Source organism: Saimiri boliviensis, chromosome 2, assembly GCF_048565385.1.
Source record: "Saimiri boliviensis isolate mSaiBol1 chromosome 2, mSaiBol1.pri, whole genome shotgun sequence".
NCBI lineage: Eukaryota > Metazoa > Chordata > Mammalia > Primates > Cebidae > Saimiri > Saimiri boliviensis.
In genome coordinates, this window is record NC_133450.1 from 228,482,605 (window position 1) to 228,626,783 (window position 144,179).

The 144,179-nt window shown below is 42.5% G+C and overlaps 1 protein-coding gene across 1 annotated transcript; it reads right to left on the reverse strand.

Annotated features, from left to right (window-relative positions):
- Window positions 1-45,606: 45,606 nt before the first annotated feature.
- SLC28A3 (solute carrier family 28 member 3) lies at window positions 45,607-108,847 on the reverse strand. The gene is made up of 18 exons (XM_003941126.3): window positions 108,672-108,847; window positions 83,692-83,790; window positions 80,280-80,365; window positions 75,707-75,798; window positions 72,929-73,118; window positions 69,373-69,517; window positions 67,682-67,795; window positions 66,999-67,076; window positions 64,066-64,146; window positions 62,370-62,450; window positions 59,997-60,122; window positions 57,542-57,672; window positions 55,449-55,617; window positions 54,538-54,735; window positions 50,076-50,157; window positions 49,253-49,351; window positions 48,536-48,656; window positions 45,607-47,388 (listed from the first exon to the last, which is right to left on the reverse strand). The coding sequence occupies exons 1-18, from the start codon at window positions 108,729-108,731 to the stop codon at window positions 47,262-47,264; spliced, it is 2,079 nt and encodes a 692-aa protein (XP_003941175.1). The 5' UTR covers window positions 108,732-108,847; the 3' UTR covers window positions 45,607-47,261.
- Window positions 108,848-144,179: the final 35,332 nt, after the last annotated feature.

The following is a 144,179-nucleotide window of genomic DNA, read 5'->3' on the forward strand; positions in this document are numbered from 1 at the left end:
CCCTGCTATGTGGAGTGGGAACTCTGATAAAGATAAGATGAGCTACTGAAAGTAAAGAAGCCCTGTTACTGTGTATATTTATGTTGGATGTGTGTAATATTTTTGATCCCACCTATTTGGTTGTTTTTTATTGGCAGCATATGGATGATATTTTGCCCAATATCAGTCTTTCTATCTTTACATTTTATTCTGGTCTATAATATGTTACCAAGACAAATATAATACATCGTGATACACTTGTTTTATTTGTTTTTAGAGCATTAATGTGACATTGAGTGGCACAATATTTCAAGGTCTTGAAGCAACACAACGTATATCCTGTATGACAGGGAGGGGTACTGTTTTAAAAAATTTCTCAGAGGTCTAAAACAGAGAAGAAGGGGAGAAGATATAATGCAGCTCTTCTCCCAGACTCAACTCACTGATCTATGAATTTAGTATCTACTTCATAACCTAATAGAAAGCAATACCTAGAAACATTCTCTATGACTCTGATTAGACAGCATAAAGCAGATGCACTAAAACTCATGCCCTTTGATAACAGATCTTTGGCTTCTTATTTACTTTTACTGCATAAACAAGGCACTATCTGATTCCTAAGCCAACAGGGGATGAGCAGCAACCAATAGAATAGAGGAAAATATGGAGGGGTCTAGGAATATAATAGACTCCCTGAAAGCAGTCCTGTTAGAACAGACAATCTGATAGGAAGATAGAGGAGAAAAGCCAGATAATTAGACACAGAAGTTCAAGAAGTACAATACTGTATTAATGTTTGGTTCAATCGCTGTAGATAAGAATGAATTAGAAAAAAGGAGACTTAAATTTGGGTCCAGGGTCCATTACTAATTGGCTGGGTAATCTTACCTTTCCAGAATTAATTTCTTTCCCTGAGGCACGTGTAAAATGAGAACTTTGGCTGAGATTTAAACAATGGATGATCCCCAAAGTCAGTACTTAACCAGAGATAAGTGGGAGGGATGCCTAGCTCAGTCTTGCGGAAAGGAGACCAAAGAAGGCTTCTCAGAGGAAATAACATCTTAACTGAGACCTAAAGGTCAAATTAACCAGGTGAAGAAACTATGTTTTTTGGGCAGTGGTGGTGCAAGGAAAAATACTGTGTGTTGAGGAAAAGTGTGAAGAAAAAAGTATAAAGAACAAAGATGAAAAGAGAGAGGGTTTCTGCCATTTTGGCAGCTGCAAGGAGTGCAATGTGCTTGCAGCATGGAGCTCTGTTGTACCCGAGCCGGTCGGAAGGAAAGCGCCACACTCTGAGTTGTCCTTTATTGCTGGCGACCGAGAGTCAGCTCATGCTCAAAAACCTCTCGGCCCCGATGAAGGGGAGGTAAAGTCTTTTATACCCATTCTTTTTAGGCTGGGGAAGGAGAACCTAGCAGAAGTGGAATTTTACAGAAGCAGAACAAGCAAGTTAGAAGGGGGAGCCAGTTACCAAGAGGAAAACGGTTCTCACGATTGTTGGTTACTAAGCGGGGTAATCACAACGGCTGGGGGACTTGCTAAGCAGAATGTGGTTACAACAGTTACAAGGCTCTGGGTACAGTGTGACCCAGTTGTGCACCCAAAGGGGGAACTAGAGGGGAGGGTGAGGCTGAGATGGAGTTGGTCAGACTCACATTTAAGATGGAGTCTGTTTGGCTCACTTCAGCTCAAAGTGGAGAATGATGAGGGCTGTGGCTGGAGATGTGAGCAGGACGTGGATCTAGATGTCGGGTTAAACAAACATTTGTCTCTTTTGCAATACTTTTAGCAATGGCACAAAGGATGTACATGTATGAAAAATTTATACTTCTACTGGAAAAGGAGGCAAGAAGGGGTCCCGTCAGTGGTCCAGAAATTATGAGGTATCTTTGAAAGACAAAAGATGAAGATTGATGAAGGACTCGGCCAAAAAGACACAGGGGAGAAAACTGATACAAGTCAGCGTGGCTCCTGGCATCTGACAAATTCAGAGGCAATGCCTTGGACCACGAGGGAGCAGGGTGTACCTTGGCCTGTTAGGGTGATCATGTTATAGAACCAAACTGGGGTCCACTCACGTGGCACAGTAAGACCAGATATCCACACCGAGGTTTTGCAGTGGTAGGAAGGCAGGCATTTGTCTGCATGGCACCAAGCAAGGGGGAGCCAGCTTATGCTTCATTTATAGCTTCCCTCATGGCTTGCAGGTAAGGGTTTTAAAGGCAGGGGTAAATATCAGGAAAGCAGAAGTTACAGACAAAATTGTAAATCAATGCATGGAGGTTACACATTGGGTTTAGCCTGTTAAAGCAAACTAAAGATGGCTGGAGAAGGACTCCGTACTTCTGTATTTGGGTCCTTGTGGACGACCTGCAACCTAGCTTAATAGGCAGACAAAATTGAAAAACTAACTTAGGACTATGTGTCTGTACCAATAGCTGAGTCTTGGCCAGTCCCAGCAGCAGTTACTTTGACCACTCACGTTGCTGTGTTCAAACTGTGTTCAAATAAGGCAAATGCTGAGCTGTACCCAGTCCAGCTGTTCTGTACCTCCAACTTTTGTACGTCAGTTCTCTTTTTTTGTCTATAAATCTTCTTTCACCGTGTGGCTGCACTGAAGTCTCTGTGGGTCTCCTGTGATTCTGAAGGCTGCCCAATTCGTCAATCATTCATTGCTCAGTTAAACTACTTTAAATTTAATCTGGCTGAAGTGTTTTTTTTGGTTTGTTTGTTTGTTTGTTTTTTAATCAAGCCTAAAACGGCAGGATATCTTGAAGCAAGGGCTTAAAAGTCAGGGTAGATTCAAAGCTTTTCTGATTTGCAATTGGTTAAGGAAGAGAGGATCTATTTAAACATTTGGGGACAGCAGAAAAGAATGTAAGCTCTGGCCTGTGGGCGTGACTGCCTCCAGGCCCCTCAGGAAGAAATATAGAACAAAGGTGGTCAGGATTTAAGCCTCGGTTTCCCTTTAGCTGAGGTCCGTTTCCCTGCAGATCTGTTTGTTGGAGTCTGGGTTTCTGAATAACAACTTGGAGACATATGTTAAAATGTTATCTGGCTGGGTGTGGTGGCTCATGCCTGTAATTCTAGTGCTTTGGGAAGCCGAGGAGGGCAGATCACGAGGTCAGGAGTTTGAGACCAGCCTGGCCAACATGGCAAAACCCCGTGTCTACTAAAAATACAAAAAATTAGCTGGGCATGGTGACAGGCTCCTGTAATCCCAGCTACGCAGAAGGCTGAGGCAGGAGAATCACTTGAACCTGGGAGGTGGACGTTGCAGTGAGCTGAGACTATGCCACTGCACTCCAGCCTGGGTAACAGAGCGAGACTCGGTCTCAAAAAAAAAAAAGTTATCTTTAGTTTCTCTAGGGGAACCAAATATCCCATGGTTCTAAATTCCTTGGCTACTGTTTTAGAATACCTTGTTGCTTAGCAAGTTGCTTACTTACTTCTCAGGGCTATGTAGGTGCTTAGATTTTTTCTAGAAGAAATTCAAGGTATTCCTTTATTTCCATGCTTGGGTGTGGGGCTCTCAGGTCCCTGAGAGGGAGGCCCTGCTCCATGTCAATTTCCTGGGGAACCCCTACCTGGAACAGGCCTTTCTTCTTCTTCTTTTGCTAGAAAGCAGAGGCAGGTACCTCTGTTCTGGTGTGACTGGTACAAGATGAAGTCTGAAGGGCAGAAAAAACATTCTAGGTGTGAAAGGAATACATTCCAGGTAAATTCCTTCCAGGAACTCTAAGAGTGAATTGGCGGCGAGGGCTAAAGTGGTTGTGGTGGTCCATAGGAAATGGCTAGTAGTGGTCATATCTGGAATATGCCTGGAAGGTATAGAGGGGGAGGATTTGCTGACGAGTTGAATGTGGGGTGTGAGAGAAAGAGAGAAGTCAGGAATGACTGCAGGGCTTTTAGTCTGTGCCTGAGGATCAGCAACAGCTGATCATTATTACTCTGCAGAGAATACAGAGTATGGGGCTGGCATGGTGGCTCATGCCTGCAATGCCAACACTTTGGGAGGCGAAGGCAGGCAGATCATGAGGTCAGGAGATTGAGACCATCCTGGTCAACATGGTGAAACCCTGTCTCTACTTACTAAAAGCACAAAAATTAGCTGGGCATGGTGGTGCACACTTGTAATTCCAGCTACTTAGAAGGCTGAGGCTGGAGAATCACTTGAACCCAGGAGGCAGAGGTTGCAGTGAGCCGAGAATGCGCCACTGCACTGCACTCCAGCCTGGTGACAAAGTGAGACTTCGTCTCAAAAAAAAAAAAAAAAAAAAAAAAAAAAAAAAAAAAAAAAAGAGACTATAGAGTAAAGGTTTAAGAGCAGAAATAGATATCCTGGCAGAGATGTTATATAGACAGCTGGATGTCAGAATCTGGAGTTCAGGGAAAAGGTTAGGGCTGGAAATACAAATTTGAGAGTCACCAGGATATAAACGGTTTATAAAGTCTAGGAACTGGATGATATCCCCTAGGCTTGGGTGCTGAGAGAGTACTGAGTCCTGAGGCCCTCCACCATTTAGAGATCTGGAAAAGGAGCCCAGCGCAAGAGAGCAGTCCCCTGTATCTTCTGCGATAGCAATACAGAAGAAGCCCCCACACTTTTTTTTTGCTGCTGCTGTTTTTAATCAGCTGTACTACCTATTGAATAGATTAAACCAACTTAAGCTTTTTAGAGTGTGAGAATCTGAAGAGGCACTAATCATCACGTGATCCAGTGTTTTGCACACCGTGGGTCATATAGGGTCAGGAAACCAGTTTATTGGATCCTGACTGGCATTTTTAAACAAGTGAACTAGAATAGAAGACTTCAGAGTGCTGCATGTAGTAGAGATAAGCATTGTTTTTGGAGCTACTTTGTCAGTGTGTGTGTGTGTGTGTGTGTGTACTGGTCACTAGCAATTTTTCTCCTTTCCCTTTGGCCCCCAAGTGCACAGAAATTGAATTAATTATAACCCTTCATTTGGGACACCACAGTATTGTCATGGTGCATAAATGACCACTGTCTTTTACTTATCATGCAGTATTTTAATTTAGAAAATAACATAAAAATCACTCACAACTAAGAGCTAGAACATTTCCAATTATTTACATTTGATAACCCTCTGCCTCCCCAATCCCAGGTAACCATGTCCTTAATTTTGTATTTATCTTTACCTTTCTCTTTCTTTATTCTTTTTATGTGTAAACAATATATTGTTTAAATCTGCTTTTTAAAAACTTTTCTACTTTTTTTTTTGAGAAAGGGTCTCACTCTGTTGCCCAGTCTGGAGTGCAGTGGTGTGATCTCAGCTCACTGCAATCTCTGCCTCCTGGGATCAAGTGATTCTCCTGCCTCAGCCTCCCGAGTAGCTGGGATTACAGGTGTGCACCACCATACCTGGCTAATTTTTGCATTTTTAGTAGATACAAGGTTTCACCACATTGGCCAGTCTGGTTAAAACTTTTTATGATGTAACATTGAAGATACATACAAAAGCAGAGAGAGCAGTATAAAAATCCCTCATGTGTCTATCAGTTTCCATAATGATGAACTCATGAGCAATCTTGCTTCTTTTGTACCCGTTACTCCAGTTGGAAGCAAATCTTCCTGATAACATATAATTTTAGCCATAAATATTTCAGCATAAGGCTTAAAGAATGCAAAATCATTATTATATCTAAAAAATGTAACATTAAAAAATATTATTAAAGCCAGGCACAGTGGCTTATGCCTGTAATTCCATCACTTTGGGAGGCCGAGTCGGGTGGATCACCTGAGGTTAGGAGTTCGAGACCAGCCTGACCAATATGGTGAAACCTCAACTCTATTTAAAAAATACAAAAATTAGCCAGGCATGGTGATATGTGCCTGTAGTCCCAGCTACTTGGGAGGCTGAGATAGGAGAATTGCTTGAACCTGGAAGAGGTTGCGGTGAGCTGAGATCGCACCATTGTACTCCAGCCTGGGTGACAGAGCAAGACTCCATCTCAAGAAAAATAAAAACATCATTGAATATCCCATCACTTTCAGAATCCCAATTGTCTTAAGAAGTCTCTCCTTTATGAAAAAAATCAGAAATTTGAACTCTGACCTGATAATTAAAAATATTGTGAAATAATTGTTTTTTCTTGGTAGTATGGTTGTTCATTTTACGATTATTAATATTTTGGTTATTTTTGTTGTTTATTTTATTTTATTTTTTGAGATGGAGTCTTGCTCTGTTGCCCAAGCTGGAGTGCTGTGGTGCGATCTCAGCTCACTGCAACTTTGGCTCCCAGGTACAAGTGATTCTCCTCCTGCCTTGGCCTCCTGAGTAGCTGGGATTATAGGCGCACACCACCATGCCCAGCTAATTTTTGTATTTTTAGTGGAGATGGGGTTTCACTATGTTGGCCAGGCTGATCTCAAACTCCTGACCTCAGGTGATCCGCCTGCCTCGACCTCCCAAAGTGCTGAGATTACAGGCATGAGCCACCATACTTGAAGTATTTTGGTTATTTTTTAGGAGATTCTTTATTCTATACATATTTGAGAATTTTGAATTGTGTATATTCGGTATATACTTATGAATGAGATGATAAAATGTCTGGGATGTGGTTTGAAATAATACAGGTGTGGTGATGAGTGAGTGGGGTTTAGGTGAAATGATATTGCTATGAATTGATTGTTATTGAAACAGAGTGACAGGAGTGTTAACTTTTATGTACATTTATATAATGGTAACTTTTATATATGTTTAGATTTTTCCATAGCAAAAAAAAAAAAAAAAAAATCCAATAGAAAGTCCCCCAAAGTGAATAAACATTCTAATGCACAAGTCCCCTCCTTAAGCATATGTTTCTTTAGGGTGTAAACTTGGAAGCACGCCTTCAGTCTACTAGAGAGTGCCAAGTTGCTCCCCAGAGTCAATTGTCAGCCTTTGACAGAGTCCAGTAGAAACTCAGATTGCCTCCTGTTGAGGACAATGAGCCACCTCTTTTGTGTTAAGTTTTTCTGCACTTCCCATTGTGATTCTGTGGGGGTGGAGAGTAGGATCCTCGGATTCCTGGAGGGTGATGGGACCATGATAGGATATGGTTGGATCCAAATAGCAATTTCTGGACCATGAAATCTTGCCTAAGTCTACTTACTGTTTTTCTCCTACGTTAGAGCCTGTGTTCTGGGTATCAAGTTATAAGACTGACCTGGGGTCTGCTTACCCAGCACAGTAAGACCAGACATCCACACTGAGGCTTTGCAGTGACAGAAATAGAAAGGAAGCTGTTGGTTTGCAGGGTGTCAAGCAAGGAGGACCAGGCTGATAATGCTCAAATCCTGACCTTCCTGATAGCTTGCAAGCAAGGATTTCTAAAGGCAGAGGTAAATTTCAGGAAGCAGAAGTTACCAGCCAAATCGGAAATCAATACATGAAGTTACACATTGGTTTTGGCCTAAAACGGTGGATATCTTGAAGCAGTGACTTACAGGTCGTAGGCAGATTTAATGCTTTTCTGATTTGCAATTCGTTACGGAAGACAGGCTCTATTTAAAAATTTGGGGTCAGCAGAAAAAAAATGTTAGCTTTGGCTCATGGATATGGCTCCCTCCAGATCCCTCAGGAAGAAATTTAGAACACAAAATGTGGTCAGAGTTCAATCCTCAGCTCTGTCTTATCTGGGGTCTACTTGGCTCTGTCTGGTGGGAGTCTGGGTTTCTGTATAACAACTCAGAGACATATGTTTAGATGTTACCTTTAGTTTTGATAGCGACACCAAATGTCTCCTGACTCCAACTTCCTTTGCTATTGTTTTACGCTACTAATTACCTTGTTGCTTACCAAGTTGTTCATTTACTTGTCATGGCTAGCTAGCTAGGTACCCGGAATTCCCCTTTCTAGGAACTCAGGATTTTCCTTTGTTTTCATACTTAGGGGGCTCATAGGCCCCTAAAATGGGGGGCCTCTGCTCCATCGCAATAAATCTCACCCAGTTTACAAAAATATGCATACGGCTGCTTTTTTTTGTTACAAGAGAAATACATGTTTATGGTAGAAATTTAAGACATTATAAGTAAATAAAAGGAAGAAAATAAAAATTGGTCTCATGTACCAGAGCAGCTGCCAGCATTCGGTGGTCACTCTGTCTTTTTCCTGGGTTAATAGTCTACATTGTATTTGAAATGGGCTCTCTTAAGGTTTTTTTTTCACGTCATTAAACATTCTTTTACAATACAGTTGATGGTATCTCAGTATTTTTTTTGTAGAAATGGCACTATTTATTTAAATAATTCCCAATTGTTTGACTCTAGATGTTTCCTATAGTTCTCTATTTTTTCCCATTTTTGTCTTATGTGTATTTTTTATAAAGCAGGACTCAGTGCTTTGACTTGAAGCAGGAGCGGTGGGGCACAAACCTCTTGAACACTGAACTGAGGAAGGAAGTGACTTTTTTATTCCGCCAGGATTTGGTGGGGGGTGGGGGCTATAGCCTCTTTAACTGAGCCTTCAGAGCTGCAGCTTCTCTACCCTTTTATGGGCTTACAAGGCTAAAGGGGAAACTGAGGTGGAACTATGTCATTGTCCATTTGCCGGACTTCTGACCTTACCATCTTTTGGCTTCATTGATTTGCTAATTCATATGCAGCGTGAGCGAGTGAGGACCAGCAGGGGAGGGGGCTTACAGAGACAAGACAAAAACAACAATCTGTTTGTTGGCAGGGGTGTTTCCAGGAGGAAGCCTGGTACATGGAGATGTGGGGGTGTGACCCAGTGCTGGGCTCCAGCCAGCAGAGATAACACTCATTTGTAGCTCTTTCAAGGTTAACAGATAGCAGAGACGTTGGGCACTAAAAAGGGAGTCATTTTCCCAGCCAATTGGAATCTTATTTTATTTTCTTTTCCTTTTTCACTCTCTTTCCCATCTAGAAGAGGGGGAGGGAGAAGTTGAAGTAGAAGGTGGCAAGGGGGTCTCCCCTCTCAAACTTACCTCCAAATAGAGCCAACCTCACTGTGAATTAGAGGACATGAATATTTCATGGAGAAACAGAAACTTAGCTATTTGATATTTGTGCTTTACCCATTTTCCTTTCCAGACAGTGGCCTCTCCTCTCTTTTTTCTCTTCCGCAGACGGTTTCCAAATGTCCCCCATGATGTCCAGAGTTCAGAGCCATACTTCTCTGTACCCTCACTCAGCAAAGCAAAAAGTTCTGCAGTCAGCATAACTAACCATCTTGACGTAGCAGTTCAGGGACCATCTATTTTAACTCAAATATGTCCCTTGAAAGGTTCACCAAATAATGTATCAAAGTATTATAGTTATTTCCTCGAGATAAATTCTTAGAGGTGGAACGGCTGGATCAGAAAGCATAAAAAACGTGAACACTTTTGATGACTTAGGAACAAGGTGTGTTAGGTGTGTTGATTTGCTTTCTCCAGTGCTCTTGAGGGAATGTTGATTTGTCTGTTGTCGTTTACTAGCTGAGATTTCGAGTCGGATTCCTCTGGTTCATTTGTCATCTGTTCCCTGTCAGCACACTCAGTAGTAGAGCATCAGAGTCTGATCTGGGAAGCACAACCGTTATGAGCAGTATGAATAAGGGATTTGTTACAAAGCTTAGACTTTACACAACCATGTGAGGGGTAAGCAAGTAAAGTTCTGAAAGGAGATTGGGTAGAGATTGTAGAAAAGTCACCGACAAGGGACTATGTAGGGGACTGTGGTTCGCCTGAGGGTGTTGTAGGTCAGCAGTGCAGGCAGTTGGGAAGAAAAGCTGGCTGTGAAGCAGAGGGAAATAGACAAGCAGAACGCTCAAGGGTGAACTGGAGCCTGGATCTGTGTTTCACCGATGTCTAACTCCAGTGGTGCTGTTGGTCTATCAAAGAATCGGTGCCTTTTGCTATGGAGCTGTGCATGTGCCTGGCCCAGGACTAGTTGAAGCCGAAGGAGTTGGTCTGGTGGGAGCTGAAGGAGCCGCATGCCCTGCCCCTGCCCCATGCTAACAAGGCTAGCCAGCAGATCAGTCCCTGGGGCCTGCACCAAACTAAAAGCATAGCGGCTGCTGTTATGTGGCTTCCAAACCGCGTGCGAATCTTCCTTGTGTGCAGTCCCCACTTGGAATCCTCTGGGGAAAGGACTTTTGCCCAGCGTAGTTCCAGCTTAGCTAAGTTGACACAGTAACACCACCACAAGCAGTGCCTGTAGGACTCAGTGCCAGGACAGAAAACTGAATTCTAGTGAATCTGGTAAGTATTTACTACTGCCCAGGGAAGCTTAGAGACGTAGCAAAGCCAGAAAAATTTTGCTGATGTGTTTTTCTGGAAAGGAAGAAGTTTCCCAGAAGGGAAAACAAGCTCAACAGTGAGGACAAAATCCTGCAGAAAACTGTTACACTTTTGAGCCCATGAGAGAAATTACTGAACCAAGTGTTCTCAGGTCTTTTGCTGGAGGCATGGATGAGCCAAGCAGAGAAGGATCGTGTGTTTGTATCATTTCTCTGAGTCAGACTTAGGAAGGAATCTGAGCTAACTTACGTGTAAAAATCTCTGTAAAGGATATGAAAATACTCTCAAAATCAATAATTAGAAGGTATTGTTATTGGAGATGCTGCTAATCACGTATCATGAAGAATTCATACAATTACAGAAGTTGAACTTGTCTGTAACGGGAGGTCCTCTTCACAACCCAGAGGACCTATTGTATTTTATTGCTCTTATGGGATATTTGTCATATGTTCCAAACACAGGTAATAAAAAGTCTGCTTTACAATATTAAATAATTCAAGTTGGTGCGGTAGCTTACACTTGTAATCCCAGAACTTTGGGAGGCTGAGGCGAGTGGATCACCTGAGGTCAGGAGTTTGGGACCAGCCTGGCCAACATGGTGAAACCTTGTCTCTAGTAAAAATACAAAAATTAGCTGGGCATGATGGGGCACACCTGTAATCCCAGCTACTCGGAAGGCTGAAGCGGGAGAATCGCTTGAACCTGGGAGGCGGAGGTTGCAGTGAGCCGAGACTCCGCCACTGCACTCCAGCCTGGGTGACAGAGCAAGACTCTGTCTCAAAAAAAAAGAAAGAAAATTCAAAAATTCAAAATGATAATAGTCAACTACTGAATCTCCCTGCTTTGGGAGAGACCTCCAGTGGTAAACATGAACATTTTCAAAATTTTCCTATTTATGGCATAATTTTTTTCAGCTTTGTTGACAACAGCGGCAGCATAAGAGGCAGCATCATGAAAGACAATGAGGGAAGACACAGCCAGAATAACAAAGGTGGTGGAACTCAAACAACTCCATCTTTGTATCCTTGTCCTTATTATGGCTATCGGACCCCACAATACTTCTAGTGTCAGTCAGGACGGATGTTCCTGCCTATTGCACTGCCTGATTCTTTGATGCTTTTCCAGATACATTTTGCTCAATATTGCTGGGTTTTATTATGAGGAGACCTTGAGAAAATCCCCAAAGGGGGTCAGACATTACTGTTACAACTCTGGAAAGATCTTTTTCATTCTAACAGCAAAAGATGAGATTTCCAGATTATCACCACTGCTCTTAGGTGAAATACACTGACCGGAGTTCTGCTTGAAAATGACCCTAGAGTGGGATTTAAGGACACCTTCCAAAACCACACCACTAAACCAAGCCACCAAGGGAGCCGCTTCTCCACAGGTGTGTGTTGCTGATCCAGGCAGGACCCTATAGCTGCACTGTGCTTCTGCAGCCTTTCCAGCAATTCTGAGTGCTCTGTATCCTTCGCAACTTCTTTGCATTTAAACTAATTAAAGTGGATACTGCTGTCTGCAGTAAGGGCCCTGACTGATAAAGCAATTGACCCTAGAATCTGGGTAGAGGGAGAGTTGGGGTTTCCCCTGCTTTTTCTTTCTTTCTTTTTTATCTTTTAAACTTCACTAGCAGGAACTAGGTTGACGGAGATTAAGGACCACAGCAGAAAACACTTGTTTTGATATATTCTCTGTCTCCCCGTCTTTGCTTTCAGACTGGCCACCTGAGTCTCAATTCACTGTTTGTTGTTGAGTCCTCCCGAAAGGTACAAGAAGCAGCTGCCACTTACTGACATACTCTTTTTTTTTCCTAAAGCCACTAATCTGGTTGGCACCTTTTATCAAACTCCTGCAAAGTGATCCTCTGGGACCACCTGGCTGTCTCTTTCCTCTAGCCCAGAATCTTTCAGACAGCCAAATTTCCTCTCCTCTGGGCAGAGGATAATGTTGGAATATTCTTTTGCGTTGATCGACAGGAAATAAAGGGCACTTGAAACAGCGGGAGCTTCTTCTGGAGCTGGAGGTTTGGTGGGGCCTGAAGCGTATGTAATTCCGGGGCCTTCTTGAAGAAAAATAGTACAAAACTGCAAAGACAAAATTAGTCATCAAAGCGAATACTTAGGATTGGAAAAGAAATCACAACAAACTACAAATTTCAAAAATAACACAAACTTCATAAATTGCAGAAAATAACCGAATAAGCTGATAGACCTCTACAATACTTCCCCTATGTTTTTGGCTAGATATTCATGGTGAAGACAGAAGCAGATTGAAGGCAGAGATGAGAGTTTATTGAAGCAAAGACAAGTACACATGGAAGAAACCAAGCAAGCGACTCAAAAGATGGAGCGCCCCACCTGATTGCCGCCTCAGGGCTCTTACAGAGGTACCATTTCCTGGTTCTTCCTGGTCTCCTCCCCTCGTCCTTTCCCTTAGGTGGGTTGTTGGCTAATTGCTGCATGGGACTTGGCAGCTCCTGGGAGGGGCTGCATGCACTGTTTGGTGGTTGACATTATGCACATGCTCTCTTAGGGCAATTTTTCCTTACTGGTCTAGTGCCCCCAGAGGAAGGTCTTACACCAGTCAGCCACTGTGATTTTGCCTCTGAATGCACATGCCTGGACATGTTTGCTCAGTTCCTAGGATCTTACTGGGAAGTTGCTGCCCATAAGCTCAAGATGTTTCCTGGTTGTTGGGAAGTTTTCCCCTCTCTAGCACCAGACAGGACCATCTATCATTCTTGAAGAGCTGCCAGCAATCGCATGACAGTCACCTGTGGCCTGATATTCCTCAGGGCCCTGTCCTGCCCCGACCCTGTCCGCCTATCTACCTACTGCAACAAGACAAAGGATGCTAGGGGCCTGTGATTCCCTTCTCTGTGCCTCAGTGCCCTGTAACCACCCACATCTCACTGAACAAACACCGAACTGTAGACTGAGAACCAGAGGAGAAACCAGGCTGCTTGAAGCTTATATAATTTGGGGGACCCTATTTAAGAAAAATAATTTTTTAAAGTTCAGCACAAATGTATTTGAAACATAACAACTATTGATTCAGAATGAGAAAACAGATCCCAACAAATAGCAACTTGAGAAATTGCAGTCTCCTAATTGGAATGTATAGGAAGGGTTAGCTTTCTAAGGGGCTTGCACGAGTGCATGGCTGAAAGCTGAAGTTTTCTCAGCTTCCCAGGTAAATCTCATTCTGATGACCACAATACCCCCAAGCATTACTCCCCTTCTCCCAGTAGCTCAGCACGTCAAGCTTCCTGTCAGCTTCCAGTAAGGAGCACAGTTTTGAATCGAGGGTGAGCAGCTGCTTATGTAAATGATTCACCGGTGAGAGACCTGGGCCTCTTCCCTGCGGATTAGCCCCTTCCGTGGAAATTAATTAACTTCTCTGGGCTTGGCTTGCTTTCTTCATAAAATGTAATCATGGGACTTGCAGGCTTGCCTCCCGTAATTCTGTAAGAGGGATCAAATGCTGTGAGTGAAGGAGTTTTAAGTTGCACAACCACAAGCCTGTGAAAACTCATGTGATTATTGGTGTTGGGTACTAATGGGCTTTTCCCTAAAGAAATTATATCTACAATCCTCTTTTAAAAGTAAAGTAACCAACAGGTAATTCAAGACATAGAAGTGTATGCTATCTGCATACAGACAAGTAATAAATGGTTTTAAATGATAACAAACAGGTTTTCATCACGGTGGGCAGGAGGGATCTCTTTGATGGCTGCTTTCCAGATACTTCCAAGACCTATCTTGAGGGTAAGTTCTGTGTCTCTCTAGTTTGTATTCCTATCATCTAGCATTTTGCTGTGCTCATTGCAGGCTCCATAAATGTTTGATGAATAAATACATGCATTACAAAAGAATTCTGTTTTATAGAAGTGCTGTCTAAAAAATTGCATTTACGAGCTGGGTGTGGTGGCTCAAACCTGTAATCCCAGCACTTTGGGAGGCCAAGGCGGACAGATCACCTGAGGTCAGGAGTTAGAGACCAGCCTGGCCACCATGATGAAACCCTGTCTCTACTAAAATACAAAAATATTAGCTGAGCGTGGTGGCAGGTACCTGTAATCCCAGCTACTTGGGAGGCTGAGGCAGGAGAATCACTTGAACCTGGGAGGCGGAGGTTGCAGTGAGCCCAGATCACACCATTGCACTCCTGTCTTGGCAACAGAGTAAGACCCTGTCTCAGAATAATAATAATAATAATAATAATTGCACTTATGGTGCATTTAAATAAATTTAACTCTCTGTTTCCTTCCGCTAAGAAATATAAACAACTCTTTCCCATTCAAGGGGCTAGGGCAGGCGTCCCCAAACTACGGCCCGCGGGCCGCATGCGGCCCCCTGAGGCCATTTATCTGGCCCCCGCCGCACTTCAGCAAGGGGCATCTCTTTCACTGGTGGTCAGTGAGAGGAGCAAAGTATGTGGCGGCCCTCCAATGGTCTGAGGGACAGTGAACTGGCCCCCTGTGTAAAAAGTTTGGGGAAGCCTGAGCTAGGATCTGGTCTCTTGGGACCATCAAATGCTTCTCCATGGCAATTAAGACCCTTTATTAAAGAAAAGGCAGGTGAATGAAGGTTTTGAATTTCCAAGGTTGGAAAAGTAGGCTGGCCCCAGGGTGGAGGTGGAATTTAGGGCTTGTAGAGGACCAGGGTTCAGGTGTGAGTGGAAAGAGCCTAAGAAAAACTAAGCCCGGCCCCTCAGGTGGCAGGACCTGGGCTAACAGAGAGCGTTTTGGAGTGGTCTGGGAGCCTAGGGGTCGGGGTTGGGGGAGCTTCACAGGCTTGCTCAGGAAGCTGGTTATGGGGCCCACTGGTGACAGAACAAGAGTGGATCTCCCAGCCATCTGCAAGGAGCAAGGGTAGCGAGGAAGCCAGATGCTGAGAGTTCCCCACCCAACTGCGGAGCCTGTAGGCCCCTGATGATTGGAGGGAAGGAAAGTGAGGTTGGAGAAGGGACAGACATTGGATGTTCCACCAAGTTAGGAGAGCAGGTACCTGAGAGGGATTGCATTAGAATCAGACAATCAAGACATGACATGTGACACCATTTAATGCCCCTAAAGCCATGGAATACAGGGACTCACTGGACAGGTGAGCACTTTCTACCTGGTCAAGGAGGCTATGGAAGCTGCTGTGTGGTTTGGAAGACTACAGCCTGGAAAGGCAAGCTCAGAGATGGTGGAGTAGGTGGGTTAGTGGAGAGTTAACCAGGCTGCAGGCTTGGACACCCAGTGGGGCATAATGGACGGTATGGATAGAGGCAGTGTTGCGGGAGAGGCAAGGCCCTGGCAAGACATTTGAATTTGATCCAGGACACAGGTAGGACTCAGAGGAGGGTTTTAATCAATGCCTGTCAGAATATGGTGGCTTTGGAAGACAATTTCAGGAGCTGGGTACAAGCCCGGGAATTACCAGGCTATTCTGGGGTCTGTTATGATGGCTTATAAGACATCTGGTGTGGTTTTATGCCATGGGGGCTGGTGCTGCTCAGTTTCGAGTGCTTTGGGGTATTCCTCAGAGCCTGCCCTTGTCCCATGTTGCAGTGGGTTGTCACTGAAGACCCCCTGTGAAAGCGTCTGCCTAAAGATACTGGAGGATCAGTTTTAGGCTCAGTTCTGTCATTTTTTCGGACTCTTAACCCAAGGTACTTTAGGATCAGTGTTCTTGAGTGTTGCACCAGACTTTGTAGGGCAATTTTAAGCCACAATGCCTCCATTGCAGGCAGCCTCAATCGTCTTGAAAGACAACCCAGATCCCAGGAGCATTGTCAAGGTCTTCCCCAAACTTGGACCCAGTAGCTGTGTGGTGATTTGGGGAACATACCAGGATGACTCAGAAATCTGCATTCTACTTTTGAGCAGAAATTTTTGTGTCCCTTTCAGGATACTCCTTAATGTTGGGAATTCTGTAACAGACATGTCTTCTCTTTGTTTTGAGAGCAGAAGATTTCTTGCCTTTGTGTGTTCTGTGGGGTGTCAGGCAATCAGGCTGGCCCCATCACAGCACTTTGCAGCTGTGATTCATGTAACATTTCATTTCAAGAAATGGCATTTCTTTAAGACCCGGCTGTAAAATGAGATGAAATGATAATGTGTTTTTAAAGTACTTAAGGAGAGTCAGAGACACAAGTGGGGTCATGTGCTTTAAATGTTACATGGAGCTGTTGACAGCCTGCTTTAAGATTTTTGGCATTTAAGTAAATTATGAGTGAGGAAAGAGGGTTCAATCAAGTCACCTTCTGACATGAAACTCCCTGCAGTCCTCTGCAGAACAGCCATGCCACGGTTCCAAAGTGTGGAATGATGCATTTGTGGGGCCTCTTGGTTGCTTTGCTTGGGTTCTTTGTCTATGCATGGGGAACAGTTCTGAAGGGAGGTAGCGCTGCCCTCCCTTCCCTCTTTTCTCTCTCCCTTTCTTCTTGAAATTGTACATCGGGTAAGGGCAGCCCAGTGTTTCTTTCCGTTTTCGGCTACCACCAATACCACATATACCATCCCACTGAACAGTCTCCAGGTAACAGGAGTTCCAGTCCTCAGCCTGTGGCCTCTCAATTTGAGGCAACATGTGGAACCACGAAGCATGTGAAATCAATTCTTTTGCTATGTGTTATGTTAGATTTGAGTCACTTAGAAAAATCAGATAGTCTAGTGTGATACAGGACCATTTTTCCTTTCCATTCTTTTTAAATATCTTGAACTCAGTGCTTTCCTTTTTAATTAAATTTTTGTTTCTATCACAATAGTGTCTGAATCTGGTTTTAAAACACAAATACATTACCAAAGGCCTAACAAAAAACTCTCTTACATTTTTTTTGTCTCATCAGAAAACAATCCATTTTAATGGAAGAAAATTTTGAAAAATGAAAAAGGTCTAAAGGAAAAATTTAAACTTAACATGCCTCATGTAACCTAAATGCTAACGTGCATATAGTTGGTCAATTGATTTGCAGGATATACTTATACTAAGTAAAATGTTTTTAATGACTGTATATGTTTTAAGCTTTTAAATGTCTTACCAGATTTTACGTAAACATCTTTTAAAAGTCATTAACATAGCTGAATTCTGGAAATCCAGAATAGGTCATACCCCATCTATGTGGGGTTGGTAGTCTTATTCCATACTTCTGTGGGTCATCTTTTTCTCTGTATATAATTGAAAAAAATAAAATTTCATTCATAATGCATATTTTTAAAAACTAGGTAAAATTTTCCATCCTTTCCACTCTTGTGTCCCACTTTTCAGAGACAGTTTAAAGAATCTTTGTTTATTTCACCATTTGCTGTCATTTGACTGAAGAATATGCGTATACTGTCATTTCCTGACTTACCGATTTTAGATGTTTTCTATTGCCTCGTTGTTTGTCTCTAAATCCTATGAAGGATTTAGCTTTCTTACACAGTGTCTGCCCTCTGCCCCTCATCCTACACACTTCCTCCCTTCTTCCTATTTTATTTGCATCCAAACATTTTTTACAAAATCCAATATTGGGATTGACATTATTACGTCTTAACTGTAGAGCCAACGAGTGTTCTATGATTATATCCCACCAGATCTTTTGCACATTGTTCAATTTCATTTTCCAAAAGCCAACTGTATCTGAAAATTTATTAAACATCAATCAGTTCCTCCCTGTATTGCACTTCTCTCCCAGTTTAATCCTTCAGCTCCAAACTGGACAGGGAGTACTCAGTGGGCATCTTGAGCTACACTCTGCATCGTCCTGAGATGTATGCCATTTTCCTGTTAGGCTCTTTTCCTCCTAGGTCCCATGTGTTCATTCTTAGCTTAGTTCCCTCTTTCTCTACCACTTACTAGCTGTGAGATTTATGAGCAAATCACCGAATTTCTCTGTGCCCAGTTTTCTCTTCATAAAATGGAGATGATAGGAGTACTTACCTCCTGGGAGGATGGCGAGGGGTAAACCAATTAATATACATAAAGTACTTTGAAAAGTGCCTGGTGCAGAAGATGCTCTATACGGACCAGCCATTATTTTGTTAGGTTCCATCTGCCATTAGCTTCCTCAAAAGGGGTGCAGGGAAAGTAAGTTTTTGAGAACATATCCAATAATATCATTTCTTCCATTTTCCTTGATTTATCATTTGTATGGATAGCATTCTAGGCTGAGGACGATTTTCATTTAGCATTTGGAAGGCATTGATCCATCTTCCATCTTCATGCTGATGTTATTCTGCTGGGCAATTCTTTGAGTATGAGTTGTTATTTTTTGCTGGAAGCGTTTAGAATCTTAAGGTTTGGTTTTGAAATTGCATTTTTGTGACTCTTTTATTTTTCATTCATTATGCTGAGAATTTTCAGTTGGAAATGTATTATTATTATCATCATGATTATTCATAATTTCATTCCCCTTACTTTTTCTGTTCTCCTTTTAAAACTTCTAGTCATTGAATTTTTGACTTCCTGGGTTGATTTTTTGGAAGACTTCTCTTTCCCTTTCCTAGTCCATCTTTTTGTTTTGTTTTGTTCTAATATTCTCTGGGCAACTTTTTTTTATTCCATCCTCTGATACTTCTCAGGAATTTTATTATTTTGTTTTGGTCTTGCCTGCAAGTGAGTGCTGCTAAAGGCAGTCTTCCAGGGGCCTGGACATCGCTTTCCCGTTGAACAATTTATAGCTTGCTTGTCTGTAATCTGTGCAAGATTTGCCTAGTTTTCTTTCTTCCTTTACTACCCTTTTAAAGTTTTTTTTTTTTTTGTCTTAAGTCACAATTACACAAATATGGAGAATTATATGCCTATTTTCATTAACAATGGAAGTAATTGTGTATAATTACTCTAAATGCTAGGACTTAAGAGAATTTGCCCACAGAAAGAAGCATGTAGAAAAGCAAAATATGTTTGGTAAACATAGGAGGAGCACAGTGCCTACCACAGGGTGGGGGGTGGCGGTGCAGAAAGGAAAGGAGAAGCAGTGTTACCATGCCTTGTGCCTGATGAGCGAACATTGCTTGGTAGCTCATGTTGCCTCACTAAGAACATGCTGGGCAGAAATCCTTGTTATGGGACAAACAGCCCAATAGACAGCACCAGCTTTCAATGACTACATCTGCACAGAGAGGTAGTGATGGTCAGCAGAAAGGGAACTGTGCCCTGAAAATGCACATGTGCACACAGGCACACACATACATTCATGCACACATGCACATGCATGCGTATATATACACACATAAAAGTATTGGCATGCACACCACAGAAGTAGTGCTGGAACATAGTGTGAGCTTCCAAGGTGTAATGGGAAGCACTCTGGACTCTGAATCCAGAAGTAGTGCTGGAACAAAGAGAAGAGGGCATGAGAGAACATGCCTTCTCTATCTCAAGCATCTTCAAAAGCTTCTCCTGGATGGGGCATGAACTCTGGACTGAGATTTTGTTTGAACTGACCACTAAGAGTTATACTTCTTGAACTTCATTGAGTGTTAACAAGAGGAAAAAAAGCTTAAGTTGAAACTGGAATGGCCATAAATATTACTGGATGATTGAGTGTAATCTGATTGGGCTAAATGCAGTCTTCCTGAATGGGATTGGAGAGCTTGTCCAAGAGCAGAAAGCCAGCTTCATGCTTGTTTTCCACTGACCTGAGACTTTTCAACCAAACTTGTCATGTAGAGAAGAAAATATCTGGAGGAATATTCAGTTAACTGTGAATAGTGGTTATCTACTGGGGTATGTGTGGAAAATTATAGGAGATTCTACATTATAGATTATTGTACTCTTTTATTTTTGTAATTAGTGTGCTATTTCTGTAATTATAAAATGACAACAACAAAGAATCATTAAAAACTCAGAAGTAGGCCAGGGGTGGTGGCTCATGCTGGTAATCCCAGCACTTTGGGAGAGGTCGAGGTGGGTGGATCATTTGAGGTCAGGAGTTCGAGACGAGCTTGGTCAACATGGTGAAACCCTGCCTCTACTAAAAATACAACAAAATTAGCTGGGAGTGGTGATACATGCCTGTAACCCCAGCTACTCAGGAGGCTGAGGCAGGAGAATCACTTGAACAGGGTGACAGAGGTTGCAGTGAGCTGAGATTGCACCACTGCATTCTGGCCTGGGCAACAGTGTGAGACTCCACCTCAAAAAAAAAAAAAAAAAAAAAAAAAAAAAAGAAAAAGAAAAGAAAAAAAAAGAACTGAATTAGCTGGTATCCTATCAGTTTGCCCATGGCCTGCAGATGTGGGTGTACCTGTCAGCAAGCTGATGGAGCCCTTACATACAAAGAGGCCTGGGGAAGACCAAGGGTGGGAGTGCAGATCAATGTAAACCCATCACCACCCCTAGAAAATCGATTTGAAGCTCCTCTTGATGGATGATTGAGTGGCTCCATTTTCAAATATAACACAGGAGTAGAGTGATCATTTAATGGATTATGCAAACTGGACATTTGAGAGTAAGCAGGGACACTAGTGGTAATTCCGCAGCACATAGGCATAGGACATTCACACAGTCCTGAGTATATGCCATGTGGCTGTGTTCCGGGAGTGGAGGTCACCTTAGGGTGGTGCCCTTGTTCTCCGGAGAGGGTCTGGACACCCTAAAATGGTCCATGTAGTGAATTTCAGTGATCAGAAAGACTTTAGGTTAGCATTACATTTCCAGTGGAAATGTAGAAATGTAAAAAATTTCTAGGAGACCCTTTAAAAAAGAAAAAGTAACTGGTGAAAGTAATCTTAATAACATATGGTATTTAACCTAATACGTCCATGTAGTATGCAGAATACTGACCCCCCAAAGATGTCCACGTCCTAATCCCTGCCTCCTGTGAATATGTTACCTTACATGGCAAAAGGGACTTTGCAGATGTGGTTAAGTTAAAGACCTTGAGATGGGAGATGATTCTGAATTATCTGGGCCTGATATAATCACCTTAAAAGCAGATGATCTTTCCTGGCTATGGTTAGAGGGAGACTTGACTTTAGAAGGATGGTCAGACAGATGGGATATTGCTGGCTTTGAAGATGGAAGAAGGGGGACCACGAGCCCAGGAATTCAGGTGGTCCCTAGGAGCTGCGAAAAGCAAGAAAGCAGATTCTCCACAGAGCCTCCAGAAGGAATGCAGCCCTGTCGACATTTTGGTTTTAATTCAGTTAGATCCATTTCAGACTTCTGACTTCCAGGACTGTACAATAATGCATTGATGTTGTTTAAAGCCACTAATTTATGCTAACAACAGGAAACACACAATCTAACATATTCTCATTTCAACATTTGATCATATAAAAATTACTGCAATATTTTACATTATTTTGTACTAAGTCTTCAAAGTCCCACATGTATCTTACACTTAAAGCCCATCTCAGATCTCAACTCAGGCTAGCCATCACGTCAGGCACTCAGTGGCCACATGTGACTAGTGACTACCATAATGAACAATACTGTTCTAGACCCTTTTCCCTGGATTCTGAAATCCAAGGTCCTCAGGCTCGCTTTGTCCCAGCTTGAAGCATCCCTCCAGACCATTGCTGATTCCATCCAGTAGCAGTTTGTCTCCGTGTGACTCTGTGTGTGTATATGCCCACATATGCATGTGTGTATGTGCATGTGTGTGGGGGGGTTATTTCCATGAGTACTTATGCTATGCCTGTGGGAGAAAGCCTTGGTCAACATCTCAGATACCCCAGGAGACAAGGGACAGTTTTTGCGGGTGCTAGTTGTCCTCTCAGCAAAAATCAGCTTGTAAATTGGTCTCCTGCTAAAGAACCCTTATCACTATGCCTGTATCTCTCAGCTTAAGCCAGCAGCGATTTTCTTGACCAGTAGCTGCCTCTGGGTCTCCAAGGAGTTGGTTTGTATGAAGTCAACAGTATCCTTGGATCTGCTATCACTTGTACCTGCATTGGAGTCACCCTAGGATGGCAGCACCACTGTGGGGACAGTGTGTGAATGAGACTGAAAGAGGAATGACAGCACCATTACGTTCCACGGAGGCAGGGCAAAAAACAACGTTGCTGCATCTTCCTTGCGTCAGATTTTCAGTGGTGTTGCATATCCCCTCTTGCTCTGCGTTAGGTTGTGGGGAGGCAGCACAGTACAGCTGCAGCTCCAGCAGACAGACCTCGTTGTGAGAAGGCCTGATTCAAGGATATGTCTGAGATGAGGTTCACATTTCATACCAAAGTGGACACAAACCTTCAGATCGCTCCTCCTGTTCTCTCCTAAAGCAAGATCCACAATGATCAGGTCACACAAGGAACAGGCCAGCATGGCTGCAGGGTAGGCAGCTAATACATCTGCTTCATTCTTTGGCATATCCTTTCTGTAGGGAGGAAACCCAGTGGAGAGTAGTGGGCACTGGATTCCCAACTCTTTCTCTAATGGCTGTTGAGAATATCAGATGTGCAAAACGGTCACAGAAGACATACGGCACTTGCTAGAGATTGTGCTGCTGTCACAAAGCACAAATAAAAATCCCTTCTGTCCTCCCCCTTCCCTGAAAAAGTATATGCTATTTGCCAATGATTAGATTTCCTGGAGAAATGACCCAACACCTGGGCAAGTAATCCCACTGTCCCCCTGCTTTTCTGGGGTCCCTGCTTCTGATTGTAATTCATTTATCTCTGGCACACGTTGTTTTGTATTTCTGATTAGACTCAGGCGAAAAATAGGGTGGCAGCTGAATTTATTGATGCAATTTGCTCATGTAATCTGTGCTGTTGGTGATTCTGATATATATGCAAAGGCATTAGCTCCCTAATTATGGATTTTTATGTGATTCTTTGAAATGCAGATGGTCAAGCAGCTCCTGAGTTGGAGACCTCGATCTAGGAGTGGTAGGGGAAAATGCTGGAGGCAGAACTATTATTACTGCAGAAAGAATAATGTATCTAGTATTTATGGTCTGTTTTTTTCCTAGGTAGATATCAGGGAAGTTGTAAAACCCGTACAAGTATCTACCAAGAATCATATGTAGTGCTGAAATGCACTCTGTATCCATAGGCTATTGGTTCCAGGACCTCTGAGGATACCAAAATCCTTGGAAGCTCAAGTCTCTGATATAAAATGGCAGAGTATTTGCATATAACCTATGCACATATTTTCATAAGCTTTAGATCATCTCTAGATTACTTGTAATACCTAATACGATATAAATCCTATGTAAATAGTTGTTAGACTGTATTGTTTATTATTTGCAGTAATTTTTGTTACTGTATTACTATTTTTATTTTTATTTTTCTTGGATATTTTTGATCCACAGCTGGTTGAATCCACAGATGAAGAAACTGGGCTGTGTTGGGCTGACTGTAAATGAAACTTACTCATTAAACAGTGTATGGAAAATTTGACCAGAGAAGATCTAGTCTTAATACCACTGTGCCCTTATTTTCAGCCAGCCAGCTGCCCTGAGGTTTGGCTGTGTGGGTGTTGGAGCATGTGTGGAGAAGCAGCAGTGTTCTTGAGAGGAGAAAAGTGTGGGAGCATGGAGCACTCTCAACCTGCATTTTGTTCTCATCCTTCCTTCTCAAGGAGCACTTAGAAGCTTTGTGATGGTTAAACCCACAGGTAAAAGCGCTAGCCCTTTGCTAACATTAATGGGTTACTACAAGGCAAGGTGTGAGCTTACGCTGGACATTTTATTCTGAGAAATGACGACTGAGGCTCTGGCTGGACTGCAGGGTTGAGGGATTCTTGGAGAGTAGGTTTTTCTTACTCAGTAGATTTTCCTCCCTTCTTCTGGGGAGAATGTCCACAGCTGCCCATGTTGTTACCTGCTTAGTGAAGCTTGTGGCTACTTATATCTTTGCTCACAGTCACCCGTTTTCTGGGTATACCTAAAGCTCTTACTCTTGACCCTACTCTGTGACTTGGCATTCAAAGTCCTCCAGGATTTGGCTACAATGCTCTTCTATAAGCTCCTTTGCTTCTATGCCCCTGCCTGCACCCTGTGCTCCAAGCAAGTTAAATGGCTCCCTCTTCCCCACACAAGCCTCCTCCTTCTCCATGTTGTGTCTTTGCTCATGTCTGCTTTGTTTGACAGTGATTCTGCTTTTCTACCTCCATGTGCCCAATACTTTGTACTTTCAGGTTTAACGCATACTTATCTCTCCATAGGAGGCTTATCCCTTCTAACTCAGTGTTACCTACCTCTTTCTCCTCTGAACTCCTGTAATATTTTATGTCTGTTTATCTCAGGACAACCTCTTTCTTCCTTTGGTTAGTTTAATATTCACTTCTCATTTCTCCTGTTAGATTGTAAGTTTCTTGAGGGCAGGGTGCCATGTGAAATTTATCTGTTTTCCAAGTAACATCCTGTACACAGTGGGTACCTAGCCACCAATTGTTAAACAAATGAATGAAAACAGCATTAGTCAAAAGCTTTGGAGATTGACATTCTTGGAGCAGTGTTTGTCAAAGACCATTCCAAACACCATTTACTTGGGGTGGGAACAGAAGCTTGTTGAAGATGCAGACTCTTGGATCCTATGATTTATCAGATCAGACTCTGTGAAAGGTGAGGTCTGGGAATTTGTGTTTTAAATAAGATTCCTGAAAAGTCTGATCCTTAAAAGCCCACAGAGATTTGCAAAAAATGTTCAGCCCCGTTGGGGTTAGGCCCTTTAAGCTAAGGATATAGTAAGAACTGGGGGCTAGGGAAATATTAGTCCACAGATACCAGAGAGGGCATTTGTATCGGCTTTAAAGCTGAAAAAGGAAGCTGAGGTGAATATTAGCTATGATTTGTAGGAAGTCTGTCATCTTATGCTGGGAAGCCTTTGAAATCAGATAAAAATGCATTTCAGGGTAAACAGATTTTATGTGTGTTGTCCATCCATCACTGTGTTGCCAAGGGTGGGCCTGTTGGAAAATTCAAAGGCCACTGATTTATTAAGCAGAACAGGGAGCTTATTTATTTATTTAGTATTTATTAGAGACAGGGTCTCTGTCACCCAGGCTGGAGTGCAGTGGTGTGATCGTAGCTTACTGCAGCCTTGAATTTCTGGTCTCAAGTGATCCTCCTGTCTTGGCCTCCTGAGTAGCTAGGACTACAGGCACATACCACCATACCTGGCTAATTAAAAAAATTTTTTTGTAGAGATGCGATCTTGCTATGTTGCCCAGGCTGGTTTTGAATTCCTGGCATCAAGCAATCTTTCTGCCTAAGCCTCTCAAAGCCCTGAGATTACAGTTGTGAGCCACTGTTCCCCACCAGGAATTCACTTACTAATTCAAAAAAGTTTTTAAGTGAGTAAAGAAATTAAGAAAAATCAGCCAGGCTATAGATATCAGAGTGAAAAAAGTTCAGTTGCGATGCAGAAGAAAAAACACCATACAGCATCCAAGTGAATATTTGTAATGCTTATAAAATTTTAATAGGAAGTGGGAAATGGATTTTTTCGGGCTTTAGTTACTATAGCCACTGGGTAGCTAAGGAAATATTCTATTCTTCCCTACTGATTTTTCCAGGCGATTTTAACCAAGGATAAAAGCCCTCAAGAAATTTTTTTTTTAAAGTAATATCTCTAGCTGTCTAGGGAGAAAAGAAATTAAAAAAAAATCACTTCTCTCTTTACATAAAAAACCTTTCCCTGAAGAAAAGTAGTCTGGTGGTCGAGGGTGTTAAGAAAAGGTAAAAATGGACAAGTATTTTAAAAATGACAGTAAACTAGGCTACTGCTAATATTTAGAAAGACAGATAATTATAGGAGGTGAGCTTCAGAGAAGATGGCTCCACGTTCTATTTTCAGCTTTTCAACAGGTCAGAGTCAACTAATGAAGGCCGTGGCAGGGCGGTGGGCACACTTCCAGCTGAACTGATTGTACAAGGTTCTTGTACTAAAAGCAGTCTTGAAGAACCTTTCCCAAGTTGAAGCAGCAGGGAGAAGAGGCTGTAGGACTTATTTTTCTAAACACTATGCTCTTCTTATTCCTTTTAGTTTTCAACTTGATGTCCATTAGGAGAAGATTTACCTGGCTGCAACATTTGGACAGAAATTATCGAGTTTCTGCCTGCCGAGGGCTGTGTGTATGTATTTCCTCTGTCTCTCATGTCCTGGGCCAATTTGCCTTATCCAGGGACATCTCTGTTATAATTCTGGAAACTGGACCATCCTGACAGTCTCAAACAGAGCCACCTCAGTTCTGATTTATTCTGCGAATGTCTTGCTTCAAGGCACAGAGGCAAACTTCTTCAGAGGTATCATTCTCCTGAGTACAAATGCAGTTGTACTTAACAGGATTAACAAATTCAGGTTTTTCCTGCTGTCTGAAATACGGTGCCCCTCTTATCTCAAAAAAAGCAAACAGCACAACCTATACTGTGCATGGCTAACAAGACCACCAGATTACAGTGACAGTGGGGTGCCTGATGGGATGTGTACCCAAGAGAGCCCCATCTGGAGTCACCTATCTAGCACTGAACTCAGCAGTCATAACTCTATAAACAAGGACCTCACCTGCATGAGGTCCTTATCACAAAACCACTGTCCCCCAGGATGGAGACAGAGATTAAAGTAGGTAGGTGGGGAGATGGGATCAAGGTCCCTGCTGGTGCTTCGTTGCTGTGACAATATCTAACCCCATGGGATTGTAGCTCAAGTAGGTACTTAGATCAGGCTCCTCTGAGGAGGATTAAAGGCAAAGTTCTTATTTCTGAAGAACTTGCATGGGTAAGCCTGGCGTTATCACTTTGACTAACAAGCGTTAAAAGAGAAATCAGAATCCTGGAGGACCTCCTGTGAAGAGCTTTTCAGGAAAAAAATTACACAACGCCCGGAGCTGTCTTTACCAGTTGCTCAGTCTCCCTCAAGTGCTCGGGGCTTGTGATTTACACCAAGCTTCAGGAATGTCTATCAATTACTTTGGAAAGTAGAGGGCAACATGAAAACGGTAATAGCAAGTCTTCCTTCCAGCTATGAACACTAAGCAAATTCGTACCTTTGCTCTTTCCCACTTACTTACTCCTCCCTGGCTTTGATCTCAAACTGGTCCTGTCTGTTCTTTACTATTTACTTATGGCATAGATTTTGCATCAGGATATTGGCTACAAAACTTTAAAGTCTGGAAAATAATTTGCCAATGTTACACCCCAAAGGATACTTCCTGGTTAGATAGATTAGGCTATCATCCCCCTAACCCAGTGGGCAATGGTAGCATCACTAATGGTGAGTAACTGAGTCTAAAGTGTCTGCTGATGTGGGACAGTGTAAAGCATTCCACAATTTCCTGGATGGAATCTAGCCTAGAAATGTTGGAATCAAATCCATTGGCTCTGATTTCCAGTTCACAGGGAATATAGAGATGGAAGAACAAGCTTATAACTGAGGACCTGGGTGTGGTAGCTCCAACCTGTGGTCCCAGCTACTTAGGAGGCTGAGTTGGGAAGATCATTTGAGTTTGGGAGGTGGAGGTTACAGTGAGCAGAGATCACAAGACTGCCCTCCAGCCTGGGCAACAGAGCAAGAAACAAACCAAACCAAATAGAAAACCAGTCTCAAAACAAAACAAAACAAACAACACCCCTTTCCAACCCAAAAGTGAGCACCTAAGGAAGCAACAAAGCAAATAAATCCAGAGGATGGATCTTTAACTGGACACCTGGCCTGCACGCTTCAATCAGTGATGAGCAGTAAGAGATGAGTGTTCCAGATCTGAAGAGATTTAAGAAACATTACAACCAGATACAGCGTGTGGTCCTGGATTGGATGTGGTTTAACTAAACTCAGAATAAAAGATGTCTTGGGGACAATGGAGAAAATTTGAAAGGTATTGGATAAGAAGAAAATTGATTGACATGGAAAGATGACTGATTTTATATGTATATATGTACACACACACACACGTATATACATATGAATGTATACCTGTATATGTACATATAAAACGCATATATATGTGCAGAAAGTGTGGAAGGATTTTTGCACATTAGGGTTAACTGTGGTAATCTTGGGAGAAGAAGAATATGATGGTTTAATTTTCCTTTTGTTCTTGTCAACACTTCCTAATTTTTTGTTTTTTGAGAGAGAGTCTCACTCTGTCTAGGCTGGAGTGCGGTGGTGCAATCATGTTTGACCATAGCCTCAACTTCCTGGGCCCAAGCAATCCTCAGCCTCCTGAGTAGCTGGGACTACCGATGCATGCCACGATATCTGGCTAATTTTTAAAATTTTTTGTAGAGATGGGATCTCACTGTGTTGCCCAGGCTGGCCTCAAACTCTTGGGCTTAAGTGATCCTCCCACCTTTACCTCCAAAGTGCTGGGATTATAGGCATGAGCCACTATGCCCAGTTAACATTTTTAATTTTTTGATATTGAAAAGAGATTGCTTTCGTGATCACAAAAGACTGATTTTTTAAAAAAGGAAGTCTTTTTAAAAAAGATTTATTTAAAAAAACCCAGAAAACAAGAAATAATTTTCCAGGCAGCAATAATGGAAAGGACCCTTGAAGCGAGGTCAGCCCAGCTGCTAACAAAAGATGCGTGAGCACCTCCCGCCAGGCAAAGGACGTACTAGGAAGACCCCAGCGGAGACCATAATTCCACAGCCTTGTAACGCTACTTTTTGTCATTTTGAGGCGCAGGTGAGCAATTTAAGATTTGTCACAAGGTAATTGAATGTGCAGAGTGACTTCCTACTGACGATGATTGCTGAAAAGGAGTGAGGGAGGGGACTACAAGGAAGGTGCAGGTTTTCTGCTCAGGTCGATGCTGAGTCTTGGGTGAGAAGCACGGAGTAGGCATTTTCTGCGAGGGGTCTCAATAGCTCTGCTGATCACCGGGTACATCCCTTGGGGCCAGGTTTTATCAGTGATGTGTTTTCTTCACTGAGAAGAGTATTAAGAGGTAAGTAAGTGGCACACAGTTTTTCCAGACCCACCCAAACATTAAATGACGTTTGTATGCTGAAATAATAACCAGAAAGTTCTATGCTCTAACCAATGAGTCCTTTCTCCCAGGCAGATTAGAGACGCTGGAGCATGAATTTAAATATTCAAATGAATGCCCACCCTGGTGTGGAGTGAGGGGGGAAGGGGCAGAACTGGCCAGGGGCTTCTCCGATCATGTTTTGATGATAAATGCAGGATAACGAAGAAATAAAAAGCAAACAGAAGAACCAGAGCAGGAAAGAAGGCATGCTGCACAGTCACTTCAACTACGGTCTGCTGGGCCACATCTGCCCTGCGGGAGGGAGGTGAAAAGGTGGAGGGCACACTCTGTTCTTTCGTGAAATCGCTTAGGCACAAATCAGATCAGCTGGCCTGTCTGGCTGAGTCCCAGGGCCTAGAGGGACCAAACTGGAAAGCCTGCTTTCCAGTACGCAGGTAATCACGTTATCATCATTGCTTAGGGTAAGACAGATGATTTTTTACAGAATTGCCCTGATTGTAAAAGGCTGTTGGTGGATGTGTTTGGCAAAATATTTTATACCCTCAAGATGTGTAGTTTAAATTAGATGGTGAGAAAAACCTAAATGCATAAAAAATGGAACGACTAACGGAGAAAACTGATGTTTGGCTCTTGTGAGGCTGTTCAGCATCACATGCTCTGGGATCTCAATATCAACGTTCAGCGCTGCCCATCTCAGCAGGGTGATGTTAGCTAACACATTTGAACTCCTTTTGACCACTCTACTAAGATTTTAAGATTTTTTTTTTTTTTTTTTTTTTTTTTTTTTTTTTTTTTTGAGACAGAGTTTCACTCTTGTTGCCCAGGCTGGAGAGAAATGGTGCGATCTTGGCTCACTGCAACTTCTGCCTCCCAGTTTCAAGCGATTCTCCTGCCTCGGCCTCCTGAGTAGCTGGGATTACAGGTGCCTGCCACCATGTGTGGCTAATTTTTTGTATTTTTAGTAGAGACGGGGTTTCACCATGTTGGCCTGGCTAATCTTCAACTCCTGACCTCAGGTGATCCACCTGCCTCTCCCTCCCAAAATGCTGGGATTATAGGCATGAACCACTGTGCTGGGCCTTTACTAAGATATTAAGCTGTTAAATGTCTTACCTTGAACAATGTGAGTTTTGTACATTAAACATGGTCAAATGACAGTAATTTCATATGATTTGATCTAATAATTGACCTTTCCTTTAGAAGAGCTTAGACGTGAATCGAGAGACAGAAGAATAACTTACCAACAGACACAAAATGATTAAAAACTAGAATTAAGAGGCCTTGCTTTGAAGTCAGTAACCCAAACATTTGTTCATGCTTTAAGGGAACCACACCATCCAATGTTTAAGCCACAAGGGAAAATGAACCCTGTTACTATTTAATACATGCAACTCAGATTTATCCAAAAATATGTGATCTACCTTGACCAACCACCTTTTTCCAAGAGTTGACAATGGAGAAAAAATTCCACCCGTGCACAACCAAGATTTGTGTGGGTGATTGACATTTAGAAGAACGTGCTCAAGAAGACACTGAAGACAATTCCCAAACAAGAATTAATATCTGAGCTGCTGCAGCATCCTTGCCCCAAAAGCGCAGCTTCCTACGCGACTGCTCCGTAGGACACAGGGCTCACTTAGATGTAAAAGCTCTGGTTGTGTTTCTTTTAAAATCAGTTGCATTACTTTATAGTCACACCTTGTGAGAGAGGGCTCAGGGTCTCCAGCATCCCTGGAGAAGCATCTTCTTCCTTTTCCTTGAATTTTACTCAATCTCCTATCCCGTTTGAGTGGCTGTGACCTGTTAGGGATTTTATTTTATTTTTAGGGTTTTGCTATTGTATTCATCATGACGCTCCTCAGATAGTTTTTGTTCTAATTATCATTTCTAGTACAGAGCCAAGTTCAGCTGCTGGAAATACTGAACTGGTATTTTCTTCCTTGTTAATGGCTTGCTATTATATAGGCTAAAGGAAAATTATGACTTTCCCAGCATAGTTAAATAAATGGTCATAACTAGTCCAAACTGTCTTGAGAGATGACCAAAGTTTGGGTCTCAGTTCTGACCTAACTTGCTGTGTCATATTTGGCAAATTTATTAACCTCTGGCAATACCAGTTTCTTTCTTAAGAAAATGAAAGCATTAAAATAGATAATCTCCCAGTTATTGTCTGATTCTAAAATAATCCAAGTCTATATAAAACCTTAGATAAAGTTAGGCTGTTATTTAAATTATTGTATCATCCTTTAACATTCACTTTTGTAAAGAGGGGAAAAGAGATGATAGCTCAGAAATAGGTTGGTAGGAAAATCCAGGTTTTAAAAATGGTTGGTGGCATTTGAGTTATATAGAAATAATTTAGATTTGACCATTTTTTGAATATATAGTCATCTTTTTTGTTTTTTAAAGACAGGATCTCACTGTGTCACCCAGGCTGGAGAGCAGTGGTGAGATCACGACTCACTGTAGCCTTGACCTCCGAGGCTCCATTGATCCTCCCACACCAGCCTCCTGAGTCACTAGGACTATAAGCACGTGCCACCATGCCTGGTTATTTTATTTTTTGTAGAGACGACTTCTTACTATGTTGCCCAGGCTGGTCTTGAACTCCTGGGCTCAAGTGATCTTCGTCTTGGCCTCCCAAAGTGCTGAGAGCCACCTTGCCTGGCCAGATATATTCATATTTATAAGAAAATATTATAATAGGAGAGCTCCAGGAATTCTGAAAGGGTGCTTCTGACACCTAAATCTTCTCACTTTTTTTTGTACATTTGAAAATTGGAATTCATGCAAAAAGAATTAGTCATTTATATTGGAATACGTTCACGGTCACCTTGAAGTTTCTTTTTGTATGTGAAGGATGAAGTGCCTGTTTTACTGTCTTGTCTAAGAACTGAGCAATTAGGCAGAAGAATGGAACTTACAGAATTTTTGGCATTAGGTTTCGGGCTGATATTGATTGGAATATTTGAAGTTGTCATCTTGGGCTTCAGGCATCAATCAATCAGTGCGCTGGCCTGGGTGGTAACAAGGAGATTGCTCCAGGGTGAAGTTTGGGCTTGAGCGTGCTCGCTGGTGGCATCCTGCCACCTTGTGGCCAGCTCTGGACTTCAGCGTTAGGCATAGTTCCCTAAGTGCCCAGGTTGCTTTCCGCTGAGCCCAAACTGCAAAAGCAATCCGTGACAATAATTTCCAGGCTTCTGGATTGGCAGCACAGCTCTATGGCTTCTGTTCTTTATTTATAGATTATTTTATTGATCATAAAATATTTGTGTTGCACCCCAGTCCCGAAGGAGTGTCCGTTTTCCCTTTATTAAGAGCTCTCGTGTAGCTGATGGAGCAGCAGAAATGGAAAAAAATAATTAAGTGTTGGAAATGTCAATCTTGGTTCTGCTCTGAAATTGATTCTTGCTTCAGGTAAGCCCCAGATCTGGAGCCCAGGCTCTTCCTGGTTCTGCAGATTGAACTACGCATCCATAGGAAGAGCTTGAACCCATTCTCCATGAATACAGCATTTTACTAGTGTGATCATACTTCACAGCGTCTGTCTGTGGTAGACACTTTGTCTTCATTTTATACGTTTACTGAGTTTCAGAGATACTGAGTAACTTGTCCAAGGCCACATAGGTGATACACAGTAGAACTGAGACCCAGACCCTAAGTAACCTGACACATTCTTAACCCCTTTTCCAACTGTGTCTGTGATATGAAGTAAAAACACTTTACTATAACACAAGGCAGGTGTAAGATCAAAGGAGATAATAATGCAAATGAAAGCATTTCCTAATGAAAAGTATCTATCTACGTGTTGGTTGACTTTTAAAATGGCCATTATTACTATCGTTATGCATGCTGTTGAGATTGTTGCTAATGGCAGGCCAAAATTTTCTATTTCATAAATGGAAGAGTGACTCCTTGGAGGGAAATATTCAGAATTGATTAAAAGGTTATTTGCAGCTGCTATTAATGATGTTCTCTAATCCTCTCATTTTCCCATTTGCTACCCAGTTTTGAACGAAGCTGATCCTAATTAGAGATTCCATTCGTAGGAAAAATAACTTGTGTGTGAATTCAGTATATAAATTAAAAGGTGGCTTTTAGTAGTTAGGGAGATAATAACTAAACCAGTGTGATAAACTTCTGAGATTTTAGCCTGTGGCTGCCCAGGTGAACTGAGCAGTTAATTTAGATTAAAGGTAAGGAAAGATGCTCAGCCATTCTTACTGGGAAATAAAGAGCATTTCATTTTATGTTCTGTTTGGGTGGGACTAGAATTATTCAAAATGACTGGCTGTCGTGAAGAGATCCATGTATCCCTCTACTTTACCAGGTGACCTCTGTAAGTCACTGCCTAGCGAGTGTTTGCAAGGGAGGAAGGAAGAAATCATTCAATTTAGTGTCACACAGGAACAGACACACGGGCAATTTCAAATCATCTGCACTTTGATTCTCCTGACCTAGACGGAAGAGAATCATGAAACACATTGTTTCTACTGTATAGCAGTTATTTCAGTTGTTAATTACATTAAATGATGGATGCCCTCTTTATAAAGATTCAGGATAAATTTGTTTGTTTTTAACATCAGGAACAGTAGTATTTGTTCTGAGAAATTTAAAAAATAAATGTATGATCCCAAGAGCTGTCTTCTTAAAAGTTTTACAGCCTCTTCAACCCTAGAAAGCTTGAATCAAAATTTGCTACTCATTAATAGCAAATATGTACGGTTTTTATGGTATATATTTTTGTGTTGTTTATTTCTCACTCTCTTTCTGTTTTCTTTTTTTATCTCACTTGCATGAGTAGCATTAGTAGTGAGGATTAAGCTTGGCTGTGGGGAATGGAAAACACAAAACACCAGTAGCTTAAATAAGAGAGAAGATGCTTTTTCTCTCAGGTAAAATTCTGAGCAGGTGGTCCAAGTTTAGAATGGCAGCTGCAGGATTATCTTACGTGTTGCATTGCCATCCTCAACACCTGGCTTCCAACCCATGGTACAAGATGGGCTGCTGTGGCTCCAGCTATCATGTCCAACATCCAGCCAGCAGGAAGGATAATAGGAGAGAAGAGGGACACAGCTAATCCCCCTTTTAAGGGATGCTCTCTAGAAGTTACACATACAACTGACATTTATATCCCACTGACCAGACCTTAGTCACATGAGCACATCTAGCTATGAAAACAGCTGGAAAAGGTGGGCAACCATGTATTTTGGCTGAAAATGAGCAGTCTCAGTACTGCAGAGGAGGCAGAGATGGGCTATATTAGGAGACAAGTAGCAGGCTGTGCTATATCAATTTGTAATTCAGATTATTTTATGGATCTTTGCAAAGCACTTTAAATTCTATACACACTGGGGTAAGGGTGATTATAAGTAAATGAATGAATAAATAAGTTTAAATTCCTTAGGAGGAGGATGGACCCTGTTACTGCTTCTGTTTAACATGAGTCTGCAGAATCAGAACAGGCTGTCTGGTGCAATGGAATTATTTAACCATTTGTGTACATCACGATTTGGGATGCCCAGATCACTTGGTCTCTAAAAATATAGTGCTGGTGAGCTTTAGCTACTTTCTTTGAAAGTATCTCTGAAACGCTAATGAGCAATATACATCCTCCTGAGCTGAATCTGCAGAGGAAGATAAACTTCTCTGGGTTTGAAGTAAATTTTTCTCATTATAATATTTTAACACTGCCTCTGTCATCCAATCGGGGGGCAGTTATGTAAGTCTTTGATTTAAAAAGGGGAGAAATGGTTTCTTCAGTATATGCAATTTGTTTGACAGAAACACCTCTCAAACAGTGGACTCTTGAAGTGTCTTGGGGATGGAGGGACATGACAGAAAGGACATGGGGCAGTGAAAAGTTTAGGTGCTGCTGGCTAGAATTGTTTTGCTGTGAGATGTTAAAGTTAGACAGCTGGACTGGAGCAGTGCTTGTCAAACATCAGTTTGCCGAAGGATGTAATTAAAACTGCAGATGCCTGGGCTCCACCCCCCAGATATTCTGATTCAACAGATGGCCTGGGAACAGCGTTTTGACAGATATTGAACTAGCGGATGCTGATTGCCCAAAGTTGAACAACATTTCGAAATGGAGTAAATGAAACCTTCCTTTGAAAAAGAATATGAACAAGTCATTAAAAAATACAGTGTTTGCTTTAGATAATTTATTTGTCTAGGATGCTGCAATGTCAGGCATTTCTGTTCTCCCTCACCAATCTCTCGTGAAGCTGGGCCCGCAGACCCACTGCACGCAAGTGAATGTGAGCTTAAAGGTTAATGATTTGATGAGGGGCCCTTAGCACTCTCTGGCAGCTCTGGTCACCTGATATGCCAGGCACCAATAGGCATGTAGAAAACATCCTCAGTTTCCTCCTCACCATGGCAACCAGTGCATCCTGATCCCTGTCTGTCAGTTTCCAGGCTAGCGACTCTACAGTCACCTGTGTCATAGCAACAGGAAGAAACTGCAGTTGACTTTCACTTTCCAAATGTCCTGGAAACAGGGCTTTCAATCCTAAACCCCAGCTTCCACTCTACGGTTTCCTGGGTACGAAGCTGTTGGGACTCTGGGAGCTGGCAGCTTGAGAGAAACAGGGAGGGAGCGGAGATTCTGGGAGATTAGTACATTGGTGGCAGGTGTGTGTAAATTGGAGCTGTCAGTTGGACCAGCAGGAAATAAGAAGTATGAACCTTAGGGGAAGGGAGTGAATCACATTCACAAAGACAGCTTGAAAAATAGGCCAGGAGGCAAATGACAAGTTCTCCACCCCATAAGAAATATCAAGATTCAAGGAAAATCAATCATCCTTTACCTTTAAGCGTTTTGGAGGTTATGATGAAATTAGGACTAGAGGGAGTAAGCAATGGTAGCCTTTACTTTTTCCTAACATTTTAATATAACAAATTTCAAACACAGCAAATTTAAAGGAGTTTTATAGTGTAAATTTAGATCCTATCATTAACATTTTACCTGCTTTATCACTTAGTTTATCTTTATCGTATATTTCTCTATTCTATCAATACACCTTATTTTTGGAAGTAGCTTTGATTTTAATATTCTGATCTTTCCTCCTTCCCTCCCTCCTTCCCTCTTTCTCTCTTTCTTTTTCTTTCTTCTCTTTCTTTCCAGTTTTAGTGTTTACTACCCTCCTTTTCTTTGTCTTCATCCACCCAAAGCCATCATCTTTATGATTACAACAAAGAACATGATGATGATACCAAAAATTTGTTAAAGCTACGTATTTGTCGAAATAGCAGGAGATGTAATTATCCCTCTTTAATAATATGGAAACAGAATCCCAGAGATGAATGGCTAAACCAGGATTCAAACTCAGTCTTGTCTGGTAATTTGCTCTGGTAAACAAGTTTCAGGGGATTCACAGCCCTAAGAATTCCATTTCAAAGCAGGTTAGTGAAAAACTCATGAAAACCACCTCAAACCTATTATCGAGATCATTAATAATATCATTTCCTGCCTTTAGTTTATGGAAAGGAGCCTTTAGTTCAGAGCGGAATGAAAAGGCTAATCTTTGAAACTTGACTATCTGTGAACACTCTGGGTATCTGCATTTATTTGCATGAGAGTGAGGTAGGTAAAATTTTCCTCCTTTTTGTCATCAATGAGAAATTTATTGAATTCTTCTATGGGCAAAACATTCTACATTCATTTAATTCTTAACATATATTTTTTTTTTTTTTTTTTTGAGACGGAGTTTCGCTCTTGTTACCCAGGCTGGGGTGCAATGGCGCGATCTCGGCTCACCGCAACCTCCACCTCCTGGGCTCAGGCAATTCTCCTGCCTCAGCCTCCTAAGTAGCTGGGATTACAGGCACGCGCCACCATGTCCAGCTAGTTTTTTGTATTTTTAGTAGAGACGGGGTTTCACCATGTTGACCAGGATGGTCTCGATCTCTTGACCTCGTGATCCACCCGCCTCAGCCTCCCAAAGTGCTGGGATTACAGGCTTGAGCCACCGCGCCCGGCTTACATTCATTTAATTCTTAAGGCCAGGTCTCTGAGGCAGATATTATAAACTTCATTTTACAGATCAAACAATGTTCACTGGAGTAAATAGAAAGATCAATAGAATAGAGCAGAAAGTCCACATAATCCCAACAGGAGACTTTATGATAAAAGGGATGACAGTCATCCCTTGGTATTCCTGGGGGATTGGTTCCAGGACCGCATCAGATACCAAAACCCCAGGATGCCATAAAATGACATAGTATTTGCATATAACATAGGCACATCTCCCTCATAAATCATCTCTAGATTAACTTGTAATACCTAATACAGTGTATATGCTATGTAAATAGTTGTTATACTGTATCATTTAGGGAACAATGACAAGAAAAAAAGTCTGTATGGGTTCAGTAAAGAGATAACCATTTCAGGCTTAACTACATGTTCTATTCAAGGATGGATTTAAGGATGCAGAACCTATGGATATTGAGGCCAGCTGTACCAGTATTCAATAAGTGATATTGGGACAACCATCCAGATTTTTTTTTTTCTTTTTTTTTTTGAGATAGAGTCTCTCTCTGTCACCAGGCGCCAGGCTGGAGTGCAGTAGTGCAATCTCGGCTCACTGCAATCCCCGCCTCCCAGGTTCAAGCAATTCTCCTTTCTCAGCCTCCCAAGTAGCTGGGACTACAGGCGCGTGCCACCACATCCAGCTGATTTTTGTATTTTTAGTAGAGATGGGGTTTCACCATGTTAGCCAGGATGGTCTCGATCTCCTGACCTCGTGATCCTCCTGCCTCAGCCTCCCAAAGTGCTGGGATTACAGGCGTGAGGCACCGTGCCTGGCCGGAAAAAATATTTAAAAAAAACCCTGAAGCCGTATCTCACATCATTTAGGAAGACAAATCCAATATGGATCAAAGACAAATACGAAAGGGAAACCACAAAAGCTCTGCTAGAAAAGAAGAGAAAATTTCTGTATGACTTTAGAGTGGGGATGGCTTTCTGTGACACAAAATCTAGAAGCCATAATAAAAGCGACTGATACATTTAAGTACTTAAGTATTTGTACACATTACTTTTTTTTTTTTTTTTAGAAGAATTACTTTTTTTGTTTGAGACAGAATCTTGCTGTTTTTTCCAGGCTACAGTGCAGTAGTGGGGTCATGGCTCATTGCAACCTCCATCTCCTGGGCTCCAGCTATCCTCCCACCTCAGCTTCCTGAGTAGCTGGCACTACAGGTGCACAACACTACACCGGCTTTTTAATTTTTTATTTTTTATTTTTTTTTGTAGAGATGGGGTTTCACCATGCTGACCTCTTTTTTTCTTTTGCTGGTCTCAAACTCTTGGGCTCAAGCGATCTTCCCACCTCTGCCTCCCAAAGTGCTAGGATTATTTTACAGGTGTGAGCCACTGCTCCTGGCTTAAGCATATAAATTTACTTTACATATGTAAAACATGTGGAAACTTCTACATGGCAAAAAAGAACCACAATAAAGTAAAAGTACAGATGGCAATATGGAGGAAATATTTGCAATTTATGCCACAGATAAAGTGTTAGGCTTCCTAACAGATAAATAGCATCTATAAATGTCTGAGGAAAAGGCAACCTTACCAATACAGAAATGAATGAAGGATAGGAATAGACTGTTCAAAGAAGAGGACATGCAAATGATTCTTAAACATACAAAAAGATGCCCAACCTCATTAAACAAGAGAAATGTAAATTAAAACAACACTGAGGTACCATTTCCTTTGCATTTTGTAAACTGAAGTTTACTTAAATACTACACTGTGTATGGTTGGCGGAAATATCAATCAGTCAAATGGTCATCGAGAACAAGTTGTCAATCTATTTCAAAATCACAAAAGTACATGCACTAAGTTTCAGCAGTTCCATTTCTAGCAATTTCTCCTATAAGTATAGTCACACCCATGTGAAATGACATATGTAGAGGCTATTCACTGCAGCATTTTGTTTTTGTTTTGTAAAATGTAGGACACTAAATAAATAGAAGACTGTTAAATAAATTATACTACAGGTATGTGATATATACAAAAGAATGAAGAAAGTTTTTATGTGGTGATTTGGAAAACGCCCTAGGATATGTTAAGAAAAAAAGAGCCAAAAACAGAACCATGTAAAGAGTATGCTGCCATCTGTGAACCATGAGTATGGGGAGTTTACCCTCCTTCCCACAAAGGAGAATCTCTGGTTGCTCCCGTGGGTTAAGCTGATGGTATAGGACACAAAGTTCTGGATTCTGCTTTTGGTGGTGAAATTGCTGGCTATCCCCTGACTGGGTAAATAAACCCAATTCCTCAGAGACCTACACTGTGCTCACCTCTCCCCAGCGGGCAGAGGTGCTGGTATCTTGTATTCAACTGTGCTGGTACCATAATTTTTTATTCTCTGTGGGCTAGGACTCTTCCTTTCTTCCTGGACTCAGGGCAAGGATGGTCGGGTAAACTTGCTTTTGTTTTATTCATACTCACTGTATCCACGTTGTCAGTGTAAAAGGCCACTGAAGACATAAATTGTTTATAGTTCCAATACTGAAACTAGAAAATTCATCTTTAATCCGATGAGGATAACCTGGTATGCCATTAAAGTGGATGTCAGTGGTTAGCATATGAAATCACACATAAGCCCAGGATTGCTGACTTGCTTCGACTACCTTCTTTTGATTCAATTTAAGTGATATAACTGGATGTATTTGTTGTGTACAACATCAACAACTTTCTTCCTTGCCAGCAGAATCTGGGCTTTTGTTTACGAGAAGTAGACTGACTTTGTATTGGAAATATGTTCTCTATTCCATGATTGATCGTTTGGTTTTGTCCAGGGGCCTGGTGTAAGACAAGAAACATGCTATTGGGAGACAAATCTCTACGTGTCTCTGCACTTTTTGTATGTCTTGCAAGAAAAAAATATCATTGCTAGCCATGAATTTGTGCAAATATTTGACTACAACATTTATTGCCCATTTGTTAATAATCATAATATAGAGGAAATATCCATGACAGCCAACCATGGGGGATGTTAAATTATGATACATCATATAATGGAATGCTCTTCAGTGATTTTAAAATGATGATGTAAGAGACTATTTAATGTGGGAAATTGTTCATGACATATTAAGGGGGAAAAGGGAAAAGCTTCCTCAAAATAAATCCTAATAGTGATCTCATTTAAAAAGTGTTACCCATTCACAAGCACACACAGAGACATTGAATGGCAAATACATCATGGATTATTAGCACTTGATGTATTTTTGTAATGGGACATGGGTAAAGCTCTTATCTTCTTAAGATTATGAATTTTTCGACAACAAATATGATTATGTTTGCAATGAAGCATTTTGCAAAAGCTATTATAAAAAGAGGAAGAGATAAAATGCCTTCCTGAGTGCCTCTCCTAATCTTGTTAGTGGGACAACACAGGATATTCTGGAGCCACCTCCAGATTCCAAATCTCTGCCTTGTCCTCTCAGGCCCATGCAGACTCCCAATCAGTTGCTGGGGAGATTATAGGGATCTGTGCATTCCCTTGCTGTTCATTTCTGGTCGCTATCGGCGCTATACACCTGAGCAGAGACACAGGTAAAAACCTTTAATCTGATTAAAATTCCCCTCAAGCATATTCCTGGTATTACTAGTAAGAGGGAGGAGAAAGCATTTAGGAAATTAATGTCATCCTCATGTCATCTGAAAGACCAGGAAAGAGCAATTTTAAATGCAATATTGATGGGATTCTTTCGGAATACTTCAGTAGCTTTTGAGAAACAAAACAAAACAGCGCTCCTGAGCGTCCAGCTGCAGCCTCTTTCAAGCACATCATGTTCCACATACCTCGCTGGTTCGAGGACGCCTCGTCTGTTGCTATGGAAACAGAGTAGTTAAATATCAGACTTCGAGGTAGGACTCTCCTGAGTTCCCGAGAACAAATTGTTTCCTTCTGTTTAGTTCCATTTGGTTTAAGTAGCGGCAGAGACCCTCGCTTTCTGAATAAACTGTTTTCCTGGGCCGGACACTGATAAATGGATGGTTAAAGACGGCAAATAATCCTCAACTCGAGATGTCCTTGTCAGAACGGGCTGCGAGGTTGAGTTTTGATGGGTGAATTCTAAAGAGAATTAGGGTCTTTGTTTTGCACAAGTGCTTTCAAGAACCCGCCAACCTTTTCCATAAATAGGATTACATTTATTGTAGCACTGAATAACAAAATTTTCAGCTGCCAGAGAGGCTTCTCTAACTTGGAAGCTGCTTGAGGCAAAATCGGTTTCAGAGCGAGCAGAGCTCAACGCTCACGTGCATCAGGCTTTCTTGCAGTACTTTGAAACTTCCAAGTGTTTTGTTTTGCATTTCTTATTTTGTCATTCACGTTCCTGTATATAACATATGAAGTCAAATGTGAATGTAACTCTTACTTTTATTGAAGACTAAGAAAAGCCAAGTCATTTTTCTCAAAATGCGGCGAAGGGCAGTTACGTGGCACAGGGCCAGGCTAATCAAATCCTATTCAACCACCAGTGACCTCACGATGCTCTGGCTGCCCTGTTATTCCCTTTTGAGACTCACTCCTCACTGGTCTCCCATTCTGTGGCCTGAAGCCAACAATCTTCCAAATCCCTGTGAAGAACAACAGATAAGAGGCTCTGAAGATTAGGAGGGAGAAAGAGCCATAGGAAAAAAACTGCCATGTCGGTGAACCACACCTGCACATTCCATTTAGTATTTCCATAGCTAAACTATTCTGAAACGCCTAAAGGATGTGTGGAAAATAAAAGTTCTTCAAAACAAATATTCTGCAAAAACTAAAAGCAACCTAAATGTCCATCAAGAGTAGATGGATATATAAATCATGGTATATTCATACAGTGAACTACCACTCAGCAATAAAGACAGAACAACTTAGTAGATGAAACATACACATTATGCTGGGTGAGAAAAGCAAGGAACAAAAGAACATGCATTGTATAATTCAATTTATATGAAATTCTATCTAAACTAATGTATGGGGGAAAGCAAATTAATCAGGCTTGCCTGGAGGGATAGGGGTGAGATTGGGATACTAGAGAACTTTCTAAGGACAAGGGTGATTGCTATGTAAGTGTACACATTTGTCAAGATGCATCAAACTGTTTACATAGAATCTGTGCATTTACATATATAAATTATATCTCAATGAAGAAAAAGAATTTATTTGATAGCTTTTCTCTGTGGGATATTCTTTTAAGTGCTTTACATGCAAACATAATTCTCACAAAAATATGAGGGAGAAGTATGTTTATTTGTATTTTACAAATGGGGAAACTGAGACACAGAGCAGTTACATAAATTTCTAAGATAATGGAGCCAGTGACTGGTGGGTCCAAGATTTGAGCCCTGTTAGTTCAGCTACAGAGCTGGGCTCTTGGCTGCCAGATCACACTTCCATACCTGCTAGAAGTAGCAAGCAGCTTGTTCTCAGTTTCCTATAAGAGCTTTTCCAAATATGATAGCAGAGCAATTGCTCATATAAACAGAAAGAATCCAGCTACACTTATTTACGTATCTATTCATGTTGGGTATTGGGATTCCTCTAATAAATTTAGCTTCAGCATAGTCAACACTAATAAATTGTTGGCTTGCAATGCAGATGATCAAGAAGACTGAGCTCCTGAGCTTTGTTTGCTAATCATTGTACAACACACTTGATGTTATAAGACAAGCAAAATTATTTGCCAGGAGGAAGGGGAAACTGTGAAAGTGATTCAGCCACTGGGCTAGAAAGAAGACTCATCCACTCCATTCTGATAGTTACAATTTACTGTATTGTTTATTATATATAAAGAAAAATTCACAGAGACATCAAAATATTAACTGTGACTGACTATAGGAAATGAGATTAAGATGAGAGGAAGATTTTGTTTCTCGGTTTGCAACGTTTAAGACAAGTGTGCATTTTTGATGAGATTCTGTAAGTTAGCCAGTTAACTGTTCTTGCTTGTGTGAAAGTTAGCTATTTTGCAGTCCTCGTTTTCACTCATTCATTGGTTAAACAAATATTTACTGAATGTCTACTGAATGCCAGGTACTAGGTACTGGAGATACATAAGAACTAGCGTTCTAGAGGTTAGATAGGCATATGGGCAAATAATCATGGAATCAGATAGGTACCCTGCAGTTGAAAGGATTTCATTTAGACCAGGGAATACTGCCCCAATGCTGCACTTGGCCATAGTGATGTGTGGGTTTGACTAAATTTCAACGTTGTCACTTCTTTCTGTTCTGTGGCTACAGGCTCTATCCCTAATATCAGCCACTGTCCTTCCATTTTGCAAAACACATAATGGTTAAGAAGGGCTGACTTGATGTAGGTTCACTGTTTAATCTCCAGAGTTTCCTGAAATGAAAATGCAAAGTAGCCCACTAATAACCAGATTGAAAGTACTCATTTTATAACCAAGAGGCACTCACATTGCCTTTGTGATGTAAAGGAAAATATCATTGTTATCACAAGGGTTGTGTAGTTTTTGGAGCCAGAAAAAGAAAAGTCCTGCTTGAGCTTAAAACAAAATTAAGTAATAGGCTGTAAAGAGTAGTCTTTCTTAGGACCATATGGTTCATTAACACCATATGGTGTATCTGTATGAGAGAGTTATTGAGTTCTGCACTCCTTGCCTGTTTAAAATGTGAATGAGTGCCTCCCCTTGCCCTGTTCCAGTACAGCCAGGGTGGTTTAATCCTTCCTGGCACATTGTGTTCTCGTTGGCTTTTAATACCTTCTTTATAAGCATACCTGATTTTTGGAATTGTTCTCTAACTGGAAATCAGTTTCATTGAACAAGTGCCCGTCTTAAGCACTTTATAATGTCCTACCAGCCTAATTAAACTTCAGAAGTATGAAAGCAATCAAGTGAGAGCATTTGCAAAATGAATGCCTGTTAGTCATCTGCATAGTTACTGAGACTGTCACTTGGACCTAACTGCTCGGATATGTTGACTTTACCAACGGGGAGAAAAAAGATCAGACAGTGTTCCGTATCACATGACTCCAATCTATTCTTTGCTGAGATCCTACGGCCTCTCCAGGGTCAGAGAATCTGTTTATAACTGGCTTCTGGATTGGAAAGAGAAATACCGTTTCTGCCCCTCTCCCCGACTTTTTTGCAAACCAGTAGAAAACCACGGAGAATAAGCAGCAGTAAAGCAAACTTCCATCTTTATTGAGATGAGGAAACATTCATATCTGGAACCATGATTCTGTGTACAAAAAGGGGCTTTCAGGTTAGGGAAAACTGCAGTGAGAAGACACAGAGGAGGCTAGGGGCTTTGTATTTCATGAGTGGACTGGACAGAGAACAGACTTCTCCCAAGGAGATGTCACAGCCCTGGTTTGAAGAAAGGTGAGGGAGCACAGACCAAGAGCAACTAACTCTGTCAGCAGTGAGTGGGCTCAAACAGCTGAGAAACATAGGCACACCATCTTTGCCCACTATGAGTCAGGGGGTGAAGGAGAAATTGGGGAAAACAAGCAGCCTCTAGCTTCTATGTCTGCTAAAGAGGAATGAAAACATCTCCATGCACCAAAAACCTCCATTAGGTTGTTTCACTGGGAAAAGGGCCACTCACAATGTTCACAGGGTATTGATGAGGTTTCCGGAGCTAACAAGCTCAAGGGGCTTAATCAGCTCATTTTCCTGGTCCGTGGCCTTTACTATTCTCTCATAATATAGCTCAGGAATAATACCCCCTTTCTCAGTTCAAGGATGCACAGTATTAATAAGCAATTAGTGTAGGACCTACACGAACATGTTACATTTATAAAGGAATGTCACACATATACGCAGAGGTAGATGAATAAAACACATCAGAAAGGTCATATAAAAGCAAGTAAAAATTAAAAAAACGTATTTTTCCAAAACCAATCTGACATCTTATAATACGAGAAATATATACACATTTCAATTCACTTAGGGAGTCACTCTATGAAACTGCTCTGACCAATATGGCAGCCAACTAATAACTTGAAATATGGAGTAACCAAGTAACACATTTTTAATTTAAATTTAAAACTGATACTCATTTCAGTTATTGGAAAACTTTTAAGCATATTTAGACCAACATGGGTATGTAAATTTACTCTGCAGATTTAGATTTTATGAAATCTAAACATGGATTATCAGTAAAACTTTAGTGTCTCAATGGAGCTACGCAAACCAGACTGAGACTTAGTTTGATATGAATGAAAAATATCTCACTGAAATGTCTCCCATATATTGGGTTAAATATATTATTAAAATTAATTTTACCTGTTTATTTTTTAGCGTGTCTACCAGATCTTAAATTACATGTGACTTGCATGTGTCTTTCAGACACCATTGCTATAGAAAAAAAACACCAGCATGCAAAGTAAGTGTACATGCACTGTCCAAAGTAGGAAAAAGAGAACCCCCAAACCAAAAGCTGTAGGCAAAGTAAATGCATGTCCACAGAGGAATGGTATAACACATATACCTAACATTCCATGGGCTATAATGAATCAGGACACCAAATATTGAGAATGGGGGGAAAGTGTACAAATATACTTTATTAAAATGACATCTGAAGACTGCAAGGGAACACTGAGTTCCAAGGAAAATTGATACAAATAATAATGAGAAATATTTTAGTATATCATACTTCAGGGATAAACTGTCCCCGTCCTCTGGGCATTTAGCCTCCTCCTTCACCACCACGAAAAACAAAACACACAAAAAAACCCCACCTATTTACACATACATTTTTCTTTTAAATTACTCTTGTACACAAACAGAAGGAAAAATATAAACAAAATAAATTACTTAAGGTATTTTTCAAAACCTTTTTCACATTCAGAGTCTGTTTCTTGACTTAGTAATTGACGTTTGTGATTTCTCATAGCATGTGGTCTTTATGCTGTTAAGAGCAGTGGTGATGGGCATTTTGTTAAAGAACACACCACTGCTGGCTCTGGAATTTTCCTCTTAGACACTGACACCCACTCTTCAAGTTTGATACAGACACCTTCTTGGTCAATGGAATTATCAATGCAAGGTTTTCAGAGCTCAACCAGAACTTTTTTTTCCCTCAACTGATTCTTACATGGCTTTTTGATTGAAAAGTGGCTGCTTTTTTTTTTTTTTTTTTTAAATCAGGAATACATTACCAAATGTACACGTGAAAAGGCCTACTGTTATGTCCTACATTAGGATGGCTCCTTGAAGGGAGACATAGAGATCAGATACCCTTGTGGTGTATCATATTACTTCTGCAAAATATTCACTATCCCTTCCTATGACAGGATAATTTACCTGTGGCAACTGACGTCGTACCTGTCACAGGACTTATTTTGGCCAATGGAACGTCATGGAAGTGAAGGGTGCCATTTCCTAGTGGAAGATGAAAGAGTCATCATACTGTTCCCACCTTTCTTTTCCCTCTTAAGACCAACATGCCACCCTGAGAGGCTGCTCCTTTAGACTGGGTCCTGAAACAACGTGGATTACAGCCAACATGCATCATTATAAACACAGGAGTAAAAAATAAATCTGTGAGCCACTGAGGTTTTGGGGTTGCTTGCTACTGCAGCATAAATTATGCTTAAGCTGACTGATGGAACTCTTAAGCAGAGTGGATTTAAACGCTGTTTTGGTATGGTCCACATGCTTTCCTCAGGGACTCTTGATTTCTGCAGGACTTCCTGAGGGTAGGCCGTGAGTAGGTGATGGATGACTAGTTTTCTCTTATGTGAGATTCAAGTTCAGGCTATTTCTGGTAAGCCAAGATGAATGCAGAGTGACCTCACCAGAGATGTGCTTAAACTGAGTCACCCTGGACTACTAAGTGGACACTAAGTGGGTGTGGGTGAGTCAGAGCCCAGTTGTTGCGAGCTGCCATTTATACCTGTATTCTGGTGAAATGCCTTGGAAACATAAAAGTCAGAAAATACCATTGAGACTAGAAACAACAGCACCTCACTTGGGGACATCATAGCAGTTCTCAGTGGGGAAGGGGCTCATGGGGAGGGAAGGGGACGAGGAAGACGTTGTAGCTCTGAAGATCCACTCTTGCTTTTCTTCATTCCTTGCAATTAGAGCTAATTCCATGATTGAAGTATCTGTCTGTGGACAACAGCTTTTTTTCCCCCCTCTCCAAAGTGGAAAATTCAACATCTGTACTTAGAGTTCCACTGGAAGTGGCTGACCTCAAAATGTATTAGGGATCCAACTGCAGTTAAAGGTTGATGGATTCAGCAATGTGCAGCAGCCCTTCAAAGAATACAGGCTGTAGTTTCCTCCTGGAGTGACTTCACCAGGACCCTTTGCAACAGTGCTGGTGGGAAGCGGAAACAAACGATTACATGAGCCATAGGTGGCAGAAACAGCAGAGTTCAGGCCAGGAAGCCGATTTTCTCGCTCACATTCCGGTTAGGGTGGATTAAAGGGCAGAGGCACTGGGAAATTCATTTTGGCTCCTAAATTCTGGGTGTTCTCAAGAACGTTCCCTATTTCCTCCATGACAAGCAAAGAAAGAATAGAATCAATCCTTATAAAACTCTTACACATTAAGGATGGCATCTCGGGTGGGAACATTGATTTTGCAAATAGAAACTGTACAGGGTCGGGGTGGCTGTCATGGGTCACTGGTGGTTTCTTGTTGACCACAGACGATCATCCTGTTGTCAGGGCAGCCTTGATCCCCTTGAAGGGCAGCCAGCAGAGGGCAGCAGTTAAGGGCATAGGCTTAGTGGGCAGATAGACCTGAGTTTTGTATCTCACTTGTGCGTGTACTAACTTTGCTGGAGTAGACATAGCTTCCCTAAACCTTAACATTGTGGAATGCAAGAAGAAAGAAAAAAAAAGTGATAGTGCCCAACTTACACAGTGGTTGAGAGGTTTAAGTGAGCTAATTCATACAAAGTGCCTAACACACATTAATTATAGTTGAATTATAGTTGCTAATTTATAGTTGCTAGTCTAATACTATAGGAGCTAGGATTACAGTTTCCAGTCTTATCTGAGAAAAGTCAAAGTGGAAGGGGTTAGAGTCACTGCGTAAGTTCTTAGTTTTAGATAGAATGATAAAGTTATGAAGAGTCATGAAGGCCTAAATACCTTATCCACTTAATTTTATAAAATGTATAAGTTTTATAAAAGCAAGTCCTAAGTTTCATCCAAAGGGCTATTTATTGAGAGCATGGCAAGGCAAATGAGTGGCAGGAGGTATCACTAAGGAGATGATGCACAACTCAACTGTTACCCTCCACTTCTATGCCCATGGCAGACACCACTAAGAAATCACAGCATTCTCCCACTGGACTTCCAATGGCTCTCAGCATCCTTCTCCAGGTGCCCATCATAATCTATAGGCATTGGCATGCAATAAATTTACAAAATTAAAATTAAGTGGATAAGGCATTTAGGTCTGATTTGATTGTTAATAATGGAGTATAAAGAAATTATAATCAAGAATACAATACCTGCTCAACAGACTTTGGCAACAAGATATCACCTTGGTCATGTTTCCAGGGAAACTGGAGTTGAAGGCATTCTCTAAAACATGGTGGCAGTTGATGTCCACAGGAGTGCTGGAGAGTATGCCTAGAAGCGGAACAGAGTCCCATTTATTTTATTTTATTTATTTATTTGTTTTATTTTATTTCATTTATTTGTTTTTTAAATTTCATTTATTTGTTTGTTTATTTTTTTTTTGAGACAGAGTCTTGCTCTTTTGCCCAGTTGGAGTGCAGTGTGATCTTGGCTCACTGCAACCTCTGCCTTCCAGATTCAAGTGATTCAAATGCCTCAGCCTCCAAGTAGCTGGAATTACAGTTTTGCCCAGCAAATTTCTGTATTTTTAGTACAGACGGTGTTTCACCATGTTGGTCAGGCTGGTCTCAAACTCCTGATGTCAAGTGATCCGCCTGCCTTGGCCTCCCAATGTGCTGGGATTACCTTGTGAGCCACAGCGCTGACCCCATTTACTTTTTTAACTAAGGAAGTCACTGAACCCTCATTCTGTTCTTAGCTTCTCCACCACACTGCACACATTAAACATTACGATATGCCTAAGAGCAGCTCTGACTCTCAGCTTTCTGTGGTGGTGTGCGCTGCACAGGCAAGCTGGAGGCACTGTCTGTCCTGAAAGCTGCCATTCATCCTGTGGGCACCGGGACACGAAGGACAAGGTGCAGTACCTGCGATGCAGGCTGTCATGAAGCAGGCTGCAGTCCCCGCAATCAGAGCTCTCACTGCCCCCGAGGCGATGTCACGCTTTCTGGAAGGAGCCATGGATGCTGGGAAACATGGAGGGAGGGATACGAGATAAATGCTGAAGTAGTGATAAAAATTCTTAGCCTCTGAAAATTGTTCTGGGGCTGGGCTCTCAGGTCAGCTGGCTTTTTGTTTTTCTTTAACTTAGCTGGGAAATTCAAGATTCAAGAGCTTAGTAATAAACTCCACACATAGAGAAATTCTCCGCTGTGGGAAGAAGGGAAGAGGCTTGTTTGCCAAAAGGCTCAAAGGCTTTCATTCTCCACAGAAGAAACAACTCCTAAGTTTCATCCAAAGGGCTATTTATTGAGGGCATGGCAAATGAGTGGCAGGAGGTATCGAATAAAGAGATGATGGGCAACTCAACTGTTACCATCTACTTCTATGCCCATGGCAGACACCACTAAGAAATCACAGCATTCTCCTACTGGACTTCCAATGGCTCTCCACATCCTTCTCCAGGTGCCCATCATAATCTATCGGCATTGGCACGCAAGGTGAAGCCTACAGGTCAACCCTGGGCTGGGAGAAGCACCTATATGTTTGAGGAAATTCTTCCTGAGGTCAGCTCAGGAAGAGAAAATTATATTAGAAAACTATATTACAGAGTAGAGATAAAAAAAAAAACAGACCCCAGAGGACTCATGACTGTTGCAAAGCCCTTTGTGTTTTTCTGACAGAGCAAAATGGGGATCCAAGTATGTTGATGTCACATCTGTGTTGTTGAAGAATGTTCTTTTCACTTACTGAGTCCGCCGATCACGATTCCTAGAGAACCAACATTGGCAAAACCACAGAGAGCGTAAGTGGCGATGATCTCAGAACGAATCTGCAAGCAAGCACAAACACGTGTGTATACACAGTCTGACCTGGCTTAATCAATCTGACATCCAACTGGGCTTCATTTTGACCGTAAATCCAATATTGACAAATGCTCAATCTGTGGTGTCAAATACCCAGGACTCCCCAGACCCTTTTTACCATCTCCCCTTGAATTTTGTGGAAAGATGGAAGGGGGCTGCGTGAACTCAGCGACTCTCTACAAAGAGCTTACAATTGGTAGCCTGGGCTTCTACAAATGCTGCTTCCTGGTCAATAATACATCCTAATATTCCACATGACCTGGCCATCTGTGATAGTGTGCCAGGGACAGGACTGGTTGCTGGAGGTTCAAAACTGATCCCAGAAAATATTCACATTACATTTACTTGACAAAGAACTTATTCAGACTCTATAAAGAACGGTTATAACTCAAAGAAGGCAAACAGCCAAGTAAAAATGTACAGAGATTTGGATACTTCACAAAAGCCATGCAAATGACCAATAAGTACGTGAAAAGACGTTCAACATCACTGATCACCAGGGAAATGCAGAAGAAAACTGCAATGAGATAGTACTATACCTCCACTAAAATTAAGAGACTGACAATACTAAGTGTTGACAAGGATGTGAAGTGACTAGAACTCTTACACATTGCTGATGGGAATGTAAAATGACACAGTCTCTTTGTAGAACAGTATGGAAATTTCTTCTTAAGTTAACATGCACTGCCTGTATGACCTAGGAATTTTTCTAGGAGAAACAAAAACACATGCCACGAAAAGATTGTACATGAATATTTATGGTAGCTTTATTAAATAGCCTCATGCTGGAAACAACCTGAATGTCATTCAGTAGGCAAATGGATAAACAAATTGTGGATACTCATAAAATGAAATGCTGCTTTGCAATATAAAGGAAATACATGCAACAACATGAATGCTAAGTGAGCACATGCATATGAAATTCTAGGGCCAGGCACAGTGGCTCATGCCTGTAATCTCAACACTTTGGGAGGCTGAGGCAGGTGGATCACTTGAGGTCAGGAGTTCAAGACCATCCTGGCAAACATGGTGAAACGCTGTGTCTACTAAAAGCACACGCAAAAAAATTAGCCAGGCATGATGACGTGTTCCTATGATCCTAGGCACTCGGGAGGCTGAGGCAGAAGGATTGCTTGAATCTGGGAGGCGGAGATTGCAGTGAACCGAGGTTGCACCATTGCACTACAGCCTGGGTGACAGAGTGAGACTCTGTCTCAAAAAAAGAAAAAAATTCTAGAATATGCAAAAGTAATTTACAATGGATATTGGTTGCCTGGGAGTAGGTCTTTGGGTGGTGATGGGAGTGGAGTTGTAGACTACAAATGGCCATGAGGGAAACTTTTTTTTAAAGTGTGATGGAGATATTCTGTATCTTGATTATAGTTGTGGTTATACAGGTGACATCAAAACTGAGCCCTTAATTTGGTATATAAATTATAACTCAGTTAAAAGGATAAAATTTAAAAATAATGATGTTAGTAAAAAGGAAATTCTCAGATATCACAGGAACTTCCTGATAGTCTGGCCCTGGTGTGTGTACCACAGTTCTGACCATCCGTGGGAATGTTAACATGCCCACTTGGAAGTGAGAGAGGGAACAGCCCTTTCACGGGGCAGTGAGAGGATGGAAGATGAGTTCATGAAAGCATGGGTGTGGTCCTCTGACTCAAGAGATGCTGCTTCGCCGGACACTTTTTTCTCAGTTTGAGGACTGATGATAGGAGTCTGTGGACTCTGCTGTTCACCAGAGGCTTACCCAATCTGACAAAGGTACCCACGTGATTGAAGCAGTAATTTTCCAATATCCTCAGAACTCTGTGACTTTGTTCAAAGAACAAACCGAGCAATGCTACACTCATTCAAGATTCAAGTGGGCATGGTAAGAGTTTTGTTGATTCTGCGGCCCTTCTTTTCTCTCATGGTTTCTAAGAACTCTGCTTTTTGATATTTTCCATCCGCACACATAGAGCCGGCAGGAAAAAAATATTTCAAGTATGTATGCAGTCCACCATTCCTGGAAAAGCTGTCCTTGTTCCCTACTTTTTTCTAGTGCTTTTCATTTAGTTCAGCTGGCTTCAAAACCAGGCATGCTTATTAAGAGATTGTGGGGAGAAAGATGGCATAAAGGGTTTGAAACTCCTCTTTCCTCTTTCCGGGGATGAGTAGGAAGGGCTACACAGATGTGGCCATGATGGGTTTTAATGTGCAAGATGATGTGATGTAAAGAGATGCACCGTGCTAGGAAAATATTAACAACACACCTCACAGCTCTCCTTGTGACTGCACAGGCGAAGATGCCATATGTACAGGTTGGTCATTATAGCACTATCTCTCATAGCAAAAAAACCAAAAAACAAAAAAACAAGGGACTAGTTTTTTCAGCAAGGGACTGGTGAAGATGAATTATGGTGTACTATCCAATCGAATACAATGTCATGGGCACTGATATGGAAAGGTACCTGAGATGTGTTATTGAGAGGAAAGGCCAAGGTTAAAAACAGTGAGTATTCTTTCCACGGAGAAGAGCTCCAGAGAAATGAGAAGCATGCCTTACTTTTTCCTTTATCTTTTTTTGGACCTTTTGAGTTCTCTACTATGGCATGTATTACATGTAAACAAATGAACACAAACAGGCAAAGTATTATCTTTAGGCAAGAGAAAGTGATGGAATAGAGGGCTCATCCTAGGGGCACAGGGGCTGCATAGGATCTCCCTCTTATCTCAGATGGGGGTCGGCATGGGCATAATTCAGTGGCTATCACTGGGGTTTTGCCTCGTGGACCCGCAGGGTACATTCTGTTCTGTGGCACTTTTCCCAGAAGACTGTTGGGACACCCTCCTCCACTTCTAGGTTGTGAGCAAAAATTGCTGGGACTCATCTGCATTTTGTTGATTGCAAATCAGAAATTTGGAGAAAAAAAGTGCCCTTCGCATCGTGACTCAACAATAGCAGAGGCCACTGAGCTCCTGTTTCCAAATGTCCTCTCTGCGCCTGCCTTTGGTTGGGCTCACCCCCAAACCCAATCAGCTCTACTGTTCTGTCTCTACCCTCGTAATAACCTTTCCACAAAACTGCTTCGTGCTGCCAGAACGCAGAGCCCGCTTTGCTGATTAACAAAACGATTCTCTCCTGGCAACTGGCAACTGGGCATAGAAAACATTTCACTTAATTTAGCCTATTGTTTACTTTTGGCAGGGAAACAAACTGGTTTTGGTGGCATCTAAACAATGAGGATAATTGGCCAAGCTTTACTGGGAGATTAGTTGAAGAATGAACATGTGAGAACAGGGAAATTTACGGAGCCCCTGCTCCTATGAGATGTGTGGGTCAAAATGCCCCAGCTGTAATATACAAATCAGTGCTCCCCAGAAGTGGGCTGTTACATTGGTGTGCTATATGGGAGTAAATCTGCAGGTTTGGTCTTTGGGAGGCTGGGAGGGATGGTAGTGTTGTTTGTAGGTGAACAGACTCAGTTAGAATCTTAGGCAGGCTGCTTTTCCTCCCCTTTCATTTTTAAACCAAATACATGCCTGGGACATTAATTCCAAATGGACTGTTTCAATGAGTTCTAGGGGTGCTCAGGAATGTTCACCATTTTCTTAAGAGTTTCCATGTGTGACAATTCTGTTCTCTAGGAGATAAAGTTGGAAACACAACTACAAACATGACCTCACCTGAGTTCCTCATCTCACCAAAGACCTGGCAGATGTGAATGCCTCCTTGCAGGCTATTGACCTGAAGTCCTGATGTAATTATGGGTGCTTGTCTCAAGGCTTTCAGATCACAGATTCTGAGCCTTTTCTCCCCCTCATCTACCTGGAGAGCCGTGACGATGCTACACTATCTTTCGAGGATGTCCAGGCATGATATTACTTTTAGAAAGTTTCTCAGAATCCGTTAAATTAAGGGAAACACCTTATGGTCACTAGACTGTCAGCCACTAGACTATGAGGGCAGGGGCCCCATGACTTGCTCAGTGCTATGGCCCCGGTACTCAGCACATTGCACATACAAGACATTCAATAAATTTTGGTTGACTGATTGCAGTCCCAGCTCATGTGACTCTGGGTGTGTGTTCACAGTCCTCAAAAGTAAATGATCACAGTGTAATGACTCGCTATGTCTACACGCTCACACACTCTCTCCCTCTGATTAACTCAACATAACTGAAAATTAGGAAGTGCTATGTACATTATGAGCTCTATGAGCTATGGCTTTTAGGTTGTTTTTCTCTCTGATCTACCCCAGGTACCTGGCATAGTGCTTGACACACAGAGGCATAAGTAATCAACAAATATAGGTATGTAATGAAGAAATGCACTGAGAAATTAAAATATTTACTCACCGATAGATATTGCTGCACGCCATTCAGAAATTTGGGTCCACCTTCTTTCCTCAAGTGGATCCATTTTGAGAGGTGCTCGTAAGCCACAAATTCATTGAAGAAGGTCTTATAACCTATGAGTCTGGCAACCATAAAGCTGTCCTGCCATTCCACTCCCATCATGAAGGAGAAGGGCATGAAGATGTAGGAGCAGATTAGCTACAGAAACCAAAAGTAGACACTTGATTAGAATAGTGATTTGCTTTCAGTTCTGCCCGTTCCTCGGTGGCAACACTGTTCCTGACCCCTCTGTCTCCTTTAGGCCAGAAATCTCTTCTTCCCTTGCCCATCTTTACCCATCAGGAGTCAGGACTAGAAATGGGTGATTTGAAGTAAGCTGGATTCTTGGGGAAGGGGCCAAGAGAGACTGACTGTCTTTGCAGGGAAGGAGGGTGATAGGAGAACTGAGAAAGGTGGGTTAGGAAGGTAGGGGATGCAGGAGAAGTTTCTACAGTGTGGAAGAGTCCACTGAGATAGTTAGGGTGGGCTGTTTACAAACAGATTTTATTTTATTTTTTGAGATGGAGTTTCGCTCTTGTTACCCAGGCTGGAGTGCAGTGGCGCAATCTCAGCTCACCACAACCTCTGCCTCCAGGGTTCAAGCAATTCTCCTGCCTCAGCCTCCCAAGTACCTGGGACTACAGGTGTGCACCATCATGCCCAGCTAATTTTTTGTATTTTTAGTAGAGACGGGGTTTCACCATGTTGACCCGGATGGTCTCGATCTCTTGACCTCTTGATCCACCTGCCTCAGCCTCCCAAAGTGCTGGGATTATAGGCGTGTGCCACCACACCCAGCCACAAACCTATTTTATTTTTAAACAAAGATAGGATAAAACAAAACAGAGGGCAGGGCTGTGATATGATTATACCTCAAAACTCAGCTGTGGGTAGTCAAACATGTTTCCGAACCAGGACAGGGCTGAATTCATAAAAGACAGCAGGGCCAGGAAGGCGATCAGATTCACAGCGATGTTGGCCACCAGAGTGATGGAGGAGGATGCTCCCTGCGATGCAGCTTCTAGAAGATTCCCTGAATCGCTTTATCAAGAAATAGCAATTCCAGAATTACCAAGGAGTTGCCAGGCGATAAACACCACTGGTGCAGAAGTAGCATTATCAGAGTTTAGACAAGAGACAAACTCTCAGGCCCCTTTCTTGTTCAAAATACTCGCCTGAATCCCATGAAATCATAAAGTGGGCATATGGGTATTTAATGGTGTTTGTTTTTGTCTTTAAAGAGATAGGCTGGAGTAAAGTGGTGTGATCATAGCTCATTGCAGCCTCCAACTCCTGGGCTGAAGTGATCCTCCTTCCTCGGCCTCCTGAATAGCCGGGACCACAGGTGTGTGCCACCATGCTTGACTAATTTTTTTTTTTTTTTCTAAGAGATGGGGTCATGCTACATGGCACAGGCTGGCTTGAACTTCTGGGCTTAAGCGATTTCCCACCTTAGCTTCCAGAGTCTCTGGGTAACTGTTATATGATTTTTTAAATTTGGAGACATTTGAAATAAAAAATTGGAAAATGATAAAAATATTACAAGTTTAAAAATGATTTTTTCTTACGAGTAACTACCAGAGAATAGTTATAAAATATAAATGGCATAAAAATTAATGATTCAAAAACAAGAAAAACAAACTAATGATTCAAGGAAGCCTGTAAATCTGTCACCTCATTTAAAAAATAGAACACCACCATCACTTTGAATGCTCCTGTATGTTCTTCTTTGATCACATCCCCCCTCTAATCTCAGGAGTACCTATCTACCTAAAACATACTCATCATCCCCTTTCTTTACAGTTTTTTCCACATGTCTATACCCCTAAAAAATATACCGTGTGTTCAGGCGCGGTGGCTCACACCATATAATCCCAGTGCTTTGGGAGGCCGAGGCAGGTGGATTGCCTGAGCCCAGGAGTTTGAGACCAGTCTGGGCAACATGGTTAAATGCCGTCTTTACGAAAAGAACAAAAATAGGCAGGACCTGTAGTCCCTGCTTCTCAAGGGGGTGAGGTGGAAGGATCACTAGAGCTCAACCTGGGTAACAGAGAGAGACCCTGTTCAAAAAGCCAACAACAGCAACAAAACAACAACACTGTGCGAGTCTGCACACTGAGTAACTTTGTAAGTGGAATTACACTGTGTTCACTGGCAGCTTGCTTTTTCATTCATGGTTGACTCCATCTACATACAAGTGAGGGTGAATCTCAGACACGTGTTGGTTGCTGACGAATTCTGTTATTTACCAAATTACTTTTGAACATCCTGAGTCCCTTAGTTGTTTCCACTCTCTTTTTTTTCCTTTTTCACAAAGCAAAAGAAAAGGAACCAGCTTTCTTATAAGAGGAACCTCCAGAAATGGTCACCCTATGGCTTTTTGTCTAAACCAAGGCTCAATAAACACACTGCTATGTTTATAATGAAATATCTCTACAACAAACGGGTATGGAAATGTATTGACATTACATATTCAGAGAGGTTTATGTCAAGTATTTAAACAAGATTTTAGCCAGGTCCCAGCACTTTGGGAGGCTGAGGCAGGAGGATCCCTTGAGCCCAGGAGCTGGATATCAGCCTGGGCAACATAGTGAGACGCTGTTTTTACAAAAACTTAAAAAAATTAGCTGCATCTGGTGGCACATGTCTGTAGTCCCAGCTACTTAGGAGGCTGAGGTGGGAGGATAACTTGAGCCTGGGAAGTTGAGGCTACAGTGAGCCGTGTTCATATCACTGTACTCCAGCCTGAGCAACAGAGCGAAACTTTTAAAAAGTCTTTTTTGAGCAAGTCTCAAAAAAAAGGAAATAAAAGAAGACTTTTTTTGGTGAAGTCTAAATAGTCTTTGGACTTACTTTAATACCGTAATTAACTATGGTTTCCGGTTACTGCATTTTTGCTGTACTTTGAGTTTGGAGTCCCCTTCCCCAGCTTGGACAGTTAGTTAGGTGAATGTGTCCCACTTACCCACTTTCCATTTTCATGGCATTCTTGAGGGTTATTTTAGGTTTTTCCGTCTCAGGCCAAAAGAGTTTAGCAGCAGCCAATGATGCAGGTGCCGACATAACTGACGCTGTTAACAAGTGGGAGGATGGAACCTGCAATTTCAGAAGAAAGAAGGCAGACCTGGGTTAGCTTTTTTCTTGTGTCCACAGGAAGGGTCCAAGAGCCCCACAGGGGAAGAGATGGGACAGGGGTTGCTACGATGGCAGAAGACAGGGCTGCTTTGGAGGCCCGAAGAGTCACTCTAGCTCAGTGAGCCAAGTTGAGGGCATCACCTTGAGAGGCTGAGGGATAAGGGAGACATTCGTGCTAGTTGACCACATCCCTGGGGAGAAGCATAAAACCAAAATCTGATTGTTTCAGAAGAGAATTAATCCTGTATTGTGGAAACTTTCAAGGAAGATTCCTCAGCTTCCTGTTACCCTTTTGAATGTTCAGAGAGCCCCTAAATCACATATGTCACATATGTCATTACAACTTTTTTTTTTTTTTTTTTGAGACAGAGTCTTGCTCTGTCACCCAGGCTGGAGTGCAGTGGCATGATCTCAGCTCACTCCAACTTCCGCCTCCCAGGTTCATGCAATTCTCCTGCCTCAGCTTCTTGAGTAGCTGAGATTATAGGCGTCCACCACCCTGCCCAGCTAACTTTTGTATTTTTTAGTAGAGACGGGGTTTTGCTACGTTGGCCAGGTTGGTCTTGAACTCCGGACCTCAGGTGATCCGCCTGCCTTGGTGTCCCAAAGTGTTGGGATTACAGGTGTGAGCCACCGCACCTGGCCTTATATCCTTTTAGATAGGGAGTGGGGAGTGGAGAAGGGACTCATGATTCACGTGCAGATGTGTGTATTTTCCTTTCTCCATCTTCCATTTGCTCTCCTGAGAGCCTGTCTGCCTTTATACAAGCTTCATCGATCCGGAGGCCTTCAGTCTGTACGTGACTTCTGTTTTCTCCATCGCAGGTCCACTCTTTCCCCTTCCCATCCACCCTCACATGGTTTCTGGATTCTCTTCCACATATTTTCAGATTTCCAGGATCAGCACCTCCCTCCCCATTCCCTTTCCCCCCAGAAAATTTTCAGGCAGCATTTCTACAGCGGGGATGCCATTCCTCAGATGATCCACTCAAGCTACCCATGCCCCAGGTGTCCTTTGCCCGTTTCTTCTTGCCTCTTTCTACTGACTGGCACTCCAAGGCCTGGATAAAGACCTAGAATGGAGTCCACTTATCTTGTAAGAAATCCTAGCTTCCTGAGTCACACAGTGACTGGGCCGTGTTATTCAGTTTCAGTATTGAGGATTGCGTCTATGGGTGGCTTGTAAGCTCCACGGGTTGGAGTGCATGCAGCAGTTACAACATTCTCTAGCCTTATAGTGCAGATGGCCAGCCCTAAAACTTGGCTGTATGTTACAATCTGAGGAGTTTTAAAACATATTGATGCCTGGGTCTCATTCCAAGGAACTGTGGTTTAATTACTCAAAGATATGGACCTGGGCATTAGAGAATTTAAAAGCTCCCAGGTGATTCTAATGTGCAGAAAGATTTGAGAATCACTGCTCTAGACCAGGGATCAGAAAAGTTTTTTTTTTTTTTTTTTTTTTTTTTTTTTTTTTTTTTTTTCTGTAAAGGGCCGGAGAAAGAGAAATATTGTGGGCTTTGTGGATCGCAATGACTCAACTTTGTGATAGCCAGAAAGCTGCCATAGACAAATGAATAGAAGTAGTTGTTTTCTAATAATTCATTTCTCAAAACAAGAGCAATTGGGATTTGGCCCATGGGCCATAGTTGACTAACTCCCAGTTCAGACCACCTTTATTGATGTAGTAGTTTTTTTATTTTTCTTTTTTTTGAGATGGAGTCTCACTCTCTAAACAGACAGGAGTGCAGTGGCACGATCTTGGCTCACTGCAACCTCCACCTCCCAGGTTCAAACAATTCTCCTGCCTCAGCCTCCTGAGTAGCTGGGACTAGAGATGCATGCCACCATGACTGGCTTATTTTTGTATTTTCAGTAGAGACGGGGTTTCGTCATGTTGGCCAGGATGGTCACAAACTCCTGACCTCGTAATCCACTTGTCTTAGACTCCCAAAAGTGCTGGGATCACAGGTGTGAGCCACCACGCCCGGCCGATAGTTTTTTTTTTTTTTTTAACAACTTTAGATTTTCAACCAACTTCATCATATGATTGCATTTTGCTATTTTTATTCTGCAGATAGAACTTACATTTAGGCAGCAGGGATACGAAGCCCCCAAACTCCTTGGGGTCTCTATGTTCAAATGCCAAAGCAACTTTTGCCATGTGGCAAAAAAGACACTCTTTTGGCCTTCTTTATCCACCAGCAATGGAAAAGAAAAGAAAAAACAATAGCAAAGAAAGAAGAGGTTGATGTTCTCATAAGTTAATTCCAAAACATTCTTACCCCAAAAGAAATGTATGCTCCTAAGACGCTTCCAGCAATTGTAGAGAACCCAGCGGTCATAATGGCGTGGAGTTCAGACTTGGTAATGTACGGTAAATATGGTCGGACCAGCAGTGGAGACTCTGTCTGGAGACAAAGAAGGGTGACTAGATTCCTTTTTAAATCTGTGAGGGGGCGGGGGAAGGGGCGTCAATCTACTCATAATTTTATTCTTTAAAGCAGTGTTTCTAAGAATGAACTTCAGACCAACTCAATCAGCATCACCTAAAAACTCATTAGACTTACAAATTATTTTGATTTACTAAATTAGAAACTACAAGGGGTGGGGGCTAGCAATCTGTAGTTTCACAAGTTTTCCAGGTGATTCCAATGCATGCTGAAATTTGAGAACCCACACCATCGAGGTCTGGGTCTTTTGATCAGTTTGCATATGTCATGTGTAAATTTTGCAAAATTTGTGAGGCTAGACATAGAAGGCCTCCACCTAGCCTAGGACTGGACTCTGTGATGACTTGGTGCACTTTTCTAAGGGCCAACTGACTCTACCCAGTGGCCTGACCTGCGGGATGGGTGATTTCTAAGCTACTGGGACTTCCCGTCTTCCATCTTCACCTTGACAGACCCTCAACCTGTTTCCTGATACCTCAGGGAAATAGAGACACAAGTATTAAAAACAAAAAAACAAACGAAACTCAGCAATAACAAGGACAGGTGCCCGCAGGCCCTTCTGTAATTGAGAATTAGAGACCCACTCTGTTGGTGGAAAGGAAGCAGACAGGAGTGCAGTTGTAAAGGCTCGAATCCCATTAAAGAGGACAGGCAGCCTGCAGCACGGGGCTCTCCATAGATAATAGCTGTACTTTTAGCTTATTAAGTATCAAATTGAGCACCACAGAAGCTTGTGTGCCATTTTACAATTTTCTCCTCATTATCTCTAATTGTTCTAGAAGATTGAATGTGTGGCGCCTTGACTTATTGACTAAACAGGAACCCTGTACATGAGCCCTCTTACTCTGCAGGTAGGAGCAATCAACTCAAGATGATGCCCTAATTAGTCCTGAGAGATTTTATGACTATAATAATTTCAAGTCCTAGGGAAGGAAGCATGGGCCCCCACTCTAAAGACTATGCTCCAGACTAGTAAGCATAGTCTTCCGCAACCTCTGCCTCCCAAGTTCAAGATTCTCCTGCCTCAGCCTCCTGGGTATCTGGGATTACAGGCATGCGCCACCACACCTGGCTAATTTTGTATTTTTAGTAGAGACAGGGTTTCTTCATGTTGGTCTGGTTGGTCTCGAACTCCTGACCTCAGGTGGTCCGCCCACGTTAGCCTCCCAAAGTGCTAGGATTACAGGCATGAGCCCCCACTCCGGGCCGTAAGCACAATCTTTAGAGTGGAGGCCCATGCTTCTTGTTGGCTTACCAACAAGAAGCCTCAGCCTACCTGGAGCAGTTGTAAACCTAGGATTTGGGGCTGTGTGTTTTTCTGAGTGACTTGATTTTTGCTTCAAATTCAATTTCCTTGGGCAGTGGTGCTGGCAAGAATTCACACTTGATTTTTGTGGCATGTGACTCCCTTCTTCCTGAAGCTGTATATCTGGAAGGGGTTATTTCAACTTCTTACTGATCCACCCCTTAGCAATGCTGCTATTTTGAGGGACACTCCTTGGCATCATTGTTCTTTACTTAAATGGACTTCAGGCAAAAGAGAGCATTTCTCCATGTGATGGATCAGCGAGGTGAAAATTATAGCCTAAAAGCTTATTTTTGATGAAAAGAAAAAAACCTAAAAGCATTTTTCTTCAGGCTCAGCAAAGACAGGATACCGGCGAGGTCAGACAAGCTGAGAATAAGCTCAAGTGTTTACACAGTTGTATGGTGGTTGGTGGAAAGGCTTTCTTGGTCTCCTCCATTGCCATAGGCATTATTGTTTAGAGTGAGAGGCTGCCTGTTCTACATTTGCTGCTTCAAGATAGTGAAATCCATTCAAGTGGAAGAGCTGCCAGCCTCTAAAGTGTTGACCAGAAACCTCACAATCACTAAATTCAGATTTATTGAGAATCTATATGAGAACCTCTATGTCTATGCTTTAATAAACTCAACCTTCCATCCTCTTCATCAACATTCAAGAACCTAATTCCACAATATCATACCCAGACTGTTAAGAAGGATCTCTCTCTCTCTCTCTCTCTCTCTCTCTCTCTCTCTCTCCCCACCCCCCTCTGGAATCTGGACATTGCCAATACTGGGAGTTTCTTATTTTGACACTCTTCCCTCTACACTAAAAGAAATGACATCATTTTCTAATTTGGCTTTTTGGAAAAAGATGATCCATGTCAACAGATGTTTTGTTTTGTTGTTGTTACAACTTACTTGTCCAACAAATATATTGCCAGAAGCAACTACAGATTCAATAGGAGATGATCCCGTAGTAACTAGCATGATCCATCCAACCTAAAAGGAAGAAAGGGACAAAGTCAGAGAAGAATTCTTTGTATACTCAAAAGTTCAAAGTAGGGATTAAAATCCTTAAACTGGAGTAAAATGTTGAGGGCTTCACCAATTGTCAGCAGGCTAATGATGGTGCTAAAGGTAAGTTTAACTTATTCAGCCTGGAGAGCAGGCCCAGCAAATCCTCTTATTTGAGTAGTAAGTCTGAGTCATTGTATATACTTTGAACATCATACAAATGAATTTCTATAGGTCTATTGTATACAAGTAATAAATGACAATTGCTAACATGCTTATGGAAGGGTTTACTGCATTCCAGGCACAGTGTTAAGCCCTTGATCCAGATAAAGCAATTAATCCTTACAATAACTCTTTGAGAGCCGCCCTATATAATTATGCTCATTTTATTAAAGAGAAAACCAAAGCACAGAACAATTTAGTTGTTTTGTCAAAGGTCACTCATATGTAGGGGGATGTACTTGAGATTTGGTATTTTTTACTTAATTCAAATGAACATGATTTTTGGTTCCACTTTTGTACTGCCCTTTCAATAACAACGGTGAATGAAGACTTCCTGTTGCATTCTTTCTCCTTGCTTTTTAGTTTAGACAAGAGCCTAATAATTCTGAGTGTTTTGGGATTTAAACAGAAAATTATGGGCCTTGGAGTTCTTGCTGTCAGTCTGAACTCTGCCGCTACCTCTATTCAGGTTCGCTGTCTCTCTTCTCTCTTTTCTCTTCCTTTTTGTACATTTTGGTTTATTTTTCGGGATCAAGGAGGGCTGTGGCTGTGCCCCAAGCGCTGGCTGCACTGCCCTGTGCTAGGGTGAGTCCAAATTAGCTGACAGGTGTCCTTATTTTCTGATCTAACCCATGAGCATAGGACTCACAGAGGCTAGGGTAACAGGAAGGACAGGAACTCTTCAGGGGTGTGTCTATGTGTGTGTGTGTGTGTGTGTGTGTGTGTGTGCGCTTGCACGCTCATGATTATGCAACTCCCTCAGGAGTGAAAAGCTGTTTCTCCTTCTTGCTTCGACTTCTGTAGCACAGGCATCCCCAGACTTTTTACACAGGGGGTCAGTTCACTGTCCCTCAGACCGTTGGAGGGCCACCACATACTGTGCTCCTCTACTGACCACCAATGAAAGAGGTGCCCCTTCCTGAAGTATGGCGGGGGGCCGGATACATGGCCTCAGGGGGCCGTAGTTTGGGGATGCCTGCTCTAGCACCTCCAAAACCAGAAGGGTCTACTTTTGTAATCTCCTTAAGCAATGTAGCATACAATTAAGGAGTAGCTAAAAAAAAAAAAAGATAAGCACAGGGTGGGTAACCAAGGTAAAGGAACAGCACTGTTGCCCCCAGCAGTATCTGACCTCAATTCCCTGCTAAAGAAGTAACTGCTATAGTTTTATGAAGATATCCAGTGGTTTGCAAATCAAAGCCCTATTAGCAGTTCCTGAGATAAAATTCCCTCTGTGGACACATTTAGGATTGGAGGCCTGAATCTAATCACTTAGGTGGTGCTGGTGGATAATGGGAGGAAGAGAAAGCCATTTGGTAAATACCTGCATAAAAGGCCTGAGATAATCAGCTCTGCACCTGTAACCCAGCCCCAGTACCTTTCTAATAATCCACTGCATCAGTCCTAGGTAGTACAGCATGGACATCACAGTGCTGAAGAAAACCACGATGGGCAGGATCTGGCGGGGACAGAAACAATCATGAGATAATGTTGGGCCCAGCTGCATCAGCAGGTTTTCTATCAGGTCTCCTCTCTGTCTCCTTTTGTTCCCCTGAAACATCATGAAAATACGGAAAACTCCTCTTGAACTAAGTACTTTAATCAGGCAGCTGTTTATTCTAATGTGTCACAGGACTTGACTTTTTACCCCCTCTCTTCTATGGTATGCTTTTTTTTTGCTCAAAGAAGGAATGAAGTTTGGGGGGATTTGTAATAACTGGATCAATACACTAAAGGCTGCCAGCAAATACTCTTGTCCTGATGTAAAAAAGACATGGGCTTCACCATTAGTAAGCAGAGTAACCTAAGTTGAGATAAGTTGTGAGCAACCTCAGAGCCTTATTCTGAATAGCAATAGAGATCAGGTAAGGCATGGTGGGAGCTGACACATAGTGCCTCTTACTGGACGGCAGACACGCCAGACAGCAATAACTTCAGCAGCCCCTGAGAATGACCCTGTGGTCTAAGCATGTGTGTTTGGAGTTCCGAACTAAGGAACCTGGGAGTGGTCAACCCAAAGAGTCATTCTTTATCTATAAGAAACATCTGAACCCTTGGTCCATCCCATGGAAAGCAGGCCCTGCAGGGGATCCAGGCCCTTTGTTTTGGGTTAAACGAAGGTTGCAGGTGGAGGCTGCTGGGGGAGGGTGCTAAGAGACAATACTATATAAACTGACTGCTGTTTACAAACAGTAGCGGTTCTCCCGTCTAGCCTGCTGCCACTGGACTGTCCTGCATGTGAGCCCCCCAATAAAGCTTGTGTCTCATTCGCTGGCTCCAGGTATTTTCTCTGACCTCTCAAACATGGTGCCATCCCTACTGAAGTCAATAGGGATCTGTCATGCCTATGCAGTAAACATTCATTCTTCTAGCTTTTAAAATAATAGTGATTTTACCTATAGATTTTCAAATTACGAAAGAGTGAATGCATTTTGGAAATGACTTTAGTTCTGTGTTGAAGACCATTTTATTTTCTGGTCAGGCTCAGTGGCTTACACCTGTAATCCCAGCACTTTGGGAGGCTGATTGAGGCAGGCGGATCACCTGAGGTCAGGAGTTTAGGACCAGCCTAGCCAACATGGTGAAACCCATCTTTACTAAAAATACAAAAATTAGCCATGTGTGGTGGCGCACACATGTAATCCCAGTTACTGGGGAGGCTGAGGCAGGAGGATTGCTCAAACCTGGGAGGCAGAGGTTGCAGAGCTGAGATTGCACCATACTGCAGCCTGGGTGACAGAGCAAGAATCTGTCTCAAAAGAAAAAAGGCCATTTTTCCTAGATCCTGTTTTCCTGATGCTTTTTGGGTGCCTTCCGTAGAGAACACTTTCTACCCTGCATAGACCACACAGAGCTGTGGGCTGGGTCCCTTCTCAGCCTCATCCTACTGCACCCCTTCCCCACTCTTCCCCAGCTAACTGGCCAGAGAAAGCTGCCACCAAAGGCACAGAATGACCAAGGACAATTTGCACAGGATCTAATTTAGAAAAATCTATTAATAATATATATTAAAAGACATTTTGTGCCAGTATTCAGAGCTCTCTCACTATAAGCCTTTTATTGGCTTTAATGAGTAGGCAGTGCCTCCCTTAGAGTTAAACAGGCTCATCTCTGGAATGTTAGCAGAGGATTCTGCATTGGCAGGAAAGAATAGGGGCTGCTGCCCTGGAATAGGGGACGGGGAGGGCCTGGAAACACCTGTATAGTCTGGGTAGCAAGTTATTCCTTCTTTATGACTTCATTTTTTCCAATTCTGAATTCATTTCATGATATGAGCATATTTCTATCTCACTCTATAAACATTAGTCCTTTCAGGGACGGCTGAGTTAACTCAGCCCTAAAACACCAAACCAGCTAAACTGCTAGGTAGAGGTTGCTGGGGTAGGGTGCTAAAGGAAATGCTGTATGAACTGCATGCGTTTTACAAACAGTAGCAGTTCTCCTCCACAGCCTGCTGCTAAACTGCTGGTTTGATATTTTAGGCTGAAATGAGATTCAGCCTAAAAGTTGGCTTAACTGAAGTGGGGTAATTTGGAGGTAAATTTGGAGTCTCTAAGTGAGAAAACAATTTAGAAGTGCATGAATAACAACATACCACAAAAAAGAAAGCTGGAGGAAAACCCAAATGCATTTTTCTGACTCATTGACAAGTGTTTGTAGTGACTTCCCAGAGGAGGACGGGCTTCCTGGGGCATGTGGGAGCCTCAAGAAGGAATTGACTGTGGCCAGCCATGGGGCCACGCTGCCTTTCCCCTGTAAAGTAATGCATCTACTTTGGTTAGGAGAAGGTCTATCCTCTAGGCCTGCCTAGGCAAGGCTGTGCTGAAGGAGAGATGAGAAAGTCTGAGTGTGGAGATGGCTCTAAAACAGGCTGATGTGGTTGACCAGCTGTCTCCGGGACTGGGGCTGCAGGGGTTTCCAAGTACAGAGCTGTCACTGATCCTGGACCCATCAGCCATTCACTGCTACATGCCTACTTGTTGCCAGGAACATAATGTTCCTTTCCCTGAAGGCTCAAGATGCTATTACCCTTTTGATTTTTCCTAAGTATCTTAGATAAGGCTGTAAGCCCTACCCTCTAGTATTTGAATATTTCTGACTTCTTCTAGATGTTTCCCTTCATTCCATAGTTACAAAGTAAAATGTGTGCAGTCCACTAACTTCAGATAAGATTGTCAATGAAAAAGGGCTCTGACAAGCCCAATAGATAGAGAGCTGGTTTTTAGTCAGTTAAGTTCTATCTGAACATCTACAAAGACTGAGAAGCTACTGAAATAGCAGTGACTACATCGAAAAAAGGTTTGACTTTACCTTAAATGCAAAGAAGTGGTCTTTGTATTTCTCACCAAAGACAAATGAAGCGCCGGCATCTGTGTACTCCAGAAAAGTCTGAGTTAAAGAAAGAAAAAGAGATCTCATTCCAACCACATGAGTATAAATTACATAGTGCACAGGAACGCTAGGGTCTGCAGAGGATAGGAACCCAGCAAACTTGTTGGATAGACTTGGAAAGTTATTGTTCTCAGCTTTGCCCCCTCCAATGAATGGCATAGAAGTACAGTTTTGAAATAGTCCTGCATACAAATTTCCTGATGTTTCTGACATTCAAGTATGACTCCAGAATGGTACAGAAGGAGTTGAATGTGGCAATGTGTTCCAGCAGGCCATACTTGACTTGAGGGTGGCATTAATTACCACTGGATGCAAAAGGAAGCCTGTTTCTCTGTCTGTGGAAACGTCTGAGAAGCTGTGCAGGAGGATGTGGGTGATGGGTTAAGGGAGTGATTACACAGGTACGGAACCACAGTAATGTTAACAAGCCAGACAGACTAACATATCAAACACAAGCAAAGCGATTTGTCTAACTCATGATGCAGAATTAAAATTGGAGACAACTCATGCAGACAGATAAACCCATTGCTGACACATCTTGAGGATTATCTCCAATATTAAAAGCACCATAAAAGCAAGGTGTTCTTTTGAACCAAACTTACCTGAACTTGTCTGCCCAACCAATCAAAAGCTATAAATCCAGGGTCAGTCCTTAGAATCAAGAGCCCAAGAAGAAACTGTAACCCGATTCCCCATAAGACAGGTCTCCAGTAAACCTATACAGAAAGATCAAGTGATATAACTTAGTAGGAAAATTAATGCAGGCCTCAGTATAAATGTCTAATGGATCACTATTTCCTTGGACACATTCTCAAATGTGGCCTATCACCCACTTTCTTTGGGAGGCTAAAGCTGTCACGAGCAGAGAACCCCTTTATAGAATCATACCTTAAAAAACTCAGGCCAGGCACAGTGGGTCAAGCCTGTAATTCTAGCACTTTGGGAGGCTGAGGCGAGCAGATGACCTGAGCTCAGGAGTTCAAGACCAACCTGACCAACATGGCGAAACCCCATCTCTACTAAAAATACAAAAAGAAGCCGGGCATAGTGGTGCATGCCTGTAATCCCAGCTACTCGAGAGGTTGAGGCAGGAGAATCACTTGAACCCAGAAGGCAAAGATGGCAGTGAACTGAGATCACACCACTGCACTACAGCTTGGGCAACAGAGCGAGACTCCCTCTCAAGAAAAAAACAAAAATAAAAACAAACTCAGAATTTCATTCCCTCTCCCTAAAACTGAGTTTCAAGCCTTCAGACCAGGGAATGTATGTAAGTAACCATTATTTCCTGATAATTTACTTAGAAACAGGAGGTCTAAGAAGGGCCATTAAGGGAGGGAGGATCCTGCCATCCTAGTCAAGCTGTAAGTACTGGATACATATAATTATGTTCCCGTCTGGAAAATGGAAAGGCAGAACATGATTTCTCTGTGTGTCCAAGGTTTGTTGATCTGACAACCTGTAAGTGAATTAAGTAAAACATTGTCCCATCAAGAGGCCCTCATTTCATTGTAAAAGAGGCCAATAAACTCTAATGCAGACTCAGGATGTGCAGCAGGAATGGACAGTCATTTGCTTCCATCTGTGGTACGGAGGTGAGTGGCTTCAGAGAACTATGGCATCAGAGGCACACACCAGGAGATGTTCATCTCAGCAGGGCAAGTAACTTGGATCATGTTAGCTGAACTTGGTCTCTGATTAATGTTTTTTAACTTGAGTCAAGCTTTTAACTGGTAAAGGCTTCCAAAGTTTGCCATTGTGAGTTACATGTGAGAGCTTTGATGCCTCAGAACGCTTGCCCATTTCATGGGTTACCGGTGGACAGAACCAGGATGAGAGTTGGGTTCAATATTTAAAAGAAAATTGTATAAGGACAAATTTTTGGAGTATAAATGCCAAAACTGCATAGGACTTTGATGAACTGCAGGATCCGATGGAAAAATATTAGATTTTTTACTGGTCTGGGGAAATCTGGATCAAAATGGATGAGTTTTCTCTGTGTTTGATGGAGTTTTCTCTGTGTGTTTGTTACGTGAGAAGTAATTAGACCCTACAGGGAGAGAACGACTCATTGGTTATGTGACTGGAAAATGACTGAGAATGGAACATGAGATAGTAACAGACAGTACCATGAAAGTTCAGGAAGATAGGGTACCCTGGCCACTTAAAGTAATCCCATCAAGGTAAGAAAAACACTGAATAATATTGTGCTGCTCTCACAATCAGTATTCTGAACAATTTACATATGGGGGAAAAAGAAAAAAAGAACCTGAAAGATCAACTGGATACTTACTCTGGTTGGGTACTTGGAAAATAGAAATAACAGGACAATGTACATTATGAGCCCACCGAAGGACACCAGCTGCTGTTGGCCCAATTTGGCGGTGTCAAAGGCCAGCCAGAAAATAACTGCTAGGACCAGGGAGCTCCAGATCACCCTAAGAGAACGGAAGGGAGGCATTGGTATTATGTTGTTGTGCTAACTTGAGAGTCATAATCAGGCTTAGATTCTTTTCTTTTTTGAGAGATGGAGTCTTGCTCTGTCGCCCAGGCTGGAGTAGAGCACAGTGATCTTGGCTCACTGCAAATTCCACTTCCCAGGTTCAAGCAATTCTCCTGCCTCAGCCTCCCGAGTGGCTGGGATTATAGGCACCTGCCACCATGCCCAGCTAATTTTTGTATTTTTAGTGGAGACGGGGATTCACCATGTTTGCCAGGCTGGTCTCGAACTCCTGAGCTCAGGTAATCTGCCCACCTCAGCCTCCCAAAGTGCTGGATTACAGGCGAGAGCCACGGCTCCCAGTCATCAGGCTTAAATTAACAAAGAAACCTAAAAACAAGATGAATACACTCTGGCACCAGTAAGTTATGCTTTTGGAAACTGCAACAGAATCTTTTTGGTTGTGGCTGTCAAGGCAAATAACTAAAAAATGAAGTACTGGGTCTCCTTACTCTACAGCTCTTGGGCCCTTCACTGTTCAAGGATGCATGAAGGCACCACAGAAGAGGAAGCACGTTTGGAGAGGACTGTCTGGTGATTTTTTTGAGAGAGCTGCTGGGATTCTTTACCTTCATTTTGAGGGGTGAGGGAGGTGTTACCTGCTTCCCTTTAAGGGAGAACTTGGAATATGTTATCTGCCCTTGGGGGACCTCACCAGGAGCTGAGCGCAGCATCAGACATTAGAGCGAGCGAGTTCTGGCTCCCCTGGCATGTCCAGCAAGCATGACAAGTCTGACTCAGGACTCACGGCTTGGACAGCAGAGCTAGAAAGCCTGTTGTGTTGGGATTGCACAAGCCCAGTTTATTAGGTCAAGGATGTGTGAAGTTTCCTGGTAGATCCCACGTCAGCCTTAAGGGAGAGAATTGCTCTTGGGTCCTGCTCAGGGGGCCACCTGAAGGAAGAGGAGGTCCCTTAGAGAGAGGCTGAGGGAAAAGCTCTGGACAGTTGCTGTAGGACACAGGGTCCTATGGGAAAGAGTTGCTCTAGTACTTCACAGGCCCTTCCTCCCAAGGAGGCCAGTTTCGTACCCAGAGCAGGGGTCCAACCTGATACTGGCTTTGAGGATGGCAGGGGAACAAGTAACAGGGGGAAAGGGGACACTCAGACCCAGGTTGGGGAGGAAAGCTAGGGCACTGGGTCAAGTTCACAGTTCTCATTATTGTATGGGACAGCATATTCCTGATGTTAAAAATTGTCTGTGATGCCTGTATCAAAATATCTCATCTACCTTGTAAATATATATACACCTATGATGTACCCACAACAATGAACAATTTAAAAAATGGGCTGGGCACAGTGACTGACACCTGTAATCCCAGCACTTTGGGAGTCCAAGGCAGGTGGATCACTTGAGGCCAGGAGTTCAAGAGCTGCCTGGGCAATATGGTGAAACCCCTGTCTTCAGTAAAAATACACACACACACACACACACACACACACACACACACATACAAATAGCTGGGAGGCTGAGCTGCTTAGGAGGCTGAGGCATGAGAATCATTTGAACCTAGGAGGTGGGGGTTACAGTGAGCCAAGATGGCACCACTGCACTCCAGCCTGGGTGACAGAGCACAACTCTGTCTCAAAAAAAAAAAAAAAAAAAAAAAAAAGAAGAAGAAAAAAAGAAAGCCTGTGAACACTGGACTAAGAGTGTTCAGAAGGGTCATGGGCTTTCAGCATTTTTATAAATTATAGGGTAGATATCTCACATTGAATAAAATGGAAAGAATGATGAATGAAAAAACTAAGTTATATTTTGACCATAGCCCCATGGGTCATGAAAAAAAGTGCTAGCAGTCCAATATCAAAGCAACTTTTAAAGCCCTACATTTTTAATGAGCAAAAGGAATGGGAAGAAATCAGGAAAAGAAGCCTGATTAAAAAATTATTTGGGGTCAGGCGTGGTGGCTCATGCTTGTAATCCCAGAAATTTGGGAGGCTGAGGTAGATGGATCACCTGAGGTCAGGAGTTCAAGACCAGCCTGGCCAACATGGTGAAACCCCATCTCTACTGAAGATACAAAAATTAGCCAGGTATGGTGTTGAGTGCCTGTAATGCCAGCTACTCAGGAGGCTGAGGCAGGAGAATCACTTGAACCCAGGAGGTGGGGGTTGTAGTGAGCCAAAGTTGTGCCACTGCACTCCAGCCTGGGTGACAGACTGAGACCCTGTCTTAAAAAAAAAAAAATTTGAATTCACTAGTCAATAAAGAAATGTGAGGATTGAGATACCAGTTGACTTAAATTAATCATAATAGGCCGGGCATTGTGGCTCATGCCTATAATCCCAGCACTTTGGGAGGCCAAGGTGGGTGGATCACCTGAGGGCAGGAGTTTGAGACCAGCCTGGCCAACACGGTGAAATACTGTCTACTAAAAATACAAAAATTAGCTGGGCATGGTGGTGGGCACCTGTATCCCAGCTATTCGAGAAGCTGAGGCAGGAAAATTGCTTGAACCAGGGAGACAGGATGCAGGGAGAGGAGATCGCACCACGGCCCTCCAGCCTGGGTGACAAAAGTGAGACTCCTTCTCAAAATAAATAAATAAATAAATAAACAAATCATAAATAGATATAAAGATTTGTGTTCATCATAACATTTTAGATATAAAGATTTGTGTTCATTGTAACGTTTAAAATAGCCAAGATTTTGTAGGTAAAATAAATGGTCAACCATACAAGAACTATAATCAAATTCAAGAATGAATATATTCTATGATCCTCATTTTGTAAATAAATCGTAAAGAGAATGTATATAATGTGTATAAGAAAAGAAGTTGGTAGAAGTGAAAGCTCTTTGCGAACACATCATCAGCAATCTCCATCAGTTTTTACTTATAAACCAATTCTTTATTTACAGGTACTGAGATTAGATGGTATTTGTGCTGTTCCCTATCTTGTGCCAGCACAGATGTTACTGATTGATCATGGCGCCTTTCCACCGACAGGTCAGAGGGAGAGTGAAAGCCATCCTGCTATGACAGCACTTTCAGTCTATTCTACATTTCTAACTACTTCCTGATACGTAGGCATGGAGGTGTATCTCTCTAATATAGCACATGCAACATTGTATGCTCAACATCTTTTGGACAACATTTTATCATTTAATATACTTGACGTTAAGGCAGTTTGTGAGGACATTTGGACACATTTTAAATGAGTCATTGTCTCATCTAGGCTTTGATTTCCTGTTTGTAAAATGAAGACATTGTAACAGATTACTCCCTAACGTGTTTCTAGTTTCCATATCCCATAAATGAAGAAGCAATTTCAGAACATATTTTTGAAACGGTGTTGGAAAAGACTACTCTCTCTCTTAACTGAAATAAGAGTACCAATTGCATTTACCACTTCAGCCAGAACCAATGGCTGCTCAGAAGCCTTCTGCCAGGAGAGAGCATCTCATCAATTCGATGTTCATATTTGGCCATCAGGTGATCCCAGACAACAAAGAAAATGGCAACCACGGTGATCACAAAAAGAGGAAGGGCTCTGTGAAAGTTCAGCACGCAGGCCGCAATCACCATAACCAGATAACCTGTCCAGGAAGCAAAAACAGACATTGAACATTACCAACCAGCTTTGATCTGGCTCAGGTGAGGGGAGGTTTAATTAAGGCATCATTGAATGCAGGAGTGCTCTTAATATAGCTACTGGCTTCTCTGATGGGGGCTTTTGATATTTTTCAAAGCAAGTCTTGAAAATTCTCACCATGAATGCTAGGAAGATAGGGTGTTGGGTCTTTTTATTCTTACAAGACTTTCTGATTCCTGAATCTTGGTGCTTGATCATTGGGCCTCTCAGTACTCCTGGTATTCAGTCTTGGCAGGTGAATACTACCAGAGAAAGGCTGAGTGTTGAAGCAGCCACTGGCAAAGGGATACTGATTCTTGTGGTTTGCAGTTCAGATTTGGCCTAAAGTTGAGTGAAGAAATAGACCTACCAACAACAGACCACTTCTCTAAGTGACACAGAGTCTCCTAGGAAAAGAGGTAGGGGCAGTTACTGAGGTGGCTGCTTTGGAAGAGCAGATTGTAGGATAAGAGTAAGGTTTCCTATTCTTAAAGGTCTGCAAAGATGGTCTGCACGTTAAACCTGGCCTGCCACTTGTTTCTGTAGGTGGCAAGTACATTTGTATTTGAGTGTTTTGAACCGACCCCATCCTGGCCAAGGGGATCCCAGAAAAACCTTAAAAACTGAGTTCCTAGCCATGACAGGATGGGAGGTCAGATGTGCCTCAGTATGCCCCTTACTTAATAACCTTTAACCAGAATTCCTTCCTAAGGAACAAGCAGAAACCAGCTCTGGAAAACAAGAAATGGAAGACTCACTTCTCTAAAACCTTTAGCCAATCATCTGAGGTGGTGACCAGACTCCTCTTCTTTCTTTAGATTTTTATTGGTTTGTTTGATATGGAATTTTGCTCTTGTTGCCCAGAATGGAGTACAATGGTGTGATCTCAGCTCACTGCAACCTCCACCTCCTAGGTTCAAGAGATTCTCCTGCCTCAGCCTCCCAAGTAGCTGGGATTACAGGCACGTGCCACCACACCCAGCTAATTTTGTATTTTTAGTAGAGATGGGGTTTCACCTTGTTGACCAAGATGGTCTCGATCTCTTGACCTCGTGATCCACCCACCTCAGCCTCCCAAAGTGCTGGGATTACAGGCATGTGCCACCACACTCAGCTAATTTTGTATTTTTAGTAGAGGCAGGGTTTCACCATGTTGGTCAGGCTGGTCTTGATCTCCTGACCTCAGGTGATCCACCCGCCTCAGCCTCCGAAAGTGCTGGGGTTACAGTTGTGAGCCATCACGCCCAGCCTCTTTAGCATTTTGACATGACAGCTCACCAGTTTCACAAGGCATTTCTTCCTGATAAGAGACAGCTGACCATGGGATGTTTCTGGCCAGCCTTGGAGGATGCACAGTGAGGGTTTTTGTGTTCTTTACTTTACCTTTTGACTTCACAGGGCTAAAAACTCCACCCTCAGATCATGGTAACGTTGCTATTTTTTATACACGTTATGCACAGAGAGGCATGAATCTAAATTGTCCATGTGCCTGTGTCTCCTTTCATAAATATCCATGACTCCTCCTATAGCTTATTGAATATTTATACTTAGCCAACCCTTTCAGCGTAAATTCCTGTCTTATTCTTCCCTCCCTCAAAGTGCTTGTCTCTGGCTTCTGTTGGAGACTATGCTTCCCAGCCTGTCAGAATGGCCACCTTGCAGGCTGCAACCCTTTATGAGAAAGAAAACTTTCCTTTCCAAATTTATAAACCTTGTGATTGATTCTTCAGTTGACTGTGTGTTCTACAAATAAGGATGTGTTGGAATACAGCCATGCCTGTCTACTTATATCTTATTTATGGTTGCTTTTTTACTACAGTGGCAGAGTGGCATGGTTTTGATCTTATGTCTGAAATACTGAAAAGCCTAAAATACTATCTGGCCCAGTACTCATAAAATTCACCACCTCTCCTGGTTTCCTTTTCCAACTGTCGGAGCATCAGCAAAACCACTGACCTTGGTGGTGCAGCAGGCTTGGACTGATGTCTGTGAGCTTGGATGGGGGTGCTTACATTTTATAGACAGGTGTGTTCTTTAAAATGGGCCAAGTTCAGTGTGCTGAGCTTCAAGAGAAAAAATAACAATACAGCAAAACAAAAACAAAACAAAGAGCAAATAAAGTGAGCAAAGGAGCTCTTTGTTTTCAAGGGAGTAAACACAGGAGACACTCTCGTCCTGCCTTCAGGCAAGCGGAGTGGACTAGACTGCGCTAGGCTACTCACGTTTATTCACATAAAGCATTAATCACCTGTGTTTTCTGAATTTGTGTGAACCAATGCACCCCTTAAAATCCACATGACAGTAACAAAGGCCATAAGAATTCGGAGAGTAAGTGACTAAAACAATTAACTTCCAGCCTCCTAAATGGGGTAGGAAAACGATTTGCACAGGCTTCCCCTATAACGGGCTTCTTGACTGACTTCTCTACCTCCCTGGAAGACTCAGTGAGGTCCAGGGGAACAGAAAGGTTTAATCTCTTTCCGCATAAAGTTAATATTTGGGGGAATCCCTGAAAAAAAGACAATGGTATCCCTATCCCTCTTGGTTAATTACCTGCTAATAAAATGCCCCAGATGATGTGTCGAAGAGTGGTTTTGTGTTTCGTACAGAAACCACATGCTGTGTCATACCTCCTTTCCAGACACCTGCAACGTGAAAGCAGAAAGGCAGGGTGAAGTGAAGACCAAAAGCATGAAATAAACTGCATGCTGAGGCTAGATTAGGCTTTGTAAACCAAAAGCAAACAAACAAATGTCTGAGGTGTATGTCTTATAAAATAGAAGTGGGAAACTCATTTCATTTTAGACTAGAGTCAGCCATGACCATTCAGTGATAACCATCACTGAATAAGTGTGCCAGGCCCTGAGGGGTTAGGGAGGTGCAGGCGACATGCTCCTGGGAACAGAGCAGGGGAGATGGATAACTAACCACAGCTGAAATAGTCACAGGAAGAGAGTGTTTCTGGCACACTACGAGATCCTCTGCTAGCTTTTAACCAGTGGTTATTACGCGTTTATTGTTAGAAAATAAAAAGCCAAGGAACTCTGTCACCCCTCTTGGTTTGGCAAAATTTGAGCGAGTTGGTGGCTCTGTCCGCCTTCACCACCCCCGTTAGTCCAAGACTGACGGACTTCACGGGTGTGCTTAAAATGCAAAGTAGGATTTCCTGGATGTCAGGGCTATTAACCAAAGGGTTGTCACAGCTTTCTCAGAAAACTCTGGAGTTGTCGGAATGTCTGTGTCCATCCAGGGCTCTGTTATGGGTTGGGTGGGTAGTGTGTGAGCAATGTGTAGGTCTGGTCATGTCTTCAGAGGAGAATGGTGTCCAGCAGTTCCCCAGGAGTGAGCTGGGAGGCCAGGGTCATAACCACATGGCTCTCCTCTCCTTCTTTGGGGGTCTTCTTCCCATGTAGATGCCTCTTTCTCCGGAGACCTCTCATTCTCCTACTTGAGTCTGGGTGAAAGAAACTGCTTGCATATTTCCCCATTGTCCTTTCCAGGCCACGGGGTAGTATTTCTAAAATGACCATTTCTCATCCCACATAGATGATTCCCAAACTCCGGGACTTCAAAGGACGTGGCCCCGAGCTAGGAGACCTGCACTCCCCTTGGCCAGTGCCTCCACTTCCCACCTTCCAACAGTCTTGCCTGTACCTCCAAGGTCAGCCACCTCTCAAGCTTTGGGGAACAGCTCAAGCTTTTGGCTTTTTTTTTTTTTTTGAGATGGAGTTTCGCTCTTGTTACCCAGGCTAGACTGTAATGGCACGATCTCAGCTCACCGCAACCTCCGTCTCCTGGGTTCAAGCAATTCTCCTGCCTCAGCCTCCCGAGTAGCTGGGACTACAGGCATGTGCCACCATGCCCGGCTAATTTTTTTTTTTTTTTTTTTTTTTTTTGAGATGGAGTTTCGCTCTTGTTACCCAGGCTGGAGTGCAATGGTGCGATCTCGGCTCACCGCAACCTCTGCCTCCTTGGTTCAGGCAATTCTCCTGCCTCAGTCTCCTGAGTAGCTGGGATTACAGGCATGCACCACCATGCCCAGCTAATTTTTTTGTATTTTTAGTAGAGGTTTCACCATGTTGACCAGGTTAGTCTCGATCTCTCGACCTTGTGATCCACCTGCCTCGGCCTCCCAAAGTGCTGGGATTACAGGCTTGAACCACCGCGCCCGGCCTAATTTTTGTATTTTTAGTAGAGATGGGGTTTCACCATGTTGACCAGGATGGTCTCAATCTCTTGACCTTGTGATCCACCCATCTCGGCCTCCCAAAGTGCTGGGATTAGAGGCTTGAGCCACCGCACCCGGCTTAGCTTTTGGCTTCTAAAAAATCCTCTTGCATCTCCTCAGACAGACACATTCCTCTGAACTTTATTCTTACTGTCTTCTTTTATTGTGTTTTGTTATGAACCCATTACCTACCCATTCCAGTAGCAGGAAATACTGGTTATTTGGTTAATAACCAGTCATTTGGTTACCTACGCTGAATAATTTCCAACCCATTAACCTTAGTGAAACCTGAGTACATCTGACCACAGAATATATGGCTATACAGCACAGTGACTATAACCTTGAATATTAAGGATGTTCAACAGACATGTATTGATTGATAGATGAATGAAATGAGAGTGCATATTGCTTATGTGCAACAGTATTTTACAGCTCTGGGTTGGGGCTTCATTAGTGGGTTATGCAGTCCATATAGTAGCCACTATTAAAACAGAAGGAGGCCACATGTGGTGGCTCATGCCTGTGCTCCCAGCACTTTGAGAGGCCAAGGTGGAAGGATTATTTGAGCCCAGGATTTTGAGACCAGACTGGGAAACACAGTGAGAACTTATCTCTACAAAAAAAAAAAAAAAAAAAAAAAAAAAAAAAAAAAAAAAAAATTAGCTGGGTGTGGTGGCACAAACCTGTGGTCCCAGCTGCATGAGTAAATCACTTGAGCCCGAGAGGTGAAGGCTGCAGTGAGCTGTGATTGTGCCACAGCACCCCGTCTCAATTTTTTTAAAAAAGAAAGGAAAGAATAAAAGAATAAAAGTATCAAAAGTATTATAGTATATCATTCATACATAAGAATGACAGGTATCACTTCATGACACATTCACCATTATGTATGTGTGTGAATATGTGTACTGAGAATTAGAAACAGTGCTCTAGAATAAAAGTGTAGTGAAGACATTTATTGATTTGGGAAAAGCTAATGATATATTATTCTCAGTTGAAGATATGTTAAAGTAGCAGCGGCAGAGGGTGACATTTAATAGGGCACATCCACATACTGTAGGTTGACTCAGATTCTTTAATTGCAGGGAATGTGTGTGGCCCATTACGGCAGTCTGACTTCTGCATAAAGCAGAGTAGCTGGAAGTAGACACTCAGTTATTTGGTTTTCTAGGCTGAATAATTCCCAACCTCCTGACGGCTGTTTCAGTCTCATTAACATGAGTGAAATCTGAGTACCTCTGACCACCTAAGAGAATTTCTCAGTACCTCCGGGTCAAAGACTCATAAAGTAAAATGAAGGATAAAACTTTGTTATGTTTCTGATATGGTAAATATTTGGGATGATGTATATGTGACAAGAGCTCCCAACCCTAATTCTGGCCAATCCCAGAAATATATTCTGATACATAAAAACAAAGTTCCTCCTGTCGTCCCTGAGAGGCTGAGGTGGGAGGATCATTCGAGCTCAGGAGGTAGAGGCAGCAGTAAGCTAGACAGAACTCACAACAGGGTCTTGCTTTGCTGCCCAGGCTAGACAGAATAGATTTAAATTTCTACATTTAAATTAAAATCTATTTCTGATCGGGCATGGTGGCTCACGCCTGTAATTCCAGTACTTTGGGAGGTTGAGGCAAGTGGATCACCTGAGGTCAGGAGTTCAAGACCAGCCTGGCCAACATGGTGAAACCCTGTCTCTACTGAAAATACAAAAATTAGCTGGGAGGCTGAGGCAGGAGAATTGCTTGAACCTGGGAGGTGGAGGCTGCAGTGAGCTGAGATCATATCATTGCATTCTAGCCTGGGCGACAGACCACGACTGTCTCAAAAAAAAAAAAAAATTAAAATCTATTTCTGGATGTAAAATTAGCACCACTGAACTCCATTCTGTGTGACAGAGCAAGCCCCTGTTTCTAAAAAAAATAAAAATAAAAATTTCCTCAGAGACATAGGAATGCAAATATAATTCAAATAGGAATTTAGAAGATGGATGAATACTGTAGTGTTATGATTCAGTAGCAGACAATCCTGGGCTAGGAATCAGAAGCTGAAATTGTGACCTAGCTCTCTTCCTCTCTTAGCTGATTTGGGGAAGTCACTTCTCTGAGGTTCATTTTTCTGGTCCAAAACATAAAGATACTAATCTCGTGTTTCCTACCTTATGAAGTCGTAAGGACTTGGAATACTTTGAGGCTACTATAAGGTAAGAACAACAGTTTGTTGGGATTTAAAGTGGATTGGATTTTGAGCAATCAGTTGCTATTGATGAACATTGAGAAGATGAATTAACTACATTCGTATGGGCTGGAGCAATTAGTTGGTAATTTACACTTTTAATTAGAAGGCTGTCCTGGGTCAATTTAAATATGCATATTGGGTTCCCAGAACATCAGCAGTTTGAATTGGCCACAGTGATCTTCCTAGCTTCATTAGTTTTTCTGGAAAGGGTGTTGCATAGGGAGGGTAGAGAGATGGGTGGTGGCGACAATCTCTAATAAATTATAATAGATGTTAAAAATCAAATGGGAGGCCGGGCACGGTGGCTCAAGCCTGTAATCCCAGCACTTTGGGAGGCCATGGTGGGTAGATCATTTGAGGTCAGGAGTTCAAGACCAGGCTGGCCAACATGGTGAAACCCTGCCTCTACTAAAAATACAAAAATTACCCAGGCATGATGGTGCTCGCCTGTAGTCCCAGCTATTCAGGAGGCTGAAACAGGAGAATCGCTTGAACTTGGGAGGCAGAGGTTGCAGTGAGCTGAGAGGGTGTCACTGCACTCCAGCCTGGGGGACACAGTGAGACTCTGTTTCAAAAAAAAAAAAAAAAAATCAAATGGGGATAAAACAAAGTAATAAAACCAAATGGGAGGTAGGCCTGGTTATTTCCCTGTTTTAAAGACTGTACCCTTTTGGCTGCATCTCCTCGTCATCATCCTCCATGTCTTCTTTGTTTCTTGGAGAATCTGGTTCAACTGTGACCTGTTCTTCGCCCTGGAAATCAAACATTGGAGCAGAGATGGAATAATGAGCATCTTGGGCATAACGGATCCTGGTTTCATTGCTCAGAACTCTGGCAAAGAACTTTCAGTAGGTCCTTTAAAATTATTATGCAAGAAGATGGCTCCTATTACCTACCACACAGTCATTTTTCTCCCCCTCTTACAATCTCACACAAAAAATCCCAGGATCACATTGAACTCTTCCTTTCCTTCCAAAGGAGCGGTTGGTATTTTCTCCTTTTCTTAAGGGAACAGGCTCGTATTTGTGCTTTTTTCTCCTGTCTTTCCTGTAATTAATTCCACCCCAGCTCTGTTTTCAGCCAAGTGCTAAATGAAGTTAATACCAGAAGCTGCATAAATCTCCCTCAGTACTCGGCCAGCCCCGGTTTCCAAAGGACTGAAACCAAATCTGGATTTATTTCCCTGGCAGCCCAAGGCTTGGTCTGTGGATATGAACTAGCTCGACACCTTCAAGAGCCAATAAACCTCCCCTTGGGAATGAGGATCCTTTTATCAGTTGGGCTAAACGGGATTATTTCACTGACTCAGCTAGCCCTTGCTCTAAATAATTGAGTGTAGGATATCTCTGGCCCATTTTCTCATGGACAATCTTTCTAGGTACAGTTCAAGTTCTCAAATATCCATGACCCATCCTATTTCCAGGATGGCAGAGAATTTCCCATGTATCTCCAGTCTCCAATAATGTCTCAAATAATAAGCCTGGCTCTTGTAACCAATGGTACAGAAGCTGGTGGGGGAGGAAATCGATACAGGCGGAGCAGTCTGAGTGTGCTCTAAGAGGTATAATAATGTCAAATCTCAGCATTTGTCTTCTGTCATATCCAGTGTGGCTGTTGATGCTCTTTAACAGAAATCATAGAAATAAATCATTAGTGTGTGTCTGAGCTGAAAAAATTCTCAAAAATCCTATAATTGCTCAAGGCCAAACTCCATTGTTCATCTTATTCAGATTACCTTCCTTTTCTGGGCTGGACCCCAGGAACTAGGAAGGTGAGAGGATAATTGGAAGAGAGACCAGCTGAGTCCAAGCTGCAGCTGCTGAGGAGGGGCTGGGGAGGAGTCTTATTCATTTATTTCTATCTAATTCCCAGATTAGCCAATAGTCAATGTTTGGTAACTATTTGATTTAAATGATCATCATTATTATTTTCTTGCAGTGAAAGTACCCCAGGTGACCTGCTATCTATGGAATGTCTGACATTACTATTGCTGTCTTTCATTTTTCAATCTTTTCTCACCTTTTAAAAACAACAACTTGGCTCCCACAATCATGGGACATCTGCCCCGCTCCTTCCTTTCACAGCCAGGCCACTGGAGAGAGTTGTATTTACTCTTTGGAAGTCACTGCCTCACATCCTGCCCACTTCTGTACCCACTGTGATTGAACTTCTCCTGAATGGGTCCTGCCAAGGTCACCCAAGGCCCATTGCTATCAAATATAGTAGCAACTCCTCAGCCTTCACATCCCCATTTATAACTGTAAAATATCTAAATTTTTGTTTTTTTGAAAAGAATATTTTAAAAATATTTTTAAAATAGCAGTTTAAGTTCACAGCAAAATGGAGCTGAAAGTATAGAGATTTATCATGTACTGTCTACCCACCCTCACCTTCCCCACTATCAAATGAACCCAGAGAAGTACATTTGCTGTGACGGATGAGCCTACATGGACACATCATCATCATCCGAAATCTGCAGTGAGACTCGCTCTTGGTCTTGTACATTTTATGGGTTTGGACACATATATGATGACATGTGTCCACCATTGTGGTATCAGGCACACTAGTTTCACGGCCCTAAAAATCTTCTTATTTGTCCCTACCTCCCCCAATGCCTGGGAAGCACTGACTATTTGCTGTCTCCATGGTTTTGCATTTCCCAGAATGTTGTATAGTTGGCATCGCGCAGCATGTGGCCATTTTAGATTGCCTCCTTTCACCTAGTAATGCGTAGCTAAGGTTCCTTCCTGTCTTTTCATGGCTTGATAGTTCATTTCCTTTTAGTGCTGGCAGACACTGCATGTCTGGGTGTACCACAGTTTATTCATTCACCTACTGAAAAACATTTTGGTTGCTTCCAAGTGTTGGCAATTACAAATAAAGCTGCTCTAAACATCCATGTGTAAGTTTTTATGTGGACATAAGAATTGTTTCCTTTTTTGTTTGTTGAAGAATATTTAGTGAACATTTTTTGTAATCAATTAAGCGAAATAGACAGTTACCAAACACTGTACTATGCATGGTATGATTCCAATACAGATGACATATGCCCGTGGGCGTATGTTTGCATGAAAAAAAGCTGTGTTCCAAGATGTTCAGCACTGACTCTTTTTCTTGAATTATGAGCCTTTTTTGGTCTTCGAAATTTTGCTACAATAACTTTTTCAAATTTTCTACTTTAAGAAGTGATTTTTTTTTACCTCACAAAATGACACACTAGTGGACACTCCAAATTACTTTGTGTGTGTGTGTGTGTGTGTGTGTGTATGTGTAAGAGTCTCGCTCTGTCTCCCAGCCTGGAGTGCAGGGACATGATCTCGGCTCACTGCACCCTCTGCCTCCTGGGTTCAAGGGATTCTCCTGCTTCAGCCTCCAGAATAGCTGTGCTTACAGGTGACTAACACCACATCCAGCTAATTTTTGTATTTTTAGTAGAGATGGGGTTTCACCATGTTGGCCAGGATGGTCTCGAACTCCTGACTTCAAGTGATCCACCTACTTTGGCCTCCCAAAGTGTTGGGATTACAGGCGTGAGCCATTGCACACTGCCCTGAATTACTTTTTAAGGGATGACCTACATGGGTAATTTGTTTACCTTCTTAGCAACAGAAAGCCATCTTTAAATAAACTGCCGTCCAGAATTCAGCATATAAGTGAAATTAAGCAGGAGTCCCTCAGACCCGTGTAAAGCTACTAAGGATTCCTAGGGCATGATAGACACAGTTTTAGAACCATATTAAAGCGTTCCTCTTGTTTCTGTCATTTACCTTAAAATTCAGATGCTTTTGTCTAAGCCAATGCCTTTTTCTTTGAAATGAAGCTTGAAACTCCTAATAGTGAAGTGTCAGCAAAAACTTGAGTATGCTTTTCCCATCAGGGAACTCTGAGGACAGGTGGATAAAAACAAAATCTCTTTGTTTGGGCATGTGTGTTTTTTTACGACTGTGCCCACACACTTTAATTACCACTTATTCTGTTCCTCTGTGTGCCAGCGGGGTGCCATGCCTTCTGTGCCCACTGTTCTCAGGTGCCTGCTGCACTGCGGTTGCCATGGCACCGGAGTCACACACCACAGTACCTGTTTGGTGTTTGTGTGCTCGCCTCTTTGCATAGCTCTGCTTCTTATGGAGTTGTTGTTTCCTGATGTGTTCTCATTCTCAAGAAAATTTTCTTCATTCTAAGAAAAAAGTGCAGATTGCAAAATTAAAGTTAGAGCCGAAAGATGGATGTTCTTCCATGAGTAATACCTAGAGAAATTTGGAGGATGAGAGAGGCAAAGATTGGGTGTTCAGGCGAAGCATCTGATTCAACAAACAGCTGATAAATCCTGAGCTTGTAAAGAAAGAGATGATCGAATGGACATAGTGGTTCACTCCTGTAATCCCAGCATTATGGGAGGCTGAAGTGGGAGGGAAAACCAGCCTGGGCAAAAACCCGTGTCTACTAAAAATACAAAGATTAGCTGGGTGTGGTGGTGTGCGCCTTTAATTCCAGCTACTTGGGAGGCTAATGTGCGAGAATTGCTTGAGTCCCAGAGGCAGAGGTTGCAGTGAGCTGAGGTCTTGCCACTGCACTCCAGCCTGGGTGACAGAGCAAGACTCTACCTCAAAAAAAAAAAAAAAAAAAAAAAGAAAGAAAAAGAAAAAGACAGGAAACAGATGACTTTTGCTTTGTTTTGTTCTGATATGAAGGTGGTCCAGCAGAGGAGAGAGGAATGAAGACAATTGCCCTCACCTAGGCCAGATAACTTTCCAATAGGCAGAGCTGGAACCAGGGGCAGGTTTCCATTCTCCTTTCTATCACATGACACAGATTTTCAACTTATAAAATGAAATAAAATGTAGTAAACCATGCTCTGGATAACCTTATTCTCAGATGTTAGGTTTTTGAAATTTTAAAATACGTTTTATTGGTTTAAAGCAATCTCTGGTAGTAATGATCATGAGAAAAATGCCCTTTTTTTGTGTGTGTGTGAGGCCATTTTGATTTTACTTTTAGGAACTGAATGAGGTTTGCTCTTGTAGGGTTGTCCTGACCCCTCAGCTGCTGTTTCCAGAAGCGACAAACACCTGACCTGTCTTCTGTCTCTTTATCTTTTTTAGGGTATCTAATATTTCTCCCATCTCATTCCAACTTGCCGTTTTCTAGAGTGAGGTAACGGATATATGGGGTCAGGAAATGCCTTCTGTTAGCCCAAGGGCTATAACTGTGTCTTTAAAGACCAAGTATATGACTTTGATTTTAACTTTAGATCTCTGGCCCCAGGAATCCAGCAAATATTGCAATTCCAAGTTGTATTGCATATTTCCACAAGAATGAATAAACATGAAAAAAACTTACAGCACACATGATTCATGCATCAAAGTATTGTGCCATACTTCCTTTTGTGTTACAGTTGCTTATATCCTACAGTTCTTTGCACATAGCAGACATTAACAATTTTTTGAATTAATGACTCACAGAGATTTTAAAGTTGATTTAGCACTGCAATGTAGCACACCTGGGTCCTTGGTATAAAAATACAGCATGGGCTGGGTGTGGTGGCTCATGCCTGTAATCCCAGCACTTTGGGAGGCTGAGGTGGGTGGATCACCCGAGGCTGGGAGTTCGAGACCAGCCTGGCCAATATAGTGAAAACCACCTCTCTACTAAAAATGCAAAAATTAGCTGGCATGGTGTCACTCACCTATAATTCCCGCTACTTGAGAGGCTGAGGCAGAAGTGCTTGAACCCAGGAGGTAGAGGTTGCAGTAAGCTTGAGAGATAGAGTGAGACTCAGTCTCAAAATAATAATAGTAATAATACAGCATGGAAGGAAAAAGTATATATAGTATGGGAAGATGTCAGGATGTTGCTAAGTGATGAAATTGGCTGGCAGATACCTAGAAAATCATTTTATTATTCTCCTACTTTGGTGGATGCTAAAATTTTCCTTAATTAGTTAAAAATAAAATCAAGCATGAGTTGGTGGAGTAACAGGACACAGGTCACTGAGGGGCTAGTCCATAGGGTCCTTACTGAGCAGGTCACATTCTCCCCAGCTCCAACTCCCTCATTCATACAACACAGTCTGGATTTGGAGTTCTTGGGGATCCTTCCGGAATCCTGACATTTTCTAATTCTATTCCGAGATTCAGCAATGTTGATTCCTCCTGCCACCTGGTGGCAGGATCTGAAAATTACTGGTGGAACACAGGGATGGAGACTACCTTGGAAAGTTGAGTGAAAGGGGTGTGTGTGTGTGTGTGTTTGTGTGTGTGTGTGTGTGTGTGTTGAGGGATAGAGTGGGCACTCCTTTAATGGCAACAAGAGCACCTGTGGTTTAGTTTTTCACTGTGTAATGGTCTTATTTTGCCCCCAGAAGAGTATACACCTTGGCCTTTTAGTATTCTCTGGAAGAACAATGTCTCTTATTTGAGGATTTCCAACAGAATTAATGGGGTTATTGTGGATATTGATTGGTACCTGGAAAATGACCATTAAAACGACTGTTTTTCTTATTCTTTTCAAATTAGAGTCATGGGGCTGGGATATGGGGCTCCAGATCATGTCTTAGCCCATTTTTTTTTTACATTTATTTAGCAACTCACATCACTAAATATCTTTGCACACTTAACACACTACCACCATGACTACGTTCTCATGGTAAAATCTATCCCTCTAGTGAAAGCGTACAAAAGGTGAGGGAATTGCATTGTATTTCTAGGCCATTTACAGCTTACCATGTTTAGTTCCTCTAGTTAGCTTTAGTTGTTAGGTGTGCCAAAAGATGAGGGTCCTGGATTGAGCCCCCTTTGAAAGAACAGCCCAGTAACCAGGAGTACATTGTGCTGGGGTTTGTTACCCACTGTCTCTTTGATCTTGCACTTTCTATGTGGCTATTACAGGGAGGCACAGATGGACACAAGCATTTTTATTTTCTTCCTTTCATTCGCTTTCTAAACTATATGATAATTTCTAGAACACTGGAAATTTCTAAAATTACTCCCCTTTCTATTTGTGGTATCCCTTATCAAAGAACGTTAGCTGATACATGGTCACCTAGGTAAAAGGCTACATTTCCAAGCTTGCCTTGTAACTAGGTTCTGGCAACAAAATGAAAGTAGAAAGGATGCCCTATTGAGGGCAGCTCGGGGAATGCTCCACCAGGGACGGCTGGCAGGTGCACTTGGTCCTTTTTGTTTTTCCTCTGTCTTGCTGCCCAGTGTGAGGATGGTTCCAACTGGACCATGGATACAAGGCCCACATCGTCGTGATGTCAGAGTGCTGAGTTGGGAGGAACTTGGGTCCCTGGGAGCCTTCAGCAGCAGGCTCGCCCTGGCTCTGTACCACCCACCTCACCTTTATTGGGATGAAACTAACTTCTTTGTTACTTTTGGTTTTTGCTTTTATTTTGCACCAAATGATACAGTATTTAGTAGATAGGAGACACTGTTCAAAACTTTTTACTACATTTTGTAGTTGATCAACCAAAGAAGGCTGTGAGGTAGGTACCATGATCCACATTTTCACAGATGAGGAAACTGAGGCAAAGATAAGCAAATCACTTAACGTGGGTTGTGTAGCCAGAAATGGCTGGGGTAGGATTTCAACCCAGACTGTCCCTCTCAAGACCATCTTGTGCTTATACAAGGGTGATTCTTTGGGCCTGGTGAAGATCAAAAGACATAGTCTGCCTAGAAATTAAATTCCTTTTGGAAATTAGAATTTACAAAGTCTGATTTGACCTCTAGTTACTAAAAGACAAAGGTAGAAATTATAGAAGCGTTGAAAGTTCCAGAGAGGCTTGCGGTCACTTGTAGCTATACCTAGGCTCTGTGGTCATTTCTCAAGCCAGAATAGTGGCCTGCCTGCCCTGTACGCTGGTTTTAAGTGGAATGTATCCTTTGAGTAACAAGAATGGGGACTCCTGCCTCTGCAGACACGTCTTCATGTCTGCTCTGACGTTCTTCAGCCTCCCACTGCACCGTGCTATAATCACACAGTTCTTGTGACTGGGGTTTTTCTGCTGCAGACGCGCCACTGCTGTGCCAGGAGAGCTTTTCTTCACTACAGAAGAAAAGCTGTTGTTCTGCCCTTACCGCTCTGACTGCATGAGTGGTCTTGCTGAGGGGCACAGCCTGGCTCCGAGGCCTGAGGCAACCGCTGAAATCCCAACTACCGAGGAGATGTTTATCCTGAGCTTTGCTGGGATGTAGATCATGTGGGTTTATGAAAGACGGAGATTTCCCAGAGGCCCAATGTGATGTTGACAAGGGGTCCCTGAGAGTCTCTCTGAAGATCTTCAAATGATTCTTGAGCCTGACACTTTACAGTGAGTCCTGTGAAGTACTTGATAATATACCTTGACCAGAAGGCTTTACACTTATTAGATCAGACTAAGATTGGTGATCAGAGTTGCTTATTTTATTCCTTTATCTATTTATCTTATCTAGCTGGTTAATTTCCACATCTCTGTACACCTTTAAAACAATTCTCCTGGAAGCACTTAATATGGTGCATTTTGAGAAGTAGGAATGCCTTAAACATTGCCATGGGTGTCTGGGTCTCAATACCAGGGACAAAAATGGGACTATAATGTCAATTGGACTTGGGGATGTGCAAATCTATAAATCTGTATCTTATCCACTGGACTCTAAGCTGAGAAGCCAGATCCTCTGTCCCCTGTTCTCTGCTGAATACCACGTGCATAACCCAGTGCCAGGCAGAGAGGTGCTTAATGAATGGAAAGATATTCCTAGAGGCTGTTGAGCTTTATAGCATCTCCACAGCTAAGTAGAGACCAGATAGTATGGGACTGCTTTCTCCAGGAAGCTTCCCTTGTGTTCAGATATTCTAAGCCTTAGGTACCCAAATGAAAGTATCAGAAATGCATCTACCAGTTTTGTGGTTTCTTTGTGAACTTCTTCAAGTGACCTAACCTTTCTGCATCAATTTCTTTGAACATGGAATGGAACTAGAATAGAGCAAGTGCCTCAAATGGTAACTTAAGATTCCAGAATTGAAATAGGTCACAGGAAGTGGGTTCAACATAAACCTTACGACCACTGTTTTTTGGAATACTGATAAATTGGCTATATGAATTGGGATTGCATTGTGATGAAAAACTTCAGTTCCACGGTCACATCTGGTTTCAAATCCGGGTTAAATTTTCTGAGGGCTCATACCTCATTCTATGGGAATGGAGGCAATACTTACTTACCAAAGTTGAATGGCTCCATCCAGTGGCACACATAGTAAGTGCTCACTGACTATTGCTAGTTTCATGGTTTAGTTTGCTTCTCGCTTGTTCTGGGGCATTTACAGTCATGTTGTTCTCTGCATTTGAAATTAGACTTGTCAAAATCAACATCTGGTGAATCTGATCTCTCAAAATTGTTTGGGATCAGCTCCCCAAACAACTCGATTTTTACTCTTACCATCTATCAGTCTCAATGTTTTAAGGCCCTTTCTTTAAATGTTATTCTTTCCTGAATGGATTTTGTGTAGGTACAATTGCATTTTCAAAGACTGTATTTTAGAAGTCTTTGATCTTTATCTATGAGTCTTGACTCACTTGGTTCATGCAACTTTCTGGCTCAAGTCTTGGGTGTGTGTAATCCTTAGTGTTAGTTAATGGGCACTAGCTAGACTACTTCCCAGAGATGTTCCTGTTTTACCTGCCTGCTTATGTGGGTTTAGAGGCCTGGTAAGGAGCAGCAGTACCTGTGGCAAGAGACCCACGTGGGCAGCCTGGAGCTCACTGTTACCTCCTAATGCTGAGGGATCTTAATGCAAGAGGTCAGGCCTCTGTATTTTCCTGTGAGTGGCTGTAACACTGGGAATGTCTGTGGCTTCAGAACACTGCTAACATTGTCCCTTTGGGAACTTTGTGAGCCAGGAGGCAGAGGAAACCCCTACGTATGGGAATGTCAGGAAAAGGGCAAAGAAAGAGAGTGCTGTAGCTGAAGGTGAAAACTTAAAGGAAGGTTTATAATAAGAGTTTTAAAAAAGTTTAAACATGCAAGTACTCCTAGAATATGGTTTCCATGAGCTTTCTTGAAGAAACTGCTAGAGGAAGAAGCCATACAAATGATAAATGGAGAAATTATGACAAAGAGGGTTAGTACATTTTGAATCTATTTGATAATAAAATCTAAGACAACTTCAGGGATTATGATTCTAGAACAAATTATAAACATTATAACTTCTGCCAATGTAGAAAAAATCATTAGAGGCCGGGAATGGTGGCTCATGCCTATAACCCCAGCACTTTGGGAGGCTGAGGTGGGCGGATCACTCGAGCTTGGGAGTTCGAGACCAGCCTGACTAACATGGAGAAACCCTGTCTCTACTAAAAATACGGGCATGGTGGTGTATGCCTGTAATTCCAGCTATTCAGGAGGCCGAGATAGGAGAATCACTTGGACCTGGGAGGCAGAGGTTGTGGGGAGCTAAGATTGTGCCATTGCACTCCAGCCTGGGCAACAAGAGCAAAGCTGTGTCTCAAAAGAAAAAAAATCATTAGAAGGCGAAGGAAAGGAAAAGGTAGCAGGTGAGATAAGCGGGCCAATTTCCTACTGCAGGTCATGCTGGGCCCTCTTCCCTATTGCAATAGTTTATTACTCACTGAAATCTGTCTTCACCACTTTAATGAGTGCTCAGCTTTATGACATTAACCATATCATGAATAAGACCAAAAGGTCTGAGTTACATTGTTCCAAATGCATTGAGGTATGTTTTTATTTCTTTCTTAAATACAGAGTTTCCAGAGCCAGGGGCTAGTTAAAAGTCATAATGGACCAGGTGCAGTGGCTCACACATGTAATCCCAGCACTTTGGGAGGCCGAGGCAGGCAGATAATTTGGGCTCAGGAGTTTGAGACCAACCTGGGCAACATGGTGAAACCTTGTATCTCTATTTTTTTAAACAAAAATACAAAATCACTTTTTTTAAAGGTCACAAATGCAGAATTGCCCACTCCAAGACACTGTTGCCCTTGCGGCTGCTGCGTTACCTTTCACTCTTCTTGTTGCTGTTGGTATTTGTGTTGGTCATTTGTGTTTGTTCATGTGTGACTAATGAAACTGGCTCTAGTTTCCCGTTACTGTTCCTTGCCTTTTTCTGACTTAGGTTGATTTCTCTGAGTAGAGAAAGACATTGCCATAAGAACTTCCTGTGCATTTGGGAGGGAGAACAGAGAAGTCTGAAGTCACCCACGGAGAAGCTGGTCCTGAGAGCAATGTGACCACACCTTCACCCCCAACTCTGCCAGCCACGGTACTGATACATAATATTACTTAACCCCTGCCCCCTTGATTGCTAAGATTTGTACCTTTATTAATTTTTTTGTTGTCCTGAAGCTAAGAATTCACAGATAAGCATCCTCTCTCTCCATCTTCTTGCTGTACTTTTACTTATGTTTACTCTTGAATTCATTCCGGTCTGGCTTGCACTTTTTTTTTTTTTCAGACAGATTCTTGCTAATTACCCGGGCTGGAGTGCAGAGGTGTGATCTTGGCTCACTGCAACCTCCACCTCCTGGGTTCAAGTGATTCTCCTGCCTCAGTCTCCTGAGCAGCTGGGATTACAGGCACATACCACCATGCCCAGCTCACTTAAAAATTTTTTTTTTTAGTAGAGAGGGGATTTCATCATGTTGACCAGGCTGGTCTGGAACCCTGGGCCTCAAATAATCCACCTGCCTCTGTCTCCCAAAATACTGGGATTACAGGCATGAGCCACTGCACCCGGCCGGGCCGACACATTACCACTCCATGGAAATCACCCTTGCCAAAGACAATGATGTCCACGTCCCTGAATTCAGTTTTCATCATGCATCACAGACTACTTCGTCTTTAAAATGCACTGTCCTTGACTTCTGTGATATCACACTTTACTAGTTGCCTCCTTCCACTTAAATGGTGCTTCCTCCCTTTCCTGTGCTGTATCAGCCTTTTACGCTTAACTCTGAATGTTACATGTGCTTCCTTGGGGCTCTGTCCAACAAATATTTATTGCACACCTACTATGGGATAGATAGCACTCTGGGTTCAAGGGATTGCATACATTGTCCTTATTCTCAGGGAATTTTGAAGAAAAGCTATCGGCTGGGAGCAGTGGCTCACACCTGTAGCCCTAGCATTTTAGAAGGCCAAGGTGGGCGGAACACTTGAGGTCAGAAGTTTGAGACCAGCTTGGCCAACAGGGTGAAACCGCCGTCTCTACTCAAAATACAAAAATTAGCCAGAAGTGCTGGTGCATGCCTGTAATCCCAGTTACTCAGGAGGCTGAGGCAGGAGAATGGCTTGAAGCTGCAAAGCAGAGGTCGCAGTGAGCCAAGATCGCGCCACTGCACTCGAGCCTGAGCGACAGAGCAAGATTCCATCTCAAAAATAAAAAAAATCTTTCAACCATGAATCATACAATTGATTACTTAATTTTAGTTGTGATATAGACTACTAAAAAGTTTAAGACGCTACTTCTAGGAGTTAATTGGAACAAAGTCCACTGTGCTTAAAGTTCTAAAGATGTGACCTGTTTAGTCACGGTGAACTGGAAACCCTCTCACCAGCACACCTTCCAAGAGATGAGAAAGAAGATAAACAAGGATATAATCTCTTTGAACCTATCAATTGAAACCAAGGTTGTTCTTACTCTCACTTGCTTCTTTGATTTGTTTTTAACAGACAAACTCCTAGTCTGTCTGAAGGGATCAACATTCAGACTGCTAGGTGATTATGGATGGTTTTTTGTTTATAAAAATGCTTTCACCATGGGCATACTAGACCAACAGTGGCAAGTCTTTTTTTTTTCAGGGTTCCTGATCCTCAAAGTTTGTGAGATTAAGAAACATTATACACTACGTATTATTTACATCATGGAAAAACATATGAAGAGTATAACAACACCTGTCTGTGAAGCAATTTGGTCAGAGTGGTTATGAAATGATGACTTCTAAATTCAAGAACGGGAAATATGGCTTCAGCTCTTTATTAAATTCTATTGTTGGAATAAGATAGAATAAGGAGGAAAAGAGAGGAAGAGACAGAAGTAGTTTCAAGAGACATTGATGACGTTCAAGAGACATTAATGACGTTATTAATGATATCTTTAGTAATGATACCTTCATTAATAATACCTTCATCTTGGAACATCTTGAAAAGCCCCTAAGCTAATTCAAAATCATGTTTTGCTTCTGCAGCCACTGGTTTATGCAGCAAGTATCACAACTTGGGATCTTCCTGCATGTTCAATGAAATGAAACTCAAGTCTACATCAGAAAAAAAGTTACTTTTTGGTGATTTCTAAAATCACCTTGACCAACAAGCTCTTCTTTCCAAAGAGTGCTAAGTAAATAAAAGTAAATTATTCAAATTAGAAACTTAGAGAATGAGACCCAGCGTAGTGGCTGATGCCTATAATCCCAGCACTTTGGGAGGAGAAGGAGGGAGGATCATTTGAGCTTAGGAGTTCCAGATCAGTGTGGTCAACATAGAGAAACCTTGTTTTTACTAAAAATACAAAAATTAGCACAGAGTGGTGGTACACGCCTGTAATCCCAGCTACTTGGGAGGCATGAGAATCACTTGAGCCCAGAAGGTAGAGGTTGCAGTGAGCCAAGATTGTCCACTGCACTCCAGCTTTGGCAACAGAGCAAGACTCTGTCTCTAAAGAAAAGAAAGGAGAGAAAAAAAAAAGAAAGAATTTAGAGTATATAAAACATTTAAGAAATGCATTTGCCTAAATAGGAAATAGATCAGCATGACCCAAGATGTTAGAAAAATAACTTTAGAAAGTTTTTTGATGAGACAAGACATGGAGCGCCAAGCCCTCCTGGGCTGGCAGGGACCTAAGGGGTTTGAGGTTATCTATCTATCTATCTATATGTATATTTATTTTCAGTATTTTATTTTATATTACAAAAATTTTGCATATTCATGGGGTACATAGTTTGATATGTACAATGTATAGTGATCAGATAAGGGTAATTAGTATGTCCACCGTCTCAAACATTTCTTTCTTTCTTTCTTTTATTATGCTTTAAGCCCTGGGTCACATGTGCAGATCGTGCAGGCTTGTTACATAGGTATACATGTGCCATGGTGGTGGATTGCTGCATCCATTGCCCCCTTATCTACATTAGGTATTTCTCCCAATGCTATCCCTCCCCAATCTCCCCACCGCCTTCTATACCTCCCCTAGCCCCTTGCTGACACAATGACAATGCAGAGTGGCACACCTGCAACTTCCATAGGTCTCACATCAATGGATTTCCCTATTTGCTATAGGAAGAGGCAGATTTGACTTCTAGGTTTCAAGATTTGGTTTGGCCTGTACCAGCATCCCCAACTAAATGGTTGATTAATGGCTGATATGTGAGCATTTGCTAGGCACCAATACATTACCTTAATTTCCCGGCAATTATATGATGTGGAGTATTAGTATGCCTCTTTTTAGACGAGTGAACAGGTACAGAGAAATAGATGAGCTGCCTAAATGGTAGGCCTAGAAAATCCAGGCAGACTGACTGAAGCCTCAACTCTTCACCTGAATAAGCTGTGTTTTGTTCTTTCATGATTCAGTATATGATTTTTAACCTCCCTCATCTATCACCCTCCCTTGACCTTCCCCACTGACATCCCCCCGCTCCTCCAAAGCTGGCTTTTTTCAGAAGCTCATCACTTTCCTCCCTCTCCCATGTCCTCCTTCATGAGAGGCCATTGACCTCTAGCCAGGGTCTAGGCCATGTACAGTACAGTCAGTACTAGAAGCATTACAGGCTACCTCTCCTATGTCCTCCTGTGTTTTCTCAATCCTTCCTCCCCTACTTCTTTCTTCCTCTTCTGTGACGTAAAGACCTCATGCTTTGCAGGGGAACAAGGAAGTGATGATGTGGGCCAACAGGAAGCCTAACATTTGCTGGCTCCTAGGCGTGTCACTGTGGATACCTCTGTCTTCCAATCCCCTCCTTGCTGGACCCAGCACACCATGTAAATAGACCTGTGCTCCCCGCTTGTTTTATCTGTGTGGGTTGGATCCTGGATTAAGCAATTTTTCTTTTAAACCTCCCTGGCTGCACAAGTTAGGCCAGTACTCTCTAACAAACTTCCTCCTTGCAAATGTTTCTGAACTAATGGAGTCTGGTAGATGAGAAAATCAGGACTCTGTAAATTGAATTAGAAAAATAAAAAAGTTTTTGCTGGGTACAGTGACTCATATCTGTAATCCCAGCATTTTGGGAGGCCAAGGTGGGTGGATCACTTGAGTTAAGGAATTCAAGAATAGCCTGGGTAACATGGGTGAGACCCTGTCTCTACTAAAAATACAAAAATTAGCCAGGCATGGTGGCATGCACCTGTAGTCCCAGCTACCCAGGAGGCTGAAGTGGAAGGATTGCTTGAGTTCCAGAGGCGGAGGTTGCAAAGAGTCAAATCACACCACTGCACTCCACCTCCAGCCTAGGTGACACAGCGAGACCCTCTCTCTCAAAAAAAAAAAAAAAAAAAAAAAAAAAAAAAAAAAAAAATCTTAAAAGCTAGTGAAACTCTAAGTGATGCAATTGAAAGGCAGGGATACTGACAGAGAAATAGGACCTATCAGTGAACAACTGCACAACTTCATAGGTTGTGCTGTTTGGAAGCTTTGGTATTCTCTCAAAGTTGAGCAGGTCAGGAGAATAAGGCAACTGGATCATTAAGTAAGCGGATTTGCCCATCCTGGTGCCTGTTGGACTGTGGCTAACCCTCTCCCATGGTGTGAAGCACATTGCCTCACATTAATGTCTTCCTTTAGGGTCATGCTTTAAGGAGGAATTTTTATCATTACTTTAGTTCCAATCCCTTATGAGGTTGTTGGCTAGCTTATTCTGGAATGTTCCTGAGTCTACAGAATTTACAAATTTAGTTTTAAGTTTAACTTATCATTGGTTTTGGATTTGAGGATCCAGGATTTCGTAATCAATGAGGATCCCTGCAGTAAATCAGGAGGACTGGTGTCTATTCCTGCCCACCTTTCTTTACTGCTTTTTCTATCTCCAGCTCATGCCTCTCTCACCTTTTATTATTTTTTTTAATGGAGTCCTAACTTGGAATCCTACCTTTCTGTTCTGGGCCTTGATTTCTCCATATAATGTAATACAAAAAACAAACAAACAAAAAATAGTGTTTGGCATGGTAGCCTGGGATATATATCTACCTAGTATTTTCCTTCCATCTAGCACAGAGCAGCTGCTCAATATTCTTTGTTGAATGAATGAGTGAAATAACAAAAGCACATAAAATAAATGCTCATTTGGAATGTTTAGAAAATGGAGTGACTCCCTGATCCTCAAAGTAGGTGAGGTCATCTTTTGCCATGAATGAGACTTTTCACAGACTGTGCTGTGCTAGTTCGCCATTGTTTGATTAATTTTAACAGAACTAGCTTTCTGCTTCCAGCTCCTAGCATAATGCCTGGCACAAGGTCAGAGCTCAATAAATTTTTTTTGCATCAGTAAATGCCATACTTTATGTCAAAGAGTTTTGGCCCTCAAACAAAATAAAAACAAAAACAAAGTTTTGAACCAGGATATTGGAAGGAAGCCTGAGAGTTCTTCAGGTGCATTTCCCCGCTTCCTGATGCAATCATTCCCAGTAATTATCCCCTTCATTACTCAATACCGACCGTACCCGCCTTACTTAGCCAGGTGACTCACGGCATTTTCCTAAGAATCTCTGTCTCCATTTTACTTACTTATTTTTTTTTTTTTCTTTTGAGACGGGAGTTTCCCTCTTGTTACCCAGGCTGGAGTGCAATGGCGCGATCTCGGCTCACCGCAACCTCCGCCTCCTGGGTTCAGGCAATTCTCCTGCCTCAACTTCCTGAGTAGCTGGGATTACAGGCGTGCGCCACCATACCCAGCTAATGTTTTGTATTTTTAGTAGAGACGGGGTTTCACCATGTTGACCAAGATGGTCTCGATCTCTTGACCTCGTGATTCACCCGCCTCGGCCTCCCAAAGTGCTGGGATTACAGGCTTGAGCCACCGCGCCCGGCCCATTTTACTTTTAAACAGCACAAGACATACTTACCATTTTGTTTTATTTTTTAAAATGTCCTTTTAAGGGAAAAAGAAGAAAACTAAGCAAGCCAAAGCCGCCTAAGTGGCTTCTTATAAGGTTAAATACCTAGTCCTTGTGTGGGGTAGAAGTAGCAGCTATCAAATCATTCCTCTGAGGGAAATCATGTTGCATGTTTGCCAGCCTGTATCTGCAATCATGAGAGAGTTCCAAACTTCTGTGGAATAATAGAGATTTGGAGTTCATGCTTAATCATTTCTATTCTAGATAAAATTCCAGATACCCTCACATTTGAATTTTTTTAAAAAAAATTTGACAAATAACAGCTCAGCAAACATGCATGGCCCAGCTTCTCCATTCAACATCAACAGTGTCTGAATGGGGTGGTTCAGCAGGGACCACCACCATCTTTTTTTTTAAGTAATTAACTGTGGAGCAGAGGTCATTACCAACAGTGAAAAAACATAACACTGGAGCTTATTGTTATCAAAGTTATCAAAAGAAAAAAACCAAAACCAAAAACGAAACCTAGAGCTTGGGAACCAGTCTTGGTTTTATCCTAACTGAAGTAAGAGTGTTCTTCTGAAACTCCCCTGTAGCCTATCCTCCGAAGGCTGGGATATGCTTACAGGACACCTTGCCTTGTGAGCCAATTAAAGCCTGTGACTTCATGGCTGGATCAGGGATTTTCCAGTCATTCCTGACATGACATCCTTGTGGCAATCTGTCTAGGGCTACAGATGGATAAAAAGCCAGGTCTTACTCTATTCAATCAAAATATAACACCTCAGGCCGGGTGTGGTGGCTCACGCCTGTAATCCCAGACCTTTAAGAGGCCGAGGTGGGCAGATCACTTGAGGTCAGGAGTTTGAGACCAGCCTGGCCAACATGGTGAAACCCCATCTCTACTAAAAATACAAAAAAAAAAAAATATATATATATATATATATATATATATATATATTAGCTGGGCATGGTGGTGCATGCCTGTAATCCCAGCTACTCGGGAGGCTGAGGTAGGAGAATTGCTTAAACCCAGGAAGTGGAGGTTGTAGTGAGCCGAGATGTGCCACTGCACACGGTAAGACATGGTGACAGCCTGGGTGACACGGTAAGACACCATCTCAAAAAACAAAAACAAAAAATCCCGAGAAAACATAGCACCCCAGAAGAAGAGAAGAAGCCTCTTAAAATCAGGAGGGCAAAAATAAAATGAGATAAGATAAAATAAAATCAGGAGGGCATCTCTCTTGGGACACTTATGGTAGAAATAATAGAATTCAATCTCTTTCTCCTTTCCTTTTTCTGTAACCATTAGATGCCTCAATTCTTTACCCAGTTTTGGTAAAAGGCAGTAGTCATGGCTGTGATCTTGACAACCTCAGCCCTTATCCTACTCCTGACTAATCATCCACTACATCCTAGCCTAGAAATGTGGCTAGTACCATTACTACTGCTATTACAGAAATAAATTTAAAGTTGTTAATTTAATTTTTGGCAAAAATCTGGTGGTCAGGTCCTTAAAGAGGAAGGATAACCAGATTTGTGTATATTTGTGAATTCCAAAGCCAAAAACACATAGCTTATGCGAGTGATCCAAAGAATAACCACCAGCCACAAGTGGTTACTGAGTACTTGAAATGGGACTAGTATGACCAAGAACCTGAATTTAGTTTTAACTAATTTGAACATAAATTTAAAACTGAACTCTAGATCCATGTATTGAAAACAATTAAGAATGTTTGGAACAACTTGGTTAAGAACCTACTTTTTACAACTGTACATTTTATGAAATCTAAATACAGATCAAGTATTTCTGATAAAAATGTAGCATTAGAGTTGATATGTTCTATATGTGTAAAATAGAGACTGGATATTCACAGACTTGGTATGAAACAAATTTAAATTATTTCATTAATTTCAGTATATGAGGTTCAATAAAATATAGTTAAAATATAGTGAAGAGTTAACCTACTTTATTTTGCATTTTTAATGGGCTTGCAGACAAAATTTAAATTACCTATATGGCTTGTGCTATGTATTAGACAGTTCTGCTCTAGTCCTCAGCAAAAATCTGTCTTTATCTACATTATTAATTATTTCCTATTTTCTTTCCAATGTCTCAACCACTGATGAGCAAGTGTCTCCTCAATTATAAGGGAACCACTTCGGGAATGTTTGAATGAGGAAAAACTAAATCCCTATATCCTCTCTCTCTGAGATGCCATGGAAGTGACTTGGTTTATAGTTCTCTACACTGTTTCTCCCTAAAAATAAGTCTAGGTGTAAATGTAAATTTGAGGAAAGAGTAGAGAATATATCGTTGTTTTTTAACGTCCTTCCCAAAAGCAAATTATTGTCATGTGGTGTGTGTGTATGTGTGTGTGTGTGTGTGTGTGTGTGTGTGTGTGTGTGTGTGTTTTAATTGAATCTAGGTAGCTCCAGCCAAGTGTCTCTTGAGTAATGTGAAAGAGTACTCAATAACTTGAGTGTGGTTTGTGTTGACTGCCCAGTCTAGTGGGTTAAGAAGAACCAATACTCTTCCGCCCTATAGAACGTAGTTACTTCCCACGTCAGAACTTTTGTGTTCAAACTACCTGCTTGAGAAGTCTATGCCCATGCTCAGGCAGGTCTGGATCCCTCATGGCACTTACATTTACATGATCTCCCAGATTTTGACCTCCATTTAACAAACTCTCCAAACCTGCTTGGCTGGCTTACTCATGGAGTAACTCAGGCTTTCCCGTGTGTTCGTGCAGCGTGAACTCCATTTCCCCAGCCTAGTCCTCTCCCAAGACTTTCGTAAGTAGGTTCCACCCAACTGACTTCAGAGGAAGCGTGGGCTCTGTGCCTCTGAGAGCACCTGTGGCAAGATCGGTTGCTTATTCACAGGGAGGAGGAAACTTGAGTTGGGATTCCAAGACATACCCTTTAGTAAATGTGTTCAGAAACATGACTGCATTTTCCTCTTAGAAATCCTAAACTGTATTTGACCTCTCTTGCTGCCAACTCCCATCTCTCCCTCTTTGTATTATTCTCCATCTCCTCTGAGTTTGGAAAAATCTTTCAGTTGCCCTGTTCCAAAAAGCCTCTCCCAAATATGGACACCGGCAAAATATTTGTGGAGTCGGGAAAAGATTTGTTTTTTTTTTAAAGCAATGTTGATCAGTGAGTGGTGTTAAAAGTAAATTTTTAAAAATGCCAAAATAAGTGGATGTTCATTTGGAAAGCAAACTTGACTCCTACCCTACACTATACATAAAACTCAATTTCAGGGGGAATAGAGATCCTCAGTGTGAAAAGAGGAACAAACTTTTAGAAAATATCTTCATGATTTTACAGGTTGGGAAAGATATTTTAGACAGGGTACAGGAAAAAGAAACAATGTTTCCTAAATGAGACCACAACATAATTAAGTTTTGTTTCTCAAAATATTCCATTAGAGTGGAAGATGCCTTCACAGTGGTAGAAGACATTTACAAATCATAACTGAGAAAGGGCTTGTCAATTGAGGAAAATGATGAGAGAAGTCTCAATCATTTTAGCATTTATTTGCCAAAGTTAAGGACATGGCTGGGAGACAGGTCTATGCCTTTCTCCAAAGATGGTTTTGAGGGCTCCTAATTTAAAGGGGAAAGGGTGGGATATTGAGAAGCACACAGTTTTCACATAAACAAAGAGGGAAAAGGAAAAAACGTGGGGAATCTGCATTTTACTTAAGATAACACAGACAAAATGGGATAGGGGAACAATCAGATATACATTGTGTCTGGGGTTATAGCACCTGTAAAAATAAGTTATCAATTTACATTGCATGGTGAATTTTAACAGCTCACCAGGAGTTTCCTTGTGGGCAAAACATCGGGGAAGTCTGTAACTTTTTGTCTTGTAGCCACCTTATTTAGGAACCAAAAGGGGTAGGCAGGTTTGCATGACCCAGTTCCCAGCTTAATGTTTCCCTTTGGCTAAATGAGTTTGTGGTCCCAAAATCTAATTTCCTTTCACAGGCTTGTAACCAGAACACTTAAAGAACTCTTTCAAATAAAAAAATCCAGTAGAGAAAATGGGCAAGAAAGTTGACCAGGTATTTAATACATTGGTGTCTAACAACCAATAATAGGAAAATTCTAATTAAACCTCAATGACATATTGCTACACATCCACCAGAATGGTTGACATTAAAAGGCCAGCTGAATAATGATGAGAAATGGGAATACTCACTCTGCTGATGGGAATGTAAATTGGTAAAATCACTCAGGAAACCAATGTGACACTATCAGTAAAGTTGAAAATATACGTTTATGCCAATGGCCTAGCAATTCCACTCCTAAGTACAACCCCATAGTAAATTTGTTACAGATATTCCTTCTGCATGTATAACAGTGTCCCTAGTTGCAATGTTTGTAGACACTCCAAAAACCCCAAACTTAGTAACAAAAATGTCCCCTAGCAGCAAAATGTATCAGTTGTGGAATATTTTACATGACAGAATACCTGCATCAATGAAACTGGATGAGCTGCAGTTACATGCAACACCATGTGAATCTTAGAGAGCTGATGGCCAGGTGCAGTGGCTCACACCTGTAATCCCAACACTTTGGGAGGCCAACCCAGGTGGATCACCTGAGGTCAGGAGTGTGAGACCAGCCTGGCCAACATGGTGAAACCCCCTCTCTACTAAAAATAGAAGCCTGCCTTGGTGGCTCATGCCTGTAATCCTAGCTACTCAGGAGGCTGAGGCAGGAGAATCACTTGAACCCAGAAAGCCTAAGTTGCAGTGAGCTAAGATCATGCCACTGCATTCCAGGCTGGGCAACAGAGCAAGACCCCATCTCAAAAAAAAAAAAAAAAAGTTTTAATATAAGCAAAGAATGCATTTTGTGTGTTTATGTTATATAAAGTTCAAAACCAGGCAAAAGTACTGCTTGGGGATTCATCATTAGAAGTTAAGGCATAAAGAAAAGCAAAGAAGTAACTGCCTCGCATTTGGGTCAGTGGTCACCCCTGCTTGGGTTTACCCCAGGGAAGGGAGGCAGCAATGATGAAATGTGTAGGGCTGGACCCTGAGGGATGGCAATGTCCTGTGTCTTCACCTGAGTGACAGTACACGCTGTAAGTTGTATGTTTGTTTTTACGTATTTTTCTGTATGCTGTATTTCATAATGAATTTTTTCTTTAGCATAAAAACACTTCTCGCAACTGCCTTTGCCTACCCCAGGCCTTTCCCTTCCCCGCCCCTCCCGAGCACCACCACTCCACCAGAAGAGCATTCATCCTGTACCTTTTCCCTATTCTAACTCACAACACAAACTTCTCCTCCTCCCCCAACCATAGCGTCACCAGTAACCTCCTAACTGGCAGGTCAAGTGAACCTGTGGCCTCATTCTATAGACTCCTTGTCCCATCGGAGTCTTTCCGTTGACTTGTGGTTCTACTTTCCCTTGACTTCTCCAGGCCTCCCCCTCCTGATTCTGCTGCTCTTTCTCTCCCTGTGGCCCTCTGCTTTATTCTCTGACATCTTTAACTTCCCTACTCCTTAGGCGCTGCTGTTTCCCAGGCTTCCCCCACCCTGGTCTTATCCACGCTCATCTCTATGCTCACAGCTCCCACATGTGTGTCCTCTTCCGAGCTCCAGCTGAACGTGTGCTGCAAGCTTCCTACTTCATTTCCCCCTTCATGGAGATGCTTGGAGTCCACTTACTTGCAACCAACAGGCCTCAAAGAGAACTCACTCTTTTATCCTCTAACTTTATTCCTAGATTTTTCTACCTAAATAAAGCCTTGCCCAGTCTGGGTGAAGTGGCTCATACCTGTAATCTCAGCACTTTGGGAAGCCCAGGAAGAGGTGAGAGGACCACTTGAGGCCAGCCTGGGCAAGATAGCAAGACCCTGTCTCTACAAATATAAAAAATTTAAAAAAACTTAGCCAGTCATGGTAGCGCATGCCTGCAGTCCCAGCTACTCAGAAGGCTGAGGTTGAAGCATTGCCTGACTCTGGAGTTCGAGGATGCAGTGAGGTATGATTGCACCACTGTACTTCAGCGTCCGGTGACAGAGTGAATCCCTCTATTTAAAACAATAGTGTTGGGAGCGGTGGCTTATGCCTGTAATCTCAGCACTTTGGAAGGCTGAGGCGGGTGAATCACGAGGTCAGGAATTTAAGACCAGCCTGGCCAATATGTTGAAACCCTGTTTCTACTAAAAATACAAAAATTAGGCCGGGCACGGTGGCTCAAGCCTGTAATCCCAGCACTTTGGGAGGCCGAAGCGGGTGGATCACGAGGTCAAGAGATCGAGACCATCCTGGTCAACATGGTGAAACCCCGTCTCAACTAAAAATACAAAAAAAATTAGCTGGGCATCTTGGCGCGTGCCTGTAATCCCAGCTACTCAGGAGGCTGAGGCAGGAGAATTGCCTGAACCCAGGAGGCGGAGGTTGCGGTGAGCCGAGATCACACCATTGCACTCCAGCCTGGGTAACAAGAGCGAAACTCCGTCTCAAAAAAAAAAAAAAAAAAAAAAAAAAAAAAAAAAAAATTAGCTGGACATGGGGGCAGGGGCCTGTAGTCCCAGCTGCTCAGGAAGCTGAGGCAGGAGAGTCACTTAAATCTGGGAGGCAGAGAGCACGCCACTGTACTCCAGCCTGGGCGACACCGGGAGACTCTGTCTCGAAAAAAAAAAAACGAAAAACAAAAAAACAAAAAACAAAACAAAACACAACAACAGAAAAAGCAGTATAAAGGGAATCACTTCCAAGTTGACATCCCAAGCTGGAAATACCGACTCCACTCTCTCCTTAACCTGCTTAGCACCAAAAGCTACAAAACAATAGTAGCTTTTTGTCCATTATATATATACGACATTTACATATATATTTCCATATATAATATTAGCTTATTTAATTCTTTCAACAATCCCAAGATAGGTACCATTATTACACTATTTTACAGAGGAGAAAACAGAAATCTTCAGAGTCAGAGCAGCTTTTCTGGCCTCATCCTTACTCCTGAATTGCACTGTGGAGGGGCCACCTCATCAGTAACAGTATCTCCATCTCAGTGTCAGTATCCACTGCCTCTAGCCTGGTTTGGATTATGACAGTAACTTCCCAACTGATATCCTAGCCACGTGCAACTCTCTCTCCATTTCCAAGCACTTTCAACGGGGCCACCAAAGTAATCTTAAAAAAAAAAAAAAAAAAAAAATCAGCCTAGCACAGTGGCTCACACCTGTAATCCCACCACTTTGGGAGGCTAAAGCAGGCAGATCACTTGAGCTCAGGAGTTTGAGACCAGCCTGGACAACATGGTGGAACCCCATTTCTACAAAAAACACAAAAATTACGTCAGGCATGGTGGCCCACGCCTGTAATCCCAACACTTTGGGAGGCTGAGGCGGGCAGATCATTTGAGGTCAAGAGTTTTAGACCGGCCTAACCAACCTGATGAAACCCTGTCTCTACTAAAAATGCAAAAAATTAGCTGGGTATGGTGGTGCATGCCTGTAATCTCAGCTACTCATGAGGCTGAGACAGGAGAATTGCTTGAATCCAGGGGGTGGAAGTTGCAGTGAGCCGAGATTATGTCACTGCACTCCAACCTGGGTGACAGGGTAAGGCTTCATCTCTAAAAAACAAAACAAAACAAAAACTAGCCAAGTGTGGTGATGAATGCCTATAGTCCTAGCTACTTGGGAGGCTGAGGCGGGAGGATCGCTTGAGGCTGGGTGAGCTGAGATTGTACCACAGCACTCCAGCCTGGATGACAGAGTGAGACTCTGTCTCAAAAAAAAAAAAAAAAAAAAAAAAAAAATTACAATTTGACTGTGTAGATTCTGAGCGATTCCTTCTCGAATGCCTTAGCACGCACAGAGGCTACCTGACCTGATGCCAGCCTGCCCCCTTTTCCAACACCGTGCTTCCTTCTTCCATCCCAGGCTCATGTGCTTTTCTCCTGTAGGGCTCTGAGTCCGTGTACAGATAGTTCTCTCTGCTTGCAGGGCTCTGCCCACCCCAGCTCCTACTGTGACCTGACCATCCTCAAAGCCCTAATCAAATTCTCCCTCCTTTAGTGATGCTGTCAGACTCCTCAGTTGGCACAGCTCCAACTACATGTGATTTACAATGCACTTGGTGCTGGCTGGGTGTTGTGGCTCATGCCTATAATCCCAACACTTTGGAAGGCCAAGACAGGATGATTGCTTCAGGCCAGGAGGTTGAAACCAGCCCTGGTAAGACAGCAAGACAAAATATAAAAAATAATAAAAAATAAGAAAACAGTGCCTTTGGTGCAAACCTCCACCATTTTCCTTAACATCCATTATATTGTAATTACATGTTTATTTCTGCCTGTCCATCTCCTTGAGGGCAAGAAGAGCATATTATTCTTTCTAGAGTTGATATCCCTTCTTAGCAGTGGTTATATCTAGGGTGCAGTTGATGATTCTACTGAATAAATACATGCCTCCAGAAATTCTTGTTGAAAAGCAAGCTTTGGAAGAAATAACCCAGCCACTATTTTTAGGTGTGGGTGTTGTTGGTATGATACTCTGCTGGCTTTGAGATACCCTGCTCAGAACCTTGAGGCCTGGGGATGGTAGCCTGTGTGTTTGTGTATCTCTGTGTGTGTGTGTATGTGTGTGCATGTGTGTGTGTGTGTGTGTTCTGCCCTTTCAGAGAGTTATTTTTCCTGGACTGATGGAAACATCTTGCATAAAATTAAGAGCCAGTTTGTCTACTGTTTTAAGGTTTAAAAAATATTTTAAAATAAATAAATCATTAGATATTCCATATACAGTCAATACTTTAAATGCCAATCTAAACTTATTTCATAAATAGCAAATGCCTTGTTTACAACTACTGTTGAATGAAATCATTTCCATCCTTAGCCATATGAGAAATAAGTTACTTATTTGTATAAAACATTTAGAGGTATAATACAATGAGATTTGAAGAAAAACCTCAAACATTCATTTCTATTGTTGGGTACAAAATGACTCATTTATGAAGTATGCTTTAGCTGTGAAATCCCTCCTTGGACGTGAGATCATTTCTTTCTTACAACCCCTATCACTGACTTTGCACTCCTGTTTAACCTTTCCCACTGGAGTCACAGCTCCATGAAAACAGCAATCAGTGCTCACTTCTTTGAGGAGCAGTCCAGATGAGAGCCTGTCCAGGTTACACATAGACATGTGTAACCACTGCACCTGCACCAGGTCCTACAGGCACAGGCCTTTTAGGAATCTACATCAGCTCTTCAAGCTGTGAAAGTGGTTCTACTTAGTAAAATTAGTACTTTGGTCTACTAAGGGCACTCTTAACATTTGAAGAGGAAAAATGAACTTCTAGAACAATTCACTGACTAGGACAAGGTGAATAAGTATCTTAATGTCTGTGGAAGCTCTGGTGGCATGCTAATGCATATTTAATCATCCGAGTAAAGTAGCACATATTTTACAATCAATAATTTTTCTTAAAGAAGATAATGTAGCAGGAGAGCTGAATGTCAAACAAGGTTAGGCTCATACTTATTAACTTGGTAAGAGTCATAAAGCCTCTGATTCTCTCGAAAGACAAATCGTCTTCACTGTTTTGATTTTGAAATGCAGAAACTCAAATTTCAGTCAATCCAATGAGTAAAGATGACAGGAAATTTTACAGGACTAGGAGGAAGCTTTGTTTCCTTTTTCCTTCTTTTTATTGGGGCGGGTGTAGGGAAGTGTTTTCCCCACAAAACAGCAGTTTTGCTAGAAGAGGGTGAGGGATAGAAAGCTGGGCCGCCACCGTTGTGTGCCGTCTTCCCTGGGAGCAGCCAGCTGCCAGGACATGGGCCTTCTCCATTGCAGCTCTCTTTTCTTGCTGCCACACTCCCTCTGACTCTATCCCATTCCATCCCTTCCATTCTCCTGAATCAGAATGAGCCCCGTGCTTTATGCTTTCCCTCCTCATGTAGCCCTTATAGAAGAGATCAGGATGTGCCACCTCCAAATGCCATTTTGGCACAAGAATATCTTGAACTGGCCAGGCCTGGTTCATGCCTGTAATCCCAGCACTTTGGGAGGTCGAGGTGGGTGGATCACCTGAGGTTGGGAGTTCGAGACCAGCCTGACCAACATGGAGAAACCCTGTCTCTACTAAAAATACAAAATTATCTGGGCATGGTGGCATATGCCTGCAATCCCAGCTACTCAGGAGGCTGAGGCAGGAGAATCACTTGAACCCAGGAGGCAGAGGTTGTAGTGAGCTGAGATCACGCCATTGCACTCCAGCCTGGGCAACAAGAGCGAAACTCCTTTGAACTGAAAGCTGTGGAAAAGAAAGCAGACAGAGAAAGAAAAAGCGCTCTCTGCCCACCCCATCCCCCATCTTCCTGAAAGCAGCACATGTATTGATATTTCCTTTGCACAGGTGTCCCCTTCCCTTGTACAAGGAAGAGAACAACTCTTATCACCAGAGACAGAGATGCCACTGAGATGAGTCTGTATAAACAAACCTTGATAAAACAACCCTTATCTTCCATTAGTTCCACCTCCCCCACCCCCAGTTTATTACCCCTAAAAGCCTAACCCTCCTTTCCCTTGCCTAGTCACTTCACTATTTGCTGCCCTTTGTTATAATGGTATATAAGCTCTTAAGTCTGTTGGGTTTTTCCACTTCTTTTCTGTGAGGCTCTCATACATGTGAGATTTTATTTAATTTATTTTTTTGAGACTGAATCTCACTCTGTCTTCCAGGCTGGAGTGCAGTGGCGTGATCTTGGCTCACTGTAACCTCTGCCTCCTGGGTTCAAGTGAATCTCCTGCCTCAGCCTCCTGAGTACCTTGGTCTACAGGCATGCACCACCACGCCCGGCTAATTTTTGTATTTTTAGTAGAGATGAGGTTTCACTATGTTGGCCAGGCTGGTCTTGAGCTCCTGACCTCAAATGGCCAGCCCACCTCAGCCTTCCAAAGTACGGGGCCCAGCCACATATGAGATTTTAAATATGAGTAAAATGTGTGTGCCTTCTCTCCTGCTAACCTGTTTTATGTCGGTTTAATTCACAGGCCTCAGGGACTCAGCCTAAGAGGGTAGAGGAAGTTGTTTCCTCCCACACACTTGTGAACTATAGGTGGTAACCCCATGCCTACCCATGGAGATGGGCGTCCCTGTGAACATGGTACAGATGACCAAACTGGGGCTCAGGGAAGTTACAGGAACTCGTGAGTGCTAGAGTCTGGACTCCTGTCAAGGCCCTTTTACTTCCCTCTTTCCTTTCTTGGCCAACACCTCATAGTTTTGTTTTGCCCATCTAGCAGACCATAAAGCCCGAGGGATGGTTGACATGTCCTCATGCAGGCTTCCCATCTTCTCCAGAGCTCCCATGCTGAGTGTCAGCTCAGGAAAGGAGGCACACCTAAAAACAGCCCTGGAAATCCCCATTGCAGACACAGTCAGAATAGCCTGGTGTTTCTGACAGGTCTCCTTCTAGGGCTCTGCAGGCACGCAGCCCTGGGCTGAGCAGCAATAATCACCCAGTGAGTTTTGGTTGATGAAGTGAGACTGATTTGCATAATCCAGCTGCTCTAGGGCAGATACCTGGGTTATCAGACAGGGGCTCTAGGACTTGGCTTGAGTAAAAGGAACGTTGAGGAACTACCCCAGCCAGGATCTAAATTCCCCCATTCTTCCCTTCTCACCAGATCTTTGGAAAGGTGCCTGAAGATAAATAATGTACCCCTGCTGTGAGCCAGAAGCAGGGCGGGCTGGGGGCGGGGGGGGGGGAGGAAAGGGGGTTGAGGGAAGGCTGTCTTGTTTCTAAGTGACGTAGGGATCACAACAGGTCAGTTAAAAGAGGCTTTTCAGGTTTGTCAACCCAGAAGAGCCCAAGAAGAAACAATAATGGGCTTAAAGTGTGCCATTAAAAATCTTATCGTCCTGATAATCTCTCTGCTTAGGTAAGAAACTTGCCAGGGGGCTAAGGAAAGAGCAGCATTTCCACTGACTTGGTCTTAAACAGAAGAGGAAAGCTCTGCTTACCTGGAAGGCTGTGTTGCTGTAGCCCTCAGCTCTGGGGGCTGCCATGCTCCTCAGCTCCATGCTCTTTTTGTTGCTGGCTGGCTCTGGTCTGGAGGTCCTTTGTACCAGGAAAAAAACACCACTATCTGCTGATGTCAGAAGGCCACCTGCTGTTACAGGGACCCAGACAATGCTTGATTCAGTTTGGAAACTTCTGCAATAATTTCCTGAATGACTTGGGCTGAAACCTGGTTGGGTGGGGCAGGGAGGCGGGAGGGTTGGCCGGGTGGAGGCATCTAGTGCAGGCCCGCCCACCTTATTAATCTTTCCCTTTATTCCCATTTTTGGCATCCTATGTGCACTCCTGGGGAGAAAACTCTTGTGGTGCACAAAACAGAAAAGGATATTTTCTTTTTTCTTTCTTTTCTTTTTTTTTTGGAGATGGAGCCTCTCTCTGTTGCTCAGGCTGGAGTGCAATGATGATACAGTTTCGGTTCACTGCAACCTCTGCCTCCCAGGTTCAAGCGATTCTCCTGCCTCAGCCTCCCGAGTAGCTGGGATTACAGGTGAGTCCCACCACGCCTGGCTGGTTTTTGTATTTTTAGTAGAGATGATGTTTCACCATGTTGACCAGGCTGGTCTTGAACTCCTGATCTGAGGTGATCCACTCACCTTGGCCACCTAAAGTGCTGGGATCACAGGTGTTAGCCACCACACTCAGGCAGAAAAGAACACTTTCTCTATAGTCCTTAGTGAAATCCTCTGTTTTCCTGTGAGTGGTGTTAGAGACTAGGAGTGGTGGTGGGGTGGAGGGTGGGGAACACGGGACATAGGGCATGCTGGCCTCAGTGATCACCTACTGTATACCAGGGATGGTTGGATAGATGGATACATTGACAGGTGGGTAGGTAAGGGTCTTGGCTCCTCTTCAGAACAACTTCAAATTCTATACTGAAGAACAGAAAAGTTAACAATGTATTTAGTGTCATTTAGTTAATAAAGGTACAATGAGAATTCAAATTCAAGTTTGGTTCATTGCAAAGCCTTTTATTACATCCCTGCTTCAGACTGGGCTACTTTCAAAAATCCAGCCTACAGAAATGCAGATATGTGACAGGTAAATGAAAGGTGACCAACTATTCACTTATCAAAGGAAAATAGAAGTGCTTTATTTTCATAAAGCAATTTGCTTTGCTTTATGAAAATATTAGCTGCAGAGTTCTTTTAAAATAGGGATTTTTTTTCCCCCCAGTACGATTTAAAAGACTGCAAAACTCTGGACAAAATAATGGAAAAGGCCTGGTGCTGTGGCTCACATCTGTAATCCCAGCACTTTTGGGAAGCTGCAGTGGGTAGATCACTTGAGGCCAGGAGTTCGAGACCAGCCTGGCCAACATGGAGAAACTCTATCTCTGCTAAAAATACAAAAATTAGCTGGGAGTGATAACATGCACATGTAGTCCCAGCTACTCAGGAGGCTGAGGCAGGAAAATCACTTGAACCCAGGAGATAGAGGTTGCAGGTTGCAGTGAGCTGAGAACACACCACTAAACTCCCATCTGGGTGACAGAGTAAGACATCTCCCCTCTGTCCCCCTCCCTGCTCCAAAAATAAGAAAAAGAAAAGAAAGAAAGAAAAAAGAAGAAAATACCAAGTATTACAAATGGTTATTTCTAGGTTGTGAATTTTACGGGCAGTTGGTGTTTTTTTCTCCTTTAAATGCTGCTGAGTTTTCTATAAAGAGAATGACTTACTTTTATTATTGTTAACCTAAAGGAAAAAACTGAGACAAACTTAATGTGATGTAAGCATAGAGTTTACTTGGGATAAATTGGAGATTGCAACCTGGGAACACAGATTCAAGTTGCTTTGAATATACACTTAGTAACAGTTACAAGTAGATTCTTTTGCGTGTGTGTGTGTGTGCGCGCGTGTGCGCGCGTGTGCGCGCGCGTGTTCTGTTGCTCAGACTGGAGTGTAGTGGCATGTTCATGGTTCATTGCAGCCTTGACTGCCTGGGCTGCTGAGATGCCTCCCGGGCAGCTGGGACTACAGACGTGTGCCACCACGCACAGCTAATTTTTTTTTTTTTTTTGGTAGAGATGGGGTTCTCACTATGTTGCCCAGAGTTATCTTGAACCCCCGGGCTCAAGCATTCTTTCCACCTGCCTTGGCCTCCGTAAGTGCTGGGATTACAGGCATGAGCCACTGTGCCTGGCCAGAAGTGAATTTTAAAGGAAAAGAAGAAAAAGTTTCTGAGTTATCAATTATTTACATTAAAATAACATAAGCTATTGATAGGCTATACATTGTATCACACATTTGTATCACACATTCGAGGAACAAGAAGGCAGCCAGTTAGGGATAAAATGCCTTTTAAACAATTGTCCACAGGGTTAGGGGTGCTGAAGTCCAACACACTCTCTCTCTAGGGCTGATAGATTTTGCATTGCTCACATAACTTGGACGGTGTGAGTTATTTTTCTTTTCTCTTTATCAGCGACTCAGGTCCCAGTCTCTCTGGGTCTGATAGATTTTGCATATCTCACATAGCTCAGACTGTGGGATTTATTTTTCTTTTCTTGTTCTCATGATACACACTGTACAGTGTATATATAATGATTAAAGCCTTGCAGGAACCTGTGGTCTGGGTTCAAATCCTGAACTCTACCTCATAACTACAGCCAACCAACTGCAGCCTGAGGGCCACACCTAGCCTTCTGCTGTTTTTATACAGCCCAAGAGCTAAGAATACACTTTAGATTTTTATTTATTTATTTTTTTATTTGCAACAGAGTCTTGCTCTGTCACCCAGCTGCAGTATAGTGGTACGATCTTGGCTCACTGCAACCTGTACCTCCCAGGTTCAAATGATTCTCCTGTCTCAGCCTCCTGAGTAGTTGGGACTACAGGTGTATACCACCATGCCCAACTGATTTTCTGTATTTTTAGTAGAGACGGGGTTTCACTGTGTTAGCCAGGATGGTCTCGATCTCCTGACCTCATGATCTGCCTGTTTCAGCCTCTCCAAGTGCTGAGATTACAGGCGTGAGCCACCATGCCCAGCCTTAGATTTTTAAATGGTTGAAAAAAATTAAAAGGAAGAATATTTCATGACACATTGCAATATATGAAATCCAAACTTCAGTGTCTATATATAAAGTTTTGTCAGAACAGAAACATGGCCCCTGATTTATGTATTGCCTAAGGCTACTGTCATCCCATAAGGCTAGAATTGAGTAGCTGTGACAAATACCACACGGCTCAAAGACAAAATATCCACAATCTGGCTCAAGTCTGTAATCCCAGCACTTTGGGAGGCCAAGGCAGGAGAATCGTTTGAGCCCAGGAATTTGAGATCAGTCTATGCAACGCAGGAAGACCCTGTCTCCACAAAAAATAAAAAAGTTGGCCAGGTGTACTGGTACATGCCTGTAGTCCCAGCTACTTGGGAGGCTGAGGTGGGAAGACTTACTGGCCATGGGAATTTGGGCATGTAACTGAATTCTTTGTATCTCAGATTCTTCCTCCATAAAATGGAGATAATAGTACCTGAGGACTAAGTTCTGATTTTTAAAAAATCTTTTTCAGATTACTATCTAAGGGATCTGAGTCATGCCCTACAAATTATAAATTCTCATGAGATTTTTTTTTTTTTTTTTTAGGTGGAGTCTTGCTCTGTTGCCAATGCTGAGTGCAGTGGTGGATATTGGCTCACTGCAACCTCTGACTTCTGGGTTCAAGCGATTGTTCTGTCTCAGCCTCCCGAGTAGCTAGGACTACAGGTGTGTGCCACTACGCCCAGCTAATTTTTACATTTACAAACAGAGTGCAAACAGAGTTTCACCATTCAGGCCAGGCTGATCTTGAACTCCTGACTTCAAGTGATTCACCTGCCTCTGCCTCCCAAAGTGCTGGGATTACAGGTATGAACCACTATGCCTGGCCCAGATGGGTTTTATTTAACCCTATATATCATGACCTACTTTCCAACCTGACTCTGGCATAACATTATGAGACAAGGAAGAAAATAAAAATATTTTATCCCAAAACATGTTTCTTTGCCATATTTTGAAAAGGAAATGTTTGTCATCTATTATCTCTAACGGCAGCCACTGTAAGACTTCAAAAGAACTTTGGTCTCCACAATCTTTATCTTAACCCAAATATTCCCTTTCTATCAGTGTCAGATCTTTAGACAAACTCTACCAATTGTCAAGCAGAAAATGTTCAAATTCACCTATAGTCTGGAAGCCCGACCACCTCCTGCCCTCGCTTTGAGTTTCCCGCCTTTCTGGACCAAACAAATGTATTTCTTAAATGTATTTGATTGATGTCTCATGCCTCTTTAAAACGTATAAAACCAAGCTGTGCCCCCACCACCTTGGGCACATGTTCTCAGGGCCTCCCAAGGGTTGTGTCACAGGCCATGGTCATTTATATTTGGCTCAGAATAAATATCTTTAAATATTTTACAGAGTTCACCTCTTTTCTTTGACATACTTATTTACAAACACTACTGAGATGATAAAATGGGTTAATATACACAGGGAATAGTGCCTGACACATAATTCAACATCACCCAAATTGTTTGATTTAGCTCTTTAGTGCTTCTTATTGATGAGACTTGGGGAATTTCATTAGTTCTTCCCCATCATTGCAATGTGCCATAATTAGTAGTCATTGTGTTACCAAAGGGGGAAAAAATCCAAGTGGAAGTGAGCAAGAGAAGTACAGGTAAATAGACAGCAAATAAGCAAATATTTGGGGAACTTTCATTGAGAAATTGTTAGTTGGAAGAAACCAGTTGCTGCAACCTGATCCTTCACCAACTCAAGACTCAATGTAGTTGAAGGTTATGGATGATTCTTACTTTCTGGAGCAAAAGACAGAAATCTTCATCCTATCATTTAAAGCTAAAATTGCAGAAACGTGACTCCAATGCCTGACGTTCTTGCAGATACTGCTATAGGAACTTTAAAAAATGCAGCAGTGTGTTTTTTTCCCCTTGGCTACAGACAAAATTTGAAAAGAATGCAAGAACATTTGAGAGCATATCATTGTGCAAGCCACAACACTAGACAGTGTTGGTTAGAACATGCAGTGACCTCCCTCGTCCATTCTCCAACTGTACCTGCCCATAGGAAAAATGGACACCTAATTAGAGTATATACAACTATGATACTAAAATACCAAAACAATGGTCATATCCAGAGAACTTGTAATTTAAAATTGTATGTGTCTGATGCCTATCTTCAAAGAGCTTTCAGAACCAATGAAAATTCTGACTCCTTGCAGCACCAGAATTAGTTTGATTTATGGGGCTATCATTTAAAGTGGTGGTACCTTGGTAGAAGCTATGGTTCATTTTGTCCAATTAGAAAATGGAAATTGTGATCAGAAAATGAGGTGAAAGACCTTTTCAGTTTTACAAGACTACGTTTTAAACAATTACCCACTCATGCAGAGTCATTATTCCTGGGAAATAGCTTGTGCCAAGAACTGAAAAACTGTCTCTTAATTCCGCGGCATTATTTTCGTTGGAGTGTCACTCAAACTCAATTTTAAGCTTTGAAACCATTGTGTAGCAACCAAATCACTAGACTTTTCAGTCAAATAATTACTGTATCCTATTCTGTTCCCTAAAACTTAGCTTATAAAATTTGCAAACTCATGGACTATCTATGCACAAACCCATTAAAGAAAATCAAAACACAAAGCCCTCCATATTTATTAAAATATGAAAGGAAAAAATGTAATTGCATGGCAATCGATTGTTTTTCTTGCCTTATGCATGTGATTCTATAGTGAGTTCAGTCTTGGTGACAGTATTTCCAAAAGGAATAAAATGAAAATTTTAAAAAATTGTGTTTAACGCTTGTCCTATGTTGAGCATGATGTGTTATATACATAGACTCCTGATGTCTTCCTCCCTAAAGAACATTTCATGTAGTGCAGATTAACCTTTTTCTGTACATCTTGAAGTAGTTTAATAAATAAATCAAATAATATTAATATCAATAATAAAAATGTAATCCTGGGATGTTTACCAGGCTTAATCTAATTACCCATCAGTTGTTCAGATCATCCAAGAGAGGAAAAAAGAAAGCAATAAAAATGTGTATTTGGTGTAGGAAACACTTCAGGATTTGTTTTTCAACAAAATTATCCTTGCTGTTAGGTTTTTTTTCCCTGACATTTCCACTATATACCAGGTACTAGGAACAGCCAGCCAGAGCACTTACCACAGCCCAAGACTGGCCATAGAATCTGCCACGTGGGTAATACCTATTTGCAATTAAAAGATTATTTGGCTGGCTGTATCACTTTAGTGAGAAGCTTGGGAAGGGCAGGGCACAGTGGCTTATGCCTGTAATCCCAGGATTTTGGGAGGTCAAGGTGGGTGCATTACTTGAGGTCAGGAGTTCAGGACCAGCCTGGCCAACATGGTGAAACCCTGTCTCTACTAAAACTACAAAATATTAGCCAGGCGTGGTGGTGGGCACCTGTAATCCCAGTTACTCAGGAGGCTGAGGCAGGAGAATATCTTGAACCCAGGAGACAGAAGTTGCAGAATATCTTGAACCCAGGAGGCGGAGGTTGCAGTGAGCTGAGATCACACCACTGCACTCCAGCCTGGGCAACAGAGCAAGACTCTGTCTCAAAAAAGAGAGAAAAGGATAGAATAATAAAGAAAGAAGGGAAGAAGGGAAGAGAACTAGTGACTGCTAAGTACTGCAGCATACCTTTAAGGTACTTATATTTCATCCTCACAAGTCTTCACATGAGGTATTAATATCCCCATTTCACAGAAGAAACACATGTGAAGCTCAGGGACTTTTCTAGCAACACAATTCATAAGTGGCAAAGCCATAATTTGAGCCCATGCCTCTGAAATCTAGTCTCGTCAAGAGCCCAGTTCTGGAAATAAATCAAGTCCAGGAGAAGCGAAACTGAATTAATACCCCAAAATGCTCACTCTATTAGTGGGGGAAAAAACCACAAGCAAAGTCTATGCAAAAAGGATTAATAAAATGGTAAAAGCCTAACAATATGGGGTTGTCAGGAAAGCAGAGTTTAATCCATCTGTGCACTTTGAAATCCTGAAAAAGTGTGCCAGTGCTTAGGTGAGGGGATTCCTGAGAAGGCACAAGCATTGGGCTGCCATGTGGATTCCACTGGAAATGAATAGATAGAACTGAAAGCTGTAGAGGGGCAAGAATTTTACCTATCTTAGTCTCTGCTCTCTCTTGGTGCTTAGCGTAGTGCTTGGAACAGCATCAGCTCAAGGCTGAATAGCTTGTCTATCGACCAAAGGTACACAGAGGAAGAAAATTGAAATCCCTACATTCCCATGTGTCCCAGGGAATATGTGTGAGTTCACAAATGAGTTTTTAGGGAGCACAAATTTGCACTGGTCAGCTCTCCCCAAGAGCCAACGCAAGGACCAGGGAGAAGTAAGTAAAGAGCCCAGGGTGCAAAAGTTAAGGGGGCACTCTCTGGGCCAAATGCAGGGCTGGTGCCTAAAAATCAGTTCCTCCTTAAATTTTGCATCAGAAGCACCTTGCTTAGCTCACCCTAGTCCTGGCCTGGCCAAAAATAATCTATGGATTTGTTTTAGATGAGTATAACATAGCTGTTAAGAGTGCAGTCTCAAAAGCAAAAACAAAAACAAAAACAAAGAAAAAAGAAAAAAAGAAAGAGTGCAGGCTCAGGCAGAGCATGGTGGCTCACACCTGTAGTCCCAGCTACTTGGGTGGTTGAAGCAGTAGAATCACTTGAATCCAGGAGGTAGAGGTGGCAGTGAGCTAAGATGGCACCACTGCTCTCTAGCCTGAAAGACAGAGCAAGGCTTTGTCTCAAAAAAAAAAAAAAAAAAAAAAAAAAAAAATGTGCAAGCTCTGAACACAGGTCAGCTTCCATCCTGTGATTACAATATTACAATACAATAAAGTATTGTGATTACAATAACCTCTGTAATCATCTACTGCTACCTGCAAAATGAGATTTCTGTTTACAGCTATCTTGTGGGTCTGCCATGAGGATAGACTGAGGTGGCACAGGGAAAGTGTCTAGCACCATGCAGTAAGCATCTGCTATGGATTGAATATGTCCCCCAAAGTCGATATGTTCGAAACTTTATCACTGATGCAACAATATAAAGAGGAAGGAGCTTTAAGAGGTGATTAGGTCCTGACAGCTCTGCCCTCATGAGTAGATTAATGTGGTTATCTGAGGAGTGGGTTAGTTATCCCGGGAGTGGGTTCCTGATAAAAAGGATGAGTGTCAACAACAACAAAAGGATGAATGTCTGTTGAATTTCTCTCTCTCTTGTGCTCACTTGCCTTTCTACCTTGTTAGATGCAGCACAAAGGCCCTCTCCAGCTGCTGGCACCATGCTCTTGGACTTCCCAGTCTCCAGAACTGTGAGCCAAATCGACTTTTCTTTTTTTTTTTGAGACTGCCTGGATGACAGAGTGAGATTCTGTCTCAGAGAAAAAAAAAAAAGCTTATTAAGATTATTAGTTTCTTAAGATTTTTAGTATGAAGATTAAGATTTAGATATTTAGCATTTTAAAATTCTGCTATTGATGAGGATTAAGAATATTAGGATTAAGATTTTTTAGCACTTAGGGGTTTCTTCTTATTTATTGACACAAAAGTCAGATTTGTCCTTATTAGGTCAAGCCATTGAGTCAGAATTATAAAAATGCTGAATAATTATTAGTGAAATTAAATTTAAAGATGATCAATATCTGAGATTATTTTAAGAAAATAACTTAGGTATGTGCCCCAAATACGTATCTCAAATGTAAATTGTCCTTAACATATGGTGTAAGTCTAAAAGTAAATGTTTCAGATTACATCTTAAGTTTACATATTTTAAACCTCACTTATGTCTACTCAATTATTTCATATACTGGTGGAAGCTTGAGATGCCTTGCCCTTAAACTACTTGGTAGAAGATCTGTAAGTTGAAGTATAACTTGGGAACACAGGGAAATACTGATATTGAATGCTATTCCATCTACTGCACTAAAAACAATGTATAGGCCGGGCACGGTGGCTCACGCCTGTAATCTCAGCACTTTAGGAGGTGGGGGTGGGTTGATCACTTGAGGTCAGGAGTTCAAGACCATCCTGGCCAACATGGCGGAACCCTGTCTCTACTAAAAATACAAAAAGTAGCCAGGTGTGGTGATGCGCGCCTGTAATCCCAGCTACTCGGAAGGCTGAGGCAGGAGAATCATTTGAACTCGAGGGGTGGAGGTTGCAGTGAGCCGAGATTGAGCCACTGTACTCCAGCCTGGGCTACAGAGCAAGACTTGTCTCAAAAAAAAAAAAAAAAAAAAAAGGTATAACAGAAAAGGACTATGTCCTACATATGTAACGTAACAATCACAATCACAAATACACCAAACTATGTAAACTTATGCAAGAAAACCTGTTTATATGCTTTCCTGTTAATTTTAGGTTGACTTATTTGCTTTGTTAGCATTCATTAGCATCATTCAAAACTTATCAAAACCAATCATTCCAGGTAAATCCCATTCATTCACTCAAAATAGAAATTGTAATTACTGAAAGAAAAAAACATCCTACTTCTCCGCTTCCTCTTATGATGGTTGTGCATACTGAGATATTGGTGTCATTGTTTTCTGTTAGTATAGGAATGTGGTACTGTAGTCCAGCCTGGGTGATGGGGTGAGACCATGTCTTGGGAGTAGCGTGGGAGGACAATGAGCCAATACTAATCCAAATGAACAATTTCCTGTAAGTGGGCCCGCCAGATTTCATGACCTTCTGATGTGGGATGATATAAAGTACATATTGTCATTTCTGGTTTTTCTATGTATATTCTGATTTCTTTCTTTTTTTTTTTTTTTGGTAAGATCTCTGAAGTCAGACTACCTGGTTCTAATCTTAATTCCTCTATTTCTAGATTGGGATTTTGGGCAGTTTATGCAACCTCTTAGAACCTCTTAGGATTTTGTGAAGATCTGATGAGAATACCCGTGCAATTGCTGGAATGGGGCTAGGTACTAAAAACACTCAATATTCAATAAATTAGCTATTATCATTGTAAGTGCCCTATTTGTTCTTTTTATTTTATTTTAGAAAGGCTCTTGCTCTGTCATTGAGGCTGGATTGCAGTGGTGCAATCATGGCTCACCACAGCCTTGACCTCCCTGGTCTCAGGTGATCCTTCCACCTCAGCCTCCCAAGTAGCTGGGACTACAGGTGCACCCCGCCACACCCAGCTAATTTTTGGAAAAAGTTTTGCAGAGATGAGGTTTCGCCATGTTTTCCAGGCTGGTCTCAAACTCCTGGGCTCAAGCAATCCACCTGCCTTGGCCTCCCAACGTGCTAGCATTATAGGCATGCGCCACTGCACCCAGCTTCTATTATTTCTTGAATAAATGCATACTATTGTCATAATAGTCATAGATAGCTATATAACTCTCCTCCCCTCCCACCCAGTCCAGCCCACGGGATTCTAGACTTTCAGCTCAGGATAATTTGAGAACCATCAAGGCATCAGGACCCAAGTTCTAGGCTCTCCTCCCATCATTAACCCATCCTCAGAGCCTGAGGAAGTCAGTTAAGGGCTCTGAGCCTGGGCTTCCTCATGAGCTGGAAGAAAAGTGGGCAGGGCCTGAAAAGTGTGGCCTATGGGGAGAAAGGTGATGCGCACCTGGGCAGGAAGGTATTGCTCAGTGTGACTGTGAGCTAAATCCCCGGGACACCATGCACCTAAGATAAAATGTGAAGGTTCCCACTCTCAGTGGACAATACACCAATCCTATTTTTCTTAAATTTACCCCAAATGAAACTGGGACCCACCCTGATTCTGCTTCCCAGATTTAGTGAACAAATGTTCGTTTACTGAAGCCTAAATAAAGGATAAATTTATCCTATAAAGGATAAATATAAAATTTTCATTTTTTACTATTATAATTCTCCCAGAATAGATTACATAGCACACATTCCCTTGTAAAACACTATGGTGTATTCATTTATGCCATTGCCTGCCTGTCTTCCCTGTTAGATTGTCAGCTTCTTGAAGGCTGGGAACTTTGTTTTGTTCATTGATGCAACTCAAGCATGTCCAACAGTCCTGGTGCGTGGTAGAGGCTTGATAGTTATCCGTTTAATTGTTCAAAAATCAACCTTGGCTTTTGGTTTGTTCACTGAATGCAAATTTGCTCTAAACTTGATTTCATAATATTGATCCACAAGAAATAAAAGTAGGGGGTTTAAGTGCACAGCCTGTGAAATGAATACCATTTTTCTCTTTCCAAGACTGTTTTGAGTCAGGAAAGTGTCACAGCTGTCCAGAGCTTGGGTGAGAGGACTGACGTGTATGTGTGATGTGTCATTTTGCACAGTGAGGTCAGGGGTTTTCCCATAACACGTCTGCTTGTGTTAATTACAGGAAATAAGGAGGAATCTGGATTCCTAGGCCTGCCTCTATGGATTAAATGGGCATGGCTGATCACAAAGGAGCCAACCAAGGCTGAGAACCTTAAGTCCTTGCGAGTGGGCTGGGAAAGTGGGCAGGAAGTGGAAAAAATTATTCTTGCACTTGTCATATAGTAAGTTCGATTGAAGGGTTAGCTGCTACTGTTCTTATAACTAAGAATTAGTTACAAATTCATCAACAAAAATATTTCAGAGGATTTTGATTACTACATAGAAATCTCTCAGTCTTGATCACACAAGTTCTGCTAAGGCCCCAAGACTTTCTCAACGTGCCTTGTGGGTGAAGGAACCAGGAGAAGAGGAGGAAGCCCTGCCACGTGGACCCCCAAGACATTTGCTTGAGTCCACTTAAACAGGGACACCCCAGAACAAAAGGTACTTTCTTGTGGTTCCATGAAGAATTAATCCTTTATATACAAGAAGCACAAATTCCAAGAAGCAAGACGCAAGGCCATTTTTAAACCCTTTCATACAATAGAAACTTTTTTTTGGAGATGTAGTCTTGCTCTGTCATCCAGGTTGGAGTGCAGTGGTGTGAGCTTGGCTCACTGCAACCTCCACTCCCTGGTCTCAAGAGATTGTCGTGCCTCAGCCTCCCGAGTAGCTGGAACTACAGGCGTGCCACCACGCCCAGCTAATTTTTGTATTTTTAGTAGAGACGGGTTTTCACCGTGTTTGCCAGGCTGGTCTTGAACTCCTGAGCTCAGGTGATCCTCCTCTCGGACTCCCAAAGTGCTGGAATTACAGTCGTGAATCATCACGCCTGGCTGGAAATTTTGTTCTTTAAAATAGGTTTCTTTGCTGCCCTTATCATCTACCTACATGTGCCATGGATTAGCCATATTGTGAATGTGGATTATTTGAATGTATTCATACCTTTAAAGTTGAGCAATAGTTACTTTTCCCTTTAATTAGTTTATAAACCACATGCATTTCTACTATCTTTGCTGAGAGAAGGTACTTTATTTGTATATGGCCTCTAAGTGAGGTGACTTTTCCCCTACCCAAGATGATTAATTTAACATATATGCATATGATTTTGCCCAACTGTAGGCTAACATAAGTGTTCAGACCATGTTTTAGGTAGGCTAGACTAAGCTATGATGTTTAGTAGGTCAGGTGTCTTAAGTAAATTTTCTTAAAATTTTTTTTGGTAGAGATGCTATCTCACTGTGTTGCCCAGGCTGGTCTAAAATGCCTGGTCCCCAAGTGATCCTCCTTCCTTTGCCTCCCAAAGTGCTGAGATTATAGTGGCTCCTTGCCCAGCTGTGCATTTTCAACATATAGTGTTTCCAACCCATGATGAGTTTATCATTATATATCTATATTCTAGTCTTAAACCTGATTTTCATTTTTAAAGGCACTTTACCTGCTCAAAGTTAGTGACTGTTTATTTGTAATGGGCAGAAGCAGTTACAGTTCAGGGTGCTGTGAATAATGACCACAGATCTATCTTTGAGGTTGGTGCAAAAGTAATTGCCATTACTTTCAATGGCAAAAACCTCAATTCATTTGCAGAACCACCTGCTGGGCACTGGTGACTCTATGGAACCACCATCCATTAAGGTCACCGGTGACTTCTTGCCAGTCCATGGGCCCGGAGCAGTCCATATCTGACCCTGAGTCTCGGCCCTGCCTTGGTTGCAGCGACCTCACCCTTTCCTGGCACTCCTCCTCTCTCTGGCCACTCCCTCTCAGTTGCCCTGATGATTCCCTTTCCTCTGCCCACTTGTGAAGTGTTAGTGTCCCTGAGAGTGTCTGCTTACTCAAACAGGGGTTTGTGACTTAGAGTTTCTCACATAAGGTCCATGAATGGAAAACCCCGAAATGATACAAACATTCCATATTCCTGTCCATGTTTTCAGGAGACAGGGTCTTGAGCTTTCGTGATCATTAAGGATCCATGGCCTCGTAAGAACCAGTGGGAAGAGGGAGGAGATGAGAAAAGGACGCGGGTGCTCCGCATCGGACATCTCCAGCTGGACATCCCGCAGGCACCTCCGATTCAATGTGGCTGCAGGGAAAACAAACGCCTCGAGCAGTTTCCCATTCTCGTGTTTCTTCTGTATGTGGTGCTGTCGTTCACCCTGCTTCCCAAGTCAGAACCTTGAGGAGTCTCGCTTGTTAATTTGCTCTCATCTCTTACACCCAACCGAGCATCAGTTTGTACCCCTTCCTCCCCGGCTTCCTGAATTCCCGTTCAGGCACTCACCTCCTCTCACCTTAACCATTACCATAGTTTCCTTGCCAACTTCTTCCCTATTGTTCTTACACTTCCAGTTCATCTTCCCATGACTGCTCAGAAGGTACTTCACACATGATGGACATTTGATCATGTCACTTCCCTGCTAAACATCGCTCAACGGCTCCCTATTGCTCACAGAGAAAAACCCCACCTCATTACTTCATTCTTCAACATGATTTGGTTAGCAAGACAGAACTCCTTAAGGCCTCTAGATCACGCGAGGGCTTGCACATACTGTTTCTCTGCATGGAACATTGCCTCCGTGACTCTTGCCTCCTCTTTCATTCTCCACATGCGACCCGCCAGGCAGATCCCCTCATCCCTCTAAGGCTGCCTCCTCTTTGAGGCCTTCATGGCTGCCCCAGGTGACAGAGGCCAGGCTGTTGGAATCTGCCTACTTACCAGGAGCACCCACCCAGGGACACACCTCCAACCTTCACACCCCCATTATGCTGCATTTTCTTTTTCTTCTCCCCCCCACCCTGAGACAGAGTCTTGCTCTGTTGCCCAGGCTGGAGTGCAATCGTGCGATCTTGGTTCACTGCAGCTTCCGCTTCCTGGGATCAAGCAATTCTGCCTCAGCCTCCCAAGTAGCTGGGATTATAGGCACGCACCACCATGCCTGGCTAATTTTGTATCCTTAGTAGAGACGGGGTTTCACCATGTCTGCCAGGCTGGTCTCAAACTCTTGACCACGTGATCCTCCCGCCTTGGCCTCCCAAAGTGCTCAGATTACAGGCATGAGCCACCATGCCCGACTTTATGCTGCATTTTCATTTTGTGTTGGAATGAGCCTCAAAACCCTTAAATGGCTTACACAAGGCAGTGTACTTGATGTATAGAGGACTAAAACTAGATTAACAGAAGGAACAAAAAGCAGGTCTAGATGCAGAGGTCTGAGCATCCAAATCTTTCCAAGCTAAAGGGGAATGAGGCAGATGTACAGAGGATCCTAAAATTCACACGGGGGCTCACTCCATTTCATCCTTTCATTGATTCCCCTATTACATGTTGAGAAATAGTTGTAGCTTTGAGGATTAAACCAGATGGCAAGATGGAATTGTTCCTAGATCTAAATGCACTTTATGGTGATTATCTACTTTCTGTTGTGCCAAACCCCTGTTAGCCTCAGGAAGGAAGGCACCAGGTTCAGAGGCCAGGGGAGACTCAGAGCCAGCAAACGAGACATGGGGTTCTATGAGGGGATTCCGTACAGGGGAGAGAGTCTGGTGGCATGGGCTGCACATCTTTACATACACTCTAGTGGAAGCAGCTGGTCTAGATAGCCACAACTGCTCGCAAACAGCATGCAGTTTATACGGCATTTTCACTTAACACCCTTTCCTTAACAACCTCCACATGGCAGCCTTCGTGTAATCCAAAACTCAGGACCTCAATCCCCTGTGTGGCCTTTGTTCCGCGGGATGGGCCGAAGACTCAGATATTCCTCAAAGTGGAGGAATGACTCTTCAGGTTGGCCCCTCTGAGACTCCCTAGCTCAGAAAGCGCTCAGCTGCATCTGCCATACAGGATCCTTCCAAGGGGAAGCCTAAGCTATTGTTATTGAGTGCGTTTATCATAGACTTAATTTCCTCTGATGGTCCGTGACATTATTGAAAGCAAATACTTTTCAAATTTTTCTCCTCAGAGCCTAGCACTATGCAGAGAACTATACAAGTTCACCCTCACTGTGATGGAGAACAACCTTTTGTTGTTAAGAATAAGTTTTTTGAATGATTCATCAACTTATGGAACTAGAATGAAGACATTTTCTAATAATTATTTTTGTTGTTGTTATTTTTGAGACAGACTCTCACTCTGTTACCAGGTTGGAGTGCAGTGGTGCGATCTCAGCTCACTGCAACCCCCGCCTCCCAGGCTCAAGCCATCCTCCCACCTCAGCCTCCCGAGTAGCTGGGACCACAGGTGATCACCACCACATCTGGTTAATTTTGTTGTATTTTTGGTAGAGACAGAGTTTTGCCATGTTGGCCAGGCTGGTCTCGAACTCCTGAACTCAAGTGATCTGTCTGCCTCGGCCTCCCAAAGCGCTGGGATTACAGCAAGTTCTGTTTCCAAGTCAGCATCTCTAGCCCTGTCCTCTCCTCCTTGCTCTGTTTTGATCTCCGGTTGCCACCTGGGCATTGTTGCTCCAAGTTTTTCTCTCCTGTGATGGAGCACATTGGGCCATAGGCCTTCTAATGCCTCTCTCGACTCTAAGATTTGGTTTAGGGCAACTGAACCTGACAAACTGATGATCTTATAAAAATGCACAACTTTGGCAGGACGTGGTGGCTCATGCCTGTAATCCCAGCACTTTGGGAGGCCAAGGTGGGAGGATCATGAGACCAGCCTGGCCAACACAGTGAATCCCGTTTCTACAAAAAATACAAAAATTAGCCAGGTGTGGTGACATGCACCTGTAGTCCCAGTTACTCGGGAGGCTAAGTCAGGAGAATAGCTTGAACCAAGGGGGCAGAGGTTACGGTGAGCCACACCATTGCACTCCAGCCTGGGTGACAGAGTGAGACTCCATCTCAAAAAAAAGCACAACTTGTACAAACTATGATTTCACATCTACAAATCTGTCCTATAGAAATACTCATATGAATCCTAAACACACAGCCACAAAGAAGTTCCTTGTAGTGTTCATACAAGAAAAACGCTAGAATAGCTTACAGAGAAAATGTTGAATTATGGTATATTCACACCATGAGGGAGTAAGTAACAGTATAATGCACACCTGTAAGAATTGGCACAAAAGTGTTTTGGAAAGTATTGAGGCAAAAAAAGGTGCAGAACAGTGTTTATACTATTCTCCCATTTGTGGGCATATTAGGGAGAAAGCATGCATAGCTATAAATCAAAGTTTAAAAAAGGATTACCAAATTAAAACATCTTTGGGACTAAACTGAAAGCTACAAGACAGGTATGAGCCTAAGAAAAGACAGTACTAAATATCAAAAAAGTTTTAAGGACAGCCTGGGTGTGGTGGCTCACAGCTATAATCCCAGCACTTTGGGAGGCTGAGACTGCCTGGTTGCTTTGAGCCCAGGAGTTCAAGACCAGCCTGGGCAATATGGCAAAACCTTGTTTCTACAAAAAAAAAAAAAAAAAAAAAAAATACAAAAATTAGCCAGGCGTGGTGGTGCATGCCTGTATTCCCAGCTACTCGGGAGGCTGAAGCTGGAGAATTGCTTGAGCCAGGAAAGTAAAGGTTTGAAGTGAGCTAAGATACTGCACTCCAGCCTGGGCAACAGAGCAAGACCCTGTTCTCAATAAATTAATAATAATTTGTTAAAAAAGAAAAAAAAAGGAAAAAAAGATTTTAAGACTAATGTCAAATCTCTATGAGTATGGAGGAGACCCTGACTTGGGAAGGAAGGAAACTGGAACCTATAAGGCTTTGTGGCCAGACCAGCAGAAAATAAAGTAAAAGTCCCAGGGTGACCCTTAAAGCATCGTGTTCTAGGAAACATGGGAAGCCGCTGGGAGGTTTTGAATAGAGGAGAACAGATATGATCAAGCGTCCCGACTGGAAGTCGGGATGCCAGTTGGAAGGATTTTGCAGGAGTCCAGGCCAGTGATTTTAATACGTAGGCCAGGGGTTGTGCAACATGGAAAGAAAGATAGGGACAGACGGAGAGATGGAGCCACTGAAGATGACCGGGCTGTCACTTACTGAGATAACCAACCATACAGATTGGCTGTTGGGTATCCTGGGCTAGGCAGGGCATGGGGAGCCCTGGAGATGTTTGAGGTTCTAATGGGTCATTCAAGTGTTGAGAAGATAATTTGAATTAGAAGCCAAGCAGGAGATAAGAATGTGAGTTGGCAGGAAGTTAGATATGTAGAGTGAACAAGTGAAAAACATCCAGGATTAATAAGAGCTCCGATATTTCATTACAAAGATTTGATGAGATAAAGACATTTATAAAATAGTGACACAGGCTGGGTGTGGTGGCTTACAACTGTAATCCCAGCACTTTGGGGGACTGAGGCAGAAGGATTGCTTGAACTCAGGAGTTTGAGACCAGTCTGGGCAACATAGTGAGACCTTGTGTCTACTAAATATAAAAAATTAGCCAGGCATGGCAGTGTGCACCTGTAGTCCCTGCTAATCAGGAGGCTGAAGTGGGAGGATCGCTTGAGTCCAGGAAGTCAGGGCTGCCTTGAGCTGTGATGGGCTCACTGCATGAACTCCAGCTTTGGTGACAGGGCAAGACTCTGTCTTAAAATAAATGATGATAATAATAATAATAAACCAACCCAGTGCCTGGAATATAGTAGGTACTCCATAAATGCTAGCTTGCTAAATGAGCTGATTGCTAAATACCAATAGGGTTACAGGCTATTTCAGAATATGAGCCATCACATGCTTGCGTTACACTAAGAAGACAGGAAACATTATTCCCAACTTAAAATGTCTTTCCTGTTTTCAGAAAAAGAAATGCTGTTTTCTATACCCACCGCTCAAGCCATAGATGATGTCTGGGCTTCCCCGTGCCTCCTCTCTGATTGGTCAGATGAAAGGCAGGATGACAGATTCACTGCCCAGTTCTCCAGCGAGAGTGCTTTGTCCCCTGTGAGGACGCCTGTGAGTCCTGCTGCCTGGGCGTGAGAAACCTGTCTCAGAGGATCTGCCTAACCCACCCTGATCTATCCCACCCTAGGGTAGATTCTCCCCAAAATAGGCGAGATGAGCTTCTGAGTTTCCAGCTAGGGGGAAAAAAAAATGAAGCTGAGCGCAATGGCAGACATCTGTAGTTCGAGCTACTCAGAAAGCTGAGGGGGGTGGACGGCTTGAGCCCAGGAATTTGAGGTTGCAGCGAGCAGTTTTGCCATTGTACTGTAGACTGGGCAATAGGGCAAGAGTCTGTCTCTAAAATAAATAAATAAAAATTAATTTATAGTAACAACTAAGGGAAAGGGTTTGGATGTTTACTGAGAAGATGCAGCTTAGTCACTCCAGTACTTTGTGTCTTTTATTTTAACTAAAATAATCAAATGGACTTTTCCCAGGACAATCTGACTTATTTGTGTTCTTTGTGTTACTAAAGCTTGTTGAGTAGAGAATTTCAGATGCTGTTCAGAAGGTGAGTGAAAGTGGAGTGCAGTAAATTGGTTCTAGCGTTTGAGCTGTAACAGTTGGGAGGCTGATATGAGGCAGAGACTGGGAAAGGAGCAAGTTTGGGGGAGAGCCCCAGGGCTGCTGTTAATATTGAGATGCTATTGGATACCCAAGTGGAGATGCTGAGGAGGCTGGAAGTAGAATAAGGTCAGAGCTGAAGATAGAAATTTAGGACTCGGCGGGGTGTGGTGGCTCACACCTGTAATTCCAGCACTTGGGGAGGCCGAGGCAGGTAGATTGCGTGAAGTCAGGGGTTCAAGACCTGCTTGGCCAACATGGTGAAACCCCATCTCTAATAAAAATGCAAAAATTAGCCAGGCATGGTGGTGGGCACCTATAATCCCAGCTGCTTGGGAGGCTGAGGCAGGATAATTAACTTGAGCCCAGTGGGTGGAGTTTGCAGTGAGCCAAAATCGCACCACTGCACTCCAGCATGGGTGACAGAATGAAACCCCAACTCAAAAAAAAAAAAAAAAAAAAAAAAAAAAAGAAGAAGAAGAAGATGAAGTCAGGTGGAGATGGGCTCTGTAGGGCATGGCATGATCAAATTTTTATATATATATATATATATATATATATGTATATATATATATTTTTTTTTTGGTCTAAGAGTTGCAGTCGTTATGGCCTAGACTGTCTTTCAAGGTTTTTTAGAGTTCCAGAGCGCTATAGCCCTCCCTCAATGGTGAGGTTTGTGGGAACTCATGCTCAAACAGCTGAGACAGGTGATTCCCCTCTGGATAGGGCTGGCTTAAATGCTTCCCCAACAGGTGGGTGTTAGCTGAGTTTGCTTTAGTTTTCCTTTCTGCTCCTACAGAACAGCCCTGAGTTCAATGCCTTACAGCTACTGTGTACTCCCTCCCTCAGCGCTCAGAGATGCGCTCTGCACCATGCTACTGCTGGTTCAGGGGCGGAATGGAGGGGTTGGGGGTACGATGAGGGCTCATGTGATTTTTGGTTATTTTTTTTTAACTTTTAAGTTCAGGAGTGCATGTGCAGGTTTGTTAATAGGTAAACTTGTAACACAGGGGTTTGCTGTACAGATTACTTCATCACCCAAGTTTTAAGTCTATTACCCATTTGTTATTTTTCCTGATCCTCTCCTTCCTCCAACCCTCCACCCTCTGATAAGCCCCAGTGTCTGTTGTTCCCCTCTTTCCCCTCTTTGTATCAATGTGTTCTCATCAATTAATCCCCACTTATAAGTGAGAACATGTAGTATTTGGTTTTCTGTTCCCGCATTAGTTTGCTAAGGATGATGGCCCCCAGTTCCATCTATGTTCCTGCAAGGATATGATGTCATTTGTTTTTATGGCTGCATAGTATGCCATGGTGCATACTATATATTTTTAATCCAGTCTGCTACTCATGGGCATTTAGGTTGACTTCATGTCTTTGCTGCTGTTAATAGTGTTTCAATCAACTATGTGTTCTTGTGTCTTTATGATAGAAGGATTACATTTCTTTGGGTATATACCCAGAAGTGGGATTGCTGCATCAAATGGTAGTCCTGTTCTTAGATCTTTGAGAAATTGCCACACTGTTTTCCACAACGGTTATACTAATTTACACTCCCACCAACAGTGTATATAAGCATTCCTTTTTCTCTACAACTTAACTAACACCTGTTACTTTTTGAGTTTTTAATAATAGCTATTCTGATTGGTGTGAGATGGTATCTCACTGTGGTTTTGATTTGCATTTCTCTAATGATCAGTGATGTTGAGTTTTTAAAACCATGCTTCTTGGCCATGTGTATGTTTCTTTTGAAAAGTATCTGTTTATGTCCTTTGCCCACTCTTTGATGGGGTTGTTTTCTTATCAAATTTAAGTACCTTATAGTTGCTGGTTACTACACCTTTGTCAGATGCATAGTTTGCAATTTTTTCCCTCCTATTCTGCAGGTTGTCTGTTTACTGTGCTGATAGTTTCTCTGGTTATGGAGAAGCTCCTTTACTTTAATTAGAACTTGTTAGTTTTAGTTTTTTTTTTGCAATTGCTTTGGGCGTTTTCATTATGAAATTTTTGCCTGTTCCTATGTGCAGAATCATATTGTCTAGGTTGTCTTCCAGGGTTTTAATAGTTTTTAGTTTTACATTTAAGTCTTTAATCCATCTTGAGTTAATTTTTGTATGGTGTAAGGAAGGGGTCCAGTTTCAATGGTCTGCATATAGCCAGCCAGTTATTCTGGCACCAGTTACTGAATAGGGAATCCTTTCCCCAATGCCTGCTTTTGCTGACTTTTTTGAAAATCAGATGGTTGTAGCTGTTTTGCCTTATTTCTGGGTTCTATATTCTGTTCCATTGGCCTATGTGTCTGTTTTTATACAAGTACCATGCTATTTTGGTTACTATAGCTCTGTTGTACAGTTTGTAGTAGTATAGTTTGAAGTTGAGCATCGTGATGTCTCCAGCCTTATTGTATTTGCTTAGGATTGCCTTGGTTATTTGAGCTCTTATTTTGGTTCCCTGTAATTTTTTTTTTGTTGTTGTTATGGAGTTTCACTCATCACCCAGGCTGGAGTGCAATGGTGTGATCATGGCTCACTGCAACATCTGCCTCTTGGGTTCAAGTGATTCTCCTGCCTTAGCCTCCCGAGTAGCTGAGATTATAGGCATGTGCCACCATGCCCAGGTACTTTTTGTATTTTTAATAGAGATGGGGTTTCGTGATGTTGGTCAGGTTGATCTTGAACTCCTGACCTCAGGTGATCACCTGCTTTGGCCTCCCAAAGCACTTGGATTACAGGCATGAGTCACTGTGCCTAGCCCATATAAATTTTAAAATGTTTTTTTTTTTTTTCTAGTTCTGTAAGGAATGTCATTGGTAGTTTGATAGGAATAACATTGAATCTATAAATCCAATGAGCAGTATGGCCATTTTAGCAATATTGATTCTTCCTATGAATAAGCATGGAATGCTTTCCCATTTGTTTAAGGAGTGTTGTTCTGTGTAGATGGTTGTTAAATTGGTGTTCTTACAGTGGGTGGGGGGAGATCAGTGGAGCCTCTTATTCTGCCATCTTGCTTTGCTTCCTTCATAGATTTTTTTTAAAATTAAAATTTAAAAAAGAAACTTAAAAAAGCTACTTTTAAGAGAGAAAAGAAACAGCAAATATAATGAATAGGTTCACTGTATTATGCTGAAAGTGGTAAGTGCTATGGAAAAAAGAAAATTTGGGCAGAGGAAGGGGTTTTGAAATGCCAAGGGGCAGGAGGGCTCATATTTCTGAGTATTTATAGGTGAACTCACTGAGGCTGTGAAAATAGATATCTGTGGTCAAAGTACTGGGAAGAGCCATTAAAAATTTTCTAATGCAGCCGGGCATGGTAGGTCAAGCCTGTAATCCCAGCACTTTTGGAGGCCGAGGCAGGCGGATCATGATGTCAGGAATTCAAGACCAGCCTGGCCAGTATAGTGAAACCCGTCTCCACTATAAATACAAAAAATTATCCAGGCATGGTGGTGCGTGCCTGTAATCCTAGCTACTTGGGAGGCTGAGGCAGAAGAATCACTTGAACCTGGGAGTCAGAAATTGCAGTGAGCTGAGATTGCACCATTGGACTCCAACCCCGGAGACAGTGCGAGATTCCATTTCAAAAATAAAAAATAATAAAAAAAGAAGCCCTAATGCATGAAGTTGTGTCAGAAGAACTGCAGCTTGGGCTGGAGAGAGAGGTTAGAAGATGAAGTCAGATGAAGATGGACTTTGTAAAGCATGTCATGATCAAATTTACTTTTTTTGTGAAATGGAGTCCTACTCTGTTGCTGGGACTGCAGTGCAGTGGCATGATCTTGGCTCACTACAACCTCCTCCTCCTGGGTTCAAGAGATTCTCCTGCCAGAGCTTTCCAAGTAGCTGGGATTACAGTTGCACATCACCACACCTGGCTAATTTTTGTAATTTTAGTAGAGACGGGGTTTCGCCATATTGGCCAGGCTGGTCTCAAACTCCTGACCTCAAGTGATTCACATGCCTTGGCCTCCCAAAGTGCTGGGATTGCAGGCATGAGCCACAGCTCCCGGCCCCCAGATTTACATTTTAAAAGCAGTTCTCAGCTGCTGTACTGCCAGTAAATTAACTGAACCCTTGTCTCCTTAGCTGAAGTGATTCTAGGGCCACCGTCTGCTTTGGATTAGCTTAAGCAAAATTAATGAGTTCTAAATACGAGCCCTGTCTGGCCCGGTTATAGGTGATGTCAGATCTTTAGTTTCCCCCAGTAGCCCTCATTTATCTTTATTTTGCCCATGACACTCTCAGCTTTAAACTTAGCATTGTTGGTGGGTTATAGTTAGGGTTTGTCATTTTCAGAAAACTCTTCATTCTAATTAGTTATGGTACATCTGTTTCTTATGAAAGGTGAATTTTATGCATCTTTAAATCTTTGAAAACATAGCCTTCCCTCATTCTCTTCCATCCCTGTAGGCCTGTTAACTGTTGTAGAAAAACTGTACTTTGACATCATAATCAAGGCATAATTTTATTATATTTTCTTAACCTCTGTTCCTCAAAAAAAAAAAAAAAAAAAAAAACCAGCAAAATAGAATTTATGTGGCTGGAAGAACAAGGTGGCAGTGATTTATTTATGTCAGACTGGAGGAGGATATTGATAATTATTGAAATAAAATGTGAAGATGGTAAATGGTCTACTAATCAGAACCTGATTAACATCATGTGCCTGGGCAGGTGGGGTAGCGATGGGCAGAGCTCTGGAGACTGCTTTTATTTCAAGTACAAGGGATACAGTGTCAGTGGGAAAGGATTATGTTAGAAAAAGAGAAGGCTCAGATTTACTCAGAATTAACTGTTTGCTGAGCTCTCTGGCTGGACCTGGGAGCTAATGCCTTGCCTATGGAATTGTGGCTGAATTCCTACCCACAGCCTTCTTGGTCCTCTCTGGTCTTCTGCTGTCTTTACCAATTGATCATGGGGTGCAGTGAACCCTTTAGCACTTTGGAATTTTCTTAACCCACCGTAAATTGTTGCCTTTAACTGAGTCTCCAGTGTTCTAAAATCTTTTGTCCTCGAAGGCACAAGATGTTCTGAATTAGCCCTTTCAGTGTATTTCCAGAATACTTTGTTTTTTTGTTTTGTTTTTTTGAGATGGAGTCTCTCTCTGTAGCCCAGGCTGGAGTGCAATGGCAGGATCTCGGCTCACTGCAACCTCCGCCTCCCAGGTCCTGGTTCAAGAAATTCTCCTACCTCAGCCTCCCAAGTGGCCGGGATTACAGGCACGAGCCACCATGCCCAGTTCATTTTTTGTATTTTTTAGTAGTGACAGGGTTTCACCATGTTGGCCACTCTGGTCTTGAACTCCTGGCCTGGTGATCTGCCCACCTTGGCCTCTCAAAGTGTTGGGATTACAGGCGTGAGCCCCCGCGCCAGGCCTTCCAGAGTACTTTGTAATGAAAGGAATGGTTCATCGTCAAATGGTAAGGTCCTGTAGCATACTCCTTATATGTATGTTTCATTCATTCCTCTCATTAACGATATGAGACAAGTTTGATTTGTATTTCATTTTCTTTTTTTCTTTTTTTTTGAGACAGGTCTTTCTCCACTGCCGAGGCTGGAGTGCAGTGACACAATTTTGGCTCATTGCAGCTTCAACCTCCCAGACTCAAGTGATCCTTCCCCCTCAGCCTCCTGAGTAGCTGGGAATATAGGTGCGTGCCACCATGCTCAGCTAATTTTTTGTATTTTTTGTCGAGATGAAGTTTCACCATGTTGTCCAGCTGGTCTCAAACTCAGGGTCAAGTGGTCCACTTGCCTGGGCCTCCTAAAGTGTTGGGATTACAGGCGTGAGCCACGGTGCTTGGCCTATTTCATTTTCTAGATAAGAAAAGTGAAACCAGGCTGGGTGTGGTGGCTCATGCCTGTAATCCCAGCACTTTGAGAGGCCAAAGCGGGTGGATCACTTGAGGTCGGGAGCTGGAGATCAGCCTGGCCAACATGGCGAAACCCCATCTCTACTAAAAATACAAAAATTAGCCCGGTGTGGTGGCAGGTGCCTGTATTCCAGCTATTTGGGAGGCTGAAGCAGGAGAATTGCTTGAACCCAGGAGGTGGAGGTTGCAGTGAGCTGAAATTGCACATTGCATTCCAGCCTGGACAACAGAGCGAGATTCCAACTCAAAAAAAAAAAAAAAAGGTGAAGCCCAGAAACATTAGAACACGTGCCCAAGTTTACATAGAATGACTATGAGCCAAGCTCCTAGGTCCTGTGTGAATGGTTATATTATGCTTTGTACTATTGCAGTTTATTAATATTTACATGTCTGTTCCTTTTATTAGGTCATAAACTCTGAAAGATCAGACAATGTCACGTTTGTTTTTGTGTTCTCCACATACTCTGCTCAACTACTTACACATAGCAGCGGGGTAATCACACTGGTGAGTGAATGAATTGCACTCAGATGCCTAACACTAGCACTTTGAGTTTTCAAGGTTATTAACATCTCCCAACAAAAAAGGATATTTTAATAAGAATTGTGGGAGAAACTAACAGAAAGCAAACTGCTAAGAGAAACGCCTTGAGATTGGTTCTGAAAATCACATGCCAAGGGAAGAAGGAAATTCTTCAGTAGGGGAGGAATCTCAGGAAGGGGATTCTCTAACACCTGATTCAAAGCAGAGTTCTTTGCTTGTGAAGTTCTATTCTCAGGCTGTTGAGATCTAAATCTTGACTTATAGATTAAAATGCTGCTAATGCCAGCAAGTTGCAGCAAATTGGTTGCCTGGAGATGATAATGCCTTGTTAATCCAGTATCAAACTGTGCTGGGCATTATTGAATCGCTATCTAGGATCTAAAGGACTTTGTGATCATTGAAAATTAGGAGAGGGGTGAGGCAATTCCAAGTGGCATTTGCATCATGCATTTAGAAACAGTTGTAAGTAACCAACTTAGGGTGCTTGGGGTCCTTAAGGTGACCCCCTAAACTTGTCAGAAAAGGATCTCTGCTTTCCTTTATAGATTTGACACCTATATATGTAACCTTAGATAATATATTTTTCTTCTTGCTTATTTTTGAACTTTATAAAAATAGTATCATACTATGTGTATTCTGAAATTTGTTAGTTTACTTTTTTCTCAACAATATTTCCTAAGATTTAGTTTATTCATGTTGAAGCTTGTAGCTATGATTCACTTATTTTTTATTTATTTATTTTTTTCTGAGATGGAGTTTCACTCTTGTCACCCAGGCTGGAGTGCAGTGGCATGATCTTGGCTCACTGCAACCTCTGCCTCCCAGGTTCAAGCCTCCTGCCTCATCCTGCCAAACAGCTGGGATTACAGGCACCAACCACCACACCAGGCTAATTTTTGTATTTTTAGTAGAGATGGAGCTTTACCGTGTTAGCCAGGCTGGTCTCCAACTCCTGACCTCAGGTGATTTGCCTATTTGCTTGCCTCTGTCTCCCGAAGTGCAGGGATTGCAGCCATGAGCCACAATGCCCAGCCTTGTTATTATTATTATTATTATTTGAGACAGATCTTTTCACCCAGGCTGGAGTACATGGGGTGATCTCGCTCATTGCAACTTTCACCTTCCAGGTTCAATAGATTGTCCTGCCTCAGCCTCCCGAGTAGCTGGGATTACAGGTGTGCACCACCATGCCCAACTAATTTTTGTATTTTTAGTAGAGATGGGGTTTCACCATGATGGCCAGGTTGGTCTCAAACTCCTAACATCAGCTGAGCTGCTCCCCTCAGCCTCTCAAAGTGCTGGGATTACAGGCATGAGTCACCACGCCTGGCCGGTTCACTTATTTTTATTGTTGTACAGTATTCCATTGTATCAATTCTACCATTTACTTATCCAATGTTCCATTGATGAATATTTGAATTGCTCCCATTCTTTTAATCATGAACAATGCTAAGAACATTCTTATTTTTTTCTTTCTTTCTTTTTTTTTTTTTTACTTTTTTTGCTGACGTAGAACATTCTTGAATTTGTTTTTGTGCACACGTGCAATAATTCTTATGGTATACAATTAAGCCTGATATTGACATGAGTGTTCAATTTCTCAAGATAGTGCATAACTATTTTGCACTGATATTGAGCCACGATTGCTGGCAATCATGGAGGTAGCAGTTTGGGACATGGGGAAGGGATGAGGTCAGGAAGAAGATTGGTAGATGGGAGAGCAGGGAAAGTATTCTAGGCATAGAAAAGTGGTAGTTGCAGGCATTCTAGGGTGAGCCAGAGCTTAGCTGGTGAAAAACAGAAACGCTGGAGCACAGAATCAGGGGAACATTGGCAGTGAAGTGGGAGAGGAAATCAGAGCTAAGCTCTGAAAGCCAGGTTACAGAATTTGATTTTATTCAATGTGATAATTTTTTTTTTTGAGATGGAGTCTTGCTCTGTGACCTAGGCTGGAGTGCAGTGGTGCGGTCTCAGCTCATTGCACCCTTTGCCTCCCAGGTTCAAGTAATTCTCTGCTTCAGTCTCTCAAGTAGCTGGGATTACAGGCATCTGCCACCACACCCAGCTAATTTTTGTATTTTTAGTAGAGACGGGGTTTCACCATCTCGGCCAGGCTGGTTTTGAACTCCTGACTTCGCAATCCACCTACTTCAGCCTCCCAAAGTGCTGGGATTACAGGTGTGAACCACTGTGCCTGGCCCTCAATGTGAGGATTTTAAGATGGGGAGTGGATGTGATTTTATTTACATTTCTAAACAACATTCTGGCTGCTCTGTAGAGAATGGATTAGGACTGAAAGCACGAAGAACATTAGAAGCCAATCGTAACAGTCTGAGAGCTTGGGGCTGAGCAGTGTAGAGCTGGTTGTGTTGTGGTAGGAGAGATAAGACCTGCTATCGGAGCAGATGTGGGCTTTGAAGGAGAGACAAGAATCAAGGCTGACTCTGAGTCCCCCAAAAGTGTTCAATCTACGTCTTAATGTGTCCCTTCTTTTTCCATTCCACTTCAGGTCTTAGTACCTCACATTTGACTACTGCAAGAAGCTGTCAACAAACTCTTCCCAGGGCCTCAAGCCTGCCCTCTCATCCTCCCTCCATCTGTCTCCGTATAGCTGATGAAATTACTGTTCTAATCAATGATTTTTCTAGAGAAAGCAAGTCACATCATTTTCTTCCTTAAAATTCTTAGGTAAGTCCCTATATGTTCTTAGACCAAAGCCATATTCTTTAGGGATAGGGAAAGGAATTACAATGTTAAGTACTTTACATACCCTGAATCCTCACTTAATCCCTCCTAGAATCCCACGAAGAAGTGATTACCCTTGTTTTATGGGTAGTACAACTGAGGCCAGAGTGAAGGAATTTTCTCAGCATCATAGAGTCACAGAGATATTAAATGGCAGAGGCCTGTTCACATAAGCCAGTGGTTCCCAAACATGGCTGCAAGAGGGTCTTTGTTGGCAGTGAGAAAGCCCCCCCAGGGCAATGATATCTGCTTTTTTTTTTTTTTTTTAAATCACATCAAAGGGCATTTCAGTGCTAGGCAATGACATCTGAATATCCTGGGGAGACACCTGAGTAATTAATTCCTTCCCTTTCCCCCTCCCTCCCTTCCTCCCTTTTTTCTTTTTCTTTACTCCCTGACTTTACTGATTTATTTTTTGGGTAAGAGTCTCACTCTGTCACCCAGGTTGGAGAACAGGGGTGCGATCTCAGCTCCCTGCAACCTCCAACTCCTGGGCTTAAGCAATCCTCCCACCTCAGCCTCCCGAGTAGCTGAAACTACAGGATTGTGCCACCACGCCCGGCTAATTTTTGTATTTTTTTTTGAGAGATGAAGTTTCACCATGCTGCCCATGTTGGTTTCAAACTCCTGAGTTCAAGGGATACACCCACCTTGGCCTCCCAAAATGTTGGGATTATAGACGTGAGCCACTGCGCTCAGCCTGACTTTATTTTTCAAGGCAGCTTTAGGTTCTCAGCAAAATTGAGTGGAAAGTAGAGAGTGCCCATATACTTTTTGCCCCAACACATGTTCAACCTCAGGCTGGAGTGCAGTGGTGTGATCTCAGCTTACTGTGACCTCCACATCTGACGCTCAAGCAATCCTCTGGCCTCAGCCTCCTGAGTAGCTGCACTTTCACATCTGGCTATTTTTGTTTGTTTGTTTGTTTTTGTTTTTGTATTTTTAGTAGAGATGTGGTTTTGCCGTGTTGTCCAGGCTGGTCTCAAACTCCTGGGCTCCAGCATTCATCCTGCCTCAACTTCACAAATGCGCCACTGTGCCTAGCAGAGGATTATCCTTCATGCTGTTTTTTTTTTTTTTCATATAATCTTTCTCCTTCTGAATATTTCAAGTGGTTGACTTCATCACTACCAGGCCACTATTATTTTAATAGAATTATTTGGTGGAAGTGTTATCTTAGTAGATCTTCTTGTTTTATTTTTTCTTTCTTTCTTTCTTTTTTTTCTTCTTGAGACAGAGTTTCGCTCTTGTTACCCAGGCTGGAGTGCAGTGGCACGATCTCAGCTCATTGCAACCTCTGCCTCCTGGGTTCAAGCAATTCTCCTGCCTCAGCCTCCTGAGTAGCTGGGATTACAGGCACATGCCTCCATGCCCAGCTAATTTTTTATATTTTTAGTAGAGACGGGGTTTCATCATGTTGACCAGGATGGTCTCGATCTCTCGACCTCTTGATCCACCTGCCTTGGCCTCCCAAAGTGCTGGGATTACAGGCTTGAGCCACCGCGCCTGGCGATCTTCTTGTTTTCTACGGAGTGTTATTTTATTTATTTTTAAGAGACAATTTCTCACTCTGTGCTCAGGCTGGAGTAATGGTGAGATTATAGCTCACTGTAACCTCAACCTCTAGAACCCAAGTGATCTTCCTGCCTCAGCCTCAGGAGATGCTGGAACTACAGGTGTGTACCACCATGGCCAGCTAATTTTTAAAATTTTTTGTAGAGACAGAGTCTCTCTATGTTGTCCTGGCTGGTCTGGAATCGACCTCAAGTGATTATCCAGCCTTGACCCCACAAAGTGCTGGGATTACAGGTGTGAGCCACTGTGTCTGGCCTAAGTTTTATGAATATTATTATTATTATCATTATTATGTCTTGAGACAGGGTCTCACTCTGTTGTGCAGGCTGGAGTGCAGTGGTGTGGTCTCAGCTTATTGCAGCCTTACATCTGAAGCTCAAATAATCCTCCTGCCTCAGCCTCCTGAGTAGCTGGGACTACAGGTGTGCATCACCACATCTTGCTAATTTTTTTGTAGTTTTTGTAGAGATGTGGTTTTGCCATGTGGCCCAGGCTAGTCTCGAACTCCTGGGCTCAAGCAATCAGCCTGGCGTGACCTCCCAAATGCTGGGATTAAGAACCTGAGTGACTGTGCCCAGCTGAGGATTATCTTTTAAGCTATTGTTTTTTCATATAATCTTGCTCCTTCTAAATCTTTTAAGTGGTTGACTTTATCAGAACCAGGACACTATTATTTTAGTAAACTTTTTTGGTAGAAGTGTTATCATAGTAGGAGGTCTTCTTATTTCCTACAGAGTGTTATTTTATTTTATTTATTTATAGAGAAAAGTTCTCACTCTGTGCTCAAGCTGGAGTGTAGTGGTGAGATTATAGTTCACTGTAACTTCAACCCTGCCTCAGCCTCAGGAGATGCTGGAACTAGGGGCATGCACCACCATGCCCAGATAATTAAAAAAATTTTTTTTAGAGACAGAGTCTCGCTTTATTGCCAAGGATGGTCTGGAACTCCTGATCTCAAGTGATTCTCCCACCTTGGCCCTCCAGAGTGCTGGGCTTACAGGCATGAGCCACCGTGCCCAGCCTCTACAGTATGTTTTATTGTGGAAGAGGAATTATCTCCTACAGTGAAGTTGTCACTTGCCAAGAGATTCCAAGGGAGAGTGTGTATAGAAGCTGGCACTTGGAGAAGATAAATGCCCCTTTATCAACTAAGGTAAGATGGACCCTAAGCTTATAGAAACAAAGCTACCTACTACTCAAGGGCGCAGGGCCTGGCTGGCTTGGCCAATTTCTAAATTCCTACAGCTTTAAACTCCCTAACAATAGGAGCTTTCAGATCCCTCCTAACTCTGATTTACAATCCAGGCTACTACAGTTATGACTGGACGAAGAACAGGCATTACAAACATTCTTTTCTGATAAGCTACAGCAGACCTTAAGTCAGTTTCAGCCAGCGTCTAGAGGCCACACACGAATTGTCTTTGTGTCCTATAATTCTTTTGATATAAAGAGCCAAACTCCATCTCATTTTAATACTAAAGCCCTGGCCCAAAGTGAACATGGCATGTGTGTTACATATATGTTTACCCATTGGGCTTGTGCTCAGCCTCCCTCATAAACATGCATAGCTTTTCCCCCAAGCCTGCTGAATATGTACAACTCTATTATGTGACATGGACCCTATGAGGCACAAAACGCGAGCTGTCCTTCCCCTCTTTGAAGAGAGAGCACCTTTGTCCACGCTGGAAACATCCTTTTCCCAGTTTTCAAACTGGTGTTGCCAATAAATCTCTCCTTCTTATGATTTAGTCATCCTGGTGGTCTTTTAGATGGCAGTAAGGAGCATGGCATTACATTAAAATGAACAATTTATGGTTATCAAAATGCATTATTTAGAAAAGATTGTCAAGGCATTCTGACCTGAAAAGTTAAAAAAAAAAAAAAAATCTAAGTCAGGCTGAGTGGGAGTGAGGGTGGGGTGTTGGTGGGGTTAGAGTCTAATTAATTTCAGTCTTTGGTTTCTGTGGGTTCCACATCCATGGGTCCAATCAACCTCAGACCAAAAATAATTTAAAAACAAAACAAAAATACTAATATGACAACAACAAAAATAATACAAATAGGCTGGGCGCGGTGACTCATGCCTGTAATCCCAGTACTTTGGGAGGCCGAGGTGAGAGGATCACCTGAGATCAGGAGTTTAAGACCATCCTGGCTAACATGGTGAAACCTCATTTCTACTAAAAAACAAAAAATTAGTTGGGTGTGGTGGCACACATCTGTAATCCCAGCTACTCAGGAGGCTAAGGCAGGAGAATCACTTGAACCTGGGAGGTGGAGGTTGCAGTGAGCTGAGATCACACCATTGCATTCCAGTCTGGGCGACAGGGCAAAACTCTATCTCAAAAACAAACAAACAAACAAACAAACAAACAAACAACAAATGAACAATACAGTGTAACAACTATTTATATAGCATTTACATAGTATTAGGTATCATAAATAATCTAGAGATGATTTAAAGTATACAGGAGGATGTTCTTAGGTTATATGCAAATACTAGACCTTTTTACATCAGGGACCTGAGCGTTCTTGGGTTTTCATTTTTGAAGGGGTTCTGGAACACTTCCTCCACAGATACTGAGGGACAACTGTACTGTATGAGAAAGAGTGACCCTCACACACGAACACCTGAACACCCTCCTCCCCCTTTTTGCATCCCACAGCAGTCTTATGAGAAAAAAGTAACTTCCCTAAAGTCAAATGGGCAGGAGAGTAGAACTTCAAATTCCCCTTTGGGAGTGATGTTGCCCTTTGGAGAACATAGGGATCTTGAATGGAGTATGAAAAAATATGAGCTGTGATGATGGGTTGTGGCCCTTCAAGGGTCCACAGGAGACAAGCCATTATAATAGTACATCTGTTGTATTAAAATTTCAGGGGGAGGAGGTTGGAATGGGGGAGAAATGTAAAAGGGCTCTTTAAAGGGTGCAGTAACACTAAGAACAGTTGAGCAATACCACCAATCACATTTCTTGGGCAGCACTTTTTCACCCATAGACATATGATTTCAAACATCTGTGTGAAATTATGATCCCACAAGGGATTCACCTTGCCCGCTGCCTAGACAGAGCCAATTCATCAAGACAGGGGAATTGCAATAGAGAAAGAGTAACTCACGCAGAGGGGATTGTGCAGGAGACCAGAGTTTTGTTATTACTCAAATCAGTCTCCCCAAGCATTTGAGGAGCAGAGTTTTTAAGGACCACTTGGTGGGTGGGTTGGGGGGCTGGGGTAAGCCAGTGAGCCCGGAGTGCTGATTAGTCAGGGAAGAAATCACAGGGAGTAAGAGTTGTCTTCTCGCATTAAGTCAGTTCCTGGGTGGGGGCCACAAGATCAGATGAGCCAGTTTATCAGTCTGGGTGGTGCCAGCTGATCTGTCAAGTGCAGAGTCTGCAAAACATCTCAAGCACCGATCTTAGGAGAAGTTTAGGGAGGGTCAGAATCTTGTAGCCTCCAGCTACATGACTCCTAAACCGTAATTTCTTTTCTTTTTTTTTTCAGACTGAGTTTTTGCTCTTTTTGCTCTTTTTACCCAGGCTGGAGGGCAGTGGTGCGATCTCAGCTCACTGTCACCTCTACTTCCTGGGTTCAGATGATTCTCCTGCCTCAGCCTTCCCAGTAGCTGGGATTACAGGTATGTGGCACCATGCCTGGCAATTTTTTTTTTTTTTTTTGGTATTTTTAGTATAGACAGGGTTTTACCATGTTGGTCAGGCTGGTCTCAAACTCCTGACCTCAGGTGATCTGCCTGCCTTGGTCTCCCAAAGTGCTGAGATTACAGGCATGAGCCATTGTGCTCAGCCATGAACCATAATTTCTAATCTTGTAGCTAATGTTAGTCCTACAAAGACAACCTAGTCTCTGAGCAAGAAGGAGGTCTGCTTAGGGAAAGGGCTGGAATTGTCTTTGTTTTAAACTATAAACTAAGTTTCTCCCAAAGTTAGTTCAGCCCATGCTCAGGAACGAACGAGGACAGCTTGGAGGTTAGAAGCAAGATGGAGTCGATTAAGTTAGATCTCTTTCACTGTCTCAGTCATAAATTTGCAAAAGTGGTTTAAAAATCACCAGCCTCCTGGTGCATATTTAGCTACTAGCATTCGAAGTTCTCGTCAGGGCTCCCTCTGGAGCGTTGGAAACATAGTTCTCCCACAGATAGATAGTAATCAGGCATCAAAGTTGGATTTAATTCTTTAATGAGGGAACCAGCAGGGAAACAAAAGTGCTGGTTTGGAGAGCACTGGAAGGAGAGGGATTTGTATAGTCCGTGGGTAATAGGTGTTCCATCTGATTGTCAGGTTAGATGTATGACTTTAACTTACTATGGTGCAGGGAATTCCACCACCACGGCTTTGAGGTTTGCTTTTCTACCATGTCACAAAGTCAAAACAATGTGTCAGTTTCTGCAGGTTAACTTCTAACCTCACAGGGCTGAAAACTGCTACTGGCAATTTTTTCCTGAATTGTTAGTGACACCCTTTGGACGGAGTCCCATGATGGTAGGGGGACTTTTCAGGGATGCTCCAGCACACGCAGAACAAGGGGAGATCACCTCTCTAACTTCCTCAAGCCTGGCGCACAGTACATTTCTTTAAGAGAAATAATGGATTTATGAAGACTGTTGTTCTGATTATTGCTGAGCAAATACCCCTGGAGTATGGATTCTTATTTAGAGCACTTCAAATGATGATCACCCTTCCAAATGGAGAATAATCTTTTTTTTAAAAAAATTTTTGAGATGGAGTTTTGTGCTTTTGCCCAGGCTGGAGTGCAGTGGCACAATCTTGGCTTACTGCAACCTACACCTCCCGGGTTCGAGTGATTCTTGTGCCTCAGCCTCTGGAGTAGCTGAGATTACAGGTGTCCACCACCATGCCTGGATAATTTTTGTATTTTCAGTAGAGATGGGGTTTCACCATGTTGGCCAGGCTGGTCTCGAACTCCTGACCTCAGGTGATCCTCCCACCTCAGCCTCCCAAAGTGCTGGAATAATAGGAGTGAGTCACCTTGCCTGGCTCCAAATGGAGAATAATCTTGATTTACACATATTTATATCTCTTTGTCTAATTATTTATTACGCTTTTAGGCATTGTTCTAAATACTTCACATGTACAATTTAGTTCACTTTGTATAACATGCTGGGTGCTGTGGCTCACATCTGTAATCCCAGCACTTTGAGAGGCTGAGGAGGGAGGATCTCTTGAGGTCAGGAGATCAAGACCAGCTTTGGGAACATAGTGAAACCCCGTCTTGTGAAAAATTAGAAATAAAATTAGCTGGGTATGGTGGCATGTGCCTGTAGTTCCAGCTACTTGAGAGGCTGAGGTGGAAGGATTGCTTGTGCCGGGAGGTTGAAACCATTGACTCTGCACACCTTTCCTTTCCCGCCTGCTGGACTTTTCCTCACTGGGCCTTCCTTTTCCCTAGGAGTCTATTAAAAAAACCTCACCCATCCTTCAAGGTCCAGTACACATACTTCTTCCTACATGAAGGCGTCTTATTCTCCCCACTTTGGAAAAAAATATATCTTTCATGGAAACTGTCAGGTTGCTCTGAGTCTGGTTTAAGAATAGAGGGTTGGTCTTGCAGGATTAGCTTTATCCAGGACAGAGAGGGCAGAAGGGGAGAAGGTATTAGATGGGCAAGAAGGGAAACAGGTAAGTGGGTTAGTGTGTCTCACTGGAGAGGGTGTTAATGGCTGCTGTGATACCTCAGTTCTTGTCTTCTTAGTTTAAAAAAATTTAAACAAGAGGCACGCAGCAAGACATGCAGCACAGAGTAAAGTACAGCAAAAGAAAAAAAATATTTTGACAGGCTGGGTGCGGTGACTCATGCCTGTAATCTTAGTCCTTTGGGAGGTCAAGGCAGGCAGATCACTTGAGGCCAGGAGTTTGAGACCAGCCTGGCTAACGTGGCCAAAC

Coding starts and splice junctions, on each gene's coding strand:
- SLC28A3 (XM_003941126.3), bottom strand. CDS start 108,731: ATGGAGCTGAGGAGCATGGCAGCCCCCAGAGCTGAGGGCTACAGCAAC. Junction 83,791..108,671: donor ACAGCAACACAGCCTTCCAG/GTAAGCAGAGCT, acceptor CTTTTTTCTTAG/AATGAAGAAAATTTTCTTGA. Junction 47,389..48,535: donor TGCCAAAGTCTGTTGAGCAG/GTATTGTATTCT, acceptor GCTTCCCACCAG/CACTGTTGCAAAGGGTCCTG.